At 43.4% G+C, this 144179-nt stretch overlaps 8 protein-coding genes and 3 long non-coding RNA genes across 13 annotated transcripts; 6 read left to right on the forward strand and 5 right to left on the reverse strand.

The window, feature by feature from the left end:
• Window positions 1-21083: 21083 nt before the first annotated feature.
• Window positions 21084-23468, reverse strand: LOC129599601 (uncharacterized). Its single transcript, XM_055497886.1, has 3 exons — window positions 22739-23468; window positions 21718-22529; window positions 21084-21582 (listed from the first exon to the last, which is right to left on the reverse strand). The coding sequence occupies exons 1-2, from the start codon at window positions 23435-23437 to the stop codon at window positions 21972-21974; spliced, it is 1257 nt and encodes a 418-aa protein (XP_055353861.1). The 5' UTR covers window positions 23438-23468; the 3' UTR covers window positions 21084-21582; window positions 21718-21971.
• A 13109-nt stretch (window positions 23469-36577) lies between these two features.
• Window positions 36578-37990, forward strand: LOC129599611 (5-hydroxytryptamine receptor 1B-like). The gene is made up of 2 exons (XM_055497893.1): window positions 36578-36970; window positions 37385-37990. Exons 1-2 carry the CDS (start codon window positions 36578-36580, stop codon window positions 37988-37990), a joined length of 999 nt encoding a protein of 332 aa, XP_055353868.1.
• A 28540-nt stretch (window positions 37991-66530) lies between these two features.
• Window positions 66531-67532, reverse strand: LOC129599612 (uncharacterized). Its single transcript, XM_055497894.1, has one exon. The coding sequence runs from the start codon at window positions 67530-67532 to the stop codon at window positions 66531-66533; it is 1002 nt and encodes a 333-aa protein (XP_055353869.1).
• Window positions 67533-78875: 11343 nt separating this feature from the next.
• LOC129599594 (uncharacterized) lies at window positions 78876-86753 on the reverse strand. Its single transcript, XM_055497877.1, has 10 exons — window positions 86503-86753; window positions 84762-85159; window positions 83765-84072; window positions 81809-82394; window positions 80730-81497; window positions 80593-80663; window positions 80123-80208; window positions 79847-80056; window positions 79649-79767; window positions 78876-79579 (listed from the first exon to the last, which is right to left on the reverse strand). The coding sequence occupies exons 2-10, from the start codon at window positions 84949-84951 to the stop codon at window positions 79053-79055; spliced, it is 2865 nt and encodes a 954-aa protein (XP_055353852.1). The 5' UTR covers window positions 84952-85159; window positions 86503-86753; the 3' UTR covers window positions 78876-79052.
• Window positions 86754-91312: 4559 nt separating this feature from the next.
• LOC129599595 (dual specificity testis-specific protein kinase 1-like) lies at window positions 91313-94219 on the reverse strand. Its single transcript, XM_055497878.1, has 2 exons — window positions 93750-94219; window positions 91313-93694 (listed from the first exon to the last, which is right to left on the reverse strand). Exons 1-2 carry the CDS (start codon window positions 94084-94086, stop codon window positions 92358-92360), a joined length of 1674 nt encoding a protein of 557 aa, XP_055353853.1. The 5' UTR covers window positions 94087-94219; the 3' UTR covers window positions 91313-92357.
• A 238-nt stretch (window positions 94220-94457) lies between these two features.
• Window positions 94458-97232, forward strand: LOC129599602 (uncharacterized). The gene is made up of 3 exons (XR_008691935.1): window positions 94458-94931; window positions 95298-96299; window positions 96400-97232. It is a non-coding gene; the product is annotated as an uncharacterized LOC129599602 (long non-coding RNA).
• Window positions 97233-97725: 493 nt separating this feature from the next.
• Window positions 97726-98674, forward strand: LOC129599605 (uncharacterized). The gene is made up of 2 exons (XR_008691937.1): window positions 97726-98089; window positions 98166-98674. It is a non-coding gene; the product is annotated as an uncharacterized LOC129599605 (long non-coding RNA).
• Window positions 98675-101744: 3070 nt separating this feature from the next.
• Window positions 101745-104069, forward strand: LOC129599596 (mitogen-activated protein kinase kinase kinase 19-like). Of its 3 annotated transcripts, none has more exons than XM_055497879.1 (3): window positions 101745-101909; window positions 101969-102379; window positions 103106-104069. In XM_055497879.1, exons 2-3 carry the CDS (start codon window positions 102028-102030, stop codon window positions 103939-103941), a joined length of 1188 nt encoding a protein of 395 aa, XP_055353854.1. In that variant the 5' UTR covers window positions 101745-101909; window positions 101969-102027; the 3' UTR covers window positions 103942-104069. The 3 variants fall into 3 exon arrangements, with proteins under 3 accessions (XP_055353854.1, XP_055353856.1, XP_055353855.1); XM_055497881.1 differs by having other exon boundaries at window positions 102026-102379; XM_055497880.1 differs by having other exon boundaries at window positions 101745-102379.
• Window positions 103941-104985, forward strand: LOC129599613 (uncharacterized). The gene has a single exon (XM_055497895.1). It carries the CDS (start codon window positions 103941-103943, stop codon window positions 104970-104972), a length of 1032 nt encoding a protein of 343 aa, XP_055353870.1. The 3' UTR covers window positions 104973-104985.
• Window positions 104986-127365: 22380 nt separating this feature from the next.
• On the forward strand, window positions 127366-128220 carry LOC129599604 (uncharacterized). The gene is made up of 2 exons (XR_008691936.1): window positions 127366-127587; window positions 127649-128220. It is a non-coding gene; the product is annotated as an uncharacterized LOC129599604 (long non-coding RNA).
• A 1311-nt stretch (window positions 128221-129531) lies between these two features.
• On the reverse strand, window positions 129532-132378 carry LOC129599614 (uncharacterized). The gene is made up of 3 exons (XM_055497896.1): window positions 131764-132378; window positions 130018-130839; window positions 129532-129771 (listed from the first exon to the last, which is right to left on the reverse strand). The coding sequence occupies exons 1-3, from the start codon at window positions 132376-132378 to the stop codon at window positions 129532-129534; spliced, it is 1677 nt and encodes a 558-aa protein (XP_055353871.1).
• Between the last annotated feature and the right edge of the window lie 11801 nt (window positions 132379-144179).

Below are 144179 nucleotides of genomic sequence, written 5' to 3' on the forward strand. Positions count from 1 at the left end.
TGTTTGCCGCGACGCCGCGATGGCCGCGACGCCTGTATAAAGCCGCGATGCACCGCGACACTGCGTATACCGCAGGCTGGCATGCCTGCTGCGACGCCGCGATGGCCGCGACGCCTGTATAAAGCCGCGATGCACCGCGACACTGCGGATGCCGCAAGTAGGCCTGCCTGCCGCGACGCCGCGATGGCCGCGACGCCTGTATAAAGCCGCGATGCACCGCGACAGTGTTACATATACTGCATTTAGGCATGCATGAAGCGATGCCTGTGTACAACCGCAGCGCATCGCGACCCTTCCAGTATGACAGTTTACCATGCCTGCCTGCTTCATTTTCCGCAGTGCGTAAATGATGGGGTCTGCAATAAACTGGTTAATGGGCTGGTGATTCATTTGGCTTGAAATTGGATTGACTTCGAAGTGCATTTAATGTTGATCTGATGAAGGACAACTTCAAAGTTTCGCGTGTTTTGATGACAATGCTGATCTATTATTTAACTTTTGCTAAGAGGAAAGTAAAAAACATTTATTAGCAGTTTCAGACTACTTGACTGAACAATATTCTGTAATCGCTGTTACAAAAAGTATAAGGAATTATCATGAAAATTCCAAAGAGCTTAAATGTTAAAGAATATTCATCATTCGCTGCATATTATATAGCTTTTCGAATAACGTAGCAAAAATTTAGCGTAAAGACTTAATAAGAAATCGCTGTGATGCCGTATTCGGATTCGTTTCGATCAGGCTGTGATGGCAAAAAGATCTGCCATTATCGTTAAGCTCGACAACATTCACTGTAAACGTTGTACGGAAAAAGAAAAATTTCAATTTGCCGGTTCCCGACGTCTCCAAAATCTCAGGTGTCTCCCTTGCAAGCAGAACACTTGTAAGAGTTTTCCGCTTTTTTCGACAATTGGCGTTTTATTCCTTGGCACTTCAGATGATACCAAAGCTTGCAATCCGTGCACCCCACTCCTGGATCGTCCAAATCAATATCACACGCGCACACGGAGCACTAAATAAAACAACTGTTTTATGGCCTTTCAGATGCAAATTGCTTCCTCGTGAGTCCGACAAATTTCATGCTCTTGATGAATGCTGTTTGCAGCATCCTGCTGCGATTCAAATAAACTAATGTTTTCGAACTGCGATTAAAATTCCTCTAACACATCATTGTTATACGGTGTGCGCATTTCTCAGCAAGCAATATCTACGTGCTAATAGGGTTGCACTGTTAATAGGTGGCAGAACGTGAAGTCATCAACCATATCTGCGAGAGATGCAGAATGGCGGAAAGACTATGATCCGATACTTACGATTATTTAATAACTGTTAATACTCAACACAGTTGTTATGCAGTCTCGAGAGAAGCATGACAAGAATGTTTATTGCGTAAAGAACGCACCGCATTTGATAGAAAATAGCGGAAGAATGCAGCTGAAAACCGTCCAATGGTTTCGAAAATTTTCCGTGCGATTATGATTCTTGTCACATGAGTTTATGAAAGTCTACTAAATAAAAAACCTTCAGCAAAGACTGTACCGAGTCATTAACCGTTAAGATACAACTATAAATAAATGTGTGTTAACCTAAACGGAGTGCGAACTTAAAGTCCGAGTCCCAGATCTGCACCAGTGACTAAACGAGACCGCCAACGACCTCGGGACTTTTTTTTAGAGCAAATCTGACCTCGGGATAACTCAGCGCATTTTTCTGATATAGAAACCATTTTTCAAAATTTTTCGAAAGAAAAATTTTCTCTGACTGCCGGGCATACAGCCGTTACCTTAATAGCAATGGCGCCTTAACAAAAAAACTTTAACTTTGCCTTTAAAACACTTTTTCTAGGTAAATCGATATCGCTGATTATGAATATGTTGTTAGAAACCTTGTATTAGTTATCTTAAGGAAGAATCTTACGTTTAAAATTTTTCGACAAAACTTTTCAAAATTTTTATTTTCTTCAAAAAACTTGTTTGACTCAAACAATTTTTAATCACATTCGAACAGCGATATCATTTGAAAACGTGCTAAAGCAAAATAAAGCTTTGTTAGTAGAAAATACTGCAAGGCCTAACGGCAATCCGGATCAGAATCTTTCTTCAAAAAAGTTTTGAAAACTACCAGAAAACCGCTGAAAATCATCCGAGTCAACCGTTCAAAAAAAATCCCGATAACGTTGGGGTCGAATCCCAGGTCTGCACACCTCTTCCCTACCGGCGCTTTGCAATAGCCCAATCGCGATGAGTTGAATTAACACATCCAGTGGTCTACGGTTATCCTTACAAAAACTTTGCGGCGCAATACAAATTCAAGGGGGCAAGAAAATTTTGCTCTAATGCTCTAATCATAATGCGCGCCACTTTCACGAGCAGCATTCACAAAATTCTTCAATTTTTCACATATTCACTTGTACCTTGGTCGCAGAGATGATTACTAGTCATAATAAAAACTTTCCTAGTTGCAACGCAAAAACATCACCAATGTTCTTGCGTTACAACTTGCCTAAACAAACAAAAAAAAACAACAGGAACAGTTCGGTAAGCGGAAGTAAAAAAACTTTTTCTCCTCCGTTAAACAAAACGCTAAATGGCGCAAACTTCCATGAATGATCTTTAGTGTATATGTTTGAAATAGGCACTGAATCGCTCGTAAGTAGTACTTCAGTATCACTTCAGTTTCTACACTTCTGAACTGAAAGCTTTAAGCACACGTCTTTAGACACAAATATCTTCGTGAAGATAAGTCACTACTTGAAAGACGACCTGTTTTTCGGTGAGTTTTACTGTACATATACGTGATTCATGCAGCGTGCTGGTAGTACCGGGCCTACCGGCAACCACTATCAACTGGCGAGCAAAATATTAACAAATAAATACGTTAGATCAGCACAACATAACTCAAATCGTAGTATGTATTACGACGGTGATATTGAAATCGCTTGCTTGTTTCAAATATTTGGTTAGAAAGAATTCTGGCTTTCGTCTACTTTCGAATTCTGGCTTTCGCCCTAGATATACGTTTTTAAATATAGGGAAGACGTACCGAAATTTCATGTCCCGTTGATGTAATTTCGATTTTTGGCTTCTTCCCTCGCGTTAAAGCTAGCACACCTAACAAATTGTAAATTTAGAAAAACACGTCATATAAAAAGAGAACATGTTCGTCATGCATTTCCAATTTTTGCATAACGCCTTGAAGAGCAATGAGACCTTTGAAAGCACCGGTTGGTAACTATTACGAAAATAAAATTTACTAAATAGCGTAAAAAGGTCACCTTTTGATCCTTCCGTCCGCTTTCGCTTCGCCCGTTTTTTGGTAGTAGCGTTTAGCCCACCAGCATCCACCAGTCCTAACAAGTAACCGTAAGAAAGGTCACAAGAGTAAAGTGCTGTAAGTTCTGTAGCCGTATTAAAAATACGGAAATACATTAGCGGATGATCCAATATCAAGAGAGAACAAATTTTCACTACTTGCCTCGAGAAGCCGTAGTGCGTGGCGGCGACGGCAGCTGGTCTGTTATTGCAACCGGATAGGAAACGTGAGAAACTGGCGAGTGCACACTGCTGCTTGCTGTATTCACTGTATCTTTTTCTGCCGCGCTGCTATCGCGTTCTACAAAAATGGTTCTTCGGTCATAATCGATGGATGTCGAATATACTGTAAACACCACTACACCAGCAACGTAAAAAAGAACTTGCCGTCGTCAACCCGGAACGTCGTACAACCAGAATTTCCTGCTGCCGTATCATCAGGACGGTCTGCCGGTGTAACTTTCAATGGCGTCTGAGTGGTAGTTTGTGGGCTTTCAGAAGTCATTTTGTTGATTTCATCCACTGTGACGGACAACTGGAGTTCGGAGTTGGATGCCAGCGTTTTCTTTGCTTCTTCTGGCACAGACGAAGTGCTTCCTTCTGTAATTCCTGCACGACCGAAAACCATGTGCTTTAGGCAGTTTAGTGCAAAGCATTACTGCAGAGCTTTTAAACTGGAGCCCAGCACAGACAGAATAATTTTCGCACAGCAGATTATATTTACGCTGCACATGATAGTTAGCCAAAATGGAATGGTCATTTGTAACGGTTACCGATTTTTCTCAGCATTGATTTGACATTTTCGGAAATAATCTCCACAGGAACCGCGGATGCCTTAAGTGAACGTCCGCCAAGCCTTACGTCTCGCGAAGTGTCAGCGTGTCGAACCAGGCGTAATGTCCGTACGTATGGTTGTAAAAAGGCTACATCTTTGCCTTGGGCCTTCAGATAACTTTCAATCCCATCTTGTTTAAATGCCAAAGAAAGTCCACCGCTTGATCTCCCTGGGATAAACTTAACATTGTTCCGCACCTAAACAAGAGATATTTCCTTAATTTTGGTTCATGGTTTGATTTGACTTTCCTTAAGCGAAGGTTCAAGTTTGTTTCCTTAAACAACATGACAGATGAAAAAAAATGACAATGGCTTACTAGACGTTTCACTTTGCACAATCTATTTGCAAACCAACAGTAAGCTAAGTATTTTACGTGTAACCGAGCACGACGTGGAGCAAACGTTTAGCTAAGCCGTCTTACCAGGTCCGGTCACCGCCTTCACCCCTCAGAAAAATTTCATAGTTTGCTTGAAGTCAGAGTAGGTATTGGGAATATTTAAAAAATTATTTTCATCAATGGTCCAGTGGGCCTGGCCAAAAATAAATTTAACTGCCGTGTGTATTGTTAATGCACTGGCAATATACACGGCTTTTTTATATGGCCAATGTACGTACATACGTATTCTCAAAAAGCGTGTTCGTCGTACTGTTGAAACTTCTCTTTTGACTTTTTCTTCGGTAAATTTTACTTTTTACTGACTGGCGGGACAATGTAAAAGTCTCGTAAATTCCTTTTATTTGCCACCATTGCGCGCGTGGTACAGCACAGAGAAGAATTTAGAGGTATGCAGTGCAGTCGCATCAAATCGAATACCGGTCAGATTTTTAAAAACTGAATGTTATAAAAACCAAAATTAAAAATTAGTAGTCAAAAAGGAAAACTGCAAATGCAGTGATAACGTGTAACACTGATCGGGTCCGATTGTATTGCCAATAATGTACATTGACAATACGTACGGCGCATAAATTTGTTTTTCGCCGCGCCCACTAGACCGTTGCCGACAAAAGTATTTTTAGGTTAGTTAGTTAGTTTTACTAGTTAGTTTTAGTAGGTTTAGTTAGTTTTATTAAGTTAGTTTTTAGTAGGTTTCTTCTGTTTTCGTACATTTTGTGTTATGTTTTACTACTCGTCGTCCTCGTGTGGGTCGACATTGTTTCCTTCGACAAAGTGTAAGTCGGGGATCCTCTGACAACGTTAAGCATTTACATTATTAATAAATGCATTTTTTAGAGCCCTGAATGTGAACAATCATTTACACTTAAGTACTGGCATGCTACATCGCTGGCTTGACTGAAATTAGTCACAAGTTCCGCGTGGGATGTCTGCTAATCCCTGTCAGCAGATTCGGACTGAACGCATCAGTAAATGCCTTACTTTCATGTTCGAATAAATTATAGGAGATTAAATTTTGCGATACGCAGGACATTTATTAAACGCACCGTTTCTTCGTCACAGGCTTTGAGAGCTTCTTCAATAACTTCGTTTATGGTAGCTGGTGCAGAAGAAACATGTTGCTGTTTAGTATCCGGCGAAAGGGGAGTTCGAGGTTGTACATGCTTGGCTTTGGTCTCCGGCTTTGACTGCCATTTAGCAGCTTCCTTACAGGCGATACGTAGGTGAAAAGCCCGGAACTCTGCCAAATCAACACAGCCAGTGGGGTCCACCACTTCCAAAACCTAAACAGTGTTCTAACAATACATTGCTATAGTAGTCATGTGAATTACCTACCGGCAGTTGCGTAACCTTTTACCATAACAAAGCAAAATATACTACGGGTTCAGAAGTGTACAAAAAACCGAGCCTAAATGCTTTGTGCATGCACGAAGCCAAAGCCCGACCCTGATAGCATTTATTTGCCTATGGCACCTGAATGCCTACGGCATCGCCATGCGCGACCATACGCTTAATCTCCCTTGTCTTTTAATCACCACTTTGTGTATATTCCCAATCTCGGGCAATTTCGGGCATGAATTTTCGATCTACAAATTAATTAGGTAGTGAGTTATTTTAGTTCATCTATCGTGCTTTATTACAACCGTAACTGGCTTTTAATTAAATTTATTAGTTTTTAAACTTAACAGGTGCTTAAGTCTAAACGCGTTTGTTGCGCTTATGAAATTGCTAAAGATTTGCGGGAGGTGGTGGCCCAAAACTACCCGTTCATTCTAAAAATCGGGAAGAAAATCGGTGGCTTACTGTAAGCTCGCCGGATAAAAAAAACAATGGCAGCTGACTATCTGTGCAGAATTCGCAAAAACCAATAAACGCCCTGCCTGCGATCAGACAGTCAAAGCTGTTGCTGTTGCTGGTTGACTATATCACAAGCATTCGTGTCAAACCAGAGGTAACCGACCGGGGTTGCAGAACAGCAGTACGAGTGCTGGACTCAACAAACTACGCGTAAATATCCAAACGTTCTCATTGATACTATGATCTTGCCTACAGGAAAGGTCATAAACAGCAGAAGTTTATGATTTTCGCTGTCATCGGTGAGATATTACGTATATTTATGTAAATCACAAGGTTCCTAAAAATGGCCAATGTCTGTACAGAAATAACCCGCACTCCTTTAACTGAGTGTGGGTGCCTGAGATTAACGGTGAAACTTAAGGTTTCCAAATAATTATTGCAGACGACTGAACGTGCGCATATCTACCACAGATACCCCTGATGGGGAGCTTATTTAATGAGCGCCCCCCTAAGAATTCCGTAATGGTTGCAGACCTTCAATGTAGGACTAAATGGTCGCATAGCCCCATACCCAGCATTCTGTACGCAAGCGGTGCAGTGCACTTCTACGAAACGGATGTTTTGAACTCAGTCGTACAGCGCAGTGCGCTGCATGCGTACTGAATGTGGAGATGTTTGGTACGCGACCGTTTCGTCCTTAGCTGTATTTGCTTGACCACGGTGTGTTACCACTGAAAATTTTCGTGTTCGGTCTCTTTCTGAATGTTTAGCCACCATCACTCGCAGTACTACAAACCCCACGTTAATTGTTTGTGCTCTATTTGGTTTCAGAAGCCACAGCTTGCGCTCTCGCTGAACTGAAAACTGGATTATTTCGGTTTTAAAAATTGCAAAATTTATGGTCTTACTTTACATCCATAGGCATAAATGAGTGCAATGTTGAACGCAATTCGCTGCCTCGACTGTTCCAGGCCATAATCCTTCAGCTTTTCTGTCACCTCACTATAGATCGACTTGTGATGCTGAGCGACGGCAGCAATCTCGGCTTTACCACACTGGAACAATTTGACTGCATGTTGAGAAACGAAATTGAAAAGCCCTTTATCACGAACACGGGAACCGGCATCTCGTTCGGGGATTTCGTCAGTGAACGGGATCACCACACAGCGAGACATTCCCCTTATGCTATAAGATACAGTTCAGTTTGACGGAAGTTTGAATTGTAAATTATTATTGTCCCATACTTACTTATCAAAATTACGAAAGTCACTGAGCGCATCAGCATTTAGAGTTACTATGGCTGATGTCCGTGGAAACCGTCGTTCTTTGTAGTTCGCTAAAGCTTTCTTCTCGTACGTATCTTCCACGGCCATTTTCACAATTTCTGGGCTGGCAGGGTCATGGATAACTACGGGAAAAGCCTGGCTGGTGATCGATTCTCTCAGTCCCGCCAGCGTTGTCGTCTTCAAATCGTAAAGTTTTGAAGCTCCCGTTCCAAACATTTCTAAAACTGTGCTGCCGGTGAAAGATTTCCCACAGTTGGTTTCCCCATACAAAAGTGGTGTCGGCATTCTCAGGAAGTTTTCAACAGTTGTATCGTAATGGAACCCGGCGTAGGCAGCCCCTAAAGCAGCCAAAAAAAAATAAAATTATTTTTCAAACTTCATAACCAAAGTTAATAGGTTACCAGGTGCACAATACTTGTGTTAGATGTATATATAACTATGCAAAGATCACCGCGGAGGACAGTTCATGAAAAGAGACGTGCGAACCGTCCCACGTCCAACATTCTCGGTCATGTATGTCCAGTTGTTTTATTCAAGTACTAACTTTTGATGAGCAAAAAAGTCTTAAAAAAGTACATGAAACTGCGCTGACTGTGCTTGCGTGAAGAATGTACAATCTAATGCATTTATCCTACCTAAAGCAAGGCTGAATCCAAAGAGCGCATTCTTCGGCAAAAAGGACGCGATGAACCTGAAGGCGTCAAACTCCGCCGGAAGCGAATCCGGAATCGACAAATCGGGGATAGCGCCGGGAATCCAAATATATTCAGTTTCAGAAAGCCTTACTCGGTTCCAAGAGCCGTCCGGAAGCAAGCGGAATGCAGTGTCTCCACCAAGTACGACAATATCTTGATCAAGCTGACGACCGTGACGAACGACCCTTTTTCGGTACACAGGTTCGCCATTTTCTTTAGCCTTCCTGAAACACATGATCTTTATCAGTGTACGAGTACATCCTCACAGAAGTCGATTTATCTTTTGGCCGGTAGCGATTTTGGTTGGAAACGTTTTCACCAATACAGCTGGGTGTATTGAGCAGTGAAGAAACTTCTTGCTTTTAATTCGTATTTCTGTTGAATGTTCCTCTCATAGAATCACGCTAAAACTTTTATGCCATTTCGAGCATAAAGGTTTTGGTTGTAGGATTTGTATGCAAGCATTTGAAGTTTCGGCTGATTTATGACGTTGTACGAGTAATACGATTGTTGTTTGCGTTCTCAGTAGCAGAAGTTTTTCATCAAACCTTAAATATTGCTTTACACCGATATTTACTAATAAGCTGAAGGCTGGCAAAAATTTACCAGAAATACGTTTATGGCACTTTACGAAAATAGCTCATGTACATTACTGCCGTATAACTTCGCTAAGATTGCGTAATGTACAAGTACGAGGCCGCTTATCTCACCTGACAAAGTCTAAGGTCAGGGATTCTCCATAGTCCTGCAAGTCGGCCTGGCTGAGTTTGCAAAAGATAGCGGGCAAACCTTTGCAGCTTTTCTTTAGGGCATTGCGAAAGTTTTCAGCTGAGTGCCACGCCGTGCTCGGTAAGAAGCCATCGCTAAAACAACCGCAGAATAGTCGGAGCCCTCAAAAATTTCAGTCACGTAACACCCTCAGTAAAAATGTTAAAATTCAGTTGCCTAAAATATGACAAGCATACAACTTACAATTTTCCAAAATCTTCGCAATCGACTTCGATAACGTAACCGCCGTCAGCATCGGAGTCATCTCCAAGGACTATTGCCTTAATAGCGACAGCACAGCTTAAAACCTTTCGCTTGCCCGGGTCACCAGTTCGAGGAACAGCGACCTTAAACGTTTTTCCGTTTTCCACATTAAAGGAATAGTCGCAGTTCTTCTAGAGTAAAGATGCCAGAGCAACCATCAACAATCAATCAAATAACAAATAAACAATTAGCATGCGAACAAAGAATCAGTAATTACCGAAGAATCCATTTCAGATTATGCTCAAAGCCTGCTAACAGCTTTAGACAAGAAAACTTTTAAGGACTGCGCATATTTTTTCATCAATCCATATGTACTCCATACTAAGAATTTGTAACTGTTTGGAAACACGTTTCAAGTTATGCACAAACTCATTTTTTTCAAAGCAGAACCCAAAAGCGCACGTGAGAAAATTAGGTCAGCCTTCTTGTTTACGCCCGAGTAAGCTGAGCCATTGGTTGGCATGGGTGCAACCCTTTTCCCTGCAGGGCACTGCACAGACCGCATTGGATATTCGGCAAAGTGGGTGGATTTTGCCGTATATTCGATTCAGTGCCGCAAATTGTGCGATTGAGTATGAGAGTTTAATCGGAATTTGTTCAAACTTTTAAAAAAGTCCACCTTCGGTGACCGGTGTTATGCTCGCCAACAGCTTCTAACTGTTGAGATTAAAAACAGACTGCAAGCGAATATTCTCCAGAACTTTCAATACAGTTCCCTACTTAATCGAAATTTCTCCATTTTTTGTTTTGATAACTCGCATTCGATGCACTGAAGGTTACTTTTATATGCATATTATTATGGAAATATCCGTGTGAATGTGTACGCTTTTCTGGCAGAAATAACAATTTCGAAGTTTTGTTTAGCGACTTTAAAATTAATTTCCTTGACATTATGTCCTCCACGCCCGAATTCGATGCTGATTCTCGCGAGGCGTGTGGGTACTTGGCTACCAAGTACGGATTCCGAAATCTGGAACAGCTTAAAGTGTGCTGTGCTTTTGTGCCAAAGACAATGCCGTTTGCGCGTCGGATGCAGGTATTCATGACTAATTTCTTCTTTTTTTAAAAATTATGCGTATTACCGCTATACGAATTTCGACGTAATACCACTATTCAAATATTTGAAAAAATCAGATTTTTAACCTTACGTTCCTTTTTGATTTATGACACAGACAATTGCCGAAATGATGGGCCTCTCGATTTCTCAAACCCAAAGCTTCGCATGTGAATACCGGCGATTTGCGCCGTCATTCTTTGAAGACCCACCGTATACATCATCAGTGGAAGTGCTCTGTCCTCCTGTTTTACACTGCCAAAACAAATGCTTGTGGAAAATTGGCCAACACAAAGGAATGTTACGAGTTCTGTCCTGGCATCGTAAACCGACTGAGGTATTATATAGACTGGTGCCCGAAGCATATGTGCAGATATAATATATTGCTTTATTATCTTGGCTTCCAGGCTACCATTTTTTGCGGAGCTGGAAAAACGCAGCCGGCATTAGTGGTTACTTTGCGGTGCAGAGGATGCAAGTCTCGCTATTCTTATAGCAGCTGGACAAACCATCGAACATCAAAGTACTACTTTTACACTACGGAACAGCCTTATCTGGATGTTTCGCAAAAGGTTTTCGTTTGTCGGAAATTCGCTTTTGAAATCGTTAACCACATGTAAGTTTACTTTATTATTGTATGTATTATTACTGTATTATTTTCTTACTGCATTAGTGAATTATCACTGTATAAATGTATTACTGTATTATTTTCTTAAACTACTTTGGTTCCTGCGGTTTCAACGGCCGAGTGATCTTAAAACCGCTTACTCGTTGCGGAGAATTCTTGTTTTTTGCAATATTAGCAAGATTCATCACTATACAACAGATAAACGGAATCTATCGTAGTTGCTTTAAATAATCTTGGGGTAGTATCAACTAGTTAAGTGACAACTAAGCGCTGTACAGCCTCACATATTCTTGCAGCCTTTTTAATCATGCTACGTACGATGGAATCGCGGAAACTATGCGGCAGACCTATAAATGGGATTCGTGTAAGTTACTGCGAAGAATAACAACGTCTCCATGTTTTGTAGCTTATGGCTGCACTCGCATAAGCCGTATTCCTAAAACAGCGAAATTAATTACGATCATTCACGCATTTGACTTACCGCCGATTTGTCATCTCTCCTGAGAATTGTACTGTATGAAATACAAAACAATAACATCGAGCATTGCTCGATCACCGGTCGATCGATATGATATCGAGAAGCAGTAAAGTCGCCTATAACAAGGCCGACCGGACGATGTCGATCGTCATGAGACGACGGTTGAAAAAGCCAGGGAACCTAGGAAAACTAACAAACTGAAGAGATGCCGGTCGAGGGGTTTTCGTCAACGAAATTGCGGGTCACCGTTTAGGTTCACCGACATAATTCCGTATGCACCTCTTTGTATGTGGCTTTGTGCAGCGGGTACGCGCAGGCGTAGCATATGTCTGCCGCTTAGATGTTTTAGGTAAAGGGAAGTTGCCCGGCACATGGTACCAAATTCGTTTTCATGTACGGAAAATTTCACTTCCGCGCACTCTCAAACACATTTTTGATTTGGCTTCTTAGATTCTGTAGCCGGAAGATTTATATTAACTGCCGTGGAAACCGTTTGTGCACTCAACATCGGAAAGTTATGGATGGATGAAAATTCCAAAGAGTTTAAATTTATTCGGATGTACTAAAAGTCTGATTATGAGCTGATCACCTTCAAATTTGCCCATAAATGCACATCGCCATGAAGATCGGTTTTACACCGATCCAGAATTCCATAATGTTTATCAAATTTTAAAATCAAATTTAAAATTTTTTTTTAATTTGAAAAATATGTTAGAACAACGGGTCGGTGTAAAAACGTTCTTCGTGGTTATGTGCATTTACGTGCAAAATCTAAAATAAATCGGTCCATAATCAGACCTTTGGTACACCTAAGTGCACTTGAACTTTTTGGAATTCCGAACCCCCAAACCGGATGTTGGGCGCACAAAAGGCTTTCAAGCCAGTGTACAGAAATCATTTTTCTACAGAATGTCATAAAACAAGAGAAAAAAGTGTCTGAGAGTGCGCGAAAGTAAAAATTCTCGTACATGTAAGCGAATTTGGTGCCATGTACCAGGCCATTTACCTTAAGAAAAACCAATCAGTTGGCCTCAGTGTCTGCTTACTAAACTGTGATAGCTTTTCTTCAGCGAGCTAGCCTGCATTGTGCATACCGCACCGTTTGTAAGTTGAAAATGACCTAGTAGTCCCCCGGTGTACGATTACACAGCTAAAGATTTGTTTATCTTAGATCATTTTATTTTGTGGCATTTATTCCAGCTTTGCTGTAAAAGGTTGCCAAGCAGAGATAAACGCGGATATTTTAATCATTTTAGTATTCTCCCGGAAAACAGTGGCAGCCACTTTCATGCGGCACGAAATCGAGTGTGACATTCGGGAACAGGATACTGAGCCATTCATGTTCGATGAGAATAAGAGTATTCTGCAATATTTGGATAAGAGAATGGACGCCATATTTTCCACCGTGTTCCGACATGATTGCACCCCTGCATGTATTGCTCAGCAGTGTGGGAGGGTAATTATCATGGACGGAATTTGGAAAGCGGGTTTCAGACACTGCATCGCCGAAGTGCAGGTTAGTATGCAGAGGGAGCAAAAAGATGCGGTGCCAAATGTTTACTGTAATTTTTAAAATTTACTAATTGGGCTTACCGACTTTTTTTCATCTGACACTTTATCGACCGACGCATCGCCGACCACACAGCGTCCACCATCACGCAGACGGCGACTAAGTAATGTAAAAAGACGTAAGAAGACTAAAAAATCAAGAGCCTAATGGACGTAACAAAAATGAGAAGATAAGGAACCCAAGAAAACTTAGAAATCCCAAGACTTTGAGACGCGTTAGAAAAACGGCATCTCGACTTCGTGGCGGGTCGACATCATGCCTGTTTGACGAAAGGACGGTCGACAAATTGGAGGGCGCCGGCTAACAACCCCATTTACGCAAATAATTTGTTTATAGTAAGGTGCAAACAGACCTTCTTTGAACCCGTTTTAGAACATTGTGGAAAGCATTCCATTGCTGAACTTTCCGAACGTATGTACAAACGGACCAGATGGCCGTTGTCTACACTGCAAAACACATAAGCACCTGGAAGCCGCCATTAGAGGGCCACGCGAACATATGACTATTCATATGGCAGGTAAGTTTTAGTACAGTATCCAATTTCGTGTTTCGTGATCAGTCGACGAATGTGTTTCAGGGCTTTCGGACATGCTCAGTTCTAAAGCAGTGTCCGACATTAATGCGCTGCTAAGCGGGGAGATGAACAGCGCCACCCAGGAGACTTCTTGCCGAAAATTTGATCCACAAGCCAGCTGCAAAAAGAACAAGGGTGAAAATCAGCGGGGACACCTATACAGCCGTGGCTACTTATTTCTAGTTGGACCAACTGGACACGTCTTCAGCTTTGCTCCAATTTACAGGTAGCAAATACAAAGACCTGATAAACCAATAATTCATATGGATAACGAGGCATGGTAGACATCAAATCGCTATAAAAGTGGCCCAGAAAATCACATATGTGATTCTGCGGTGAGTGCTACTACCAGCAGTATTATCGGCTGCCTATAATAATTCAGCAATCTGAGAAAACACTGCAGATACCCAAATATGTCAGCCATATCGCGCAATCGTTGTACCTTTCTTCAGTGTAGCAAGACTGCAAGAGTACTGAGGCCAAGTGCCAATCATTTCAAGGCGGCATAAGTAGTGTAACATGGCGGAGCCGAAACAAAGTTGTCGTAAAGCTACGTAAATTACATTATTTGTTGTTTTCTTGGACCGGTAAGATTTTTCCAATTCAGTAAAAGAAATTGGATCAGTTGCATGACACCGCGAGCACCCGGAATCCCACTTGTTTCCAATGGACCTTTCTAAAAATAGTTATTGCCATTATCAAAAAGGACGCAAGAGGTGCGTTAGAATTTGCAGGCTGTTATACGTGACAGCATTACGTTTACCGTCTACCATAACGTCCTACCTGCCATGGCAGCCACCGTATCCCGGTTGTAGATGGTAAATGACAAAAATCTCAATAAAAATTTCCGCACAAAAATGGCATGAGCGCAGCGTAAAAATGTAGCCGATTCTGCTGCACCTGAGAGTGATGATTCTTGTGTCTGAAGAAAAGATAGGTTTGTGTGATCTTAATCATCTAGAGCAGTTATTTCCAGCACGAAGGTGCTTGAAGGAGAGAGCATGCGATTACCGCATAGGTGTACATAACCATGGCGGTACTAAAGAGAAGGCGTTACGCTCGCCGTTGGCGACGTCACAGTAAGGGAAGCAGCCCGCTAGCGCAGCGCTTTAAGGCCCGTAGGACATAAGACTGTTATGGTGAACGCATTTCACTTTCCATGCTGTGGAATCACCGAGTTTTAGCTCAAAAGAAAGAGAAACAAAATTTCAAGTTTTGTTATGCAAACGTCTTTATTAATAAAAGATAAGTGAGATTTTTTAGAACATCTCGAAAGTAAGCCGAGTTACCGTTCAAAGTCGATGCAACGGTCGGTCCAGACCGCGCGAACGTTATGTGCTAATTGCACACAATTTGAAACTTTTTTACAACATGTAATCGACTTGAATTGCACACAAATTATACATGGAAATTTTTAAAAATTTTTTCTCTTTCTTTTAAGCTATAGCCTTCTCATTCTAAATTTTTAAATTTTAAAATCGCTTAACATGGCAACCAATGGAGCCTTCGAGCCATAAAGCATTGTGCAGATGGCTGGCTTGCCTTCTCATGACCTAGCACCGGAAGTAGCCGTGTTGCGCTAATGCCTTTTATTTAGTACTGGCATGACATAACACAGCTTTGTTCCATGCAAATGTACAGTAATGATTAAGTAACTGCTACCCCGCTAAATAAACAAAACACCATTTCGCGAGGGGAGCTTTTTTAAATAAGGGTTAATGTGATTTATCTAAGTTCGAATAAACTCCCTTTCAGCCTATATATATTTTCAAGTTTTCACTATGGTAGCATGGAATCATGCAGAAATATCTACAGTACAACCTCTCGTTACATATACTTTTTTATTAAATACACTTCTCTATAACATTCAACCTGTAAGGAATCGAATTGGCTCGCAAGTTATACTTAGGGGAGATTCTTTTTATAACATTCACCTCTTTATAAGTCTTACCTACACTTGCCGCGGAACCGAATGTGGGTTAACCAGTGTAGAGAACCTTTGAACAACATTCAGCTCCGGTTAAATACAGTTGCACAGAAGTAGTCAGATGCAATCTGATGTTATCCTAACATCCTGACTTAATATGGAGCAACCAACATTAACTTTGTTTGTGTAAATGGTAATTACTATATCCAGAAGTATATCTCTAACAGAATATCCTTACTTTACCAGTCTTCAGGCACTAATCATGCGTACTAAGTCATAATGATGAACTCCAAACGAAATTTATATTTTTTAATGAACATTTATGTAATTCAAATCTGTAATGTACTTCAGATTCTAGCTACTGCCTTAATGCTACATTTTCAAAATACATGTACTGCGATGCCCCCCTACCCCAAATTATAGCAGCGCCCCTTGGGGGCGTTTCCCTTTATGAAATACACCCCGGTATAACATACGAAAGGATGGAACCGTGCCTGTATTTTATAAAGAGATTTTACTGTAAACAGATAATTTCTGATTGGAAGCTTGTGTTTCGGAGGGACGTACGTCCGTTTTTCATTATTTTGATAATTTGTTCCATTAGGGCAGAAAGCCTTGGACAAGTCTTCCTGTTTTTGATCAGTGGATTATATCAGTTACTGCAAGATGTGCCACCTGACGACTGGGAGAATATACGAGGGTTACTCGGAAAGTAATGATAACTATCGCACGATTTTTTATTGCATCAGCGCTTTCCTCGTATTTTCTCAAAACAATGTCCCTTAATCTCTATACAACGCAAACAGCTAAACAGCCACTCATCAAACGTTTTCGAAAAGAAATTAGGCGGTATCTTAGAGATCGGTGTACTGATATTTTCTTCCAGTTATTCATAATTTCAAACTTTTGCCCCGCAACAATTTTTTTCAAGCCAGGAAATATTTGGAACAGATAAAGGACTAAGGTAAACTAAGAAAAATAATGGAACGATAATTTTACTCCAGGCCGAGAAAAAAATAAATCAGGGACGGGGTGCTTATCTGTGGATTTTCGCGATATTGCACCACACGGATGATACCGTGCCAGAAACCATTTTCTTCTGCGTTATCAGTAAGCAGCTGCAGCACACTCGACACCTTTCCTTCCATAATGATTAGACCTCTGCTATTGCTTCGGGGTCGGAAAAGGATCCTTCTCGATCAGGGTTTTGACTATGATTACTTTTCGAAAGTGGAAACTCAAAAAAATATTCCAAAATTTGAGCACCGTTGTCAAAACGGAGTGCTCGGTGGGAGTTCGCTGGAACCAACTGGCAACATCAGCAAAGAATGGTCCTTATTAAGGCGACAGAACAGGCAATACAGCATGAAAAATTCTACACTTCTCTCTGCAAATCAATTTTTCAAAATAATATCATGAAAACTGGCCAGTAATTAAGGCAACGCTTTCAGTGATCAGTGAAAAATCAGCGCTACCCAGCCATGTTCAGAGCCTTGCTAGCCGCCAACCTTAGGCGGTATGGCCACGGCCATTGCCCTATGATCTAGTTATGAATGCTACAGTTTTTAAAAAATCAGTGCATAATTTTATGATTATTAACTGATACTGATTATCATTACTTTCCGAGTAACCCTCGTATTTGTTTGTTACGACAATATCTGCCAGCTAAACCGGCTGAAGGCGGCTTGTGAACGACTGCCGTTGCCGAAACCATTTGATGAGATGTGGTTGCGGGTCAGCAAAATTATCGACGGATTGCACATACAAAACCACAAAGATCCAAAATGCAGTAAGGATTACCACCCAGATAAATACTACTCAACCTATCCAGAGGCGGAAAAGCGGAACACGATGGCAGCTGAACAAACGTTTGCATGGCTGGCGAAATTCCGAAAACAGCTGAACGCCATGAACAAGGCAAGACAAATCTTTTTTCTATATCGAATGATATTGCGGCGCAATGCCTACCTGGCAGAATGTGTAGAAGAGGAAAAGCAGCCGGTCGGGGGTACAATGCGCACGTTCACCGATAAATGAAGCAATAACATATCGTTTTTAAGCGCAGGTGTTGAGCCTTCTTTATTAGCGCATGGCGATTCCGTTTCGTATTATGTTGCCTAAGTTGTTTGCCTCCAGTAATTCGTTTTTTTCTTACTGTGTAAGGATGGAACGTGTCTACGTTATTAGTTTCGTCGGTTTGTACATAAAATCTTCTGGAACTAAAACCGTAAGAATAATTGATCGGCGTGCCGTACGAAAACGTTTGTAAGTCCTTCGGTGCTCGGAGCGCAACCATTTTCCAAAATGTAGATCTCCACTGTCCACAAGGTGTCTTAAAGGCTCACCGCAAACAACCAGCCGTGGATAGTTGCGTAACCAGCAGTTGCGTAGCAGTCAACTTGAATATCTGCAGTGTGCTATCCAACGTTTGCAACGCTTTACTACAGAAGATCTGCACAAGTTCACGGTTGATGCCTAAGGAAAGGTTGATGGTTATTTATTCAGAAACTTGAAGTTCAGTTCTATTCCGAGCGCTCAGTGCCAGTGATCCGGCGTGCATCATTCGCGAAACACTGACGGTTAACAAACAGGGGCATGCGATTTTCTAAAGGACAGCATAAAGCAGATTGTCTTAGCCCTGCTAAAAACGTAATGCACTATGAACCCAGGCTTCAAAATTTTTATTAGCAGTACGACATTTCGTTTAGGTAAATCGCTAGATTGCACAGAGCATTCAAGGTGTCGAGGTATCCCGTGTACACATATACTTTACGTTTTGTAAGTGCGGCAGAAATGCATACCGCTCCTAAGTTAGTTTTATGTTTTTCATTTTCAAGGCTGCTAGTTTCAATCCAATTTGATTAATGATGAGGTAAAATTGCTAATTGTTTTATCTTCATGTATATTTCGAATTCACTAATACGTTCTTAAATTATTGCGAAGGGCAGTAATTGTATCAATAGAAGACTTTTGTATTGTAATTGTATTTTAATTGTTTTACAGCAGTTTTGGCAGTAGTTATATCCAGTACGTGCGCTAATGTCACAGAATTATAATTATGAGTGTCTAAACTACTGTTCCAGTATTCGCACCGCATGAATCGCACGTATTCGCCAGATTTGCCAAGTTCAGATTAAGGCTACACTGTGTCCAAGAAAAGACATTCTCGTACATCACTACAGTTTTGGTACGTAAACACATACGTCAAACTAATAAATTACAAAGTTGAGTTGGCAGTCATTAGTCAAGTTAGGAGCGCTGTAAGACGCTGTAATTTTATTTTATTTTCCATATTATAATGCAGCACTACATACCGTTACATACAAAAACTTAACCCTTGACATACAGATTAGCTCTCAAGAAATGCACTGCACCTGATACACTTGACCTTTCACAGTGCGTACTACGAAAATAAAATGCATACGCTACATATATGGGGTTACTGTTCTCAATCTTCCAAAAATTGTTTTGCATAGCTGATGAAAATTTTGTAGGGTTATATAATAAATTTGGCGAGTCGAAAAGAGTAGCAATGGAGACATTATCATCAGAAAGCCAATCACAACTCAATCGCGTTACTGTGGATCCCGTAGCGCACCCCCGTGTTGTCTTACTGATGTACGAGTGCTGTATTTACTGAAACATTTTCGGAATTGTTTACAATTTTACTGCATCATTCATAGCTGGTTCGAAGAAGAACAAATACGTCGTCCCAGTAATGGTCAGACCCTTGCCGCCCAACGAAATGGACATAAGAAGAATCTTGATTCGCCCATTTCGCAAATCCTCTAAAGCAACGGGAAGGCCTTTTTAGTCCTTGACATACAGAACCGTGTCCTCGTTGCGAATCACGATCGTCGTGTAATCATCCAGGCTTTCCGTTAATCAGAATAACCGAATAACCGAGAATTTTTCCGTAGATCAACACTGTTTAGGCTGAAAATCTTGTGCACCACTGCTTCCATTTTCTGTGGAGCACTTTTCAAACTCAACGTATCTAAATGCAATTTTTCTGGCAAAGGTTTGCGGTGCACGCCGTCGGCCTTTACAACTTCGTGTTTTGTGTGGCGACTTTCCGAAACTGCGTTTGCTGCCTATGATAGCTCGAAGCTTCCTTTTCTATCATTTTGTGACAAGTTCGGCAGATAACGTGAGTGCAGATACAAGGCCAATCTTTTCCCATCGCTGCACACCGCATCATTACAGACACAGCATTCGTGCTGCTGTTCCTGGCTCTCGTTGAACATAGCCATCCTGCATATTTTGAATGTAATTGAATCGGGAGGTATCACCAGTCACCACCGTGACGCCGGGAGTATGCTTTGGGCATCCTTTGGAATGAGCCCGTATTGCGCTGCAGATTTTTATCGGACAGAAGTAGCATAAAACGATATTTTATGAATTTGACGCAGTTTATCACAGGAGCTAATTTAGGTTCGTAACATTTGGTACAGACTTGAGAAGCAAATCGGCTTCTCTTTCAGCAGATCCAAAACCAGCTGAAAATGCTTCCATTCCACTTTCCATTCAAAATAATCTTTATATATTTCTTTTTCTTATGGCCATTCGAAAGCTCTTCCAAAGCAGATGCTTGGAGGTCGTTTTGCAAATTTCCTTTAAACCACTGTCCGCTTAGTCCGATTCACGCCCATCGCAATCCAGACTCTTGCTGCATATCTTTTGTTTGCGTTGTCGGCCGGTCAACTCGGCACCATCGTCATCGTCGGTTAATTCCATTACAGTTCGGAAAATGAGATCTTCGTAACCGGAAAAGGCTTTTTCCAGCACACCCAGACGTTATCGTGTTTTAATCGGTAACAGCGATAACTGTATCTTCACGGTTACGATATTCGTTGCAGTGTTTAGGTTATGGTAATTTTTTTTAAAACAATAGCTGAAAGAAAACTAAAAAATAAAAGTCGTTCCGTTCTATTTGCTGCTTTGCTCGCTTCGCTGCGCTTACTCTCGCCGCAGCTCGAGTCGCTTCTGGCTCCGCTTTGATTTTCTTAGAAACAGTTACTCGCTAATGTACAGTATCATCATTAAAGTAAACGTTTAAATTGAACCGTAAACAAAACCATTTCCGAAGAAAAGATATAATAATCCTTTGAGTTTTACTTTGTTGCTCCGCTCGCTGCGCTGCGCTTGCTCACGCCGCAGCTCGGCGTCGCCTTCGGCTCCGCCTTCGATTTCCGTAGAAACGGTTATTCGCTTCTGTATCATCGCGATAATGGAACGTCTGAACTACACCGTAAAAAATCTTTTGGAAGAATGAAAAATCGAACCCTTTGAATTTACTTGCTGCTCCGCTCGCTACTCTGCGCTGGCTTGGTCCGCAGTTCGGCGTTGCCTTTGGCTACGCTTTCAGTTTCAACAGCAAGGGTGACGGCAATCCGTTAACAATAGTTACGGTAGCCCTTACCGTGACCGAAACTAAGACGGTTACGGTAACATGTTATAGTTATGGTAGCGTAACATTTAGTTATGGTAGCGTCGTAGCGCCTTGACCATCACATATCAAGCGTTCACATTTGTCATTCTTCATAATTTCTAGCTTCTAGCAAACATTAAATGTTATGTTATAAAACAAACCGGTCATTGTGCACGGTTTACGCTCCTGATTCAGCAGAATTCTATGAAGTATCTAACTTACTCCCAATTTACGCACTAGTCGTCAGAGCAGCAGAGTAACAAACCAGCAAAAGGATGCGGTTAATTCTAGCTGGCCTTTCCGCTTAATGTTCAGTTTTCAGTGCCTCAGCTAGAAAGATAAATGGCTTCCTAAATCAGTGTCTTGTGGAGTTTCATCTTGCATTTCTTCGGCGCGGTGACTGGTTACAGAAAATAAATCGCGGTAACTCTTTACTCGATTACAGAGTACAAACTGGCAGATTTTACTGAACTTTCGCACATCCAAATCGCCCAGTTCGCCCACGTTCCATTCGCGGTCTGAATACTGCGCGGATGAGCGCGGATCTTCCTTCTGGAATATTTCTAGAATCTACAAGAAACTCAAAAATTTTACCAGTTTGTAACAGAATAAATTTTGCAATAATAATCGGTGTGCAAAATTAATACTGCAAAAGACTTCTGACTGCCAGTCAGCACAATACAGAGGGAATTGTTTAGTACTTACGTCAGATACTTCCAAGTAGAAATCCTCGCGTTTATCTTCAGTCAGGTCTGCCGACAACTGCGCCAGCGTATCCACATTAGCCGGTATTTCCCATTGCAAATGTTTCTCGAAGATATCAGGAATGTTCACCGCATCAAAACTTTCAAGTTGAAAAACCGCCAATGGAATGCGAAACTTCATTTCAGGAACATCATCTACCGAGGTGGAATAAGTCAGCGAGAAATCATTCCAAATTAGCCGGTCACAGCAGGACATTAGTCTGGAATACACTTTGTGGTTGCTGGGAAGTAATCCCACACCGAATAATTGTGCTGCGAAATGGAGATGGATCGCGTGTGCATTACCAACCGGTCAATGCGGATGTTGGAGGCATTCGAAACCTTCTTAGTATACTTGATTAATTCGCCCGTGACCGTGGTGTTTTCATGCTCGAATCCGCATTCGCAGTTGTCATCCGCGTCCCGAATGCAGATGGTTCGCATGGCTGGTGTGACGTATTTAAAGACACAAGCGAAAGTAGCGTAGTCGCATGGCAACTTTCCGTACCGTCCGTCCTTCATTGACAGGAAAACTTCTTTGCACAGTTCGTCCGAAGTCAGAATCTCATTCCACAAATGACTGACACGTCGACATCGCTGCCGCTCGACGGTGTCCAGTGTTTTGGAAACCTCCGCTAGAAGCACCGGCGGCAACGCTAATGTACTCAGTTCAATGGTGCAGAGAGGCTTTTTTCGTTTGGCCTCTTCCTCAACTTCTACAGTTTTTGGTTTTTGGAAGCCAGCAAATCGTTCAGCTTCCTTCAACAAACTGACCTACGCGATCGGAAACATCAGTGTATGCCGGGTATTTCAGCAAGAATCTGACAACTAATAACGAAATTACCGGTATTTACGATTTGTACATTTTATTTACGCATTTCTTGTTTTAGAATTCAGCGTCTCGCAGATAGCTTGTGCCATAAACCTGCATCGAAGTTATTGACGCTTTGGGAAAAAGTGTCTTTGCAGAGGCACCAACTTACAGCGTCTACATCTGACACCGGGGATTCACCACCGCGTTGCAGGTAAGTGATCGTTTGACTGAGAACAGACAAGATGCGCAAACCTTCTCCTCCATGTGCTCTCTTTCGGCGCCACTCTTCGAGTTTCTCACGGAACAAATCTCGAACCAGCTCAGTGGTCGTCCAGTATCCTTGAGGCACATTGCACGACCGGATGACAAAATCAATCGGTCGAACCATCCGTCGCTGGAGATCTTCTCTCGAAGAAGGCGCGCGTATCTGTTGTACTGGGATCAGCTCGCGCACGCGCTGTCCCTCTAACAGGACCTCAACCAGAGCGTATTCTTGCAAATACTCGAATTCCAATACCAGGAGCTTCGCGGGATACCATTTCCAAGGATGATCCGGTTGATGGCGCAGCAGCACTTGCACATCCTCATATTCGTCTCCCGCCGGAACGCAGCAGAACTCCCTTTTCCTGGTTTTGATCACTGGTGACGAGTCCGAGAAGTCGAACACTTTTCCGTATTCCACTAGCACAGAGTGCTGCGTCGTGCATCCGAAATCAATTGTAAGGCGTGGTAGATTTCCTGTCGTATCCAGACCGACAACGTGGCCCAGTTGCAGCAATCCGTCCACTTCCACGTTCACGGCGTTCCAGATGTCTAGCGATCGTTTGGACGGTTTCCACCACAGTGACCATACTTCGTAAAAGTGCATTCTAGCTATGTTAGCGGTATAAATTGTAATGCGGTGCCGAAAATACCAGATATTGCCTTTACTCGTGTCAGTAGTGTGCCTAATGCTGTAAGCTTATCGAGCGCCACCGGTTATCCGCAAACGTGTTTTATCTCTTCGTTCTAAAGTTCATGCTATTGTTCTCTTTAAATTAGCAAGTTGTTTACACGACTGGTCTCGTTCCGTTGTTTCGTAATGCTAATCGCAATTCTGCAGTCCACTCTTGGTTACTCAGCAGATTAGAAGACAAAGAAAGGTTCGGAAATACGTATATTTAAGCCAAGAAGTCAAAGAAATCTAATTTAAGAAATATAGATTTAGCAAAATTTTACCTGGCGGCTCATGGAATGGATAGCTATGTGAAGTATAAATATTCGTATACTCCGGATGCGCTGATTTTTCGCTGTTTAGGATCTAAGTGGTTGTGGTAATAAGGCAAGAAATTTATTATCAACATTAAAAACTGACTCTCAGATATTGCAGACTTGCAGTTATTATTAATTATTCACAGAACTGAGAACGCCTACTTAACGCAATATTGGCCGGTACGATTGAAAATTTGCGCGGCAGAAAGAGCCATTTCTAGAGCCCGTGGCAATTTTTTTGACAGTTACGTATATTTTTCGCTGGCATCTCTTATTATCAGATGGAAGAGTTAGAAAAAATTCATGTTCGGTTCTGGTGCTTGTTCGTTCCAGTCCTAGCGTACTTCTGACGATTCTTTTGGGTTGGTAAATGGTCAAGAAAACTAAATTGCCGCAGAAATGTTTTATTGTTCCTTTTGTGGTCTGTACAAGACTTTCAGGAAAGCAGTACGTTTATTAAGTTGTTACCATAAGAGCCCAGAATCATTGGTACTGATATCATATCGCAATATTGCGGATATCAGCACAGTTAAATAAAAATTAATTAAAAATTAAAATAAGAATAACCAAAATGAATAAATAATTTTATTGAAAAAATGGAACAAAAAAGCCGTATATTACATATGAATATAGACTGTACAAAATAAAAATGTATACAAAAATTGACTAACCATGCGCCTTTTTTCGTGCAGTAATGCCGGCTATATTTGTTCATCCGAATTTTTCCCGGTTGTTTACCACCAGCCTGCTTAATAACAAAGCAAAGCGAGTTTCTTTAGCTGCGCGACATGTCGTCGCGGGCCATTTGGTTCTACGAACATTTCGTCTCTAAGGACAACTTGTTTGTGGCTGATCGTTGTCGTAAACCAGGCGATAATTGTTCGACTCCCGAAAGTCGTGCGTCCAAATGCCAAACAACGAAACAGCTGCGAAACGAGTTGTCCAAAACAAATTAACCGGTGCGACGAGAAACTTGTGGCGAAATCCCCCACGCGACGAAATGTCCCGTGACCACTTGGGCTGTCACGGTTTCGGTTTTGTGCCGCGCTTGGCAACTTAAGGCAAGTCCTCTAAATTTTCGCAATAAAATCTCGGACCGCGCTAACGATTTTGGTGTTTTTGAACGATTGAATTTGAAATATTTTAAGTAGCGGATAAGATTGGAAATGGCATAGCAACTGCCACAGCCCAAAAACGGGCGAAAGAGTTTTTTAGGCAGCGGCTATCCATTCGAATACAGAGAGGAAACGCGATATGTGTGATGTGTGATGGGTGCAATAACTGACCAGGACAGCATTGAGGGAGTATTATTTCTTTGGGTTATTCACATTAACATAGGTTAAAAGCAAAAATACGCAGTTCATCATTTCATCACATAATACACTTCGTCCACTCTCTTACCAATACAAAACGTTTCCTGAACACAAGCAGCGTTACCTCGCATTAAAGCAACACTGATTCTCTGCTTCAGAAACTGAGTGGACCGTTCGTAAAATGTGCATCAGTTTAGGGACAGACAGGCAGTTCTTCAGGAGAAAGAGTGCCTGATGGGATGGCAAAAGTGGCAAACAAGGAAGTGTTTTTATTATAAACTTTCTTATTGTCTTAGTACTAAGTGCGTGCTTGTATTTGATACTTATTAAAGGTTAAAACCCCTTTGTTAGTAGCATTACGCGGTTGCGCCCTTTTTCTATATGTACTGACAGCATTTACCCAATAAATTATAATTGTCGCTACATAGATTCGCTGCCCTGGTGTACAGTATGCCATAAGCAGCACTGGACATGTAACAACATGACACGTGTAGTAGTTGTCTTTTCTGTAGTCTACGGCACAGCTGTCAACATTTTGCCGATTTTGTAAGTTTGCGTTTCCGATTTTCTTGCTGTTAGTTCCATTTTTGATTTTCGTTTACTAGATGGAATTCGCTGCTGCTACCAATTACGATTACTTCCTGGTAAGTTTTTTTCAAATTTCTCTGGCCGCCTATGTTCTTCCTGAATCTTGATGTCATCATTGTTATAGCGCTTCGGTACCGTTTTTATCTGCCACTCGACAAACGCAAAATTAATAATTCGCGAACTCTCGTCAAACAGATCAGCTATTTTCAAGTTTTTGCTATTAGAAGTATATCATGGACGGAACAGACCTTTACTATCGCCAGTTATTCTATGGATCGCGCGAACTGAACTACGGGAACACGGTACTAGTGCAGCGGGACAACGGCCAATGGTGGCTGGGATATGTTCAGGATATTGACGGCGACATGTTCTTCATCGACTTTGATGCCAGCATGATTAGCGCCCAATGGATCCACTCACGCCATCTCTGGCCGCATCATGTCGCATCACCGCCTATACCGGTGGACTCGTTGGTGGCACTACGCCGCACCGTTGGCGAGCCGATGGTTATTCGGCCCGGCAAGCTTCTCCGTGATGAGATTTCCCTGTTCTACATCGTCCGTCTGACTGATGACAATCCTGCTTCGCCAGCCGGCCAACACATTGTTCACCGGCATCAGTTCGTCCAGGAGCTGCCGGCTCTTGGCGATTGTGAAAGCTTTTTCCGACGGTCCAGCGGGTTCTTGTACAAAAAATCCGTTATCGGCTTCCCCGAAGCTCGTTTGTTGTCAGTCCTGGCTTTTCTACCGCGGTTTTTGGCCTGTGAATGCTTTTTACATTCACAACGGGATCATAGCGTGGTGAACGCTGCACATTGTCCATTCCGTAGACCCGCTGTGGCTGATGAGATGGGGGTCGCCTGTACCAAGATCCACGGGCGCTCGGCACGCAGCGCTCGTTCTGAAGACGTGGGTTGTCGAATATTTATACGAGTGGGACTGGTTACGGCCACGATTGTTTACGGGGAAATACAGGGGGATGCAAGCGGACTAAGCAGGCGATGGTCCCACGCTCTTTTTAATGAAGCCTTGAGAAATTATCTCCAAGAAACCTTGGCGCAGGGGACGATAGGGATCACGGCAACGCTAAATGATGCGCTAGTTGACGGTTGGTGTAATAGAAACGTAAAGGCTTATTTTTGAGAAATATATTGTGAATTCTGCTCATGTCACAAATCACCATCATACGTAGATTTCTTCGGCACAAGCCACAAATTAACAAAAAGTTGCAGACGCGGGCACACTACTTCACAGTTTAAATTTAAACTTTAGAAAATTAACAAAATCTCTGCCTTACCGTGGGGTTAAAAGGAACGAGTAATGTATTTGAAAAAGCCGTAGCGTTTCTCCTAAACATAATATTCGTACTTATCATCGCTAAATCTCCGCACTTTTTGAATAAACGCAGGGTGTTTTTGGCCAGACTTTTTGGATTGGTACCGAAAATCAGGATTTAATTGGGAAAGGCGCATGCCGCCACGGCCTCTCTCAAGCACTGTCATACTCTGCTTAGCGATTATTAAAGGAAACTCTGCGGTTGCTTTGAATTATGCATTTTGTCATTTAATCCGAGAGAAGACAATGCATGCTTAGATTTCAGTATCTATTACTAATAGATAATAGACTATTGGCGTCCAAAGGCGTGCAACTGTTGTTACATGGCTATTGTCAATACACGACGCTCATTGTTGCTGCAGCAAATGCGGAAATGTCCATCAGAGAAATTGCGCATCCGATCATAATCAGTATATTGCGCTGTATGGATGTGGACAGCCAGTTTCAAGCGAGCCGATAAGACATTAAGTCATAGGCTTTGTATGATTAGATAATCAAGTTTCTAAGCGAGAATATGAGCAGAAGAAAAATAAGACTCAAAAGTTTACGATTTTACGGTGTATTATAACCGATAATATTATTAATTAGGAAACTGCGCGCATTGGTGCATATTTGATAGAGCCGCCTTCAGCACTTTAAATTTGGTCACTGACTTGCGTGCTTGTGTTTACAAGAGTGTGCGTCGTCTGGAGACAAATCATGCAAAAATACGTTGCCTATCGGCTCATCCTGTTCGATTTCTGCACATGGTGCACCCGACGACCGAATGCGCCGCGGTTCCCCGCTGAAGACACAGCTTTTCTCGCGGGCCGACTGGTGACCATGCTGGATGGCCGGGTTTCGCGGAATACGCGGTCGCTGGCGCTAACCGAGAGCGGTCAACATGATCATCCCGCGCTCGATCTGGACACAAGACTGTGCGTCGTCGTAACCATCCTGCAGACCAAGGGCATCCGCCTGCCACTGATCGTGGTGACGAACGGACGGGACATCATCGAGCGATCGCAGACGGCGTTGCTGGCAATCGGCAGCCGTAGCTTCAACGGCGAATTCCAGTGCGGCTTGATCTCACAGTTCCTGACCGTCTGTGAGCAGTTGGTAGTAATCAACTACGCCGCATCGGAGGCCATCACCCGAACGTGTGGTCATATCCTACGTCATGTGTTCATACCCCATAGCGTCAGATCGGATCCGTCGATAATGGCGCCGAGTGCTCCCCGAATTATTATTCCCTTCCTGCGCTTTCGCTCCTCGGACACCGATGCCGAAAAGTGTCAACGCTTCTTGGCGGCATCCAATGACAACTGTCCAGAAATTGGTCAACCTCTCTACGAGAAGTTTGCAGTTGTGTATGACTGCCTGCTACAGCAGTTGGATTATTATCTGGGCATTCGCATTCGCCAGTTTCTGCGAATGTGAGTGCGAATGTACATAATACTAAGGAAATGCATTGATTTGTTCTTGCGCAGGTTCAACACTCTTCGCCCTGATGACGATCCGCAGCAATGGGACACGATAGATCTTCGCCAGCTGAACATTCGCACGTTGAGTAAGGTGACCTTTGCAGCCGTAGACGGATGCTTTCCCAACTGGTAGCAGGAAAATACGTGGGCGTATTCGTGTGGATCTTGGTGCTATTTCTTGTGCAGTTGCGCTTAATAATTTTCCACTAACTCAGTCTAAGTGGTGACGAGTTTGCTAAAATTTCCGGACTTTTTTCGTCAAACTTATTATAAACTTTCCGTGGTTGTATTATATGGCTGAGTGATGCTGCTGCCGTATTCAGCGTTGCTTCTTTGACTACGCTCAACTTTTAAAACTACCCTGGCAAGGGTCAATTTTAAATGCGACGTATAACTTCGATTTGGATATAGCTGCTTCTCAAAGCGACGGGAAAAGATTTAGTTTACGCTCTCCGATTTCACCATCAGCTTATGAGAAAACATAAAGAAACATTAAAAAGTAAAAGAAAACATAAGACAACAACGAATATAAGAGACCCCGAGAGAAAATAAAAAGATCAGAACCTAAGGAAAGCTAAGAAACAATGAGACACGAAACTCAAGAAAAGACACCCAAAAACCAACCACAGTGAATATTCTTTGTAAAAGTGCATTTTGGCTGTGCAAGCGCTATAAATTGTGAGAACGTTGCCGCAAAATAATAATGTGTTCACCAGTGTGCTTAATTTAATGATGGCTGCTTATCGTGCGCCAGTTCCATAGTTCCTGGTATTCTTCTCTTAACTAGTTGTTTAATCCCTGTTTGGCTCCCCTGTTTCGTAAGAGTCGTCTGAACGATGACCGGCCATTTCGTCGACGAAAATTTATCGATAGCCATTCGTCGAACAGACGCAACGCCGACCCGTCACGATATCGAGCTCACGTCTAGCTAAACCGTCCTAGTTTTCTTATGCTGCTCATGCTTTTTATGTATTCTGATTTTTTCCGATTCATTCTTTTGTTTTTTTTAGGATTTCGTATGTTATCTCATGTTTAGTAGTCGTCCTTAGTAGTAGTTTTTTGAAGTTTCCTTTAGTAGTCGCCTTCATGACGGTCGACGTGGCGTGGTCGACATAGTGTCGTTCAGCGAAGAGTTAGTCGACGAAATCGCACCAGGACAATTGGGAGTGCGACATTCCGCCGCACTCAAACTCGACGCGCGACTTTTCGACGCCGGACACTCAGACGTTAGGACACTTCGGTTTGGGACATCATGCTTTGAGACGTTTTACCTTTGCGACATTTCGCAAGACGTCTGGTCGCGGACAATTTGTCTTGGGACTTTTCGAACGAGGCGATTAATCGCCGCAAAATAATTCACCGCGTTTAATTCTCAATAGCTTTTCAGGTTTTTCAAGGCTTGTTCGAAATGTCGCAAAGTTAAAATGTCTCAAAACATAAAGTCCCAAACCGAAGTGTCCAGCGTCCGAGTGTCCGGCGACGAAATGTCTTCCCGGCGAAAAGTCGCGCGTCGAGTTTGAGTGCGGCCAAATGTCACACTCTCAATTGTCCGGGTGCGAGTGTCATAACCTCCACTGAAAATCTGCGTGAATGAACTACCGTACTTTGCATAGAATGTCCTGTCTGTCACCGATTAATGCATTGCTGAGTAGGTAAACCGAACCGTTTTCGAAGCACCTAGACGAACAAAGCAACTGCAGAATACGGCCGCGTTTTTGTGTTTTTTGTTCAGATCATTTGGCTGAAAAGCCCATAAAGCCATGCAAAAAAAGCGGTCTGGAGTGCGCGAAAGCGAAAGTTTTAGCACACGGCATATGCCCCAGTTTGGTACAATATACCTGCACGCTTCCCTTAAAGCAGTGCCAGCCTGCAGGTGTATCGGCGGGCAAGGATGGCGTTATGTGACGGTAGCGTATTGAGTGGCTTTGGTGACGGGAGCATACACCGGAAACTGTCTTGGTGGAAGATGCAGCAATCAAACAGCATGGCCAAATAATTCTGCGGAGCGACGGGCGCCTGCCATAATTAGCCTTGAAAATTTACCGTGGCGCCCAAAGAATCCTTTGAAGTCATGGGAAACGAACATTCCAGGCCCCGTTCGTTCAGCGCGTTAATTCTTGTCCGTACTCTGGATCCTTGTTGCTACGGTTTTGTGAAACCAGCAAGTATTTAGTATTTACATTAAAATTTGGTAGATCTGCATGCACAAAACAGTACCGGAAGAATGCATCAGCGATTCTTTGGGTAACCCATTTCGCATGCTGCTGCGGAAACCTGTTACAAACTTTGATAGTGCTATCGCGCTAAGATTTGCCTGGTCAATATGTGTAACCGTCCAAAACGACCGGTCGTCAGAGACGACCGCCGGTCGTGTCAGCCTCTAAACCGTCCGAAACGACCGGGGGCCGCCAAAACGACCGCCGTAAATTTTGCCCTACCAGTTTTTTACGCTCTTTCAGTCGCAAACAAAACGAATGAATGTAAATTCGTATCCAGTCGTTTCTGCCGGAGTGTAAGGTTGTATCTGCCAGAGTAAAATTTCGTGTCCGGTCGTTTCTGCCGGCGTGTAATTTCGCATGCGGTCGTTTCTGCTGGAGTATAAATTCGGCAGAAACGACCGGATACTAAATTACACTCCGGCAGAAGCGAAATTACTCTCCGGCAGAAACGACCGGACACGAAATTACACTCCGGCAGAAACGACCGGACACGAAATTACTCCCCGGCAGAAGCGACCGGATACGAAATTACGCGCCGGCAGAAACGACCGGACACGAAACTTCACTCCGGCAGAATCGTCCTTACACTCCGGCAGAAACGACCGGACACGAAATTTCACTCTGGCAGAATCGTCCTTACACTCCGGCAGAAACGACCGGACACGAAATTTCACTCTGGCAGAATCGTCCTTACACTCCGGCAGAAACGACCGGACACGAAATTACACTCCGGCAGAAACGACCTGACACGAAATTACTCTCCGGCAGAAGCGACCGGATACGAAATTACGCGCCGGCAGAAACGACCGGACACGAAATTTCACTCTGGCAGAATCGTCCTTACACTCAGGCAAAAACGACCGGACACGAAATTACTCTCCGGCAGAAGCGACCGGATACGAAACTACGCGCCGGCAGAAACGACCGGACACGAAATTTCACTCTGGCAGAATCGTCCTTACACTCACGCAGAAACGACCGGACACGAAATTACACTGCGGCAGAAGCGACCGGATACGAATTTACGCGCCGGTAGAAACGACTGGACACGAAATTTCACTCTGGCAGAATCGTCCTTACACTCCGGCAGAAACGACCGGACACGAAATTACACTCCGGCAGAAACGACCGGACACGAAATTACGCTCCGGCAGAAGCGACCGGATACGAAATTACGCGCCGGCAGAAACGACCGGACACGAAATTTCACTCTGGCAGAATCGTCCTTACACTCCGGCAGAAACGACCGGACACGAAATTTCGCTCTGGCAGAATCGTCCTTACACTCCGGCAGAAACGACCGGACACGAAATTACACTCCGGCAGAAACGACCGGACACGAAATTACTCTCCGGCAGAAGCGACCGGATACGAAATTACGCGCCGGCAGAAGCGACCGGACACGAAATTTCACTCTGGCAGAATCGTCCTTACACTCAGGCAAAAACGACCGGACACGAAATTACTCTCCGGCAGAAGCGACCGGATACGAAATTACGCGCCGGCAGAAACGACCGGACACGAAATTTCACTCTGGCAGAATCGTCCTTACACTCCGGCAGAAACGACCGGACACGAAATTACACTGCGGCAGAAACGACCAGACACGAAATTACTCTCCGGCAGAAGCGACCGGATACGAAATTACGCGCCGGCAGAAACGACCGGACACGAAATTTCACTCTGGCAGAATCGTCCTTACACTCAGGCAAAAACGACCGGACACGAAATTACTCTCCGGCAGAAGCGACCGGATACGAAATTACGCGCCGGCACAAACGACCGGACACGAAATTTCGCTCTGGCAGAATCGTCCTTACACTCCGGCAGAAACGACCGGACACGAAATTACACACCGGCAGAAACGACCGGACACGAAATTACTCTCCGGCAGAAGCGACCGGATACGAAATTACGCGCCGGCAGAAACGACCGGACACGAAATTTCACTCTGGCAGAATCGTCTTTACACTAAGGCAAAACGACCGGACACGAAATTACTCTCCTGCAGAAGCGACCGGATACGAAATTACGCGCCGGCGGAAACGACCGGACACGAAATTTCACTCTGGCATAATCGTCCTTACACTCCGGCAGAAACGACCGGACACGAAATTACACTCCTGCAGAAACGACCGGACACGAAATTACTCTCCGGCAGAAGCGACCGGATACGAAATTACGCGCCGGCAAAAACGACCGGACACGAAATTACTCTCCGGCAGAAGCGACCGGATACGAAATTACGCGCCGGCAGAAACGACCGGACACGAAATTTCACTCTGGCAGAATCGTCCTTACACTCCGGCAGAAACGACCGGACACGAAATTACACTCCGGCAGAAACGACCGGACACGAAATTACTCTCCGGCAGAAGCGACCGGATACGAAATTACGCGCCGGCAGAAACGACCGGACACGAAATTTCACTCTGGCAGAATCGTCCTTACACTCCGGCAGAAACGACCGGACACGAAATTACACTGCGGCAGAAACGACCGGACACGAAATTACTCTCCGGCAGAAGCGACCGGATACGAAATTACGCGCCGGCAGAAACGACCGGACACGAAATTTCACTCTGGCAGAATCGTCCTTACTCAGGCAAAAAACGACCGGACACGAAATTACACTCCGGCAGAAACGACCGGACACGAAATTACTCTCCGGCAGAAGCGACGGATACGAAATTACGCGCCGGCAGAAACGACCGGACACGAAATTTCACTCTGGCAGAATCGTCCTTACACTCCGGCAGAAACGACCGGACACGAAATTTCGCTCTGGCAGAATCGTCCTTACACTCCGGCAGAAACGACCGGACACGAAATTACACTGCGGCAGAAACGACCGGACACGAAATTACTCTCCGGCAGAAGCGACCGGATACGAAATTACGCGCCGGCAGAAACGACCGGACACGAAATTTCACTCTGGCAGAATCGTCCTTACTCCGGCAGAAACGACCGGACACGAAATTACACTGCGGCAGAAACGACCGGACACGAAATTACTCTCCGGCAGAAGCGACCGGATACGAAATTACGCGCCGGCAGAAACGACCGGACACGAAATTTCACTCTGGCAGAATCGTCCTTACACTCAGGTAAAACGACCGGACACGAAATTACACTCCGGCAGAAACGACCGGACACGAAATTACTCTCCGGCAGAAGCGATTGGATACGAAATTACGCGCCGGCAGAAACGACCGGACACGAAATTTCACTCTGGCAGAATCGTCCTTACACTCCGGCAGAAACGACCGGACACGAAATTACACTCCGGCAGAAACGACCGGACACGAAATTACTCTCCGGCAGAAGCGACGGATATACGAAATTACGCCGGCAGAAACGACCGGACACGAAATTTCACTCTGGCAGAATCGTCCTTACACCTGGCAGAAACGACCGGACACGAAATTACACTCCGGCAGAAACGACCGGACACGAAATTACTCTCCGGCAGAAGCGACCGGATACGAAATTACGCGCCGGCAGAAACGACCGGACACGAAATTTCACTCTGGCAGAATAGTCCTTACACTCAGGCAGAAACGACCGGATACGAATTTACATTCGTTCGTTTTGTTTGCGACTGCAAGAGCAAAAAAAACTTGTAGGGCAAAATTTACGGCGGTCGTTTTGGACGGTTTAGAGGCTGAAACGACCGGTCGTTTTGGACTGTTACAAATGTGTTCTGCGCCGATGAAAGCTTTTATACGTGGCAGGAATCATTGCAAGTACTCTTAGAAGATCAGTTATTATAATAGCTTATAGCCTTGTAAGGTACGGAAAATGGCATCAGGGTTATCGGGCTGGCTGCGGGTGATGGCAAGCTTTCAAGTTTTTTTAAGGCTGCCACGCGCATATAATTTCCAGGCAAACGCGTTGCCCCAGTGGGAAGAAGCGGTCCTGAGAACTGCCCTTTACTATCTTGTGCAAACTAAACTTGGTAATCGCCGTCATGTTGGCACTACCGCTTAGAACTATGATGTTTGTAAAAGCGGTGTCGTATCCCAGCTTCCGTGTGAGATCACCTAAAGAAGGGCTTTTTTCAGCTCTTGCAGGGATCGCGCAAACTTAACATGAAGCCGTCTTCGGTGGCTGGTGTATTCTCCGAAATGTTTTCGCCGAAGCACCGTTTCAAAAGCAACTGCCACCCATCGTCCCTGGTGTTAATCTGTTACGTCTCGTAGCGATGGCAGCACCAACCTGTTTTGGCGAAAAAATTACGAAATGTTCGTGCACGGACAAAAGGCAATGGCATTCCACGTTTTATTTGATGCAACTGCACCAGCCAAACACAAAATTGAGATTTAGAAACATTATCATTTAATTGCTCGAATGCTACGTATATAACTGTAGATTAAAATACGTACGTGCATCAATGGGTTTGATTATTTCCTGCTCACTTTATATGCTTTGCTAATATTTCAGATATGACTTATGTGTGCCTTGAAGCGGTATGCGCATATTTAATTTGCTAATTGCTGTGCGCCCCGTTCTTACTGCTACCCATACGAATACGTAAACAGTGACTTACGGTAACAACTTTTTATCAACCACAGTAGAGTAGTGTCCGTACCGAACCTTCGCATACGGTATCCTTTCCCGTAAAAGTCGCATTTTCAGAAAGAGAAAGGAAAGATATTGTTTCCGCGAAGGCTTAAGAAAAAACTGGAGGTTCGAGACATTACGGTGAGGTGAGGATCCACGTAGCGCAGCGAATGTCACCCACAAGAGAACTTGTGGTCCATCATAACAGCATTAAGAGCTTGCACTTCACATTGGTTCTTGTTTTGCATTACCTCAATTTACCTGCAGATGCATTGCATTATTTCGTTGTATCATATATGTCTTTTCGTATTTGGAGAAGTCTTTTGCGCTGATTTGTCAGATATTAGTGAAGAAAAAACACTTGCAAATGCTCAGATAAGCAACCTTGGAAACTTTTTACAACTATGTAATAAAAGGCAAAAAACATTAGCAAAATATATTATGAAAATATAAAATCCTGCAGCGAGCCTGTATGATAAAAAGAAGAATAAAGGCAGCCACTAGCAAAATCGTTAAACAGCCCGTAATATGTTTGGTTGTTGCAGTCAATTTCATGGCGCGTGTTGAAAATTGCCAGGTCTAAAGTAATGCTAATGCATTGTACATATTACACATCAGCTGTGCGTTTTTACGGAAACCGTATCCCTTGATTTGTGCATTTCTGTTCAGAGTGCATATCATATGCCACCGGAAGTCCTTTCCGAGGCACTACATTCTCCGGATATCCGCTCGCAAATTACGGTCAAAAGATGAGTTATTCTCGCAGAGACAGATGGTATAAGAGTACTGCTTGACAATTTATTTTATGCGATTTATACAAATCCAGTACTCATTAAGAATTATTAAAAAACTGCTTCCAGTTAATAGTTGCCTGTGAATGCAAAGTGCGCTCGCTGCTGTCTTGCTGGGCGTCTCGCTGTGACGCCTTCGTAACAATATATCTAATCAGATTACTAAATGAAAGATGCAATATGAGCTGTCCTCATTTCAGTGAGAAAAATAACTGGACGTTCATAACATGAAACCAAACGGAAATAGGCTCCTTTAATAGCTCCATCTTTATGAAACCAATTTCGCTGAAAATTATTCAAAACACCATATTGCGTTCTAAGCATGTCAGCGGTTTCCTATCGACCGTGAATTTTTCCATTCAAGCAGTCCAAATTCCCGATCCATGTTATCTGAGTGTAGATTCCCGCTGTTCGAACAGTAGAATCCTCTACTCCACAGGTTCACCAAAAATTTAATTTTTATACGATGTATTAACCTTATTAACAATGTATTATTCCAACGTCACAGTGCTCTTGAACACCACAGGCAACCACTCCATCTCCGATTCGTCCTTCGGTACGCTGCGTCGTGCCGCCACGGGATGGACACCGCTGCTTATAGTGAAACTGATTATATCCATCTTGTCGCTGTTTTTTAACACCGCCGTCCTTCTCGTCCACTGCTTCATCCCGGCGTACATCGACCCCTTCAGCGTGTACCTGCTGGCGCTGTTCCTTTCCAACCTCTTCTACATTCTCCTTTCGCGCCCCATCGCAGTCCTGGACGAACTGTACGGAATTTACCCGGCGGCCGGTTATCCCGTCTGCTTTCTGTTCATGTACAACAAAGTCAGCAGCGTCATTCCGGTCTTGCTGCACGTCCTTATCTCCCTCAACCGGGTGTGTAACGACTACAAGTGATTTTGTCTAACTGCTCGCAACAATACCGACTGATGGAGAATGACCTTGATCGACTAAAAACTCAAATTAATGAGAAGATCGCGGTTTTTTAATCGCTGTTTTAAAACTTCATGCTTTAATTAACATTAGGCGACGCCAGGGAGCATCAGCGTAATAATAAGCGCAGAAAAATATGATATAAGCAATTAGAGCGGTATTAAAAAATGGGGTATGTGACCGTATGTCAGTAGAAAATAAGCATACAAAGATGAATCATACGCAACTAGCGCTAAGGACGTTATTGCATTGCCTGATGTTACTAATTTACTAGCTAATGCGCTGCCATTAAGAACTTAGCTACTCTAATTATCTAATAAAAGCACTGCGTGGGCCATATAATTTTACCGTTAACAGGTATGGGCCGTGACCTTTCCCATCTCCTACCGCGAGCGCCACACTAAACGCCTGGCCGTGTTCATCTGTATTGGCGTCGTTGTCTACGTCCATCTGTTAAATTTGCCGCCATTTTTGGTCGATCAGCTGCTGCATTATCCGGCCATCTACGCCAAGTACCAGGATTGCGGGCATATTTCTCCCAACTTCCTGGATTTTAATAAAGCCGATGACATTATCAATCGTCTGCTCCCGATGCTGATTGTCATGGTAGCGTATGCGTTCATTATTGTTAAACTGTGGCTAAAGAGACATTCACGTCGCCGCAGCATACCGATTAGCTTAAAGAAGTTGCCGGCTAGGAAGAAAAGTTCCAAGCAGAATCCACAACCCACCGCTGCACAGCCGTCGCCCCCGAAGAAAACCGTTAAACCCTTCGTCGTCTTAACGCTGACGACGATCAGTGTGGTGGTCTGCTGGGCGCCGATACAGGTGTTCTTCTTCATGGGTTTGTTCCTCCACATTGGTTTGCCCACCATCGTCTTAACCATCGTGACCACGCTGTATTCGCTGCAGATGATCTTTGATCCACTGGTGTGGATCGGCAGCTTGCGCAGCGACAATTAGGATACTATCCGAAACTTCACAAAATGAGTTATCTCGTGAATCAATTTTAAAACAGCGGTTGGCTCGTCACTAACTTCGCGGATAACGAAAACGCAGTTATTAGCTTGCTTGAAATATTTTGCGAGTTATTGCTTGCTTTACCATTCCAGACTAAAGGTCTCTCACTTTTGTGCTCGATTACGAATTTGCGATATTTTTTGGGCAAATAATCTGTGAGTACAACGCTTGTACACGCTTGTACACGAAACATTCGGTTGAGGAGTTATTGATGGAATAAAACTGCAAACTTTCAAACGCACAGGCGTACACCAAAAGCCTCATATGCATCAGTCCTCTTCAAAATTTGCCTGAAAATGCTGATAGCCTTGAACATCGCTTCCACTGGCCAACTATGTTCGGCCTTTTTGGAAGCGTTTGCCAGATTAAATATAAAAACGGTTTTATGACCAATGACTACCTTGCCGGACACGGAAATATAGCAGAAGTGCTTTTTTTATAAATGTAACCATTGCTTGCCGTAACTGTAGTAATGTACTCGCATGTTGGCAATTAGTTTACTAATTCTGTCGCTTTCCTTTTTGAAAAATGCATTTACAGGAAAACTAACTGAACTTTTACGGTCGAATTAAAATATGTGCCAGATACGATGCGCTGGAATTTTCAGGGCTGTCTTACTGCCGACTACAAGTTTTGGTGAAGCTTTGAATGTAAACCCGGCTGAAATTGTCTTCAACTCTGCAGATTACTTACTCCATATTAAAAAAATACTGTATCGGAATAACATCCCTTGGAAATGGTCTTATGTCACGCCACACTCACAATGATGCACGATGTCCTTGACATCATCGGCGGCATTAAATTTCAATCGTAAATTCAAAAATCATGTCAGTTTTTAGCAAGAAACAAGAACAGCACATTATTTTGATATTAATCCGGAAGAGAAATTTGCGATCATTAGTTAGTAAAGTTCGTTGTCTTTAAATGTTGTGAGCTACGAAAAGGAATCCTTCCGACAACATCCTGCGAAGGTTCGCAAGATTCAACACCTTCGGTTAGCAAAATTAATGTTAAATCGCTACAGTGCAATAAATTAAATGTATGTAATTTATTGCAGTGGTCTAAGCGAATTTTTCGATGACTCCTTCATCTGCGAGAATTGACGTGCTCTGTTTCCGGTAGTCCTTTGACAAGTGGTTTTACAGAGAGAATTGCAACGTATGTTTACATTAGATTTGACATTGTATCTGTCCGGAAGCAAGGACTGACGTGTACAACATTCTGACAACGGGAACAGCATTCTGTCAGAATGTTGTACCCGTCGATGCCTGCTTCCGGATTACTGTCAGAATGAATCTGACAGGGATTACTGTTTTATCGATCGTGTTCGTTGCGACAGTTACCCGTACAACGGCATTATTACACTTCCAAGTCCAATTTTTCCAATGGATTTCCGGCGACAAATTGTCGCCAGAATTGAATTCGGAAAACTGGATTTGTAAGTCTGGAATTATGTGATGTGGGGCTATATCTGCGACCCAAAACCTGCAGCGCACCGATGCGGCGCGGGAACCGAATCGACAATATCATATTTTCCAGTAGTAGAATCGTAACGAGGTAAATGTAATACTGCTCCAAACGATCCTCCGGCCAAGCATCCATAGTATATCAGGATGACTACAAAATGATGACGGCTACAAAATTGGAAATAAACTCCAATAATATACTTTATCTGGCGGAGCTTTATATGAAACGCTCTAGTACTGCTGGAAGACACCCGCGTCATGGCGGCCTGAACAGTATCGCCTGTAGAGCTTTGGTGTCAGCCGGCATACCTGCTAAACTGGAGCCGCGGGGAACATCCCACACGTCGGATCGTCGTCCAGATGGGTGCACATCCTGGTCGGTTGGAAACGCGGTATGTGCGTGGCGTGGGACGTCACCCGCGTCGATACCGTCGCCGCGTCCCACTTGAAAACCACGTCAGCTGTAGCTGACGTGGATTTCAGCTGACGGCACCATTTTATCATCGGCCTGCGCTGGATCCGCCGCAGCGCAGGCCGATGATGAAATGGTGCGACTGTATTTGTATCTGGTTGGAAGATAAATCTTCGCACCATTAGCCTTCGAAACTCTCGGACCGTAGGGAAAGTCGGCCAACGCTTTAGTAAAAGAAATCGGCAAGCGACTCCAGCTGCAGACAGGTGAACCTCGTTCCCATGAGTTCTTTGGCCAGCGATTATCGCTCGAAATTCAACGCGGCAACGCCGCTTGTGTACTCGGAACAATGGAAGGTTCGGCAGCATTAAACGAGATTTTGTTGCTTTGAATTGTGATGAACTATTTTTGATCTGTTTTATACTGGAATTTTATGAAATAAAAAATACCACTGCAGATCAAGTCGAGGCAGGGCAGCTTGTCAAAGCCGGCAAAGTACCAGCGATTAAAGGTAAGAATCTGGAAAATTTAACAGCGAGACATGGAAGATTATCTCGTTGGCCAAATTTTGATTCATAAACTGTATGAATCAAGATTTGGCCAATGGAGGGCCCTTCCGCCGTTCGGTCCAGCGAATCATTTAAACATTATCATTTGCCAAAGCTGCCCAAAACGGCAAAGATTGCATGTTACATTGAAATATGTACTTTGCAGTAATTAAACCGCCGTCGTCCTCTGGCAGTAGGACAGCTGAGATATCGCCGCAATGCGGGGTGCAAGGTCAACCGGAAATATTTCTGGTAGAGTTATACTATTTTTAAAACATCTGGTTCTGATCAATAACGTTGCCTTTAATGTCGTGCTAAGTGACCTTCATACTTGGGGGCAAAGTAAAGAAAGAAACATGACCTTCGTATTTGTTTGTCGTACTTCGGCTGTAGCAACATGGATTTGTGATATTTGTATTATCTTTCTGTTTTTATGTCATTCCACATCCGGGTTTGTTATTGTTCATGTCTTGAAGTACTTGAAGTACTTGAAGACGAGACATTGCTGTTAATGTTTATGTGTTGATTCGTGTTTCCTGCCCATACTCCATGTTAAATGCTTCGTTTCTTGAGTTTCTAAAATCCGCGTAGCTGTCCCTTTCATTTTTTTTGCGGTTAAATAAAAAATCGTAGTCCCAACTGGCATAATTATTCTTTGGCAAATGGTAGTACTCGTACTATGTAGTAGCCAAGTTGTCTGTCAACCAGATAAGCTAATAGTCGGTGTGCCCGCGATGAATGCCGGATCACAAAAGCTTCCCGATTCCATCTCCCAGAGTAAGAGTAAACAGGTTACAACACCGTTTATCTCGATGTACTTAACACCGATGGCTTGTGCGTGTACCACAGACGCGGACTCGCATCAGGCTTTATACGATGCTTTTGGATGTCCGTTTGCAGACTGTATAGTGCACAAGTTGTTAAGCAAATGACAGTGCTCTTGTATTGGCTGTTAATTTGTTCCCTGCTTATGTACACATCGTTTATCGACGGAGGATATGCTAGCCAACGCAGATTTTTGCCCGATAGCCTTATCAAGGTTTTAATTTGCAATCGGTTTGCCGCAGGAGCATACGAACTACTCTGTATGCGGTGTTTTTAAGCGGCGGGAAGCGCCGAAAAATTACCGACCCCAGACGTTACCAAACTATAAAGAATAAGTCGTACCACTCACTGTGTTGCATTGTTTTGCACTATTCGAGAAAGCGTCATAATAATAGCAACGTCTAACGAAGCAAGCAGTAAAAAACGCGATCCACATGTCTTTATTAAGTACCTTCGTCCTGATCGGTGGCAGCTAGCTGTCAGTTTTAACGGAAACCTGCGACGAGCTAATGAGGCGATGTAATTTTCTGTGGTTGGAATGACATTACTGGCGCTGGGGAGCGAAGCAAAGAGGTTGGCCCGTACCGGAGAGCCGGATTAACCAAGCAATCGCCGAAAAGAAATGTCGGTACAGTTTTGTGCATGTAAATAAGTTTTAATAGTTAACTTATTTACATGTTGGTTACATAGTACCGCTGCAGGACGGATGAAGAGTATGGACATTGGCACACGAAGCTGAACGAACGTTGACCGTTTCCCAGGACTCACGACGGTTTCTTTATGGCGGCATGGAGCACTTTCCAAGGCAAATTATGCCAGTCGCTCGTCGTTCCACAGCGTCACTCTGCTACATCCACCACCGAGGTAATCTCCCTTCATTGCAACCGTTACCAGATTCGCCCAATGCGATAAAATAACGCGATGCCAGCTTTCCTGGCGATAGGTCTGCAGATGGGCATTGTCTCAAATGCAGCATCTAATTTTCTTCTGTCAGAATTAGTTACCGCTTTCGATCTGCAATGCGCTGGTGGCTTTTGTGGAGCATTTCAACGGTAGCGCGCTAGCAGGTGGTTACAGAACTGTGTAGAAGAAGCACTGCGTGTTTTGCTGGATGGAACTGAATTCTTGCGTAAAAGTGACTGCCACGAATTCGGCGCTGTTTGATACGGTTTGCTACAATTAATTACTTTGATCTGAACGGTGCAGTGCTCAGAGTTGTGCAGTGCTCAGAGTGGTGCAGTGCTTGGTTTTCTGTTGCCTGTTGATCAGGGGCATTTTTTAAGAAACGCCGTTTTTATCATATCCATGTGCGGGATAAATTTGGAAGCCGTCACTATAATTTTATGACAGTTAATATTTAATTGGTTTTGCGTGGATTTGGCAGAACGAAAACATTGAAAGGTCACGTCACCTCCGAGGCCGGTCGGTCCAGCATGCTAATGTGTAGGCAGTTTGCAAGATGATTAGTGATTACATTGGCGGCTTCGAGCGGAACAGTGAAGTGAGGCAGGGTATTGCTATTTGGAAAACGATCAGAGAGAGCAATCGAATGAGTGCCATAAAGTCAAAAAGTAGCGGTATAATTAGGAAGGTAGTAAAATAATGTATAATATGAAAGCAAGTAAAATAATCAGATAACGTACGCAAGGATGTCGACCTTATGAATCAGTACAGATGCAATATCATAGAAAAATCTATATGACATAAAATCTATATGTGACACTAGAGAGCTGTGAAAAAAATAGCGCAAATGAGTAAATAACGCATTTGTTGCCGTCTTATTTTAATACAATGAACGGTACGGGTTGCTGTTTACGGCGAGAATCCGCAACTGCAGTGTTACAGTGCATTTGCAGCTGTATCGTGCCATTACCCATCCAAATCCAGTTTAGAATGTGAATTCTGGCGAATAATGCTAAGTCGTCTGTGTTCCCAGCGGCAGCTTAATGTACTTACAGCAGCGCTTTGGATGCCGAATTTTTGCCCTAGAAACAGGAAAACGCTTTCACGTTGCGCAGACGTTTGTTGACCAATACGCGAAATGCAGAGGAGACTACCAACGCAGCTGGCATCCGTTGTCGCAGAAAACCAAACCCAGAACATTATGCTGTATACAGCTGCCTTCTGAAACACATCAAACCGACAACAGTGGAATCTTCTACTTTGAACACCTCCGAACGCTGAACAACTCTGAATTTTGCAAAACTTTTTTCGTACGGCGCTTCTCGTAATGTATAGCATTGGGGGGGACCTCTAAACCCGGAAAGCCACTGAACTCTGAACCGTGAACAGGCTGCTATGTACCGCAGTATGCGATGTGAATGAACCGTGAACAGGCTGCTATGTACCGCAGTATGCGATGTGAATGAACCGTAAACAGGCTGCTATGTACCGCAGTATTAGCCGTATACAAAGGGCCAATTTTTTCTTGAAATATTATTATTAATTAGGTGGAATTGGACGGTGCCCTGAAACAAAAATTTGAATTTCATCAATACCAAATTAAAAATTGCTGTTATTCAGCTAAGTAAATTATAATCTGTCGCTTCGGTATTTCAGGTGGAATTGCTTTTTTTTACGGTAAAGATATAGGATATTCTGATCACCGCGTTCGGTGCAGACAACGGAGCGCCGAAACGCCGCACATTTGTTTTTCGGGAAATCCGTCAGCAGCTTCTTCGTAAATGAGGCGCCATTGCAGATTTAGGTTGATTTAAAGGACAGCAAGCTGGCAGCAGAACATTAAACGTTACACTTAATTCAATGCTGTATCTAAGGATTAGTTAGCCAGCTTATTGACTTTTTACTTATTTGAGCGATTGCTTAGCGGTCGTTCAAAGTGGAATGTTTTAATATTGAGAATTTTTTCGAAACTTGAAATAATTTCGTTAATTTGACATAGAAAGTGGAGACGAAGCCGAAGCCGAGTTGCGGCGCGAGCGAAGCTCGCTGAGCAGCAATACTGCAATTGACGTCTGCGTAACCATTTCCGGATTTCCGCTTTTAAAAAAATTTCGAACATTTTAATTAGTATACATCAGCGCATATACTGGAACGTACATGTGTTGGCTCTTGCTGAATTAAGTTGCATTTTAGAAAAAAGACGAACAATGAGAAGGAAAAGCACTCTACAGAATGTTGCTGTCCTTTTTCATTTAAAGTGTTTAATACTTTAACAGTTCTCTGTGGCAAAAGAATGTAAAAAGCTTGACTGTTCCTTTATTGATTTGCATGCCGATTGTTGAAAACTGGGGTATAGCGTGCGGCAATGGTGCCAGTGTCCAAACGGAGTTTTCAAGTTATCTATGACAAATGTCTGTTTGTTCATAGAAGTCTGTTGACCAGGAGCATGCGCTTGAGAAAGTAAAAACCCGTCGGTTGAAAAAATGTAATATCTGTAGGTGTTCTGGTGATCGTGGCGCTATCGTGTAGCGTTAGCGTTTGTCGAACAGTGCTGGGTATAAGACAACAGCTGGTTATATGTCTGGCCATGTTTCGGTGTATGATGTACAACTACAGGTGCGACAAGGATTACTTGTCGCACCTGTAGTTGATTCGCATTGCCCACTCCCAATACCGGGCTGGAGCGCTTGGCGCGAGAGCTTGCGCACCACCTTCCAAGACGCTAAAGACGGGCCTGGGCCCAAATTACCAAGCGGCTGTCGCGTTAATCAAAAAATTCTCCGGCCGGCCGCAGTATTGCAGTAGCCCGTCAAATGCTCTACGCCGATAATAATTCTATCCTTCGATATTCCACCCAGCAAAGGTCATATGAACGCTCATATGGATTATATCCCGTTCTTCAGTCGCTGATCTGTCTCTGCGGCTAGGAATAATTATAATAATATTGCAACACTGTATGTTTTCTGTTTCGCTATTTCGCCGTTTGAACCGGAATGGAAGCTGGAGCGCTTCATGGAGCTGAGCTCCATCCTTCCAGCTCAAATGTCTGGATCTGCAAAATTGGATAACCGAAAATAACGACAAAAACACCAAAGACACCGGACTATGGAATCGTTAGGAGAGAAAGCCGTTTTTTTTACCGTCGCTTCTTTCTGACGATTCCGTTGTTTGGTTTCAAGGAGTCTTTTGATGACCTTCAAGCGGCGGCGGCGGCGGTGGTGGTGGTGGTGGGGAACGACATACCCATATGAAGGCAAGTACCAGGAGTAATGTAATGATTGATTAATCATTACGTTACTCCTCGTTATTGCATTCATATGGCAGGTTCGAACCTGGAAAAGCGCCCCATGTGAAACAAATCAGGCTGTCCTAATAAGCCATTACGAGTGTGATGACTGCGTAACAATTATACGATCGAAGTCTAGCTGACCCCGCGCAAATTTACGGAATAAAAAATGCGTTATAAACAACGTCCAAAGTTGTCAACGATATTTACTGGACAATTTGCCTATCCCTTTGACTGCAGCGATGACCTCGAACGTAAAATGCGAATTTTTTCCCAAAAGCGGAAAGCTTCTTTTCCATTTCGATCTGCATCTTTGTTTCCACATCTGTCACCAACCAGTTCCATTTCGTGCAGTTGGTGAACAGGGACTCTGTAATTGATACTTATCAGAACTTGTTCTCTGTTTTTAATTTAATTTTATTTATTATTTAATTAATTAAATTTTGCCATTGTGCGGGTTTTTAATGCTGCGAAGTGACTGCGAAGTGCGAACTATCCGATGCCACTCTACAACTGTGTGTTGTTGGAGGTTTAATGGTTGCACAAGCCAGTGCGTTTGCTTGCAGCCTCGTAATGAAGTTCGAGTGGAACAATTAACGCGGAGATTTGTTGCAGACGAAGCAAAAAACGCGCGGAGGACCGCAGGCAACCAATAGCATCTAGTCGAACACGTGTATTACGCAGTGCAAGTTTCCGACTGTCGGTAGTGACTGGCACGGGTGTTGAACGGCACAGACCTACTCGTAAAGCAGAATGTTTATTTTAAAAGTCGTTTTTCAATATTTATGTACCGGTACAATAATTTTATCTAGGAAATTCCAAATAAAATTTCAATAATTAATTTTTGAATAAATCGAAAATAAATTTTTAGTAATTCGTTTTTAGTATAGTGACGGTTGTACGTTCGGATGTACTCTGTTGTACATTTTTCTTACAAGTTGAAAAGGAAACAGCACTAACTTATAAAACGCAATAAAAGCTTGCGGAAAACCGAAAACCTGCTAATAAATGGTCCAAGTACTTAGACGTAGACAATTACAGTAGGTCTGCTACTTGATAAATAAGCAGCTAGTTTAGATTTAGCAGACTTAATTTTAGCTTGCCATTTCAAAAGACTACTCGGGAGTAGTTTCTTCGTTTTGCTTATTCTGGGCGGGATATGCCCAGTTCTGAATATCTCCGCAATGCCTTGTAAGTCAATTACAGTTAAAGGGATGGTAACTGTGACGTGACAAAAGTGCTTCTCTCGGTTTGCACTTTGTATACTTATAGTCCAATAAAGGGTTTTAAACCAAAATAAAGTACGTATTTTAGCTACATTTTCAACGTTTTTAAACAGTAAACTACGCCTCTAAATGAATAATTTTATTTAAATTGTAATTTTAAGTAAACTTCCCACAAAACTTAAAAATATATAACCTTATAATTATATCAGTTATTAAATCAATTTATCACCTAAAAGGAAAGATCAAACAAATTGAAAAGTAATTTAAAAATTGGCGCTAAAATGCTACAATAATGTGCTCAGATATGGAAGATGGTGCACTACCCGTATGGTCGTTTAAGTGAAACACTATGATGGGTGAATGGGCGATGGTCGTTTAAATGAAATGTGGGCGACCTGCCTCATGATATACGCTATACAGATATACACTTTGTTGGTCATTCTCCGTTTGATTTACACTTGAGAGATATTCAATCACGTTGTCGATGTATTTTTCGGGTGATAAGGATTTAGGACTCATGCTGTGCTGCGAAAAGTTCGTAATGGAAACGACGTGATTCCAGTCATCGTGGTGATATATGGTCGGTCAGTGATGATGTTCCAGCGTTATGTTGTCTTGCGCTGGGGAGGATTCTGGTTGGTGATGGTGAAGGCTGATTTCTGGGCTCAATGAAATCAGATAAGCGAAATAGCGATGATGGCTGTTCCATGCGCACTGGGATAAAAAGCGTGTATATAATGAGGCAGATCTCCACAATAAAAAATTATTTTGATGAAAGGTCCTAAAAAACTTTAAAAATTCAGAGGAATTATATAAAGGTCAGCGTGGTTCGAAACCGATCTGCTACCAAATGTGGGCGACCTGCCTCATGATATACGCTATACAGATATACAGTACATGCCGACCGAACTGCGCGCTAAACCTTTATGCCAGATCTCTTTCTTTACACATAGCGCCTACCGCGCATTTTATACTTCACAGACAACAGCATGACAACAGCATAGCATCTAGAACAATCTAGAAGACTCTACACGATGCCGGCGGCTACTTCACTACTTGCTGGCAAAGCATGACCATTCACGGTCTTACATAAGCATGACCACGCATGGTCTTACATAACCACATTGTGTGTAGATATAGGGAGAAAAATGTGCCTAGCCGAACCAATCCCTTGTACTTCTGATGTAAGCCAGCTGGTGGTTTACGTTGTGGCTTGACAGTGTTTTATGTAAAGCGCTGCTCTTAAGATTGGAGGTACTGATAACAGGTAAGCAGCACTCGTACAACTGCAGGTAAACAGGCTAAAACTGTATGAACGTTATGCGACAGGGCAGCCGCGTACGGACGGCAGTTCGTGAAAACCTACGAGTTTCCGGAAGTCGCTGTTTCTGTCGCTAAGCACATGTTCGAAACAGCGACTTTAAATACTGCTCATGCAGCTAATGATCTGTTAGCAAAACCAAGACCATAACCAAAATGTACAGAAAAATGTGCTCTACAAGGAAATTTTAGCTGTCACGTGGAAACCTGTTACTGCAGTGACTTACTGCCGCCAGCGCTTTGCACCATGAAATTCGGTACTACAGGTTCTGTTATAACTGCGCACCTGTAGTTTGCCCTGTTAGCGCTATGCTTAATTCTCTGTTGTTTGGCCACTCACATAGCCAATGAGCGTGTTTGCACCGGCACCGCCCCTCTACCGCATACCAGCAATTATAGCCCGGACCTGCCTGGTGCAGTTAATACCACATGTACCGTCAATGCCGCACAGCCTTAATAGCAGCGCTTTACATAAAACGCTGTGCAGCCACAACGTAAACCACCAGCTGGCTTACATCAGAAGTACAAGGGATTGGTTCGGCTAGACACATTTTCCCCCCTATACAGCGTACACTGTATCTACCACAGAAACACCCGAAATAACATTTTCCACAAACCGACTTTCGTTTGGATTTTTTTCTCATACGATTAAACAGAACGTACCCTTTACAGAGTACTTGAAATTTTTGAACTCTTGCAATGTCTCGTAAAGAAATCAGTGACGAAAGCGTTTTAGCAACGCCACGACTGCCACTGCACTACGCTCAAATATTTGCAATCACCGCCATACAAGGGTGGCTGTACCATCACCGTGTAAGAAGTTTATTTAAACCAAAATTAATTTAGTTTGAAGACACCAGCTTCAAAGAACGAAAAAAAATTCCGTTTAACATAAATTTTCCTGAATTGAATTAACAGCCGCAAATGCGGTGATGGTACAGCCACCCTTGTATGGCGGTGATTGCAAATATTTGAGCGTAGTGCAGTGGCAGTCGTGGCGTTGCTAAACGCTTTCGTCACTGATTTCTTTACGGTTCAAGCTTAAAAATTTCAAGTACTCTGTAAAGGGTACGTTCTGTTTAATCGTATGAGAAAAATCCAAACGAAAATCGTTTTTAAAAAAATGTCGATTGCAATTTACTTATCATAGTGTTTCACTTCAGCGACCATAAGGGTAGTGATCCCGGGGATACTAGTAACGAGCCGGCCGGTACCGGGCGACAATCCATTCGCTATCAGTTGACCTCAGTGAAGGCATGGAATCATCCCTTCTTCTGGTCGTTGTATGCTTGGACCGAGCTGTTTGCCCACGCCGGACAGCGTCTTGGATATGCAGCTGCTGCAGTCACAGTCAACGCTGCTGGAAAAATTGGCTTTGCGGCACACACAACTTTGCTTCAGATTTCAGATAGAAACGCCAATAAAGTTCAAAATGACCGAGACAATTTTTATGCAATTTATTTAGAAACTGGTTACAGATCTCTTAATGAAACTTTCCAATAAGTTTGTTAAAAATAATAACAGAACAATTAATAGTGATAAATTGTAAAAAATTCGTGTGATGATGGCAGGCATTATTTTTAAGTGGGCGGAGTCGGTGTTCTTCTACGCACAAATGTCAGCAGTCTCAGCCTCAGCAATGAGCAGGACGCGACTATGAGGGAGTTTATAGCGGTTGCTACAACTTTGTGGCAATGATAGCAAGAAAGTAGCCAGTTCACAGCGGCTTGCTAAAGGACTAGACGGCACCCGCCCGGTGTGACCGTAGAAGGCAACCGCCCACAGTAACGGCAGGTAGAAACAGCAGCGCCCGCCCACCGCTACGGCAGCGGACAACCTCTTATGGTGGCGGGTTACTTGACTATGGCAAGCCGATATTAGGCTTATGGCAAGCCGACATTAGGTATATGGCAAGCCGAGCTAAATACATTCTGGCAAGCCGATATTAGGCGTACTCGTAATATTGCTATTTTCTGGAAATTATTTTAATCCGCTTTAAACTTTTTAATTTATTGTACATGTGAAACATTTTTTTATTTATTTGATTTTTTTCAAGATTTCATTTTCAAAATCTAAATTGAAATAGGCAATTTGAAAATTTTAATTTTGAAATTTCAAGTTTAGTTGTAAGTTGAAATTTTAAAAAAATTTGAACTTGAATTTTAAAAAAAATACAGTTCAACTTTCAAATTTATTTTAAAAGTTAAAAAAATTGAATTTTAAATTTAAAAAGTTTCATTACGTGATCGTGTTTGTTAATTCGAACTTGGTTTCAAACCTTTTAATGGTTATTGTGTACTGTATCGAATTTTTCCGCATTATCTGCGAAGTTGGTATATGGATTAGCAATCTCAGGAGGTTACTACATGGCTTAACCATTGTCCTTACGAGCTAGCAATCTAGTCACGACTACCAATAGCATCGTCTGTTTATGCAGACATTTGCGCTACGTAGTCGGTGCTACATAGCCAGCTATGTAGCAGTAGTCAGCCAGCATAAACTCATTTTGTGGAACTACTTGCTACCAAAACGGCTACGGGAGACCACGCCCGCAAAAATGGTAGCAAGTAGCAAGTAGTCAGGTCCGATAAACTGCCTCTATAATTAACATGTGTCTGTGCGTTATGTAGTACGCGTACGTTCTAAACCGATAATTATGTCATTACCGAAAATTAATTATGCATTAGTATTTGCATGAGAAGCATTAGCATTATGCAAGCTTATGAAGTCCATTTTAATTTTCATCAGCAAATTGTTTATGGTGTTTTTGGAGTTTACCGTAATTATCGAATTATAAGCTCCCCGCGAAATAGAAGCTCCCCCGTAATTAGAGCCCACCCTTAAGGTCATTTGAAAGTTATAAGCTCCCCCCAAAATATAAGCCCATGGGGTTAATTAAATGCTATACAGCCCATATTAGCCAATGCCAAAAACTTAGTTTGAAAAATTGAAGCCCCCTCCGAAACACAAGCCCATGCCCGTAATTGGAGCCCACCGCATGAGGCGTTTGAAATATTTGTAACCCTGGGGCTCTAATTCGGTGGCGAATATTTGTGGTTGTCGGGAATCGTCGCAAAATAAATTTAAAAAATATTTTTTGGCATGGGCCACCAAATCACCGTGTGTTGCCATCACAAAAACCAGCATTTCCATTCTTTACCTAATCACGTACGTTAGCTAGTTTGCTGTAAGTACTTTGTAGTTGCTTTTGATTCAGCAGTTATAAAGCCGGTCCCCATTCAAACTGTATGCAACAAAAATAATTTCTGCCATTTTAATTTGTGCCTACCAGAGAAAGAGATTACAAATAGAACATATGTACTAGCTACTGCCGAGCAAAAACTTCATTCCTGTTGTATTCTAGAAAAAGAAAATTCGTATTATATTCTAGACGGCGTAAAAGTGTTTATTATTAAGGATGAAGCGCTATAAGCTTGCTCTTATGGGACTTATTCGAACCTTAACGGCTTAGTCAGACTAAATAGCAAAAACGCACGTTTGTCATACTAAAGTAAATGCCGTTATCCAGATCAATATGTTATAAACAATATTGCACTTATTTTTGCGCAGCAAAAAACGAACCGTTTTAACACAGATACTATTTTGCAAAAAATGCGCGAGTTCCATTAACTGTTGTCAAACAGCTCCGCACGAAAAGCTGCAATTTGTGTCAGCTCGTCCGGTGTAAAGCGCACGGACTCGTCTAGCTGCTTTGCAAAATCCAGTGAAAACTTTGGATGCCGTTTTTGAACGCACGCAACTTTAAGGCAGTACTTCCGAACTTTAGGCTGCTCGATGGTGACCTTACTGCCACTTCCACGGACGTAATCAAATTCTTTTCGTTGTACTATCAAGTTGTTTTTTGCTGGATTGTCAACAAACTTTCGCCGGCAGCCTGGACAAACCGTATTCTCGTGAATGGCACGGTCCCTTGTGACGATGAAAGGATCGTTTCCTTTTTGCCACGGTTTCAGCTTATTGCCCTTAATTAAGGAGGACAAATCCACGGGCGCGAGCCCGTGGAAAGGATTTGGAAAGGAAATTGCCATGGAATTCCATGGAATCCGTGGATTTCCGGAAATCCAAATGGATTTCCGTAAATCCAAGGATTTCGTTTTTTTCGTTGGAATACCATTAATTAGCCATCTATTTACATAAGTTTCAACAAAACACCATTCCAGATATCGCCCGCTGCTTAATTACCGCGCATTCATCACTTGTAAATGCATTCAGAGCTCTAAACAGACTAAAGGTACACAGAACTATCTGCTTTTCATAAACAGAGGCATTTATAGTATTATCTATTACGTATTAGAGCATAGCTAGTACAGATTAACGTAACGTAACTCTGAAGCGTAACTCGTCTTCCCGAAAACTTAACTCTAGCGTAACTCGCTCAAAAATTGTATGTGTTGTGACTGTTGTCTATGGTAGCGTAACTCGCTGAATAACTCGAAACTCGGTTTACTTGCATTAATAGCGTAACTCGTCGCATAACTCGAAAGCTCCTTATAACTCCTAACTCTAGGTCAGTTTTCCATAACTGCTCAGGTCTGGTACAGATGCCGCCGGTCTACAGTATATAATACAGATATGAGATACAGTATAGTGCAGATTCGGCAACTGCAGATAGTTAGCTACTGAACGCGGTCACTGGATACTTTCCCAGTACGCATTATCTTGTTCAGGGACTATGAAAAGAAATAATATTTTTTGAAAAGTACGTACATGTATTGTCGTCTGTCACATAGATCAAGACGACTTCTTGAGTCCTTGACTTATTCCACAAAAAAAAAATAAATGAAAAGGGTAGTTTTGGCTGCTACGCTAAAACCACGTATGAAGTTATTAAATTTCGGTATGCAGGTTTGTTTTCTCCTTAGTTTTAAAATAGCAAAACAATACCATATTACATTATTGTATTGCTGTTAAACGGACACCGGTAACTTGTCTCTGATACTGTACGAGTCATGCAGGCGTACTCGTGTTGCAATCTGACGTTTTTCGATGTCCCTGGCGCGTTTTTTCTTTACCGGGCAGTGTCCAAATAGAGACGGCTATCGTTCAAATATTAAATTTGTAGCTACTTGTTGAAAAATGTTCAGTTTTTAATTTTTTGTTCGACATTTCTGTGCGTTTGGAATTCCAAATACAGGGAATCTGGAATTCCAAGCAAAAATTGGAATTCCACGGATTTCCTATTTTCCATTTTCCAAATCCGAGCCGCTCGCATGGAGCGCGGATTTGGAAATTGGATTCCATCCGTGGAATTCCATTTTCCGTGGACGGTCGTTCCTTACCCTTAATGGAAGCACAGCATGGACAAGGGCCTGAAAATTGCATACCTTATCGTTTTAGCACCAACAATTTTGAATAAAACGAAAAATTCTAAAAATTTGGTAACAAGTGACTGCGTACCAACTATCATTTACGCCGAGCGAACTACAATAACTAACTAGCAAATTGCGCGGGATCTTACAAATTTTAAGTCTCAATAAAGACTTAGGGCTAGTATCTCGCGGCGATCGATGTAAACTACTGCTTTGAAATTCGCACCAACAGTTAAAGAAGTGTACCGCACGAGTCGGCACGACGTATTACAGTACAAATCTATAAGCCGCTCACCAAGTGACCTTGCTCTTTTCATTTTCATCTCGATGGTTTTCAGTTCTTGCAACTGAGGATGCTGAAAGATAAAGTACAGTCAACGAAACTGCGCCAGTTCAAATTCTGAAATTGTCAGCTTTTCTACAAATTTAAATTAAATTCAAGTTCTGTAATCTGTTAATTATATCAGTTTTACACACATTTTTTTCGCACCATGTACGTTACAAACACCATTTTTTAATTTGAGATTAAAGCAGAACCGCTTAACGTATCCCATTGTCTCAGTTACTTGTATACGAAATACCCAAGTATCCCAACCAATACGAAAAATCAGACATCTTTCTCTGTGGGCTGGTATACGGCCAGTGCAGCGCATTATGGTGCATAAGTTATGATTCATAGAGATAAGAACGGGTACGTTGAAAAACGGAGCTGTGCAGCGCGGTATCTCGAATACGTGCGGTATGGTTGTTTTGACCATTCGGAGCGTAGATAAGCTCCGGATCGTGATGACACACGTTACCAGTCGTATCTACTGCGCATAATGCACAAAAAACCTACATAGGCGTTGGAAGATACCCGAATGTCTGAATCTGCGTAATAGTTTGATGCTATTTCGACTTTCTGCGCGCAGGAATTACGTATGAAAACGTAGCCAGGATTCGTTACACTGATCCGCATTTGTGGGCGTACCATTAGTAACTTCTCAAGCACGCTGTTACGCTTTAAGGGAATTGCCCCGGTACATACAAAATTCAAATTTTTCCAAATTTTAGATTAATTTTTAAAATTTTTGAATTTCATTTTAAAATTTGAAAGAAACGGTAGAATGCTGGTTCGGTGCCGGCTCGGCTCAACTGTTCGGTATGCGTACAAGTAAACTTCGATGTCATTTAAAAAAATACGGCGCCATGTATGCGCGCCCCTTTTACATCGACAGGGTGGCTCCAAAAGTAGCTAGCCTTGTCTATCTGTTTTGCTGACTGAATATTTTGCCCGTTGTACTTGTGCATAACGGCGAAAGCAAAAAAAGGTGTTTTGCCGTGACACATGTAAAAACCTGCACATGCAGGTAAAAAGCATGTCGTACCGTATAGTTAGGATTGAACGGTGTCTTTTTGGCTTTTTTCGCCACGGCGCCAGCAGGCACTGAAGAGACTCGCTGAAAGTATTTTGCACATAGATATGGGTAAACCGTCAAGGTCATTCGTTCTTAAGTACCTTAGACGGGGCGGCGGGTGCGGGGGCCTCCTGGTGTTGCCCAGACCCGGAGGGTTTCTGCATGAAGCAAATAATGCAGGAAGAGAACAGAAATCCGTTTTCGTGTGCAGGCTCACCTTATCATCGTCGTCATCGGCTTCATCGTCTTCATCGTCGTCATCGTCTTCATCGTCTTCATTGTCGTCATCGTCTTCATCGACGTTATCGTCGTCATCACCGACATCGTTACTATCCTGCAGAACAAAACACTTGTGTATGACAAATAGTTTAAATCCCTACAGGACAAAACTATATCAATAACCCGTCTGATAAACATCAGACCTGCACATGCAGGTTTAGTGCCACATTTATAAACCTGCAAATGCAGGTTTAGTGACACATTTATAAACCTGTAAAAACCGGACACACAGGTAAAAAGCATGTCGTACCGTATAGTTCGGATTGAACGGTGCCTTTTTGGCTTTTTTCGCAACGGCACCAGCAGCCACTGAAGAGACTCGCTAAAAATATTTTGAGCATATGTATGAAGGTGAGCATATGTATAAAGGTGACCCTTTATATGTATAAAGGTGAGCATACATATAAATACATATAAATACACATACATAAAGATATTTTAAACATACATATACACCATAAAGGTCATTCGTTCTTCTTCTTAAGTACCTTAGACGGTGCGGGGTGTCCAGACCCGGAGGGTTGCTGCAAGATGCAAATAATGCAGGAACAGAACACAAATCCGTTGTCGTGTGCAAGCTCACCATATCAACGTCTTCATCTTCGTCATCGCCCTGTTCCTCACTGTCCTCATCATCATCCTGCAGAACAAAAATACTCAAATCCAGAAATGAAAGAAACTTGACAAGAACCTGCACATGCAGGTTTAGCAACAAACCTCGTCGCCCTCAGCGTCATGTTCCTCATCGTCGTCAGCATCGACGCCGCCACCGTTGAAATCCTGCAGAACAAAAACATGGAATTCCCGAGACGACAAAATAATTACAAGAACATGCACATGCAGGTTTGGCAACAAACCTCGTCATTCTCATCGTCGTCAGCATCGACGCCGCCACCGCTGGGATCCTGCAGAACAAAAACATGGAATTCCCGAGACGACAAAATAATTACAAGAACATGCACATGCAGGTTTGGCAACAAACCTCGTCATTCTCATCGTCGTCAGCATCGACGCCGCCACCGCTGGGATCCTGCAGAACAAAAACATGGAATTCCCGAGACGACAAAATAATTACAAGAACATGCACATGCAGGTTTGGCAACAAACCTCGTCATTCTCATCGTCGTCAGCATCGACGCCGCCACCGCTGGGATCCTGCAGAACAAAAACATGGAATTCCCGAGACGACAAAATAATTACAAGAACATGCACATGCAGGTTTGGCAACAAACCTCGTCATTCTCATCGTCGTCAGCATCGACGCCGCCACCGCTGGGATCCTGCAGAACAAAAAAACATGGAATTCCCGAGACGACAAAATAATTACAAGAACATGCACATGCAGGTTTGGCAACAAACCTCGTCATTCTCATCGTCGTCAGCATCGACGCCGCCACCGCTGGGATCCTGCAGAACAAAAGCATGCAATTCCCGAGACGAAAAAAGTATTACAAGAACCTGCACATGCAGGTTTACCAACATACCTCGTAATCCTCATCGTCATCATCGCCTTTTTCAGCACCTGCCCAAGCTGGGGGACGCTCAACGATCTTAAGATCCTGCAAAGAGATAGAAGAATGTTGATTCTAATAATGATATGGTAGCATGTTGGATATACTTACTTTCCATTTGGAGATCTTTGCGTATTGAACAGCGTTGTTTCGTCCTTTAGCCTCCAACAACAAATCTGCACTAATCTGTCCAGGGAAATGGGCATAAACTGGTCTGTCCTGGGCAGCCAACAGTCGTACGAGCAACTGAGTGTTTTTCAAGTAGGCATAACGCAAGTAATTCGAATCCTTGGAAGCCACATAGTGGTCAACGCTTTTGTAAACAAACAGATTAACGGGTTTGGGTTGCGCTGCTTCATCAGCTTTTGGTTCCGCTGCTTCATCAGCTTTCTGTTGCGCTGCCTGACCCTTCGAAGATTTCCTGGGCTTCGCCCGTCCGTCCTTAAAAAAAACGCATGTAGAAAAGGCTGCACATGCAGGTTTCGAATGAGGTTAATTCATGTAGAAAAACCTGCACATGCAGGTTTCGAATCAGGTTAATTCATAAAGTAAAAACCTGCACATGCAGGTTTCGAATCAGGTTAATTCATAAAGTAAAAACCTGCACATGCTGGTTTCGAATCAGGTTAATTCATAAAGTAAAAACCTGCACATGCTGGTTTCGAATCAGGTTAATTCAAAAAGTAAAAACCTGCACATGCTGGTTTCGAATCAGGTTAATTCATAAAGTAAAAATCTGCACATGCAGGTTTCGAATCAGGTTAATTCATGTAGAAAAACCTGCACATGCAGGTTGTGATGTTTTAAAAAAACCACTACCTTTGGTTTCGCAGACTTAGGCTTAGCTTTTTCCCATCGCCTAAAGTCAGCGGCGGTCATCGGATTTGGCAACTCATCGCTGTCTTGATGTGCCTTTTCTACCTTCTTTCGGTACTGGATGATGTTCAATTCCACATCGTGGGCTTGGGGATTTTGGACGATTGATTTGGCCATGCTTTCAATCAATTCATCCCCGTTCTGTATGTCCCTTGGGAATTCTTTAACGAGAGCGGTGACGCATTTGGCTCGGGCTTTAGGATCCGCAGGCTTTTTATCTAACCTAAATAGAAAATAGGCAAAGCTAAAATACAAGTCAATTTTAATCAATGGTGACCCGTACATCAGTTGGCCTCTGTGCCACATTTCCAAGTATGGCTGAAAAACCTCGGTCCACGAAGCATTGCTTGGTCGGAGGATCGCGAACAAAGCTTGATCAAATTTGGCGTCCATTGCACCTGTTGAATCGTTTTTCAAATGCGGAAAGAGCAGCAACATTCTTTTCCGCATCTCAGCACATCTATCTTGCGGAAAATGATGCTCCCCGGCGTGCTTATGTGTCCACTGATAAACACTGTTAAAGTCGATTCCCATTTCCACAGCCAGTTTCGTTCGCGCCGTAAGTAGCATCAATGCCCAAGTGCTCTTAACACGTTTCTCTGCAACCACGTTATGTTCCACGGCGACAGCCTTGGACTCTAGATCTGATAGGTTCAAGTAGAACTGGACCTGCAATGAAACAATAATTATCATTGCATTGACTCTATCCATGCCAAAACCTGCACATGCAAGTTACAAGACCAGCACATGCTGGTTACAAAGCTGCACATGCAGGTTACAAGACCTGCAAAACTCAAAAGAAATGTAACAGGCGCTTACCGCAGGAAATACGACTTTTGTATAACGGCGTTTGAATTCTTCATCCAAGCTCATTAACGTTACACGATGGGAGCCGTCAACAACGGGAAACTTCATATCCTTTGGAAGAGTCTTTCTCGGATTCTTCTGAAGAGCGAAGAGCGCATTGATCATATCATTCCGCGAATATTTAGAACCTTCAGTGGGACAGATACTGACTGCAATCGGAACGGTGGTGGCGTATTCTTCTGACGGGGGATTATCTCTGAAGGACTGGCGGAAGTACTTCATCGTGGTTAAGTCGGTGTATCTGTAATTCCCGGAAGCATCGAGGTTCTGAATTGGTATCTCAACGCCCCGAAAGTACACTTCCTTCTCCCCGGCGCGCAGAAGTGCTAGTGCGCGTTTGTGCTCCTCTGGGTCGTTCTTTGCCTTCGCCACCCGTTCTTTCAAGGACTTGTGCGTAGCCCCCTTAAGAGCCAGAACGTATGTCAGATTGCCATAACGTACAGGATTTCCAGCCCGATCTAGACTAGCTTCGTAATCGTGAGCCGCCATAACACAGACAGTTTTCCAAAAGGTAGAAAAAGGGAGTTCTGAAAGTAGACAAACAAAGTAGAAATACTACAAATGCTAATCAGCTGAAAAATTCGCGAACCTGAAATCAGCAGACTAAATTGCTAATAAGGAAATTGCCGTTGAGTAGCAACAGTTCGTGAAGCCAAACTTGAAAGAACGCGAATGTGACGAATGAGCGCGAATGAACGCGCGAACGGGCGGAGTTCCAGCGTGCACCCGTGCAAAAGGCACTTGTGCACAGGTGCATGTGCATAGGCACGTATGCAAGGGCGCATATGCAATGGTCACATGTGCAAGGGGCATTTGTGCCCCTTGCACATCGATATTGGGCTAGGTCAATTGCTCTGTGTGAGTCTTACGCGACGCGCAAGCCTGGGCGCGTAAGCAGGTAAACGATTTGATTGGTAAACCAGAATTCTGGGGCGGGTTTTCGGCTTACCCGTGCGTGTAACCGTTGCGCTTCGAAATCGAAGCGCAACCGTTACCCAAACTACGAGTAACTCGTACTCTCTTGCACAGATGTACAAAATTTTGTTTGTTTGAACCAAGAAGTGCATCCAGCGACCCAGATTTACACTCGTAAACTCAGACTTAACTTTTTTGACGTATTACGTCCATTAAATTAAGATGATATCGTAATTTGGCGGGCGCGCGAAGCGCGCCCGCCAATTTACGATATCACCCGCGGGACCTTTATTTGTACATAAAAAATATTTCCGAGTGAGGAAAACACAAAAAAACAACAAAAAAAAATTTTGTTAGAAAATTAATTTTCATGTGTCATGCATAGCCTCATCATAGCTTTTACGCATTTGCAGTGCCAGTTTGTGGTGGAACCACGTAACTTTCGTTCGGAGGGTAATGCTTACGTCAAGTGGGCGTGGGCTATGTACGCATTAGCGGCTACTTTTAAAGATGCCCGCCATGTTTGACCTTATTATCATCGTACTGATTCTTTGTTTTTTCTACTTAATCGCAGTTCGCGTTTGTATTCAGTTAAAAAGGGTATTGTTAAGAGTTTTAAAAATGTCGTTCATTTTGGACTTCGCTTACTCAGTATCCCCCCAGCCTCGCTCGTGGATGACATTATCCACCAGTTTACCACTGAAAGGTCCCTTGGTGCTAGGTCCCTGAAAGGTTAGGTTTCTTAGGTTTCTTAGGTTTCTTAGGTTTCTTAGGTTTCTTAGGTTTCTTAGGTTCCTTAGGTTTCTTAGGTTTCTTAGGTTTCTTAGGTTTCTTAGTTTTCTTAGGTTTCTTAGGTTTCTTAGGTTCTATTAAATTTTTTAGGCTTTTGTTGGTCGTAAGAGGAAGTACGCACGCGGAAATCCGACGCTAGGGATGAAGCTTCCTAATCGGGATGGTGGGAAGTCGAATAAGAAGGTTCAACTTCTGGTTTTCTGCGAAGAAGGATCAAACAGAGTTGTTATTTATCACATCATTCACGCGAATGCGGATACCATCCGGCCCATTTTTCAGCGTCATATGGCTGAAGGAAGTATTGCCCATACTGACAGTGCGGCGGTTTATGGACTGATTCCGAAGTGGGGAAATTATCGCCATTTATGCGTAAATCACTCCATCGGGGAGTTCGGCCGCGTCGATCCAGATGGGACTGTGGTTTCTTCAAACCGTGTCGAAGGCGTTATATCCCAACTGCGACGGCAGGTGCGCAAGCACAACGGGTTTACGTACAATCGGTTTTGGTTATGCCTCGAGGAGTTTATTTACCACAGAAATAACTCCGGCTCCGCTCCCCAGTGTCATCTGCCGACTATGATGTCTCATATCGGGCAGTACGGTATACGGGACATAGAAGAACAACCCCATCATAGTGTGTACTATGACTATCTGTGTGAATGGATGAAGTATTGCAGTAATCCCGCCCATGAAACTGAGGAACAGTGCGACTGCGAGTTAGATGAAGAAGGCAACGAAGTGCAAGACGAAGACTCTGACGCCAGCGAAGAAATGTGAAATCATATGGTGAAAAACTGCTACTATATGATGACAAATTGTTGTTACGCCATTTTACGTCGCCGAATGCTAGTTTTGAATCCTGTTTTGTTATAGTTTTACTCTTTTACTGTTTAGCCTATGTTATAACACAGTAAGTACGTAGTATTGGTGAGTTGCGCCATATTTTCTGTTTTCGTCTGTAACTCTGGAAGTTTTGAGTTTCCTCAGTCGGGACCAACATTTTTAGATTCAGGAAGAAAAGTTACATATAAAACACATAAAAGTAGGTCAGTAGGTCGCGCCCGGTATAATAATAGTAGGTCCACATTAAAGCATCAAAAATAAAATTTTGGGTTCCACTTCAATTTTTCAGATGTTCAGTTTCTTTCTTGCCACGGAAGCGTACTCGACTTACGATTGGACGATAAATTTTCGCTGAGTCATGGACAGATTTTTACGCGTTTCTCCGTTACCCGACGCGCAATGGTTACCCAGATGCAATTGACCTGGCCCATTGAACATCTGCATACGGTAAGCACATACGGAATGACAAAAAACCTGCACCTGCAGGTTGTTGAGAGGAATGATTTTTATTTAACACCTGCACGTGCAGGTTTTGTGGAAACGGTAACTAAATTGCATGCATTTGGAAGTTGTTCAGTTCATTTATTACAGTGCCAAGTGGTTCGTAGTCCGTGCAAAGCGAAGCAATACCATGTGACCAAGTCATATTAATTTTATTCGAAAAGCAGTCTCGAGAAAAGGAATAGTTGTCCGTTAACAAAATACATTTGGTCCTTCACGATGACGTTATTCGAAGTAACAATTAATGAGCCTGTCCATTAACAAATTTTGGTCCATCACAAACGACGACTGAGAATCATCAATAATACAATAAGAACGAAAACAAACATTAACACCGCTCGTACTGTTCCAGCAATGACTTCAAACTGCCGACCCAATATTAACTTTCAGTAGTACGGCAACTTTTGTGGAAACGGTCCAGATTATTCTGTAGAAGCAATGTAAAACTGTCTGGAATCCAGTTATTTAATCTGGCTTAAACTATTATTTTAAAAGTTCTGTAAGTCTGAACGCAGTTGATAGTCAGACTTAGTCAGTAGAGAAGTCTAAGTTAGGATCCGCAGTATCCGGTTATCACTCATACGCTCAGTCTCAGAACCATGCATAAGTTAAACCGTAGTCAAGCTGAACAGACAGAGCGATAGAGTACAGAGAGAGTTATCAAGGTCCGGCCGCACTATGATCTGCCTATGCTCAAGCATTCGCCGATGCGATGACTGTGCAAACAAACCATTCTATTGTCTTCGGGACCCGGTGGCCATAAAATACCGGGTCCGGTGAAATAGGCAATTCACATTGGTCTTCGCTTGGCCAATAGCTGTCATAAAAACGAGCATGTCTGACCAATGGCTATCGTGAATACCGGTATCACACTGGAAATGCCAGTGCCGACACAAGTCAATGGTTATGGAACTATTTTTCTGCTAAACTACCAGGGCATGATGGGCATCCATTCCCGATATTATTATTTTTATTTTGTGATTACGGATGTAATTGTGATTTCTCGCTTTATGATTATGATTGTAAATAAAGCCCTTATTATAATGGTGGTGTTTATTACAGAATTATGGCTTAGTAAACGGCCGCCATAGAATCTGCTATCTGATATTAATTTAAGCAATAGCCACCAAAATAACAATGATGGCAAGCGCTGGCAGTTGATAGTTAAATTTCAAACATTAACATATTTGTATTATATTTGTTGATTTGTGGTTGATTATTACCATGAACAGGGATGTCTTCAATTCACGAGCGCTGTGTGTAGCTGCAGTCTAGTTGTAAATGGAATGAGTAAGCTGGAATACGTGGCATTTGGAAGGCTAGAAGCCCTCCCTCTGCCTGGTTCTGAGGTGGGGCTTGTGCTCTTACATCGCATCGGCGAAAAGTTTCTACGCTCTGTCCGGACCTCTTATAAAAGTAGCTCTGTCTGTTCAGCTTGACTACGGTTAAACCGTAGTCAAGCTGAACAGACAGAGCGATAGAGCACAGAGAGAGAGAGAGACACAGCTCTGTCTGTTCGGCTTGACTACGGTTAAACATAATGACGACAGGGCTGTGAAATTGGGCCATCACCCAGATGTGTTCCATATTGAAAAAGTTTCTTTTTTTGTCATTAATATTTTTTACAAAGCAAGCTAGCACTCCGTTGGCGTTTAGTTCCTTACATTTTTGACAGCCCTGTGCTGCTATAAAAGTATTTAAGTTCATAGTTCTGTTGTTCTAAGATCGAAGACGCTCCTGTTATGATCGCATCTGATAAGTGATAAGTACTTGGAAAATAAGATGTTATTTTGGTATGAACTATGAAGAGGCTAAAGTATCGCTAAAAGCATCGCCGTTTCCAACAATTTCATCTTAATCAACCGGACAGTACTGTATTTTCACAAGTTTAAGGGACACGAAAATGCCCTAGGTCTGCTTGCAAGCACCCGGGGCCTGTAGCTACGTTCAAGGCTGCTCACTGAACCCTAAAGTCTGAAATTACTTAAATCTTTGAATTTACTGTTGCTCATTACGGTCACCATTTCATAATTTACAATTTGACATTTCTATTATTTTCTGGATATCCATTTTCTGGACCTGGGGCATTTTCGTGTCCCTTAAACTTGTGAAAATACAGTATGAGAATGGGGCAAGTGTAACTTGCTGTAAGATGTGTGGATGTGTGTTAGCAAGAAATAATATTTGTTATACAGTCAATGACTGTTTAAACCTTCGAACAGAATAAACCAGAAAATAAAACAACCTTTCAACGCCACCGTATTGAGCAAGTCAGGAATCTGTGCGGCATGGTTTGGAAGATACTTTTCAAAGCCGTTTCGGGGTACCGCGGATACCGTTACAACTGGAAATCTCAAGGTGATCTTATAATCAAAACCTACCACGAACAGGCAGTTTTTTCGGAAAGCCACCACTTAGGTATTTGAATAATATAATATAGTATGTACGGTAATGTACCTAACACCTAATACCAGCCAGTGTGGAGGCTGTGGTTTGCAAATGAATACTTAGCCGTGTGCGCATGTCCGATGAGAAATCACTCGCAACTTCGTGCCGGCAAATTTATTAACAGCTACAGTAAGCGTTTATTATGCACTTGCGGTAGATAAAATATATAAGGACTTTATTTCCAGATCTGGATTCATTTACCGGTGTTCTGATGTTTGGCCGGAGATATCGTGCATAGAAGCATTACATGCGCCGCGTTAAAATTCTACTATTGGTCAGTATTCCGTTTGTGCGCCGTATCGGTGCGCTGCAGATTTTAGGGTCGCAGATGGCGCCAGGCACCGCATCACACAATTCCAGAATTCCAAATTCAGTTTTCGAATTGTATCCTGGCGATAGTTTATCACCAGAAATCACATTCAAAAATGGGAACGGGATATGTAATTGTCGTTTTGGGGGTAATTGTGGCAACGAAAACGATCGGTAAAACAATTAGCCCTGTCAGAATGATTCTGACCGGAATCCGCAAGCAGCCGTCAACGCGAATAACATTCTGACAGAATGTTGTACCCATCGATGTCTGCTCCCGGATAGATACAAATGGCAGATCCACTGTATTCGAAGCAGTTGCGGTTCTCTCAGCAAACCGTGAATCGTTCCGTTCATTGCATTAAAATTAAGTGGAGAGCAAGTCAAATTCAAACGGTAGTAGCGCGAATAAAAATAATGACGAGCTTGATCAAGACAGCTACTACGTACATATGCATAATAAATCCGTTTGCAAACGATTAAGGGATTTTCGGTCTTGAAAATCGTGCTACAGTGGACTTCATAAAATTTAATGTGGTTACGCATAGCCACCCGTACTTCTATGCATAGCGCTAGCGGCTTTAAGTGTAACCACATTTATGAAGTCCATTGTATCTGAAATATAATTATGCATTGTAAACAGAAGACAATCGTATCAGTTGCAGGGACTCAAAGCAGTACCAGTAATACTAAAATGTCTAAGTATGAATGCGATTTGTATATATCAAAGCGAACCTTTTTACGTAAAAAGGTTCACTTTGATAACAGCAACAAATCACATACCTACATTATGTATGTATGTATGTGTACGCACTTCAGTCTGCAGCAATGTGGCATTTGTTAGATGTAGATGCCGATTCTTTGTGACCATTTGCAGCATGTTGTCAAATAAAGCACACTAAACGTACAGAGCAAACTTTGCTATTAATTTTAATAACCGGCATTTTCACTTCACGGTTACTATGAAATAATTTGCTTTTTTACTGAAAACTAACGTGATTATTGAGCTGGTGATTGAAATTTAATGCCCACCAAAGACGCCAAGAAGCAAGGATAACCTGCATTATTGCGAGCGCGGTTTGACATAGGATCATTCCCACGGTGTGTTTTTCCAGTACAATAATTACTTAAAATCCAGAATACTAATTGTTTCGTATTTCCAATATACATAAGTCTCACTCATTCTAACTCCCTGCACGGGCTGGCAACCCCGTGGAGAGGGGGAGCGTTTAAAGCAGCGAATAAGAAAACGTCTCCCAGATCAAGTTAAAAACGAAGATTGAGAGTGATTTCCAGAGTTTTGCGCGTCCGGAGTTGTTCTTTTACGGAATAAGATACGCAAAATTTTAAGTTATTCTGAGAAAATTTCATTTCATACATTTTAAAACTGTTTTCTTATGACAACGTACAAATATCCGCGATAGGATGAAAGAAGCAAAAAATTTACTTTTGAAAAGTTTTACTTTTTTTGAATAGCTATAATGAACTTCGTTTTATGGAAATGCACAAAATAAATTTGTGCCTGTCTATGGCATCAAAAGTTGAAATTCAAGTTAGTTTGGTCGGGGTGTGTCCACGGTGAAGCTACACCAGCTATTTAGCTGGTCTACGCCGTAGACCGTAGTTGCAACTCTGATGAGTACAGCGACCAATCAAGCCGAAAGGCGGGGCCAATTAGCTCCACGGAGTTGCAACTCCCTGCGGGGAGTTGAAGATTGAGTGTTACTAATAAGGCAGGCTTAGGCAGCCCTGAGTTTCCCGATGCTTTCTATGCAGCACGATCTTTGAACTGACTGTAAAAGTCCATTAAGTTCTTTAATAAAAGCGTTTTTCGAAAACGGACGCGACAGAAATGGCAAAAAAATTGTCAGAATACGAACACATTACAGTATCAGCAGGCTATGTACAGCAAAAGCACTTTCATTACAGTTGCGGCGCTCACAAGTTATACCACACAGTTTGTGCACAAAGAAACAGCACATGCGCAGCGTGTGCGCGCCAAAGCGTTTGCATGAAGCAATGCACACGCTGCCAGGGTGCTGTATTACCGTACTAACTTGTGAACGCCGCTGCAGTATCTTTTCGTGTCCGGCAAACGCTCTAACTTAGAGCGAGAGCAGCTGGAAAATACTGAGAGCATCTAACAGAACAAAAACAGATCTCCGGTTCTCCAAAGGGATAAACTGCACGACTGGCTTCCCCTTAAGACGCCCTTGAAAGATCCGCATGAGCTGGTAGCATAAATATCAAAAGCTTGATCTCTCAAACACCTTACCGTATTCCTTGCTAACAATACATTCCACATAAAATACAAAAAAATCCTAATAATTCATTGTCAAATAACCAGATATCTGCTTGCCCACTCTGTAAGCGTGGATCCGATTAGCGTTTACATTTGACTTACGAAGTAGTCCGTTCTGTAAAACATCCTATTTGTCGCTGCGCAAACTCCCGACCCACATCAGCGGATCGAAGATCATTTGCAGTGAATACAGCGTGGACACCGCGGTGAAGACGGTGCCCGGTAGGCCGATGTGGAGGAACAATCCCATGAAGAAGAACGTCTGTATCGGTGCCCAGCACACCACCACACTGATAAACGTCAGCGTTAACACGACAAACGGCTTAACGGTTTTCCTTGGTGGCGATGGCTGCGTAGCGGTGGATTGGGGATTCTGCGTGGAAGTTTCTCTCCTAGCCGGTGTTGATTTTCTGGTGTTTACGGAAACACTGCGGCGACGTGAACTTCTCTTTTTCCACAGTTTAACAATAATGAACACATACGCTACCATTATAATGAGCATCGGGAGGAGACCATTCACAATGTCATCCATTTTGTTAAAATCCAGGAAACTGGGAGAAATTTGTCCGCAATCTTGGTACTGCGCGTAGGAAGCCGGATGATACTTCAGTGAATCGATCAAAAATAGCGGAAGATTAACAAGATGGACGTAGATAACAGCGCCCAGACAGATGCACACAGCCAAGCGTTTAGTGTGGCGCTCGCGGTAGGAGATGGGAAAGGCTACGGCCCACACCCGGTTGAGGGAAATGAGGACGTGGAAGATGACTGGCATGACACTCGATACTTTGTTGTATATGTACAGCACGCACACAGAATAACCGGTTGCCTGGTAGATGAAATATAGTTCGTCAAGGATTGCCATGGGACGCGATACGAGGTTGGAGAGGAACAATGCCAACAGGTACACACTGAAAGGGTCGATGTACGCCGGGATGAAGCAGTGGACGAGGAGGACGGCGGCATTCAGAAGGAGGGAAAAGACGGAGATGAGCAGCTTCACGATAAGAAGCGGTGTCCATCCCGTGGCGGACCGACGTAGCGTTCCGTAGGTCGAGTTGGAGATTAACCCGTTTAAGAAATGGTTGCCCGTCGTGTTGAGGTACGTTGTATTGATGGAATTAAGCATGATCAATAAAATTATCGGTGAATATAAGCAGTGCGGAAGGGGATTACTGTGTTGAACAGGAGGATTTTGGTGACCGTCATATAATGTGGAACGTGAGTTCCGACTGCTTGGAAGAACAATTTCGCGGTCGATAGGAACATGCTGTCATGCTGAGAATGCAATCTTGAGGGTGTGCATCATTTTCCGGGAACGTGTTCCATGAAAACTGGAACTGCCAATTTCCGTTTGATCTCGTGTTATGGAAGTCCATTTATTTCCCTAATTTGAGATGATTCTTATGACAATACCGTATCATTCAAGCGACAAACCATATTGTTCCAGAGGCGCCACACTGAGATGGCTGCGAGTGTAATTAGTGTTGACAGGAGAATGTGATTCTTTAATTTTGGCTTCCTTACTTAGTATCCCATTTGCAGAATCCGCGTGGATCGAATTTTCGTGCATTTCTCATATATCATAATTAGATATGAAACTGTTCTGTGTTGATAATTCACCTGTAACCGGCAAGCAGATATCCGGAGATGTAGCGCCTCGGGAAACAACTTTCTGTGGCGTGTGATCTAACGCCTGTTTGAGCAGTGCGAGCAAAATTGCACGTATCAGGGGGTACATTTTGCGTAAATGCGCACTGCAGCTGATATGAAATAATTTGGCTCCGTTCCGAATGGCAGTTCTTAACGCGGATCATGGTTATGGTTTTATTAACCACACATGATCCACGCTATTCGAGCTTTTCTAGTGACTGCGATTACCTTATTCTAGAGACTGGCTTTACTAGTTTTTAAATAATACTAGCGGTGATTGTCGACCACATCACTGCACCGAACGCGAGCGATAACCCACTGGCAACTCTTACGCATTTCCAGCGCCAGTTCAGCACTACTAGTAAGTGTAAGTTTGTACAACAGCCCTTGCGCAGATATGCTGTGTCTGTACATAACACTGAAGAACGGATCGATGTGTTGAATTACAGCATTTTATTAGCAAGTTTAAAAAGGTCACGGATTAATGTGATAAATTATGGTAGTTTTACCAACCACATCAAAAATTCTTGTCGTATTAACACATTTCCTTCAATGTCGAAGAAGATATTGATCGAATTCATTTAGTATATTATTATTCCAAACACATTTTGATATGAGGGTAGAAATGGACAAAACGACGCAGTAAAGGAACAGTAACACAAACCGGCTCAAAACCAAACACTAGGAAACTAGCAGATCAAAAACAAACCATCGAGCTGATGCTGCTTCTCGACCGTTCCTAGTACACAAGCAGCATTACCACGCTGAATTTCAATGCTCAACCGTTGCAACAGAAAATGCTTAGCACGCGTTTCTCCAGTCTGCTCCCTTATGCGTCTGGCCAGATCGTTAATAAAATCCATGGTGAGGGGTCCGCAGCTGCCCATTGTTTCTAACGCGACCGGCTGGAAATTGTACTGATCAAGAAAGTCAGCATACTTGCCGCATTTCCGGTGTTCGGCCGCTTCTGCTGCAGCACCAGCATGATCGGATGTCTGACCAATATAAGTCATTGCAAACGTGTCGGCCACAGTAACGTCCCACACCAACGCTTTGCCGTTTTTCCAGGGATAGTGTGTTAATCCATCCGGACGCTTGCCATTTCTTTCCAACCCTGAAGGTTCACGAATGGAAGTTATCTTCGCTGATCCGAGAGCTCTCTGAACGACATCATTCAAATGCTCATGCCGCGGAATTCTTCCCTTACTTCTCTTACACGACAGACCGTGGCGGCCAAATTGATCAACCATATTTCCACAAATACATCTGTGCTCACTGCAGATAATGGCACCCAAGCGTAACGCCACTGCGATTCTCACTGCCGCATCATCCAACAAGTTTCCTAGGCTGGCTACAGGCAAAGCTGACAACCAAGCAGCTGACTCTTTCATGGAGATTGCCAACAAGCGTGCTTTATCGATAACGTCGGCACTCTCCAATAAAGACCGATGCTCCTTGGCGTACACAATTGCCGTCCACGCAGACTGATAGCGACGCTGTTGTTCGGGTGGGGGCGTTTCAGCATATTTCTCACAGAACTTGTCCAGGCACAGTTCAATATCACCTTCAGCATCTCCAGGCACGATAGCGGTTACAAGTGCTTTTGTGGCATAACGCGACGATAAGTAGGCAGGCATGGAGATTTCCTCTGCTCGTGGGAGTCCTAGTCCGCCCAACCGGTCAGGCAGTGAGGCTTGCTTCCAGGTAATTTCCAACATTTGGACGTTAGTAACCTCCTCCGCTTTTTTCTTTATGGCGTTGTCGAATTCATGAAGCTTTTCCGGGCATTTCCAACACGGCGAACACCTAAGTGTGAACAACAACCTGGGCAGCGACAGACTATTCTTAAGTAAGTACAAAGACTGATGAGCTGGTAACACACCAAGAAGATCGGTCAGTCGTTGGATCTGACCGATCTTGCCATCCAGCACTCGCCCAATTGCCCAGTCAGTCAGCGGGGCGCCCAATAGTTCCAGCTTGTCTTCCGTCACCCACTGGATTCCGGGCGCTACCTCGCTGAACATCTGAAAAATTTCCTCCTGTTCTGCCAGCGTTCCACCGGTCATGAACAATTCGCACTTGTTCGGGTTGATTTGCAGTCCAATTTCCAACGCGCAGTTAACTACGGTCCTAAAGTCTGATAACACACAGATCGCAGATCCTCCCATCGTTGCATCGTCCAAATACCAAACGTTAAATGGGGACCGCATTCCTTTTGAAAGCTCATCTGTACACAGGCAAAACAATAACGGTCCCAACGGATCTCCTTGCTGGATACCGTTGGCTGATAAAATAATATTTTCACCACAAAACAAAAAAGATGAGCCACCGTATGCTGCATGCAAAAAGGCGTAATACTGGGGGATCACTTCAGCCGTTTTCTTCAACATGACATCTCTTCGCACGGTGTTGAATGCGTTGGCGAAATCTATCTTTTGAAGCACTTGAACACCGTCGGCTTCTTTTTCCAGGAATTTTCGTGCAGAATGCACTGCTACTTCAGCACCACCACGCGTTCCGTAGCCAAGCTGAACAGGACGGAACAGCTCACCCATCTGGTCCTGGACACGTTGTCCGATCAGCTTACTGAACAAGCGTCTTAAGGTACATCCACATGCGATTGGGCGAATTCCACCGGATTTTTTCTTAAGGGGGGTTAATATTGCTCCAAAAAATACCTTTCTGGTAGCTGCTGGCATTTTTCCCGCAAGAACCACTTTAGCCAGTTTTGCCAACGCGGATGAGAGGTGCGAACTTGTTTCCCCTGGCACACTCAACATGTCTTTGATATGCTGCGGCCGTAGACCGTCAGGGCCAGCTGAAGAGCCTGCAGGGAAAGACTTAACAGCACACAGAATGTCGTCAACAGAAACATCGTGTGTTACGTGGGGAACATCACAGACCGTTGTATCCAGATCCGCTGGTGGATCTGGATGTTTTTCCTTAAGCGCCCTTATAACTTCCTCCGAAAGATCAGCAATGGTGTCTTCGGAGGTGAGTATCTTGACGGCTCCACTAATGTCTCCATCCTGAAGCTTCGTGTCAACGGCTTTTCGGAGAGCTTCGTCGGATGATCGTTTTTTTCGTGACTTACGAGCAGCTTTCTGTGCATCCAGTGGTTTGCCAGCCAAATTGGCTTTGACAGCGCTTGCCAGGGACGGGCCTCTGCCAGATTTCCCAGGAGGAGCGTGGAGATTGTCAAAAGCAAACAAAAGCAACTTCGACCAGGAGTCTTCATCGTTCCGTGCGCATACATCTTCCACAATCTTCGTGTACGCTTCAGCGCATGCCCGTCTGGCTCCTACTGGGATACGTCGAAGAATGGCATGCTGCCTCCGTCCCGCGAAAATTCGCTCCTCAAGGGTTTGTGTGGGAACTGCAGCAGTAGACGCACCTGCTGGCACTGGCGCCTGTAGAGTTTTCGCCCTAGCAGTTCGACAGACTCCAGAATCCCTGTGTGACTTCAAGCCATGGTTTGTCACAAGAGATTTCCCACACAGATCACAAATAAAAACCATGTTGATAGAATATCATCATCATATCTCTCATTTCCCTTTGTTAAGCTAATTAAGCCACAGGGTCCGCTGGTGGCAGGTTCGGAATAATGGAAGGGAATAATGGGATATTTGAATTGGCTACCAACATCACTAATAACACAGGCTCCGCTAGTGGAAGGCTCGGAATAATGGAAGGGGATAATGGGATATTTGAATTGGCTACCAACATCACCAGTAACACAGACTCCGCTGGTGGAAGGCTCGGAATAAATTCAGGGAATAATGGGATATTTGAATTGGCCACCAACATCAGCAACAGGTAAGCAGTAATCATTATTGCACTTGAAATCGAGGGTGATCATTATTACAGCATTATACGGGCATCTCGTAGGAAAGGGCAGTGCATTTCGCGGTTTTGTGGTTCTGGCTCTGCTGTGGGTTGTGTATACTCTGCTATGGAGCGCGTGCTCTTGGCGATCGGTGCAAATTTTATATTTCGATAATACTCATTAAATACCAACTACTACCCAAAGAATCATGGGGTCTGGAACCCGTGTCATGAGATCTAAAAGTGCCTATTTACTTTGCCGGTCAACGCGCCGGAAATTTGGCTCTACATATCGGCAACAGCTTCAGCAGACATAACCGTACGTGCGGTTCATGATTCTTACAGTTCAGTTAGTGACGATGCCGGTACAACGCTTCCATGGATTTGTAGGAAATGCTGCGCTCGCAAATGACGGTTTTTGATACTAAGACTGAAACGAAAAGATCACTCGACAATCTGAACGTTGGTATTAAAACACTGTAACTCCGCAGCTCAACACTTTCTCATCAGCACGAGGGCGTTTGCCGCTCATTAAGTGGTAGACCAGCTTATTTTATTGTACAGTTATTGGACCGCGGACCAACTAGCCTATTTCAAAATAACCATATAAATTTCATTTTAATATCATATTATTATAAAAACATTTCATTTACTCACAGGAAGTGGCCTTTTACAGATTTATGGGAAGATTTACTGGATACGTTAAACTGTCTAAAATTCCCGCCGGGTTCCTCCGCTCGGAAACCTTCAGAACCGGAATCCCTATCACTGTCCAGCAGCGCCATCCAGCCATCCAGTTTTTTCAACAGTTACCTGCATATGCAGGTAACTCTGATACTTACTGCATATGCATGTTTTTGGCTGTTTTCTTTATTGGCTGTTTTGGTTTTAAGACGGTAACGTTAACGTTACGTGCTGACTGTTGTTAGTAACGTATCTTCGATTTCAGTTCGATGCGTTGAAGAAAAACGTTCAAGAACGTTCCAAGCTCGTTCAAGAACAAGTGAGGAATAACTTCAAAAACGCGATGGCTGACGTGAACGCGTTGAAGGCGACTAAAGCTGAACAGGACAAAACGATCCGAAAGCTGGAGACGCAAGTCCGCGAACAAGAGAAACGAACTGCCGAACATGAGAAAAAAATTGGAAAGCTCGAAAAGTAGATCAGCGAACTGAAGAATCAAGTTGCCGTACTACTGAAAGTTAATATTGGGTCGGCAGTTTGAAGTCATTGCTGGAACAGTACGAGCGGTGTTAATGTTTGTTTTCGTTCTTATTGTATTATTGATGATTCTCAGTCGTCGTTTGTGATGGACCAAAATTTGTTAATGGACAGGCTCATTAATTGTTACTTCGAATAACGTCATCGTGAAGGACCAAATGTATTTTGTTAACGGACAACTATTCCTTTTCTCGAGACTGCTTTTTCGAATAAAATTAATATGACTTGGTCACATGGTATTGCTTCGCTTTGCACGGACTACGAACCACTTGGCACTGTAATAAATGAACTGAACAACTTCCAAATGCATGCAATTTAGTTACCGTTTCCACAAAACCTGCACGTGCAGGTGTTAAATAAAAATCATTCCTCTCAACAACCTGCAGGTGCAGGTTTTTTGTCATTCCGTATGTGCTTACCGTATGCAGATGTTCAATGGGCCAGGTCAATTGCATCTGGGTAACCATTGCGCGTCGGGTAACGGAGAAACGCGTAAAAATCTGTCCATGACTCAGCGAAAAATTTATCGTCCAATCGTAAGTCGAGTACGCTTCCGTGGCAAGAAAGAAACTGAACATCTGAAAAATTGAAGTGGAACCCAAAATTTTATTTTTGATGCTTTAATGTGGACCTACTATTATTATACCGGGCGCGACCTACTGACCTACTTTTATGTGTTTTATATGTAACTTTTCTTCCTGAATCTAAAAATGTTGGTCCCGACTGAGGAAACTCAAAACTTCCAGAGTTACAGACGAAAACAGAAAATATGGCGCAACTCACCAATACTACGTACTTACTGTGTTATAACATAGGCTAAACAGTAAAAGAGTAAAACTATAACAAAACAGGATTCAAAACTAGCATTCGGCGACGTAAAATGGCGTAACAACAATTTGTCATCATATAGTAGCAGTTTTTCACCATATGATTTCACATTTCTTCGCTGGCGTCAGAGTCTTCGTCTTGCACTTCGTTGCCTTCTTCATCTAACTCGCAGTCGCACTGTTCCTCAGTTTCATGGGCGGGATTACTGCAATACTTCATCCATTCACACAGATAGTCATAGTACACACTATGATGGGGTTGTTCTTCTATGTCCCGTATACCGTACTGCCCGATATGAGACATCATAGTCGGCAGATGACACTGGGGAGCGGAGCCGGAGTTATTTCTGTGGTAAATAAACTCCTCGAGGCATAACCAAAACCGATTGTACGTAAACCCGTTGTGCTTGCGCACCTGCCGTCGCAGTTGGGATATAACGCCTTCGACACGGTTTGAAGAAACCACAGTCCCATCTGGATCGACGCGGCCGAACTCCCCGATGGAGTGATTTACGCATAAATGGCGATAATTTCCCACTTCGGAATCAGTCCATAAACCGCCGCACTGTCAGTATGGGCAATACTTCCTTCAGCCATATGACGCTGAAAAATGGGCCGGATGGTATCCGCATTCGCGTGAATGATGTGATAAATAACAACTCTGTTTGATCCTTCTTCGCAGAAAACCAGAAGTTGAACCTTCTTATTCGACTTCCCACCATCCCGATTAGGAAGCTTCATCCCTAGCGTCGGATTTCCGCGTGCGTACTTCCTCTTACGACCAACAAAAGCCTAAAAAATTTAATAGAACCTAAGAAACCTAAGAAACCTAAGAAAACTAAGAAACCTAAGAAACCTAAGAAACCTAAGAAACCTAAGGAACCTAAGAAACCTAAGAAACCTAAGAAACCTAAGAAACCTAAGAAACCTAAGAAACCTAAGAAACCTAAGAAACCTAAGAAACCTAACCTTTCAGGGACCTAGCACCAAGGGACCTTTCAGTGGTAAACTGGTGGATAATGTCATCCACGAGCGAGGCTGGGGGGATACTGAGTAAGCGAAGTCCAAAATGAACGACATTTTTAAAACTCTTAACAATACCCTTTTTAACTGAATACAAACGCGAACTGCGATTAAGTAGAAAAACAAAGAATCAGTACGATGATAATAAGGTCAAACATGGCGGGCATCTTTAAAAGTAGCCGCTAATGCGTACATAGCCCACGCCCACTTGACGTAAGCATTACCCTCCGAACGAAAGTTACGTGGTTCCACCACAAACTGGCACTGCAAATGCGTAAAAGCTATGATGAGGCTATGCATGACACATGAAAATTAATTTTCTAACAAAATTTTTTTTTGTTGTTTTTTTGTGTTTTCCTCACTCGGAAATATTTTTTATGTACAAATAAAGGTCCCGCGGGTGATATCGTAAATTGGCGGGCGCGCTTCGCGCGCCCGCCAAATTACGATATCATCCGAGTTTTGCCGCGGGAGCATTTTTCCCGAGAGAACCTCAAGGAAAGTAGACCACTGAATATTCATGTCGCTCTACGCAATACGGAAACAGGACCGTATATTTTCCGTCCGGCCAGACTGGTGCAGAACTGCAGCCAGGTAAACATGTATCTCACGTGTGTCGCTGTTGATTCTGACGAGGCGGAGACCTTCCACGTTGTCCACCACTGGCAAGTGGTTCAATATCTCGGACACCGTCACGAAAGAAATATTCTGGATTATATCAAGAAAATCGTTGTACCGGTGGAATCTGTGCGGTACGCCGTGATCGACGAGTACCGGATTAATCACATGCTGGACATGATGTTTCGCGGTGGAGTACGATTGGATTCGTGGCGTTGGCCTGACTCGCTGTTTGTGGGCATTGAAGCGGATGCCATTCGGTTCATCATCTGGAATATTCACTGCCTCCATCCTGGATCATATGAGCCTTGCAACGATGACTTTTGTTGGGTGAAAAATACGCAGAAGAAAATTACTATCGGCATCGAGAAGTACCTGCTGGCTTACTGCGGCCGGCCGGAGAATGTTTTGACATCCGCGACAACCGGTAAGTGGCGCATCGTCACTGAATTCCTGCACGAAAGCTAGGGCTTCTCATTGCTTTGAATCTGCAGTTCTTTATTCGTACTGCTGCTCGTACGAATACTGTAATTATCGAATTACAAGCCCTGGGTCCTGTTTACGGGCCTGGGCTTGTACTACGAGCGATGCTTCTGTTTTTCGAACTGACTTTTCTGTCATTGGCTAATAAATTTCAAATAGGCGAATGTCGTAGCTGAGCACTTTAACCGGCAAAATTTCTTGAGAAACAGGAACTGTACAGATGTCACGGTTGTTACAGAATTTTTTGCGAGTTTTGTACATCCGTTCAGGCATCTGAATTTAAAGTAAGCTTTTTGCGGCAATATTCCCGTAGGCCCGAGCATAGGCATTTGAATTTTATTGTTGCCGTGCTTTGAATTGGAGTCCATGGGCGTCAGTTACGAGAGAGGTTGTATTTCGATAACTACGGTAGAATCACGAATCAGAAATGAGCGACGCAGCGCAATGATTAGCACAGCTGTCATGCAGCTTGTGGTTCATAAGCATGGTTGCGGTATGCACGAAGGTACGTATGCCATGAAGGCTGCTTCGCATCCGTACTTTGCATTTAAAGAAAGTGCGCCGGCATATTGTACCCAGCAGGTGCACATGCGCGGAAACTGTTTTTCCTAACGCATAAACACTTTTTTCTATATATTGTTACATTTCCGAGCCGCTAGGTGTGTTAATGCTAACGTGAAAGGGTTTGTGCGCGCAACATCCGGTTGAAACAAATTCCAGTTTTTTTTTTGCTTACAGTGCTAGACCGAGTGTTCAGTCAAATGGCACCAGAAGTCCTTTCCGAGGCGCTACATTCGCTGGATATCCATTCGCAAGTTACTGCCAAAAGGTGAGCTCACCATGCAGAGACAGTACTAAGTACTAACATCGTGAAAACTTATATTATGTGGTTTACACGAATGCGGTAAGGTATGAAATTATGATACACTCGTACGATCATTTTTCATTGGTTATTAACAATATTTCCCAGTACCCAGTTATATTTTTATCGGCAATTGCAGAGTGTGTGCACTGTGGAATCGGCTACTGCCGGATCCATCCACCGCCAAGTGCGTTATCATCGACTACGCGAATCTCACCGCTGAATGGACATGTCGCAACGAAACGGAAGGATACCGCGTCGGACGACTACTGCACCGATCCGTGCATAAAAGCACGTACGCGTTGGTTCTATGCAATGTTTACCACCGATGTGCGGATTTCCGACTACTTTCCACGGGGATGTTGGTTAAAAACCTCCTCAGCCTTAAGGGGATAATACTGCCTGTCATGGTCCTGAAGAATACACGCGAGCCCGCTGCTCGCTTCTATCCTGGGGACGACTACAATCCCGACGATCGCAACCTGAGCTGCATGATATTCAACGCACTGGATTTTATCGACGTATGCCAGCGACTGGTCTTTCGCAACTATAGTATCGATTTTGCGCAGTATACCGGTCCGCCTTTCTGGGATCCGATGCCCGGATTTCGGCCGGCATCAGCCGCCTTTAACTTTATGGTCACCATTCCCTCTGTGACCTTTACGAATGTCCATGGTAAACCGGAGAAACTGCGGTGTCTGCAAGAGCTAAAGCGGGCGTTAGAAGCCAGCTGTCCGCTGGTGGATCCGGCCGTTAAAATCTGGTGGCGGGCCATCCACGCCGAATGGGTGCGCACGGTGGGGTATCCAGGATCACGGTGGACTGTATTGCGCCAGCTGCTGAATTTGTAAGTTTTTGTCGCAACTAGACTTCAAAGTTCAACTCCAATAACGTTTGTCCTAGCTCCAGAGTATCTGCACTTGTACAGTTGTACTCGATGCTTCAAAATCGTTTACGCAAAAAGTATTATCGAATGATTCTTAAGACAACCTTAAAGTTTAACAGTGGCCAGTGGAAAATAGAAATGCTGTTGCTGTCTATTGCTGGTTATACTTAAATATCTGAAATAACATTTGGTTAAACATTAACGTTAGCTGAACATTAGGTACTGGTTACACTTATAAGCCCAAAAAACTTGAACAATTTCATTAATTAATATTCAGTTTTTTTTCATTATTTAATATTCAGTCATCGTTTTTACTGAAAATCTGGGCAGGCGTTAGGTTAGGTATTCGTACTGCCTGATGCCAGATGAAAATGAATGGCTCATTAACAGACAGAATACCGGGTGCATGAGCGCGTGATCATATCGTCGTAAACTGAAACTACAGATTTTGTAGTTAGCGATTTGTTGCAGTTACGGACCAATTATTGATTCGCATCTGTCGGCGGATTGGGACATTCGGGAATTGGACGACGATAGCCTGGGCAATTTGCAGTTGACCATGCTGGCCCTCCATTATTCTTTTGAACCAACCCCATCTCTTGTTGCAACGAGCCTTCCGTCTCTCGGCCAGAGCGCAACTGGACGCTGAGACCGTTAGGACATGTCATTGCCGAAGTCCGAAAATCAAGGACCATATGGCGCGCACACTATAATTTGCTGTATTATTAATTTCACTCGACTTTGGCAGCTTGTTTTCCGCGCCTTAAAGGGACCATATGGTTATGGACACATTTGCAATCGTTTTGCGCAAAACCTTTAGTGGAGATCCAAGTTGATTGAGGTTTCAGTTTTTGGTACGATTTTTGGTTCTATTAAGAATTTTCGGTAGGTTTCTAGAATTTGGCGGTTTATTTAATGGATGATAAACGATTTTGCCCGTCGCAAGGTTTCTCCAATTTCGAAAATGTGGTGATGTGCCAAAGCAACGCCTTAATGACGAGCCGCAGCAGCGTGATAAGCTGCCAGTATGCTTACTGTACGAGAGCTAGAGAATAAAGGTATTTTTTATGATTACGTGGCAGTAAACTTAAACAGATGATTGTTATCGAATTGTGTTCAAGAACGTTCAACAGCTCTGCGGAGAATTTAAGGAAGACACTGTACATCAGCCATGAAACGAGTATGCCAGTATAAAACGGAATCCAGCCGAAACAGCACGCACATCACATTACAGGAAGCACACGCCAAGCATCACTGAACAAACGTCCGAATATCAAACAAACTAGGCGACTTAGTCCGGCCTATCCCGCCGGCCACGCCCACCCCCGCCCCAAGTCCTCGCCTCTCCGGTGGCTCTCCCGGGACATCATCCGTGCTCTCGGCCAACCGACTAAGATGCCACTCACTCCATCTCGATTTCATATGCATGGAAAGATGCGGTTGGGCGGCGTAGTCGACAGGGGGCGGGGCCTCGACAGGAGTGGTCTTCTTCCGCCGGCTGGGCACGTACATCTGGGTGGGATAGCTGGGGAGTAGGGAGAAACGTCGCTCGTCTTCTTTACGGTGAACGAGGCCGAGTTTCTCGGCGAGACGCTTTACGGAGGAACTGGTGGTCATGTCGCGCGGACTGCTTTGGACCGGTTGACGCGGGGAACCGATGGTCGGCTGGATGACGCTGCTGGACAGCGATAGGGATGCCGGTTCTGAAGGTTTCCGGGTGGCGGAAGCCGGCGGGAATTTCAGGCAGTTTAGCGTGTCCAGTAAATCTTCCCATAAATCTGTAGAAGCCATTTCTCTCAATAATAAATAAACAAATATTAATTACAAATTTTGAAGCAGACGCTGACCTTTGGTTATGGAAGATGCCAAGAAGACAAAGCCATCCATAGCGTAATACGCGCGTAATTGTGCGCAGATGTCCGTCTGCTCGATGCGCCATCTTAACCAGTCTTTCAGTTCGCCCAGTCTGGAATGGGAAAAATGCCGATAAAAATAATTCAAGCAAAATGGCGAGAGAAATCTTGAATGTGTAAAAGAATGCGTACCGTAGTAGTTCCGTAACGAAGAGCGCAAAGCACTGCTGATCATTTTGGAACAGCGGGGAGCCCTCGATCGCTTTCACAAGTTCTTTAACGCGCACCGCCATCGAGGCGCCAGTTTTATGGGAATTCCGGCGTTTCTTGCCGGTGGATGATGAGCCGGTAACGAGCACCGACCAGACACTGTATCCTCGATGGATGCCGTCTTCCAGCAACCTAACGCGATTTATCTTATAAAGCGTTTATTGAGTCGTTAATTATATCTGTAGTAAGACCACGTACCGTTGCAGCGCCATAATGAACTGATGCAGGATCATCCGGGATAAGTTCTCCGCCTGCTGGTGTTTGCCGGCTTCCGGAGTCTTATCCTGAAAATGGTCACCCTTATACACTGTATGCGCTGCATGCAACAATAACTATTATTTAATTCTTTCTTTTTTTATTACTGTACGACACCCTGCACTTGGAGAAATTTTGTACAGTATGAGCAGCACGGTACTGTAGACAGGTGGATTTAAATCCGAGTGCGTTCAGCCAATAGCCAGCAAGTTGCAAGCCGTGTATGTGAGCAGTGAACTCAGTCGTACAACGTACGCGTGGCTGCACAGCTGAAACTTTCTCCGAGTGCAGGTGTCAGTACAGTAATTTTTTTACTTTCTAAAAATAATTGTCCTTTTAAATTTTTCATTTATTAATTAGTACTTATCAACTGCTACTCCTTGCTTGCTGCAAAGATCACCATATTTACGCACTTTTTGCATGCCGCGGAACCCGGCCAATCCGATCAGTCCAACAGCAGCCGCTTTCACCGCGGTCACGAGTTCTATGGAAAATAAAATAATTATTAAACTAAATTTGTCGATAAAGTTTACGAATAATTTTTCTGTACCTTGTTTATGCTTGAGATTGACAACAATCTGCGTGGGCGCCGTGTTTCGCGTATCCTTCTGCGAGAACTCCATAAGATCATCAAAAAGGGACATCCGTGCTGATTGCCCAGGTCCCACCATCTCCGCCGACTTGGACGACGAACTAGACGTCGGCGACGCCGGGAACACCGGGGAGCAGTCACACACCGACTGTGTCATCCCGCCGGTCTCCACCATCTTGAAACACGTCGGACACACCTCCTCCGAGTCCCGTCTCCGCAGGCGCTCCTCATCGGAATGCACGCCCCACGGGACGCTAGGTAGACGCTGCACTGCAGCTTCCGGCGCCCGGAAGAAGCGCTGGAACGGCGTCGGAAGCAGCACCCGCAGGGACTCCCAGTCGTCGACGGTGTTGACGCGAAGCGGGGCCCCGGCGTCACCGCCACCCGGGAGGAAGCGCTCCGGGCAAGAGAAGGGCCGCGGCATCTTGGTGGGCGGGGTCGGGGGTTGGGTGGCGGACCGGGTAGACGCCGGAGCGGCGGAGAGGAACGGGAGGTTGGGGGCCGAGTGTTTCGAACGGTTGTCGGTGGGGGTGGGAGTTGGGGAGGCGTCGGGATGGAGAGCGTTTGCGCTGGCAGTGTGGCGGTATTTTTGGGAGAACTCATAGTTGCGTTGGAGAGTCTCGGCGGTGCTGCAGCCGGTGCCCACGTTGAGGGGCAGGGATGGGCTTTGACGGATGCCCTGGGCGGGGGAGGGAAAGCCCGACTGCTGGCTGAATGCTTGTCGACCTACATTAAAATGCTCTTATAAACATTATCAGTCAAAATACTAAACTAACATTAATAAAGATAAATAAAATCAATAAATGAAAAACAAATAAACAAAATAAACAAATTAAACCAACTGAATCAAAATAAATAAAAAACAAATAAATAATGGTAATAAATAGAAACAAATAAATAAAAACAGATAAATATATTCAAATAAATTGAATTAAAAAATAAAAAATATGTGAAAGTACATATTAAATTAAAAACAAATAACATAACAAAAAACAAAAAAGAAAATAACAAAATAAATTAAATTATATTACCGGTACCTGGTGTGTTGGCGTTTTGCAACGAGCGCGACGAAGAATACCCCGAGGTGGCGCTGACATCACTGGCAGATGTCTCCTGACACTCGGGACTCCCGGAATGCGCCATCTTGGCCGTTGTCGCCCGCTTTCTAACTTCATTCAACGGCGCAATCACCGACTCGGCGGTGCGGCCGATCACCGACGCGCTCACCGGCGTTTCCATATACGACTCGGCCACGTCTGTCCAGCACCGCAGCTTCCCACCGGGGTCCGGGGCCTCCTCGGGGCACACCGTCCCGCTGTCCAACAGCGACGCATCTGGCTGGATATGCGACACCGCGCCGCTGTGCTGCAGATCATTGAACGCCAGGAAATAATTGAATTTACTGGACATGCTCGGGCGGCCGCTTTCCCCACTCTCCAGGGGCGACGTACTGGACGTCTGGAAGAGGTTGGAGGCGGAAGTCAACGGGGAAAAACGTAGGCTCCCACTGAGGTCCAATTCCAGGGATTCCGATTGACTGGGGGCGGAGCGATCGACCGGAAGTGAATGCCCGACAAATGCCGATTGATATAGTAAGCGTTTGGAATCTCCGGAATCCGTGACCTTTAGAAGGAGAATTAATATAATCAAAACGGAAATCGGTTAAAAAAAGAAAGATTTATGAAAGAGGCACACGTTCGGATAAAAGCTACTGGAGTTGCTTGCTTAGAATGACAGCATCACAAGACTGACGAAGAATGAAGGAATTGCTTTTCTCTCTACTTGCTTTCGCGTTGCTCGCTCGACTGACATATACAGCTGGGATATCGCAGCCGGCACCGCTGCAGCCGGGGCTAAAAATAATCATCCCGGCTGCGGGCGACAGAATGCGGGCTGACTCATAGAAATGCGCCGTTTCTCTCTAACTTTCCCCGTTCCAGCCTGATTGATGTGCGCAGCGAAATTAGCCATGCGGATCATGTTGCCGCAGCGTTAATGCTGTTGTTTATGTTGCGACGGTGCTGGATATGCAGTGCGGCGGGTCAGATTCTAATTAAGCCGAACCCGGCATCTGTTCTAGCGGGAATTTGCCTTGCTGCTCTGGTTGTACTGTATATTTTACCGGCATGCATCGACCGCTTATCGATCGATGCGCACACTGTTTGGAATTTATCCGGTTTATCTCCAATAACCATAATAAAGCACAGACAATAGTAATTTGATCGCTTCCTTATAATTATCGCTGATCTATGATAGTATTATTAACGGTGAAATTCAAACAGTTCTGGGCCGGTTTTCAGTCAGCCGAAATAATGCTGATTCAAAATCAAATAAAAAGTTTAACTGAACGACAAATTTTTAAAATGATTTGCTAATTATATTTTCTTCAATAAATAAATAAATTCAATGAAATATTTTTAGCTGCTGATATATCGTTATTTTCAGCAGCTTCTATATTGTATTTAGCTACGTCGGCATTTAATTTGATAAATTTCCCCGCCTTAAATTAATTTTTAAAATATTAATTTCCAAGATTGTTTTAAAATATAAATGTAATTGAAAAGAGAGAAAATCAAAACAATTTTTAGAAATCACTTGTCAACAGATTACGAAAGCTCAGCTATTATTCACGATTAATAAAACCAATATCAGAAAATTGTCCATTGGAGTGTACATTTCAATAAGTAATGAAAAAAACGCTACCCACGCGAACAATCATTGTAACAGATTGTAGCGGACGCTGTCGTGCTGCTTACAAGTTACAAGAAACGTATAATGCAGCTAATAACATTAACGATTAAGTAAGCAGCTCCCTGCATACGCAGCAGGTCAACGAAACGAACAGGAAAACACAGCCCGCGTAACGCACCTAATCAAGCTTACTTATCCTGACCGCCGGCACTCCAGCAGCTGGTGCGTGTACATTCAATAAGAGGATTGTTAGGAGGAAATCTCATCCGGAAACAGAAACACCGCGATCAATACCGACTCACCTGCGCGGCGAATTGCGGCGGCGGCATGGAAGCGGACATCTGCCGGGGTGGACGGTCCGGCGCGGCCGGATGCAGGGAGTCCGCCAGACCGGGGTGGTGGTAGTGCAGCCCGAGGGCGGCCGACGGCGAGGTGTAGTCATCATCGCTGTACTGCCAGCGCGAATCGCCCGAACATCCGGAGCAGAAACACGGTGCGGCGGAACTGAGGAGACTGGTGGAGGCCATGGCCTCCCCGGGAGTCCGGGAGGACCAGGCTGAGGGGGGCTGGCTGCCGGCCGACATGGAGAAGGAGGTGTTCGTTCCGCTGTCTACATAATAAAATTAATAACGCGGCCGCTTTTATTATAACTAATCTATACCGGAATAAACAACATCAATTAATAAGCGTACGTCCTAATTTTATATGTAACTAAAGGTCATCGAGGGTTGCTGGTCTCTTTCAAATTAATTTCTGAATAGCCAAATTAAAATAAACAAATAATGTGCGTCGCAATTTCAGTGTAAATGGCGCGTTAAAGGTACGTAAAGGCCATCAAATAGGGCAGCTTTTATTAAAGTTAGTTTTAAATAAATCAATGGAATTACTTAAGATAAATACGGCTCAGTTTCACATGTAAAGGCGTGCTACATAACTGAACGCCCTGGCTTGCCGCTGCTTCTTTTAGAACTAAATTATATAATTGATTCAATGAAATTATTTAACGAATGTATGTCGTTTTAAATAAATAGCGTGCTGATGTTAATAAATGTCAATGCACACGGCTGATTTCATTAAAATTAATTTATTATTAACCAGAAAATTATTTAAGGTTATTATAAACGCCTGTTTAGATAAATTTAAAACGCATTTCATGATTAAAGGTCAGTGGTTGAATCAACCATTACAGAATTAATTTCAATTAAAAATGCGTATATCTATTTTATTTGAGTTAAAATTCTAGAATATTTCATTTTGGTTAGGTTAATAGACCGAAGGTCACAGGGCGTGGCCACCGACCTTGATGGCGCTGGTGCGGCATCCGCTGCAGCGGCGCCTCGTGGCCCTGCAGTCCCAGGCACAACTGCAGATCGGACACGGAGACGGAGCAGTGCTCGGTGAGGTGCGACTGCGTCATGGCCTCATTATCGCCGGCGACCGGGACGGCGGCGCGCTCCTTCTCGCCGGCATCCATCAGCAGTGTCAACATTGTACGCGTACCCCTCTTCACCGCGCGATCCAACAATGTGGGCTGCTTTTTTCGGCGATCGACGGAACTTGGCGGCCTTATCGCGTTGTTGACACAAGACAGTAGCACACTCAGTCGTTTACATAGACGTGACTGTTAGCGGTAGTGCAATGTGCCGTGAAGTTGCAGGGAAAGAGGAAGGCAATTCAAGCGGAATGGCAATGGAATGCTGTAAAGGAACGCGGGCAATTAGGACTGCTATGCCGGTTGCCGTGTCTTAGCCTCATTTCTCACGTTTTTAACGTTGTTAAATAAACAGCGGAATTTTTTTTAAACCACCTAATTAAACCTATTTATTTTTTTTAAACCACCTAATTAAACCTATTTAAAAGCACATAGACCTAAAAATTATTTCTCTAACGGCTCTTAATCATAACCCCTAACGCACACCAGTGATCTCGCGATTTCCATGAGAGTAACCTGAATTCTTGAGGAAAATCAAGACATCACTTTCCTGTCCAACATAATTTTTGTTTCTCCAAAATCTCTAAGCTGGCAGTTTGAACTTTAAAGTGGAGAAAATTCACTGACTTGCGGCGCCTGACGCAGTTGCAACCGCTCGGTGTAGCAGCGCGACGCCAATTTTATCTTAACAGTTTTCGAAAATTCCCTTTCTTTTCCTTTTTATTTTCGGCACAAAAATAACTTTCTCTATATTACCTGCATTCAAAAAATCAGAATAAATTACAAGAACTATTCCCGATTCCAAATACGTCGTTCGAAAGCAGACTGATGTAATTTGGAAAACCACCGCATAGAAAAATACACGTATTCAAAACTGACGCGAAAAATATTTAGTGCCAGTGAGAAGCTCGTAAATCTAAATAACACATCCGGCGCTAAAAGTTTAAGGCGTTGGGTAAATTGGCTATTTTTCTCAAGCTGTCTCCATGCTGGTTTTAATTCCTCCCAAGATGTGGCTAAACACGCTACAGTGTCTAAAGGATTGAATAGGGATATTATTGACCAGAGGCGTCGTTGAAGAGTGCCGGCGGTTGACCTAATTGAAGCCTATCAAACTAACTCTCTGTCCTGGAATTGTACTTGTTATTGCTGTTGATCCAGTGCAGACATTGTCCACTGCTAACGGCATATATACGCTGATATTAGCCTCAACGAGGAAGGAAATGCCCTGTCGATACTATCGCTATCGATCCGATCCGGCTCGCCATCACGCGCTTCTTCACTGCGCGTCAACAGTTTAACCCAAAATCTGAGCGCAGAAACTTAAAGTTTTTGAAAGTGTTTTTAATGGAGCCCGCTAATTGTCCCAACGACGGACACAGCGGAGAGCGACGCAGCGGATATGATGACAGCTGTCGTCTGCCGGGCTGTCGGCGCTGATATGACAGCGCAATTAGTTCCACCAGTCAAATGTTAGAACAACACGGCATTACACGTTCTCGTTAATTTCCAGCAACAATTTATGTTCAACGAACTGCTTTCTATATATGACTCGAGTTAGCCTATAATAATGATTCACATAAATGACGAAATTCTAACACATCTTACCAGTGTATGTGGAAAAGGGCGGTTAAAGGAAATAAATACAATTATATCCAAAAAATGCCACACAGTCCAATGGGAATTTAATGGATGAAAACGTTTCGGATCGGAAGACGTGCACTAATGTAAGGAATCCTTATGACAGAGTGTTGAGGATAGAATGTCGTGATATTTAGTCAGCGCGCAGTGTATGCCGAAAAACCGAGATTGAACGCGGAGCAACGGCATTCTTGGATGCGTCAGACGTCAGCCGCAGCAGGAGGATAGTTGCGCTGTTTACTCAGAATGAGAGCCGAGGAAATGTGATGTTTCTTCATTTCTCTGCACAACTGCAGTTGATCGATCCGTGCACGATCGATATCACATCACGAAGCTATGCAGTACTTGGACCTTTCTCACCAACCGATCACCTGCGGTATATATTTTGAGAAATTAATCACCCCATACGCATAAATTGCGTACATATATGATATATGTACATATGTGTACGGAACTGTATACACACTAAATATAGATGTAAACATGAGATTATGCGCATAATTATATCAACACATGAATATACACCCAATACTTCTATAGATGTATATACTGTGCATACATACATACACGCATATGAACAGTATAGGTATGACAACAATAGGTATACGCAAACATATACTTCAGTATTTAAGAATATGAATATGATAAATATAATTTTTGTATATGATTATGTGTCTGATATATGATACAAAAAGACATACTACCAGAGCATGTTAGCAGAGCTAGAATAATTTGCATAAATACATTAAAAATAAGAATAAACACGTACATGTGTACGTTCCCAATGTAGATCGTCTATGTATGTATATAGTAAATATGCTTACAAATATGTTGTCCATAAAAAGTATTTATACGTATATGTCTGTGTACATACATGCTTCTGTACATGCATATTCAATATACAGACGAAACTGGAATACGTGGGTGATCAGTTGTTCAGAATGTACAGCGCAAGTGATCGGTTATCGAGAAAAGTCAGAATACAGCACCTTATCAAGAACAACCGGCATTTTCTACAGCTGCCCCTGTCTTGCGCCGCGCACTGGAAAGAATGTTTATACGAGAAAGTTTTGTGTATTGCCCGTTAGTTAGCGTTAGCAGCCGGTTGTAGCCGACTTCCGGCCAACCCAACTGTATCCGCCCTGTTGCCTTCAAACTGGCCCGCAATGAAAACGAATGCTTTATTCACAATGCGATGCACTTTTTGCCGGCACGTTCGCTGTTTGACAGTGTCTGTTAAAAACTGCATCTGACATTGGAATAAATGTTGACAATACAGCGTCGCTAATGAAGCCGCGATCAATGTCAGGCTAACTCCATCCGACAGCGCCGGGTTTTAGGCTTTTACATTAATGTCGGTGTTATACAACAGTAGCATCGTTAACGCCGGAGGATGGAGCGGAGGGTTGTCGGCGCGGAGGGTTGATGGGGGCGGCGGAGCGTGGCGAGGGGCTCCAGGGGGAATAACTGTCGGCTGACGGAGTGTCGTACGCTCGACCCGCTCTCTAACAGACGGTGATACACGCCACTGAACAGGGAGACGGCGCCCAAGCGGAATTCACGGCTCAACGCCAACAGGAAGACCTAATCCAAAATCACCAAGAATTCAGCATACTGTACTGTATTTCTCCTTTAAAACAAATAGCTGCCAATACGCTGCACTTCGAAAATGCGTTTAATTAAATCGATCTTAAGGAAAATAAAATTGTAATTGTAAGCGTAGTACTGTAATATAATTTTGTAAAAAAAAGACAATGCTGAGAATAAAGCCAAAGGACTAAAACGAAATTAATAAATAATGTTCGAATTAATCAACACAAAATCAAAAAAATGTCTGATGTTTGAAAGATTCACTGAGTTTATTGGCTTATCAGATAATTTTCGTTTTCCGAAGCGCGTACACCAGTGAACATCCGTAAAAGTTAAACTAAATTCAGCGACGAACATACTGAAACCAAAAAAACTGAAATGAAAAATGTTATGGAATTCAAATCAAAATTAGTATTAAAATAACAAGGCCGAATTAAAAATCCTTGGATTTTAATAGGGTGTATTCCTGAGTCCGGACACATTAAATTCCGATAGAAAAACCAATTCAAAAAACTGCAAAGATTAAAACTAACATTTCTAAATTCAGAAATGAATTGAACTGAAATTTAAAATGAACATTTATAAATTCCTATGGAATTTAAAATTAAAATGAAAAATTTCAAGGGTAGATTAAAAAGATTTTTTTAAAAAACAGGAGGAAATTTTTACCGGGCTTCCGGTGTATCCCAACGTCATGATAACCCGCGGCAGCAGCGTCCGCACGACACTCCCGAACCCACGCTGCGCCAGCATCACCGCCAAACTCGGCGCCGGGACAAAACACAACATATACCACACATACGCCAACAACAAGCACCGGAACAGCGTCGTCCGCTGCCGCAGCCGGGTCACCGTCGCCACTTCAGGTTGCACGCGCTTTCCCTTCCGGACCACCACCAACCACCCGCAGATGGCCAGGTGCACCGCGCCCTGCAACGCCAACGGCAAGTATCCTCCAAAGGCCGTAAACACCGTTAATAACCGCAGATCGGTGATTTTCAGGTAACTGCAGACCTTGGCGAAGGTCCGTCCGTACACCGCGCCCACCCCGACGTACACCGGGAGCCGGCACGCCACCCCGATGATCCAGGCGACGCCGGAAGTCATCCAGAAGACAGCGGGCGTGGAGAGGCGAGCGTAACGGTGGGGAAAGGTCATGGCGATGAAGCGGTGCAGCGCCAGGAGAAAGACACCCAGGATTCGATGTAGACGACGGCGACGGCAAAGAAGTTGGCTTCCGAACATGGGAAGGCCTCCGAGGGATAGATCGCCAGAAAGTCGAAGACCGGAACCATTCCCGACAGAATTATATGTAAAATCTGATGATGAATGATTGTGTAACCGGAGATCGTCCGTAACGCCGGGCGCTGGACGATGGCGAAGATCACGATAACGGACAGAAAGCAGTTAACATAGCATAACGCGCCGTACGTGATTTCTAAGGCGAGAACCGACTGTACAACTGGAAAAGAAATATTAGCGGAAATATTCGTGGAGTTCATCGTTATGAAATTTCAAAACTATATCGCAGGAATTTTCTGGATGATGGTGCCGATCCCATAGTTAACAGGAAGACGCAGTTCCCACGGGAATTGTTAATATTGAGCTAAAGAAAGCCGGTTGAATGGAACAGCGCGCCACGGGAATTTGGCGGCACGTCAGCGCTAATTGCCGGTAAAATCCGGGTGCTCAGGAGGGATCTGTAATCGTCCATAATTATGCCTGACATCCGGCAAGCGCCAATGTCCTGGCGGGAGACGCAATTAAAGGTCAACCTTAAAGTCGGCTGTCTTCCGTTTAATGTTTCCTGGTAATTCTGGAGCAATGCTGCTTGTTGATTGTTCGGTTTTCGACACGCGCACTGTACGCTAAAACCTGAAACCAGCTGATTTGGTAAGCTCTAACTGCACGCTTTATTACTGTAATCCGAAATCCTGAGAAAACAAAAAACCAGGATCGCGCAGTTGGGCGGGATGTACGTAAACAAAACGATTAGGAAGTTTTGCTGCGTCATTATTCCCGCGGCGCATAATGGTTACGTTTTCGTATTTAAGGCATCTCGTTAATTTATAGCGGGCACAGCTTGACATAAGAATAGCGAGGCGGAGATTTATGGATGATTTGTTGGAAGAAATGCCCACAGGAAAGGGTGCAGACAAGAAGAATGACGTCGGTTAAATATTAAACACCTTTTTTCAAGCAAGACAGGAAGTACATCTATAGTCATACCAACAAGAAAACGACGTGACAAGTAACTGCTTGTGTTACAATAATAATTATAATAATTGTTATACGTATTGCAGTCTATATTAGACCACATAAATTATGAATTAATCATTGCAATTTCCCCATGATTTTTTTGCTTGAAAAGTTGTGAATTCCAATTAAATACAGACTATTCAACATACTTCAATTTTCGCATACTAACTAGGTCACTTTAACTTTAATTATACGTTTCCATATATTAATCTTCACCTCCACTTGGCGTGCTGCATGAATAACCGCGGACAACACAACTTATTGCTTGACTTGCTTTATTCTCTGTACATGTATATCAATTTACATGCAAAATTTGAAAGAGGTTGGTTCATAATGAGACTTCTGGTACAGCGCGACACTTTTAAACTTTTTGGATTTTGTCGCCCTCATAACTCCGAAAACAGGTTTTGCGGGGGAAAACGTGTTTGACGCCTATGTATGTATAACAAACCAATTGGCCACACAAAGTCTAAAAGCAATCTAAAAAAGTAAAAATATTAGAAAACAGTCACATACAGCAGCTTACAGCGGCGAACATTGATTAATTATGGCGAACAGTAAGAAACAGTAGAGAACAGTGGCTAAAAGTAGCAAACAGTAACAAAAAGCGGTGAACAGTTACTACATACAGCAACAAACAGTGACCAGCAATTTTGAACCTTGCAAACAGCACCAGCAACCTCGTTGTTTTGCATTTCTGTCACTAATGTCCCGAAGTGTGCCTACCCTCAGTGCGCGAAAGCGAAAGTTCCCCTTAAATGTACACTAATTTAGTGCAATGTACCGGGTGACTTTCCTTAACACGCGGACCGCATACCGTCGAGTATATTGTGTGGTGAGGAGTGTGGAGAACATTAGGAATGGAGCTGGTCATTACGAGAATTAAGAAATGACCTGGTAGGCTTTATTATTATTGGTACTGTTACATGCGCGGTATTAAACTAACAATGCTTGCAATATCCGAGACCATCTGCTATAATCTTGAACAGAATGCAGCGAGTCTTTTGTACTATGATACCACAAAGTTATAGCTTTCACTCGAGCGCCTCGTCTGTCATCATCATAGGAAACACACTGCTGGGCCTTGAGAAGTGTTTCTTCCAGTGCTTCTCTAGCGTCCTGCGCCTTCCTCTCGTTGAGAATCTCCCAGGGCCAATCCGAAATGTCTGGATTGTCGCATCTGAATATCTGCAGTTCCTTCACGCCATGGACTGCGGTGATGGTCAGCACCTTGTCGTGATCAATGATAAACTTTATAATAAGAGAGCTGCCCTTCGGGGCTGGTATTATACCGGAAATCCTGTACATACTTATGAATTCCTTGACAGTGTCTGTTTCCTCATAGACATACATGTAGATAACACGCTGATTGTCGGCAGACGTAGTGAACACCAAATCTTTTTCGGTCGGCAAAAAACTCCATCTAGGTATGACTGTAATCTTTCGTTGGCCTCGAACTTGCACTATAAGGGCATACGGGACCTGCTGCTCTATTTCGATGCCTTGGTCCAGTCCATCCAGTACATTCAGAGCAGAGTTTGCTGCCCGAGCAGCCCCTTCAGGAATGGCGATCCGAGGGTCAACGGTCACGTGTACCCGCATGACAGGCAAAAGGTCCAATAAAACATCGGAGATTTGTGGGACGAACCGGCCACATCCCACTATGATAGCATCAGTAACGTCGGTCGCTGTTAAACTGGCACATTCTAGTGCTTTTTTCACTGGGTCGATAATTTTATGGAATAAATCGACACAGAGACTTTCCACCATCAACGGCGTTACGCTCATTGAAAAGTTTCTACCATGCAACCAAGGAATTTCAATGGTCTGACGATCACATCCATCAATTTGCTTACATGCGTTCAAAATTCGGTCATTCTGACCTGATTCAACGCTGTAAATGTTCTCGATTACTCCTGCTAAATGCTCCGCAATCCGCTCATCAAAATCTTTTTCCCCCAAGGAAACATCTCCTATCGATGAATGTAATGAAACCTTGCAAGATCAGCGTTATTGTTACTCAGTTTTACGATGGATACAATCAGCTGCTGGCGCTCCAACAACTCTAACACCAAAATATATCGTTTTCCTGGACCAAAATTCCTTATGCAGGGTATAACGGCAGCTAGTGCATCGTCAATTAACCGTACCCTTTCGATCCCCGCCATGGCCGCAGCTAGTTTTATGGCCCGACGTTCAGCTACCGTGAAATACGTTGGGACAGTTATAACAACTTTTTTGGTTTGACAAGCGCTTATCGCGCTTATCGACTCGGCCAGACGCATAAGGTTGTTAAATAACAGTGACGTTATTTCTTCTGCCGAGTAAGTTGTAGCCCCTCCACGTTCTATAATCTGGATTCGTGGAATTCCGTCTTCATTAACAATGTTATAAGTCGCAACATTTTTCTGCGCGGTAACGCGCTTGTGTTTGAATCTCAGTCCAATTATGCGCTGCAAATTGTAGACGCACTGCTTTGGATCGACTTCTTGATGATCCATCGCTTCTTGACCGCACAGTATTTTTGTTCCCGATTCACTGGTCTGATCGAACGCAATAAAGCTCGGAATTTGTGGCTCGTGCTGATGTGGCTCCGTAACAACCTCCAATCGACCATTGCGACAAACAACCACACTGCTATGGGACAAGCCGAGATGAATCCCAACAGCGACAGCACTGAGCGGTTGGTTTTGCTGTTCAATCAGCCTGCGGAGGCTTAACAATTTGTCCAATAGCGACGAGGATTGAATTCGTAGGGAAGTTGACGCAGTTAAGCATGACGAGATGCATTCAGCCAGTTGTATTGGAATGGAAAGAGCAATTAAAGGTGCATAGCCGTCCATAATTAATGCAGCATAGCGGCTATCAGGAATTTTGTCAGCATCAAAACCAATGTCTGGAGCTCGGTACAATTTGCGTTTTGTAATGCCTACAGCATTATTTATCATTTCCAATATGACACATCCCAAACTCCAAATATCGCTCTTCCGTCCCACTTTGTCCACGGAAAGATTTAGATACATCTTCAGCATTTCTGGCGACATATAGCGAAGGGTTCCGCGGATGTTGCAAATATCACCGGAACAGGTGGCGCTTTGTTGCATCTGCACCAAGTCATCTAAATCTCCAATTAACAGTCTGTTGTGATTATCCTGCCTGTGTACCAGCACGTTTCCAGGTTTGATATCACCGTGTATGATGTTGTTCACATGTAGATAATTTATTCCATCCGCTAATTCAGTAGCGTAACGAATGGCGGTTGGGACATCGAGAACGCTTGCATTTGTCAGTAAATTTGTCAGATCCCCACCTAAAACCAATAAGCGTTAACTACAACTCGGTGATTAAGAAACGGCTGGACATACCAGCGTAATAGTCCATCATAAGTTTGACCGATACCCCGCCGAACGCTGATGATCTTGCAACACTGACTTGATGGTAACTTGCGAGGTGATCGTGCTGAAACGTCAAAAGAAACTCCATTCGTCTGCGCCATTTATTCCAGTTTTCTGTGGTTGCCAGAACTGCTGACTCTTTGTGTAGGTGGATGATTTTGACAGCGATGTCTTGATCACCGATAAAGTCACCGGGTTCTGTTATGTTCGCTCTGTAAACAATGCCAAAAGTGCCCCGACCGATATAATCCTCCTCCTGAAAAGTATATCGACAACGTTTACCCAAGACTTCTGATTGGATATCCATCGAATATCACAGCAGATATTTTCGTAAAGTATTACGGTCCACACCGAAATCTTCATGTGCAAGTTATTTTGCAAGATAAAGACCGCGACTGTGTACTCAGTGTAGTCAGGCACTCAGGCAGATAGAACCAGGACATTTTTATTTCTCTCGTTTGCGAACGTGTGCACATAATGCTGATTGCTGAATACATATTCAACACAAAATATCATACTGTAAGATAAGATTATAAATGTAGTTAATAACGCTGTTGTCTGGTCACATGGAAAAGTTTAAGATAACATTATGCCGATAATCGTGAGTTTTGCAATAACCTTCAGTGTCATGATATTTACCGCCATCTTTGTAAGTGCCTTTTGAGAGCACTAATAGGAGAGAACTCGGGGATTAGAAAATGTTTAAATGCAGTAAATGGATTACCATAAATTTTGCAAGGGTTAAGTTTTGCAAGACTTTGCACTAATCTAACGTCGCTGCCTATCAGCAGAGGGTGAACTGGCCTTCGCCGAACGGAGGAATTATCTCTTCCAGCCTTTCTGGCTTCGATTCACTCCGTTACCGACTTGGTGTCGACCCTTCTTTCTGTTCATGGCGCAGTTGACGGCACAGTCGCTCAAGAGCTGTGGAAAGGAAACTCCCGCCAACCGGAAGTACCTAAAATTCCCTTCTGGAAATCTTGCTATCTCGATCGGAAAGCGTGGGATCTGCCTCTTTGCAACATCTCAGTGGCCACTTTACTGAAGTCTGAACGTTTTCCCGAATGATGAAGTTAAAAAGGCCCGCCCTCTCGCTCAGTCGGAACCATAAGCCGACATCTGGTTGAATGCGCTGCTTTCAGCCCATCTCGGGTATGTGACCGATTATGACGGTGCTAGGCTGCTAGCTAAACTTACCAGTAGCACTTAGGTACAATACAGAACGAAATGGTCGCATGGCCGCATATCTACATTCAGTACGTGCTTCACGTTTCATGTTTCGCGTTTTATGGGCTTCGCCTTCATCAGGCTTCATGCATATGCGTTTTCCTGTGTTTCGTGCGTTTCCTTTGTTTCATGGATTTCTTGCGTTTCGCGTGTTTCACTCCTCAGAATGTTTTATGAAGCTCTGACGCTCTTTACGTTTTCGGAGGTTTATGGTTTCAAATTTGTCGTCAATATGTCAAGTTGAGTCACCTTTTAATCATTGTCCAAACTCACACATTCTCTCGCTGGCAGTGTATCCCAACGTGAAAACGACCCGCGGCAGTAACGTCCGCACGACACTCCCGAACTCGCATTGCCTCGCATTACCGCGAGACTCGGCGCCGGGACAAACCGCCACAAAGACGACACATACGCCAACAGAAGAGAGCGGAACGTCGTCCGCTGCCGCAGCCGGGCTACCGCCGCCACTTCTGGTTGCACAGGTTTCCCCCTCCGCACCACCACCAACCAACCACAAATCGCCTGGTGCACCGCGCCCTGCAACGCCAGCGGCAAATATCCATCCAAAAATAATGTTTAAGAGCAGATGGTGGATAATGGTATAACCGGAGATAGTCCGTAACGCCGGGCGCTAACGGACAAAAAACTGTTAACGTAGCATGACGATAACGGACCTAAAACAGTTAGCGTATCATAATGCGCCGCACGTGATTTCCAAGGCGAGAACCGACTGGACAACTGGAAATGAAGTACACATGTATTTGCGGAAATATTCGTGGCGTTCATGGCGAATCTCAAGGAAAACTGTATCGGCAAAATTTTCTGAATGATGTTGCCGATCCCGTTGTTAACAGGAAAGCATGATTCCCACGGGAGTTGTTAATGTTGAGACGTTAAAGAAAGCCGGCGCAGCGGGATTACAAATCGACGTCAGCCCTAATTGCTGGTAAAACTCCGGCTTCTCTGCTTTTCGGTTACCTTCCTGCGGATGTCGCGGTTGCCTTACCGGCCTAATTACGACCAACAGGATCTGTCAACGTCCCTAATTATGCTCGACATTCGGCGCGCGCAGATGTCCTGGCGGCATACGGAATTAAAGGTCAACATCAAAGTAGCCAGTGTGTGTTCAGCGTTTCCGCTTAATTCTAATACATTGCAGTGTGTTTTACACGCGCACTGCGTGGAACTTCCAAACTAGCTGGTTTGGCATGCTTAACACAGTACGCTTAATGACTGCTATAATCCGAAATCCTGACAAAAACATGAAACCAGGATAGCGCGGTTAGACAGAATGTAAGTAAACAAAGCGATTATAGGGAGTTGTGCTGCGCCATTATCACCACGGCGCATAATTGTTACGGTTTCGTATTTGACATCGACGTTGATTTATAAGGGACACAGCTTGACATGAGCATAGCGAGGCGGAAATGCATGGATGATTCGTTGGAGGAAATGTCAACAGGAAAAGGTGCAGACAGGAAGAATTACGTCGCTTGAATTAATATTCAAGACCTTTATACATTCCAATGGGATGATGACGTGACAATTTATTGCTGGTATACATATAAATAATTGTTACACGTGCGTATTGCATAATAATGGTCTGTAATAATTGGATTACTGGAAAATAGTAGTTGTTATAATAATGGACTACAGGATTCATTGGATAGTTCATTGTTTTTGTCCCATGAGTTTTCCGACTAAGTCTAAAAGGTTATGATTTTGTCCTAAATACAGGCTATTCATGATTCTTCGATTTATCGCATATTTTATTCACTTCAGTTCTAAGTGCATGTTTCCATATTTTGGTCACCCTTCCCACGTGGCACGTTGAATAACTACGGGCTACACAACCTGTTCACTGTTGTACTCTCAGTCTGTAGATACCAGAGTATAATAAATCCGAATTGTTGAAATTTGTACGCATGGAAAAAAGTTGCTTTGCATTGCATCGGTCGAGTTTCTGCAAACCGTTTTATTTTTGTACGGTTTCCTTGTGAAATCTGTTGACACTATGTTTGTTGAAATTTTGTTTCTTAGAAAATTTCACCAGGCGCATAAGGCGTGGCTGGCTGGTGTAGCGCTGGGAGGGTGTGGCATCCACGTGGAAATTTTGATTATATTATATTGATGGAAGAATTCGTGCTCATTTCGTACAGAACTCACTGAATTTACAGAATAATCGATGATATATTATAAAGGTCACAAATGTCGGTTTTACTGTGGGCAATCGCGACCTGCTGCAAATTGCGCTTGAATTCGGTAATCGTGTTTTTACGCGCACGATTACACATTCTATTTGCACGGTAACTTTTTAACGCGATTCACCAGCGCAAGCCATATAACGTGTACGCACTGTTAATTTAACTGTACAGTCATCAATAGTGTAATTCTGCAATCTGTCGCAGTTGCGAACGGCGTTTGCTCGCAACCGAAGCTGACCAATCCTGCCAACTCGCCAAATATTCAGAATTAAATCACTTTGACACATCGATGTGACGTTTCCATTTTCAGCAGCTGGCCGGTACCAAAGCACAGCGAACAATATTTCCGTTGCACGATAAAATAATTTAAATTTAAAGTATGCATGAACCGACAAAATAAACTTGGGAAGGAAAAATTAATGTGATCATAGCTGAATAAGCGCACGCTGCCGGCGTGAAAAATAACTGTGCTTCACAGTCCAATATAGGCTGCAAATGTCGTCATCCGCAGAATGTTTATGTCGTTAATCAGGTCATGAAATCTTGTCTTTACCCGCTGGCAAACAACTGCCGCTCCTTGTTTATCAATTTCTACAACGGCAAATGCCATACAATTTGTTGAAAGAAAAGCATTACTCAGAATATGTCATCTACGTGCAAAAATGTTATCTTATGAAATCACTGATTTCAAATTCACCAATCCCTTGTTAATCAGCTAATGAGGTGCAGTTACTTACGTATCTGCTCCTATATAAGCAACCTTCGTATAAACCGTCGAACAACAACATATTTGTGGTTCCGTTCCTCTTTGGAGAAGCTCACACACCGTTCCTCTTGTTGAAAATATCTTTTGTCGTCGCTTACTGCTCACTTTCGAAAGTAAGTGCATTCCTGATATGCGTTTTTTTTTACCACGATAACAACTGCAGCAATCTTCATTTAAATCTATGTTTAGTGTCAAGCGACAGCGATAGCCTGGGCACTATCGATTATGGATCGTCAAGTACTGAGAGCTCATCTACGCGTACTGCACCATCGGACAACAACCCTCCGAGTAGTGCCTCAGTCACGGACAGCAGCAGCTCCACCGTGTTTAACGACAGTTCAAGCAAGAGTAGTGAGTACTACCTCAATCCAATGGCCACCCCCAGCTCGGACAGTAGCAGTTCGTAAAACGATGAGTTTTGGAAAGACTTGACTTTGTGTTCCCCGTGCCGTTGGTAAAAGTCGCTGCAACGTAAAACTCTAGATAAAATCCTGGCTGTTATCGACCATTTATCAGTTTTTGTTCGTCACCTTCGCCTCGTTTTGCTATGATGTTTCAGAGAAAGACAGCTTATTTTATTTCTCGTCGTAATTTTTCCTTGGGTTTAATTCCTTCCCTCCTGATCGCTTCGATTCTAATATGAATTTATCATCTGTATAAGCTGTATAGCTGATTTGCATAAATAAAACGAAGAATGAGCCAAATGTTTTTCGATGATAGTTCAGTGGGTAGTAGTTAGTCGCTACGAAATGACCTTTTAACGTGGTTCAACAAAAAGGTTACCGTTTATTGGAATGTCAGTAGTACGTATTTTAAATTCCAAGAAAGAACAAATCTCTCTTTTTACCGCAAATTGGATTTTGAATGAACGTTGAAAAGGCTATTAGTTGCCTACTCGTAGGGGGTGGTTTTTCGTACACCATTTCCTTATAGGTTTTGCGCATTACTGTCTGTATGCTACCATTATTACTCTGAACGTATTGTTTGTTGGCGATCATACTGGTGAATTTAGTCGCTTTAGTAGAACTAGTCGCTTCGTTTCACAAACTAATAAATTTACCTGCGCCTGAAATGTTTGTCGAAAATAAATAAGCACATTGCAATCACGTGAAGTAATCAAGAGAATGAATATTTCCACGATTAAGGCCACAGCCGATGCCTTTGGCGACCGTTTGAAATTTGAATCGAGTCTACTTTCTTCGTGTACGGATTATTATTGGGATCGCACAGTTTTTTCATTACTTTTATCTCGCATATTTTAGCGACAAGCTGACGACCTTCGCCAAATCGGCGAAGCGGAAGACAACCTTCCTTATTACGTCATCACTTCCTTATCCCGTGATTTTCTTGTCTTGTCAGGACTTCTTTATCCCGTAACTTTTTAATACGCCATGTCGCCATCCCGTGCACGATGCGGGATATAGAGAAGTCACTAACATTGTAAGTTAATTAGCAGACATTTCCGACAACTCCGTAAACGATTAAATTATCGTGCTCGAAGAGCGCAGAGTCGCGCAGGCATTAGTCACACAAACTCCGACGAACACCAAAAGCCGCAAATATTGCTGTATGACAGTGCATCTGCTATGGAACAAGAACAGACGAAACTGGCGAATAGGCGATCTCGAATGTCGATGTGTTTCATGTTGTAACGTTGGCCAGTTTCCCGACGAGATTCGCAGACCCGTTGCGGCCATTCCAGAAAAGCGATCCCACGATACTCCGAAACTGACAGTTTGGATTCTGGTTTCGTATTTGGTCTGTTTGGTTTTTCCATCCTCTTGTTTATTCTCTTGTTATTTGTCTTGCCTGCGCTGTGGCTTCGTTTTTGGGGTCTCCTCGCGGATGGTCATACAAGCGGTAGAGTGATCAAAGCGGTCCTCAGTTACCAAGTTCGGCATCGGTCTGCAATTACTATCTCTGCTAACTAACCCCATTTCCGGCAAACTATTCAGTCCGAAAATACGAACGGAGAGGGCGGAGAGGGCGCTTAATTTTAATTCGGCAAATTAATGTTTCTCTTTTTGTTCGGATGCCTGGAATATAATGTATCTGTACAGAGTATGCACACTTTCTGCATGACTACAAGTCTACAATCACGAGGAAATGCTTAACCTTTAATGCTGGAATGATTTGTTTAAATTAAGAATGATGGGGCGTGTTTAAATTAAATTAAGAATGATCTCCCACCCACAACCTGTTTCAAAAATAAGGGCTGCTTCCGGAATTACTGCCTAATGCCCTTTTTTTTACATTTTTTACATTTTACATTTTTTAAATTACATTTTTTAATGCCCTCCGAGGGCATTAAAAAATGTGGGTCGGCTTACTTTGCCTTTGCCGTTTTAGTTAGCCTTTTTCGACTTTACCTTTATCTTTGCCGCCGTCAAAACCTTTACCGTTTTAGTTTACCGTCAAAATTACCGTTCAGAAAGCCGTTGCCGTTGATTAACCGTTAGCCAATAAATTACCGCTGACACTGTACCGCTTTCCTGGACATTACCTTGTTGCACATTTTAAGTAAGTAAACGAAACGTAACGTACACGTACATCGATAAATGTGGCACATTACCAGTTATTAGTATCAACGTAAATACATTGTGCGGACATATGTAAAGTTTTACGCAGTTTTATTCCTAGCCACACGAAACAAAAATTGCAGAAACCGCAAACATCATAAATTTGTGCAACATTTGCGTAATTGGTCCATTAGTGTTACACCATGCTGCAAAACTTAATACAGAAGTTAAAGAATCATTCTATGGGTACAAAAATTATTCCATTGTAAGTGAGTTAGCCAGAATATGCTTTCATACACACACTTTCCAAGTTACAGAATGATTTTGGCGTAATTACTCGTACAAATTTCGAATAATTACTCGTACATAATTACTCGTACATATTTTGATAACGAAAAATAAATTAACATCCGCGTCGCACTGCTTTGCTACAGTGAACCAGTAAATTTTTGTGATTGCTTATCCTAGAGTTCTTTTTGCATGTATTTATAGTTCATTACATTCATCGATGTGTGTACTTTACGTTTTGTTTACTTAAAACGTATATCAAGTAAATATACAGGGAAGCGGTAAAGTATCAACAGTAATTTATTGTTTAACGGTTAATTAACGGCAAAGGCTTTCTGAACGGTAATTTTTGACGGTAAATTAAAACGATAAAGGTTTTGCCGGCGGCAAAAAAGGCAAAGGTAAAGTTGAAAGGGGCAAACGGAAACGGCAAAGGTAAAGGGGCGGTAAAGGTAAAGTAGGCCGACCCATAAATGTCAAGCGCCACAAAATGCACTGTATACCGCCAAATGATTCCTATTAATTCTGAACTTATGCTTTGTTTTTGAACTTTTCTGAACTACCGCTTTCTGAACTTATTCTTTTACAGTGTTTTTGTACTTCTCCATTTTTCAATCAACCTTACCTGCCCCAGCTTGTGAACAAGTATTTGTTGGGCAATACTCATAACTGGAATGCTGGAAAATCATCATGAACCGAAATTCATCTCCGTTCCAGTTGCTAAAGTGCTTCTAAATGCCCTGAAGGAACTTATCGTTATTCCTAATTTTCAATCAATGACTCAACAGCTTTATGATAAAATCGTAACTATGTACTTTGCTCCAAATATCAACTACATTACTTAGGTCACTGAGTCACTCCAGCTCCACAGCGAGTCGTCTGACGTGACGGCTCGCCGTGCAACAAAATGTGAAATCGTCCACGTTGCACTTACCACTTACCAGTCGGAATAGTGAAACAGTGCAAATTATTTTCAATGCGTGCGTACGATCTACGACTCTACAATCTATAGTAACAACAAACATCATTTCTCTTATATTGAAGGCACCAGTCGAAACCGTGGCAGTCAGCAGAGAAGCTCTTCACTTCTTGCCAAACACCTCTTCCTAAATTACCGTGACTAACTGTAGGTATAAAATAGTTATCGAAGTAAGGAATGCTAAACGAACAATAATGTACTCGTAGTTACACTGCGCAGAAAGGAGGGACAAGCATTTGTATTTCCTTGTCAACTTATCATAGACATGGATAGCAGCCAAGGCACCGCCGGCGGCGAAGAATTCTATGGGATGAGCTATCAGTATTCTTGCAATTTCAAGCACCTTCTCGGGACCGGAGCATTTGGTGCTGTGTATAAAGCACTGATTACGCATCAGGGGGATAACGCCGAAATACAAGGAGATGCTGCCGTTAAACTCAGTCATTTTACGAAAGAGACAGACCCTCTGCGCGATTTGGAAAACTGGGAAAAACGTCGCGCGCGATGGCAGAAACTAGTCAAGCTGCGACATGATCGATTGTTAACGTATCATAAAATCTCTGTGTACCAATCCGCAAGAGGAGCCAGTGTCGAATATCTAATGGATTTCTGCAGTGGTAAGTTGCATCGGAGTGGGCATCGATTGACTTTGGGCTAAAGTGCATTCAAGTGAAAAGTTTTTAATCATATTTTTAGAAGATTCTCGTGTAGAAACAGTTTTTTTTTTGCTGTACGCTGCATCTCAGTAGGCAGACGGCGAGGGTGTTACCGTCCGAATTCCAAAACTTCTGGCGTCCGCCAAAACGTTTACTGTGAATTATAGCAACCAGATTTTGCTAGCCTTATTTTTTGTGTACGAATAAACACAGTTTTCCTGTGTCGAACGATTCTGTCAAATTATAAATTGGTAACCGGTTTGTTACCACAGTGTAAATTCGAAGCCAAACCATTTGTCAGCGCTGTACACTGTGTTGTGTGTACTGACAATTCGTAGCAGGGATTTTGACGAATGTTTTTAACATTACCTTTGCTCACTGCCCGTTTGTGGTGAGGCTTAGTTTCTGCAGTTCGTGTACCAACTCTGCGTCGCTAATCCGTACTTCTTAATTGGCGCTTCGGCTTGAGTGTAAGCCAGTATGTTTGATTTAGAATTTCTCATTCAAGCTGAAGCAAATTTTTTTCAAGTACTCGTAAAACTTCTGTATACAAACTTTTTAGTTAGGCCAAAATGTCCATGCTCAAAGTACACGCATTGATACTGAGATCTGTAATTACTGCTGGAAAACGTTAAACCGGACTGAAGGTAATAACTGCAGCGCATTTCACCACTTACATTCTTGCAGGTGGTGATTTGGCATCACTGTTGGGAAGCTACAGAAGCAAAAAGGGCCATCTCGATCAATTAGAAGCCTTGTGCTATGCTATGCAGATTATTGACGGTGTGGATTATTTGCATGTCGAGAAAATAATCCATGGGGATTTAAAGCCAGGTAACATTCTTGTGAAGCCGAATGAAGACCATCACAAATTGCTGATCGGTGACCTTGACGACCTTATTCCCATGCAGCAGAGTATCAGTAATCCTGGAGATTTTCACAGCGTTCACGGAACTTTTTGTTACACGTCTCCTGAATGCCTCAGAAAACTGGCATCACTAGATTTTGAAAATCTTGGACAAAAATCGGACATCTGGAGCATTGGATGCATTATCCACGATTTAGCCAACTGTTGTCTTGGGATTGAGAACAAAATTTTTGTTAAAGAAGGAAACCCACCCTTATCCTCTGAGCATCTTAATGATCACGCACTGGCAATGAAAATAATTGACGGTTACATCCCATTCATCAATGATAACATTACGACACCCTTTAAAGATATGATCAAGAGTTGCTTGCAAGTGGATAGTAGGGACAGACCCTCTGCGGAAGAGTTGTTGCGCCTATGCTGCAGAAAAATTAACGGCCACGAAGCTACTGTCCGCTGTAGTGTATGCCCAATGTCTTGGACCTCATTTGGCCAAAGTGAACCAGAGTTTGGCATAGCTCTTTTCAGTGGTACGACGTACGAGAAGGTATTTGTGCAGCATCGTCAGAAAAAGAAAGCACTACTGGAAAACAGATGGAACAATCTTTGGCTGTGGAACGTCAAAAAATGCTGGATGACCTTGTTCACTCCCTAATGCTAAAAGAGACAGAAAGCAAATTTGAAATCGGAAAATCACACAGAGAGCAAGAAGAAGGAGAAGAATCGGCTTCTCAAAGACAACTGAACCAAGCTGTGGAAGCCGAGAAGGCGAAACTTCAGGAAGATTTTCGCTTGCGGCAAGAAGCTATGGACGCTAAATGGGCCAGCGAACGAGCACGCTACGAAGAAAGATTAGAAGAAATGCAGTGCATCATGAGCAAGGCGCATGAGCGCGTGAGCAAAATGGTGGAGCATCTACAGAGGCCGATTCACGATCGTGAAACGAAGTTGCAGCTTGTCAACGGTCTCCAGCTAAAAATCCACCAAACCGACCTCATACTTCTTGCTGGGACAAAAGGGATGGGCAAAAGCACCTTTTTGTGGCTACTGGGCAAAGGTGAAAAGCCCAAGCGGTCACTAAGCGATGGGACAGTGGAAATCCGTTATGTGGACAGTTTTATCGATTTTATTGGACTACGCGGATGGACACAAGAAGAACTGCTGAAACTAATGGTGCTGATGATTTACGAAGGTATTCCAGCGGATCTGATTGTATTTGGTAATGACCGCATTGATTTGCCAGCGATTGCTCTGGGTTCGTTGGGGATTAACAATCCAATGATCGTTATCATGTCCAGTCACTTCTGGAAACTTTATGAACCGCCATCAGGAGCTCAGAAAAGAATACACTTGGTAGAAACTCGAGACGGTGTTCGTCTTGTTGAACCGGAAGCGGATTTGGAGTTTATCTACAGTTTACCAGTATACGAGGATATCAAGAAGTTTCATTTGGGAACACCCATTACACATCACGAGAATCTTGAACTGTTGATCCGTAGGCGCAAAAACGTTGGTATCCGGCCGTTTCAGTTTTTGCTGGACAAATTAGGGGATACATTTACAGTGGGCATGGAGAACGACAGTATCATGGAAGCCCTTTTCCGTTTTATCTACATATTTGAGAAGAAATATGGGAAGAACAGGCTCAGTTTTATGAACTACGCTACACTGCAAGATTTTAGTTGACATGTGAGTATCGATAAAACGAACGATCGGTAGGCAGTACGGATCAGTTCGCCCGGATTTTGGCCTATGAATTCGACATGTTCGGCCGACGCACACAGATTTCGTTGACGAATTTTAATCGGCCTCTTAATGCTCCTTGAAGCCTCCTTCCGTTTCCAAAATTCGGAATTCTACTTGAATTCATTTTAAAAATTTTGGCTTCCCCTTGCATTGACTTTTTTTTCGTGTGTGGTTTGTTCAAAAACTTTTTTTGTTTATTCATTTTTTATTTGATTTTATTACCTATACTGTTATACAGTGTACTTACTAAAAAAATGGCTCTCGATGTCAGCGGCATTCACATCGCGATCGGCGAGAGTCGTGAAAGTCTGATTGCCGACTTATTTGAAACTTTCTCTGGTTCACGTAAGAAAGTTTCTGCAAGCTAACAACAGTTTTCCTGCAAACGTTAACATTTAATTTGCTGTAAATACCAGCCTACCGAAATACCCGTGTTCCACCATTGGCCAGGACGCCCATATTCCGCCTTCGGGCAAACTGTCCGACTCCGCTAGAACAAAACACTATTGCATGACTAATGCAGTTGGTCGGCCGAAACACCTTCTGGACCGTTTGACGGTTCTGAGGATAAGGAAAAGACCTCAGTTTTCCAAATTATGACCCGGTCATTACTTTTAGGTATGAGCCAACTGCAGTGCTGGTGCTTAATGTCCTTCGCACTTGTAAAGTAGTTTTCTTCTTAATTTTCATCACTCTTATTTTTCGGAACCGAAAACGCCGTATTAGTACGTAATATAGCGCCTCACCCTAACAATACGCAATAGCTGTAGCAGTTGTGTTTATATGATTTCCGCAGAATGCATCCGTCGCTTGTCGAATGCTTAATTGATAATTCTGAATATTTTTTCTGAATTCGCTGCTGAAGCCTACGAAATGAAACCTATGGCAGCATACGAAATCAGGAAAACAGATTCAACACGGTTGGGCAGACGAAGATAAAAAATGCGATTAAGAAATACTGCCGCGTCATTCTTCCAGCGGCTTATGAAAACTGAAGTGTTTTCTTGGTATTAATTTTAATATCGGCGTTTATGCTGCTATATACGGCACAACAGGGCAGCCTAAAATTCAGATGATCCGATGCGAGTTTCACAGAATAGGGGGCAGACAGGAAGGCCACTGTGCCATTGTGAGCGCTCGTGTAATATACAAGAAAACTTGAAGCGCAGACACACTACTTCACCTTAAAAAAATTTAAAGATTGTTACATAATTTATGGCAGAGCGAAATAAACGGAAAAGGTCACGGCGGTGTAAGACCGGCCGGTTTCGTAGTCTAATATGTGGTGTTTTACGGAAATATGCATAAACGGCAACGAACGAGACGGCAATTGCGAGTCAGGAATTGTTATTGAAGGAAATCGGACTGTAATCCGAGGCAACTGTCGGAAAAGCACAAAAACATCGGTATAAAAGAGCAACAAGTGGAACGGTATATCAGATAACAGCATGTACGGGCATATCGCCCTTAACAATCAGAAAGCGCATTTCATGAGAATCGGCACATACTAAGTGATTCAGGCATTGGGCAAGGGAAAAGTAGCGAGCCGAGCATCAGGACAAAGTACATGTAACACTTCTCTCCATGAAAAAGGACTGTCCGCAGTCCATAACTAATATAAGAAAAGCAGAAAAGCCAGTCAACCAGCAGTACGATAAAGCAGCTGTTTTTGCATTTTAAAATTTTCGAAACACATTCATGAAATAGCAAATAATAATATGCAAGTAATAGTTATACTTTATACGGTTAGAAGAAATACAGGTAATATAGCGGAATAATCTGAATTTTATTTTTGGAACGCTTTTAGGAAAACCGGATTGAACCGAATTTTCATTTTATAAATGTTTTGGATTTTAAATTCTCTGACTCATTTTATAATAAATGCGGTTCAGTCGATGATATCTTTCGGTCGCTCTTGAACTTGAACTTTGATCAGCGGTTAACCGTACACCAAAACCATAACACCACACCGTATTTACGCAAATAAACAGACATTTCATTTCCTGAGGCAAAATCGACACAGTACAATTTATAAATATTAAGTCGCTGGTTTCAAACATTATTCATTCGCTTGTCTAAACACACGCCTCTTTTCCCCTTTTTTTTAATGCAGCTTTAGTGCATTCAGTCTACGATGCTAAACTCGTGTCTCGCTGGTAAAAAATTTTTTTTCGTCTGCTGCAATCGAGTCGCGCGTGTGCGATCTCATACGAAATTTTGTTCTGTTTTTTTTCTCAGCAATTTTCAATGCTGTTGCTGACGGGTTTTGGTCAGAGGCATTACAGCAAAAAATTTTTTTGCTGTTGCGGACAAGTTTTCTGCAGAGATTTCACAGCAGATGGTATTGCTGTTTCAGACAGGTTTTTGTACATCGATTCTAGACTGCGTTAGTTGAGGTAATTTCGAAGCATGTGAGCGATTCTTCATTCGCGTAGACACTGTGCAAACAAACTGCTGCACCAGCTTATCCGTTAACTATATTTTTTAAAATTCCAATATCTAATTTTGCCCCAGAAAATTTCGATCTCAGTCTATTCACACAAACACCATGCGCTACCCATGGTTGTAATGCAGGTCGTTTAATCTGATCACGCACTGTTCGTTGTGAGGCGGTAATGACTGATAAAATCGGCGACCTAAAGCTTCAGGTAGCGAACCGTATATAACTGGGTTCGCTGGAGCGAACCTTAAAATTACTGGGTTCCCGGGGATAGAAACGGGTTTATCTCCAAGAACTTTTTTTTTTGAAATTCAAACGAAAATTTGACAATTCTCGAAGGAAATTTCCTGACCAATATTTTTGATAAATTTTCCACAAAAAATAAAGCGATGCTTTTTACTGAAAAATTTAAGTAAAACCTGACCATGTTAAATTTGACGAAATACAAGCGAGAACCTGACTTGATTTGAATTGTCTTAGCAAAATATAAAAAACAAAAATCGCATAAAATACAATATTTTTGAAATTTTGCAATAGAAATTTTTTAAGAAATTTTAATTAATTTGCTGGCTGACTTTACATGAGCGGGAAAATAAGGCTAATGCTAAGCGGTTATACGCTGCTCACGGTCGGTGGAGTTCCGTACCGAACCGGTGCCAACTTCCGGCGCTGTTCCATCAACGCATTCCCAAAGGTCACCGTCGGTTCCATCCGTGTTCCGACCGTGTGCTCCGGGAGGAGTCCTGGCGCCGATTGTTGATCCATCCGAGTCCTCAGCGGTCGTACGCGCATTGGCGTAGACGGGATCCTGTCGGACGGTGTCCGAAGGACGGTAACGCGGCGTCATGGGAATATCCACCGTCCGTGTGGGTACGTCCCGGGACGGGTTCCGATTGGGGTTTCCGTAGCGGTCGCAGTGACCGCAATCGTTCCCTGCCGTCGAGGCTGAAAATCATACTGCCGGCGCGAACGCGGGCGGCAACAATCTAGAAGACAGCTGAGAACGCGATTACCGTTCGGTAATACCGAACGCAAAATACCACAGCAATGAAAACGGTTATCGAAGTAAGCGAAATATTTAAGAGACTATGCCATGTCATGGACTTCATTGTACTTTGAACATATTTTGGAGTAATTATGGTACTCAAATTTGAAATACCGGTCTCCAACATCAGGCCGGATAACTCGGCTGTTAAGTCAAGAAACCGAAAAGGATCCATTGACAAGGAGTCACCGAGAGTGTCTTCCAAGTTATCCGTCAGGAATTTGGCAGTATAATGCCAATGTGCAAGCGTTTTATGGAACGTAGGGTTTACAGGAGTCCAGGCACCGTCTTGGTAGCGGTAGAGAGTTCCGTGTATAATTACCACGGAGTGCCGATGGAGGCAAACTGAGTGCCTTTTGAGGGTTTCGCCGTCGAGGGCGATCGTGTATCCGCGATCGTCGTTTTCGGCAGCGATGTACGGATCTGGTCCGCATGTAGAGTACTTGACTCCGATGGTAACATTGACTTCCGTGCACTGGTAGATAGTCGCCGAATCTCCAAGAACTACGGCAGCCTGACATTTGGGAAAACCTAGTTTGCCTCCGACGACCACAGGGGAAAACTGGCTAAGTAGAATCAGACTTTCCATTTCCGTTCTGTCGGCCTGGCATTGCAACTTGTGCAGGTGATTGAGGATTTTCATTTCTTGAAACGCGAAGAAATCCTCAATGTACTGAAGGTGGGACGATAGTAAGGTGGTAATTTCTGCCGAAAGATTTGCATTCAACCGACTTTGGATGCCAACAGGGGGACGAGCCGGAGGGCGGATTCTCTCAGTGACGTTAGGACGATACCAAGCGTGGTAAAATTTTATGCGAAGTGTCGGATGGGAGCGGACATAATGAACAGATGCGCCTTCATCGCATGTTCGTTCCATTTTTTCTTCAACCGTAAAGCTGAGTTGATGTAAATGGTCCCGAATGTGGATCTCTCCTGATTTTAATTGGAACAACTGCCCCTCGCTGTCAAGAACCGTGTTAGCACGACACTTCGTATGGTTTTTGTCGGTAATCCACACGTAAGTTACGTGTGGATGGACACTGGACTCGGAGAGAATAGACGAAGAAATTTCGCCAGTGGCGGACAGTACTGGACAGTCGTCACACGTGGTTTCGAGGGTCACGTTCTCTAAGAGACAGGTAATGACGTCGGCCCGGCGGTATTGGTTCCACCGGCGGTCAACCACAGGTATTGCGTCGTATACCCAAGTACGTCCACTTTTGGTCATGGCGTTTCCACTGCATGTCTTTGTTCTGACCATGTCACGGCACTGATCAGCGGTTACCGGGAGTGCGACCTCAAAATTCTGGCTGTTATAGCCGCCGAAGAAAAACCTTCTTGTATCGTGGTTTTCATAACCATCCGACAAGCGGAGCCGGAGAAAACTCGAGTAATGTTCTTATAGTCGAGAAGATAGTACTTCACGTCATGAGTTTCTCTGATGGGGCCGTCTAACTGCTCGCACCGGATTCGCGCAGAAAGGTCAGCGATTCCCACGTATTTACTCCGTGAGCAGTCGCATAGCGTAGTGTTCAGTCCGGAAGTACCCGACAAGGTACAGAGTAAAAGAAGGACGGAAAGTGTCACAAAGCTGGGTAGACCAGCGCGCATGCGTTTTGCAGGAACTGGAGGCGGCGGTGCCTCGTTTTCTGGTCCTGAGTCATCGCTCGTAAGACCTTCCCGATTTCCTGGTTTAGCCGGAGCGTATGCGGGGTTGTGAACCGTAAGTCCCTTTCTCGATGGTTCTTCGTCCAAATTCACAGTTACAGTAGATTCCGCGTCGGAATCAGAATATGCTTCCAGAGGAGGTGGACTGTCAGAGTCCTTCCTCGCAGTAGAAGCGTTTTCCGTCATCGGAAACAAATGTGCGCAATGAGGACATATGTCGCTGACAGCGCATTCTGCGTGATATTTGTGGCCGCGAATACACTCCATCATCGGCGGAGTGCATTCTACCAATACCACTTCCGTACCGCAAACGCACATTCGGTGGCGGTAGACGGCTATGAGACATTGGGTACAAAGGAAGACGGGACGACCTTTCTGGTACAGGACGCGGGCATCTGTTGGTTTATTACACCTTCCGTTATTTTTCCGCGTTTCACAAAGACGAATGTTAAAGACGTCTGTCGTTCTAGATGAAATAACCATTGCGTCTTCTCGATCCCTGTTAAGGAGTACGAAGTCCTGACCGATCGCCCGGAGGGCATTGTTCGTAAAGCATTTGCAGTCAAAACTGATATCCGTATCATGGTACGCGACATGACAGGTGTGCTCCCTGGACGAAGTCGGAAAAATGCCAACATTAGGAGAGCTATGGATTGGTAAAAAACGGCATCAATGCTTTAAAAGCTATTGCCCTGGATTCATCATTGTGGGGGATCAATGTTAGAAACTGATATATCAGCGGATGGTAGTGAAAATTTCGGCGATAGGTTTCGTAAGTGTCGGCAACTTCACCAAGGTTTTGCCGTAAAAGCCATGCCCAGAGCCTTTTTGTCAGTGGCGCAGAATCAGAATGCGTTGTTTTGGCATAGCGGAGTACTACACAGACCTGATCAGTTGGGTCTGCGTAAGAATTTTCCTCAACGATAAAAAACGAATGCGCAAAATCGTGAGCTATTCTGTTATTGAAATCCCGTTGCGCGTGCTCATAAGAGATTTGACCGGGAGGATACCCAAGATGTCGATGGTAAATTCTGGTCGTACTACAATGATCACAATGGTTGGGTTCTCGTGTACGGTGCCCTGCCTGACAAGTTTTAACGGTCAAATCGTTAGGATGCTGAAAGTAGCCGTCGGTAAACAACTCGTGGTTGGTGGCTTTATAAAAGCATTCCAGACAGAAGAAGTCTGGAACAAGCTTATTATATAAATAAAGACCGTAACGTTGAGCCCGATTGCTACACCTCACGATCGGTGCATTGAGCTCGGAGTAATTAATGGTCTGGGCATCGCACCGGCCCGGGTCAGTGTTACACTGAAAGGTCAACGAAGGCGTCGTCATATCAAGTTGTGTCGTTGCGCATCTGCATGCGAAAGGTGCAGGAAAACCGCGTGTTAATCCGTAATTTCCTACGGCTAGCTTAGCCAAGTACAGCGAGGAAAGAACGGCTTGAGCGGTATATCTGTATCAATTTTGGAAAGGGCACTTATGCAACTTGTAAATTCCGCAAGACGAAGATCGTCAAGAAAAGTATTGTTTACGGTTGTTATACGCTCGATTTCATTGGAATCCAGAAATGGTTCAAGATAACGTTTTAACACCTCCAATCGGGCGAACGAAACCGCGCGTGCACTGGGTACTTCCGAAATTACAGTTGTCAAAACTGTTTGACGATTGGCAAGAGGGTGAAGCTCATTAGCAACACTCACGTGACAGAAATGGTCAAGTACGTACCGGTTGCCCAAAGTCGATGGGTTCAGACCGGTGTACCTGTAAACTGGTGCCTGACGGCCGTTGGGATCAACGCCCTACAACAAAAGAGAGAGAAAGAATTAATTTTAGATAAATTAAAATACCAAAGCTGTCATATGAAAATAAACTACTTGTTTCTTTTTATTTTTTAAATTTTATTATCTTTTTATTTAATTTTAACCGATGATACATGAAAGAATAAAATATGAATGCTTATTTTTCTCTCTTTTGTTTTAGGCGGTCCGAACGTCGAACCGTCTCCGTTCCGTTAGTTCCGGTTATCGGAACGTCAGGTGGGGTTGTGGACACTGGATCGTTTGTTTCTCGACCCTGTTCGAGATCCACGTTATCCAAGTCTCTTTTCCCCTTTTTAAGTGGTTCGGCCAGAACCGACTCAACGTACGGTGTGTCCAAGCGCTCGCTATAGTGGCGCAAACGCTGTACATGGACAACCTGAGTCTTCGGCCGACCACGAAGAGATTCAATTTCGTAATTAACTTCGGACACTTGAGAGACGATCCTCCAAGGCCCGTGCCAACGAATTAGAAATTTTGGAGATAGGTTATTTTCAGGAGAAACAATTTCTTTTGGCGGTCCTTTTAAAAGGACCAGATCGCCAGGTGCAAAGGCGTGTTCACGACGGGTAACATTAAAGCGCGGAGCCGTCTTATCTTGCGCGTGATTCGCCATGAGGCCGGCAACCTCGCGTAAGCTACTTAGGTACGTCTGAATTTGATTTGGAAGCGTTTCATCAGGCTCTTCGAAACCAAGGTTTTCGCCAGGATTGATAATATTATCGATTGGATGAGTCGGGTTATACCCGTGCAACAATTCAAATGGAGAGACCTTAACCGTGTCGTTCACCATTGTATTCAAGGCAAAAGTTATCGGTATCACAAGGTCATCCCAGTTTCTATGTGTCGGAGACACGTAGTGCGCAATCGCTTTAACGAGAACACCATTTATCCTTTCGGTAAGGCCATCGGCCTTAGGGTTGTATGCCGTAGTCGTACGATGAGTAATGCGAGCTAGGCGCAATGAATGTTGCAAGAGACTTCCGGTGAAATGAGTCCCGAGATCCGTAAGGATCGACCTAGGGCACCCATGTCTGGAAATAACTTGCTCGTACAGAAATGTGCCGCGTTGGCGGCAGTTGCAGCTTTCACGGGTCGCGCTTCGATCCACTTTGTCAAGTGATCGACAGCAACAATTATGTACCGGTTCCTTTACTGCTCGGTGGGAATGGACCAACGTAGTCCATACCCACACATTCGAAAGGTTGACCGATTTTGATACGTTGCAGAAAACCATATGGTGGTTTTAGCGGTGGTTTCAGCACCTGACAGGAATGGCACGAAGAAATGTATTCCGCAACATCGTGGGCCATGTTCGGCCAGTAATATTTGAGATACAGAGCTTCGAAGCACCGGGTGATCCCAGGATGACCAAGATCATCGTGATACGCCCTTAAGAGAGTGACCTTTAGTGAACTAGGCACCACAATGAGATATACCGGATCGTTGCCGCGAAATACGATTTTATACAAAATTTTCTCCTTTACGACGTAGTGCTGAATTCGCGTTCGAAATTTCGCGGTGTCGGTGGCACCGTTCAGGATTCCCAAAATCTTTTTTACAGAATTCGTCAGTTCCCTGTAGAGCAGGTAAGTCGACCGTTGAATCTGGTACGACTAGGGCGCAAATCTGCGGTAACGGTGGTGGTAAAGGTGATCGTGAGAGAAAGTCGGCTACGTTATTGGCACTTCCTTTTCGGTACTGGATCCTTATGTTGTATGGGCGCAAAGCCAGGATCCAACGAGCGAGACGACCACTCGGGGTCGGCGTTTTAAACAAAGGAATTAAGGAGTTATGGTCCGTCACTACGGTGAACGGTTTCGGACCTCCGAGGTAAAAAATGGAATTTGTCAGTAACCGACCAGAAAATAGCGAGGAGCTCCTGCTCGGACGTATGATAGTTCTTCTCTGCATCGGTTAACGAACGACTTGCGTAGGCAACAACTTTGAAACCATCAGCTTCGCGCTGTGTCAGAACGGCGCCCAGTCCATCGAGACTGGCATCCGTTTCCAGGACGTGCTCCTTTTCATTGTCAAAGTGGGTGAGGATTGGTTTTGTAATTAATGAGTTTTTTATATCGTCAAAAGCGAGCTGCGACGCAGCAGACCAATGAAACGTTGTGTTTTTTCTTGTTAACTCGAGAAGCGGGGCGGCAATGCGCGAAAAATTTTTGATGAATCGCCGATAATGGCTGGCAGCGCCCAAGAATCCCTTAACGTCCCGGATACATGCAGGTACCGGACGAGCTAGGATAGCCTGAACGTTTTCCGGATCTGGGGCAATGCCCTGGGAATTTACCATATGACCTAAGAACTTTAGTTCCTTCTTCCCAAAGAAGCATTTGCCTGGTTTGATTTTCAGTCCGGCTTCTCGAAGCCGTTGCAAAACGATTTGAAGGTTTACTAAAAGATTTTGCCACGAGTCCGCATAAATTTCAACATCATCAAGATACAGTATTAAAATCTTTCCTTTGAGATCGCCCAGGACGCGATCCATCATGCGACTGAAAGTCGCAGGAGCCGTACGCAATCCAAAGGGCATTACTTCAATTGGAAAACGCCGTCCGGCGTTCGGAAACAAGTAAGACTCTTGGATGAGTCATCCATCCTGATTTGCCAGTAGCCACTAGCCAAATCAAGGCTAGTAAAGTAACACGAATTTTTAAGACTGTCCAAACAGTCGTCGATTCTGGGTAATGGGTAGGGATCAAAAATAGTGTCCTCATTCAAAAGCTTGTATGAAACACAAAATCTTAAAGACTCATCTCTTTTTCGTGCCAGTACCACATTGGCACATCGTTCTGAAATTTCGCATGGGCTGATCACGCCCTTTCGCAACATATCTTGGATCTGTCGAGTGATCTCGACTTTTTTGCCATTCCGCGAAACGCCGAAGCGGTTCCACGACTGGATTCGCTTCCGGTTTCAGAAAAATTCTGTGTGTCAACACGTTACAGGTACCGAGGCCCTGATCGTCGGTCGGAAAGACCTCAGTAAAATCCATGAGCAAACGTACTAGTTCGTTCCGTTGTTCGACCGAAAGGTCACCATAATTTAATTTTTGAAAATTAATGTCTGAAACTTTTGCCGCAATTGTGGTAGGACCAAAAAAGGTCATCAATGTCATCTGTGATTTCCGAATTATTCTTCATAAAACGCTTGAGGTTTTCCGGCAGTAACTCTTCCAACGCGACTGCACTATTCTGAATCTCTTGGTCCGGAACCTCGAGGGTTCGCGTTTCTGTAACAGCTCTATTGGCATCCCTGATCCCGAAATTCTCTGTAACGGGTTCCTGATGCTTAGGGATTGTTTTCTCTTCGACCTCAAGGTTAATTAGTTCCTGATTCCCTGCTACCTCAGTGGCAGGTTCCTGGGTCTCCGGACTCGAAACCTCCGGGACCTCTAACTTGAATTCTTTCTGAATGCCAGTGACCTCGGTGACCGGTTCTTGGGTCTCCGGGATCGAAATCCCCGGGACCTCAACCTGACCTTTCAAACTTCTTTTGTTCTCGTTGCGCTTCAGCAACCCAAAATTGAAAAACTTTTCACGATCGGCTAATGCCCTTATCATACTATCTTGTCTCCTTTCCTTCCCATCTTGGGAGGAACCTGCGTCCAACAACTGTAACCCCTCGGGGCCTGCGGGTTCTGTACCATCAAGTGTCCTCGCCGTTTCCGGAAACTGTTCCGCCAGCAGAACAGCTTGGGAAACTAAGTTCGTAGATGCGGCCAAACCTGGGCTCGCCTTCTTTCTGAGCTCGCCCGGAAATACGGGTTTCTCAGACGGATTCTCCGTTAGTATTTCTACGGCAACTCGTTTGCCTGTCTTCGGACCATCTCGTGGGTCGGATGGACCGTGTAGAAGGTAAATGGGATTATTAAAAACCGGCTTCCCATTCCCTTCATCCTGACCATTATCCGGGTTTGCAAGGCCCGGAAAACAGTAATAAAGCAAGGGCAAGACTACAGAATCATTACGCAGTGTTTTAGAATGAAAATCAATTTGAATCCGTGTTTGATTAAGGTAATCAATTCCGATTAATACCTCAAAGGGTGCTTGGGTTATAACAAATAATTCACATGGTTGTACTTGGCCCAAAACTTCAAGATAGACATCAATCTTTTATTTAATTTACGTTGTGATGTTATTGTGGAGACGTATGGGCCATCAGTATCAATTATTTCCAAACCATTAAGTTTCGCAAAACCTTCCGTAATTAATGAAATCCCTGAGCCGGTATCGAGTATCGCCCGGCATGATATATTATTCACACGAGCCCGACAGATAATTGGACCTACTTCACTATTTTTATGGGTTTATGATGAAATGGTCTGTGCGTGCGTCGGTACCACGCACAGACCCATTCAGTTTAAAGAAGCAGGGTCGTCCATCGGGAGCTGTTCCCATGGATCCGCCTGAAGGTTACTGTGATAGAAAACTCGTGTCGGATTTGCAGCTGTACCGGCTGCCGGAAAAACTGGCGGGAGCTGTGGTCGAGCGGGTTGCTGACCACCTGTAATCATAGGGACAGGTTGGGCTGGACCCACAGCGGGATAAGCATTAGACGGGGGTGGCGGTCCGTAAGAACCGCGAGCTACTGCGTTGGCGTAGGTGCCTCGACCTCGACCACGACCGGTCGATCCACGGTAATTCCGACTTTGTGGGTTTTGCCAGCAGACGCCTTTGAGATGGCCTGCCTTCCCACAGTAATGACATTTACGAGATTCGCGCTGCCGGGTGTCGCGGCGTTGACCACCGGCTTCCAACTGGCTAAGCCTAGCGCGAATAGCTTCCATCTCAGCTGGATCAGGCACCGCAACATCGACTCGTACGGCTTTTGCCTGCGTATCGGTTGGGGGCGGAAAGTTTCCGTAGGACTGTGTCGTCCGTTTAACCGTTTCGGTTTCAACCCGAGGCGGTCGGCGTGAAGGTCCCGCACCAGCTTCAGGAAAGGCTAAACGTTGCCTATATTTATAGGCGCGCGATATATTCTTCAGTCGCTCGAGAAAATCTGTGGTATCCTCGATCTCGTCATAAACGGAAACGATTTCTGCTTTTAAGCCATCAGGCAAACCTTGGAAAAGGTGTAATATCAAATCATCAGGGGAAGCGTTAGGATTACGCGTCGTCACAATACGCGTAATTCGCGTGACATACGCGAGAGGGTCATCAGTTGAAAGCATTTTCAAACTGGTGCCTTCGAGGTCAAAGTCGATGGGATTTTTCCCAAAGGTCTCTTTAAGAGCCTTCTTCAAATCATCCCAGCTATTGTCATCGGGACGATTGACAAACCAATGGAGGGCGTCGCCCCTGAGACAAGCTCGAAGACAGCTAAGTAACTGTCCTGACTTCCACCCGTAAAGGGTTCCCTGTGACTCATATTCAAGAATAAAATTATCGACATCCTCAAGAAAAGTCCCCGTGAATTTCGGCAGGTCCCGAATATTAGGGGCCCGAAGCTGAAAACCTTTTTCTGCTGGCTGATTATCGTCATCAGCGTCGCCTGGCGCCATGGCCTTTGCTGACTTTTTATTTGCTCTACGAGGTTTCCGGTTTTGTTTACGTAGTATCGAAAGGCGACCTTTCAGTTCGGTCCAGCTTAAATTTTGATTCACAGCGGACCGGAGAAGGTACCCTGTGGGCGAAGGCGATAGGGATTCAATTCTCGGGTCAAAAGGTATTGCCGAATGAACACTCAGATCAGGTGATTCATAGAAAGCTGTGTTGTGTAGATCTGCTTGATCAACCGTGTGGGGGTCGGAGTCCGAAGACGACTCTACGACGTTCCCAGGAAGGGTTGGCTCTGGCTTCTTGTTTCGATGCTTGAGCCAAAATTTATCAACCGTGGAATGGGAGCTATACTCCGAATCCAGGTTAAATCAATCTTATTAACACACAATTTCAAACGACGGGTAGGGCCATGACACAAAAAGTAGTAGAAAACAGGAAATGGGTTTGGTACCACGATTGTTCAAGAAGAAATTATCGGACCGATCGCTGAATACAGAATTGGTAAAAACAGGCGCAGCTGACTTATCAGTTTTTGTCATCCGGCTGCGCACAACAACAGCCAACAATCTTGGTAAGAATCTTTACCAGAAAAACATAACGGGATGATTCATCCCGAGGTAACGATTCTCTTATTTTAATATAGAACGGGTCACGTTTTGGAAAAATAAAGTTCATCTGATAACATACATGTTGAATGCTATGTGCAGCATAATATTTATGCTGTTTAAATGGATACGTACAAAAATAAAACGTAGCTCTATAGAGCATAACCGGAAAATATGAATATTATTTGCAAGAAGAAGACAAAAATAATAAAATGAAATCCAGAAAACTGTAAATAAATTTCGAATGATGAAACCACATCAAAAGAAAAGAGAATCTTACAATCGATGCGGATTTTGTCGATGCGCATTAACCAACAACGTGTTACAGCAGGGACACACGGTTTCTGTTATATACTGGAAAACATAAAGGTCACTCAGGTTTTGTCGAGGCGCAACTAAATGTGCTCTCCTGGACTCAAGGACAATACAATGGACAAACAAAACTTTTGCATCATTGCTGAAAATGGTAGTACAAAAATCTGCGAATTCATCAACATCATCACTTTCTTTTGTCTGCCAAACGCTGTGAATTATTCGGCCCGTATGATCACGTGAAACAGTTTTATATGTGAATTGCATTTCACAACAGATTATTGAAAAGAAAGAGATAGAGGAATATGTCGATTTATTCCAATGCAACAATGAAATTCATACATAAGAATGTTTACAACAAGGGCACGTTGCCTCAGCAATATATTTTTGTATATACGGATCCGTACTTTTCTCACGTACATTAATACCGCTTCCGATGGGGTTGAATGTCACGTAATCAATTAATAATGCCTCAGGATTATTTTCAAAAAAGGTATCACAAAAGGAATCGAAAGCTTCTTCGTCAGCGTGATTTGCATTCCGAAAAAAACGCCAGTAGATTACGCCATCAGATGTACGGCGACAAAGAACTTTATAGTCGAATAACATTTCTTAAAATGTCTGAAAGAAAGTAAAGAAATGCCCGACAATGATTTTCATGAAAAGAGAATGTACGCAATAAAGACGATTAGAAAATGCAAATATTGAAATATTAAAATACGGAGATTAGTGATTTATTCTATTCAGGAATTTGCAGCACATTGCGCATACCACCAAGCGATACCAAACGATCAACAATATCCTGAACAAGAGAATCCGTAATAGGCATTTTAAATAAAATCCCTGTATCTTCAGTATCCAGGTTTTTCCACTCGACATACAATACAGTCGAATTTTGAATAAACAGATTATTGCAAAATGCCGCTAGTTCATTATTATTTTGGAACGAATAAGTCTGCGACAATTGATGTATATACACCTGATTATTAATTCGCTGCACAAGAGATAATTCATATACCATATTTAAATTTTATCACGAACGATGCATAATTAATAAGCGGGATAAATTATAACAAACATTCCGACAATAGTCAAAAGTACACAACAGTATTACAGCATATACATTACGGCAGAATATCTGACATCACTTGATGCATTGACTCTAACGTTCCAATCGGAACGTATAAGAGTATGGTATATTCAAATATACCACTGGCAAATTAGCGTTGGTGAAAAATTAATTTATTTTAAAAATTAATAACTGGTGCAACTTACAATACGGTGTTGCGCTTGATCCATCGTAGAACTGTGAACGCGGGAAAACGGCTTCCGTAGACGAAACGTAAGGCGGCCGGGTGGTCAGTTAACGGAATAACGATGCCGTAAATACCGATCGCACGCGACTGTAGTAACCGACAGGTGGCTTCTCAGTCGTCGGACCAATTTGTTACATAATTTATGGCAGAGCGAAATAAACGGAAAAGGTCACGGCGGTGTAAGACCGGCCGGTTTCGTAGTCTAATATGTGGTGTTTTACGGAAATATGCATAAACGGCAACGAACGAGACGGCAATTGCGAGTCAGGAATTGTTATTGAAGGAAATCGGACTGTAATCCGAGGCAACTGTCGGAAAAGCACAAAAACATCGGTATAAAAGAGCAACAAGTGGAACGGTATATCAGATAACAGCATGTACGGGCATATCGCCCTTAACAATCAGAAAGCGCATTTCATGAGAATCGGCACATACTAAGTGATTCAGGCATTGGGCAAGGGAAAAGTAGCGAGCCGAGCATCAGGACAAAGTACATGTAACAAGATGAAAAACCCGCCAGATTGCACCCTTTTCACAGCCTGCGAACGTGCGTTTTATACTTTCCAGAAAGGCAGTGCTGTTTTAAGAATGAGATCGCTTAATTCACGTGCGGATAGGTATGGTTTTAACCAGAGCCTAAAAGAGTGGAGTTTTAAAACTACACACTGCCACCGGCGCCCCCGGGGGGCTTGGGCAGGGGCACAGATATGTTTAACTGAATTGCTTTGTGTGTTAATAAATCATTGACTACTGATGGTTAAGAAACAATTTTGGGAAGAGCGCGAAGCTGACGAGACATTTTGTTACGAAACAGCTAGGCAATTCATTTTGCAAGGTTACGTTTTTTGCTTTCACAGTTTTAATGTAAAAAAATCAATACCAAAGTATGGATAACTACTCCAAACTACTCACAGTTACCCTAAATTTAAGTTTTAGGATCGCCAGCCCTCTATTTTGAACTGAGGAAGTCAGTTCTTGACGTCCTTAACGTGCGATGACCTCGAAATTGAACTTTTAGATGGATATTATATCCTTTTCGCGCGAAGCGCGAAGCAGACGAACGATTTTCTCTTAAAAGGTCAAAATTTCCATTAAAAATACAATATATAGTTTAAATTTTTGTCTGTCAAGACCCCTCTAAACTTTTCTCGTTGGATTCCAAATTTTTTAATCTTGCACATTCAGAAAGCTAAAAATGCACAAAGCACATTTAAAACTACACAAACTGTGCAATAATACACACTATTTTAGGCTATGGTTGTAACACGTTATAGATTGCGAATGTAAACCTTAAGCACTTCATAACACAGAATGATACGAACCTTCCGGACAACTTTGCAGATTAGCAAAACCTCTTAGTACCGAATCGTCATTTACGATAACTGGCAATTAAGTACTACTGTATATCATATACAGTAGTACTTAACTGCCAGTAACCGTAAATGGCGATAAACAGTCACCTGTCAGCTTATGACCCTCAAGCCCTGCTTAACGCACGCTGCCCGGAGTTCCGCTGAAAAGTAGAAATGCAGCGTGCAACAGATCGCATGTTAACCTACCAACGCCGGGTACTAGAAGGGGTAGGAATACCGATTTGAAAACTGGTATTCCTCGGCAAAAAAATTCAACTAAGAAAAATAATTTTTTGTGGAATTTTCTTGACCATAGGTCAAGCAGGACGTCACGATGCCAAAATTACGCATGGAAACTGAGCCAATTGGCATTGTACAGTTTTGCTCAAATAACAATTCACAAAGAATTCGTATAAGGACTTAGTTTAGTTTAAGCAAAAGGTCTTGACGGGCGCTATTTGGTTCAATAATTCAAATTGTCAGCAAGATGACCGGTGGTCAGCAGAAATGAAAATGCATAAATCTATCTATCAGAGCTGGAACGCCGCAAACATGATATAATGTGCTTAGCGTATTGCAAAAAACTGAAAGAAATCAATCAAGGACAAATCATTTAAGACTGTGCAAGCCAAAAATGCTGTTCCTAAGGGAACAAGCGAAGTAAGAAACAGCATTCTGCTTTGGCCAGCTTAATTGATGCGGAAATGCGCAACAGTAATTTTAGTGTGCTGTTGGATTGTGGCTGCCATTGTGTCCTTGTAACAGCACTTGTGTCCAGTCCAGATGCCGACGCCAGACGCTGAACAGTAGTCTAAAGGACGAACTGTACCATTTCCGTATACAACTTAGAGACTGGATTTACGATAATATGCAAATGGTTTTATTTTGAGGATAATGTCAGGCCTATTGTTATTGATTGCTGCTTTTCACATTACTAAAACGCAACATCAACCGGCAGACCTGTCTACCCTAACCTAGAAAGCAGATTAGTCCGACCGGAAGTGTACTGACCCTTTAGCATATGCAGTAATAAATGCTTATGCATTAATTCAGAGATAGTACATTATCGACCGGAGCGCAGCGAAGGTCCTCTAATTCAGACAAACTTAAAAAGTGTCTGTCTGTCTGTCTGTCTGTCCGTTACGGAAGCAATGAATGACGTCATACAAGGAAGTAAATGTCGTCATATAAGGAAGTAAAAACGGCGTCGTACAATGAAGTGAAAAAGGTACTTCGTACTCCATACACTCTCGTTTAATGTGAGAACCCTTTTTAGCCCTGTATTTTATAGACACCATCTTCTAACAGACTGTTACTAGACACCTTTCAATAAACGGAAACATTCTGTTACTGTATTTCATAGGCATCCTTTTTAATTGTTTCAGTAACACATTTCTGATACAGAATCCAATAATTTTTGTGTTGTGCATCCGTATAAAAACAGTACGCTCGCATACACACACCATTCGAACATCGAACGGTGAGGCTGCTCTGCTAACTTATTGTTAGGTCCAATGAGCATGACATCGTAGGCGGTAATTTGGCTGTTTCATTTCGCAATCGTAATTTTGTTGCCGGTTTTCTGTCGGTTCTTTTCGGACACCGGGTGAACTCTTCTTTGTCCGGTACACGATACGCACAAAAATAAAAAAAACTACAAAATTAATGTGTGTTCGCGTTTTCCAGTACAGGGGGTGACATCGATTACATTCCTTTCCGCTTTCGGAATAAAGTACCATTCTAAATACTGTTATCGTTTTCAGAATAGTAGGTAAGAAGTTGCCCTGCTTACCATACTTTAGCGATTATAGCTACCGTATCTAAGTTCTGGTAATAATAATTAATGCTAAAGCTCCAAAAGGGTACCTATAATAAACAAGGTGTACAAGCCGGTCCGGATGATTAGCACGATAGAGAAAATCGAAAAATGTAAATTCTTGGGTTGCGCCAAACAACGTACTAAGCCTTTTCACACTGTTTAAACACGCAATATGCGTTAGGCTGGCTGGTGGCTTGGTGCTCGCCATATATTTTAATGAGTATAATCGTAGCTGCCTGGCGGAACCCGGCTAGAAAACGGTAGGTGTAGTAACGGAAAATCTACGTGCGCATTAACGCATTAAATTGTGGTTACAATGTGGTAAACGAAGTGCACAGTAGTAGCCATCGCGCTAAGCGCAAACATCGCGCTCGTTATGCATTAGCTGTACCTTTAGTGCTCATCCCGGAGCGGTTTGTACGTGACAAATCACTTAATAAGATAAGGTTGCCTTTAATTGACAAGGTGCGGAAAAGAAGTGCCCATAGGAAACGGGGTTTTCAGGGTGCCTGTTGCTGTTGTCATCCTATGTATCTTGTGCGTACCTTATTCTCGATCGATCTATCGAGCACAACGAAAACTGCAATCATCGAGGAAGAACTGCCCAGACAAAAATTTCTTTAACAAGTGCTGGTCCACCAGCCTAAGCACTGTCTTTCTGAAAAAATCAAAATATGTTTTATTGCCGCCTCCCGCCTTTTCAACGCTTTCATTACTGCTTTATTACCACTACTCGCCTTTTCAACGATATTTCCAGAAGTTTTAAGGGCAAGATCTAGAGCTGCGCTCCGGTCTGCCAATGAACCAATCGGTGCATTTTAACCTAGTTTTAAAGTGTATACTTGTAAAGTGGATTTAAATTCAAAGTACTGAAATGACACTCCATTATTCAAAACATTAAATAAGTGTAGAAACACCGGGGGCCCGGGGCTAGAAGGCGCAGGCGGTTGTAAGCCTGGCTGTTACGCTCCGGTCATGCACCGAGCGACATCCACAACGACACTCAATCTGCGAGCCTTTTTGTTTTTTGTGTTGCATATTTTTCCTTAAGACTAGGTACACACCACAGTACAAGTAGTGTTTATGGAATGCCGAAAACAATGTTTAGTGTGAAATGTCTGTGCCTAGTTTTTTTAATTTTTGCACTATTGTCCAATAAGTGATTTTTTGCGATTTTTTAGACCTTGAGTGACCACTGGTCACTTCGATGGCCACTGAATCACGATCAGTGAAAAGGGTTAATTTAGTGGGATTTTTTTATTGTACGTGCAGTTTTTTATCTTAATTCAGCATTTTTATATAGAATTTCGTACTTTTGACAAAGAATAGCACAAAACCCATGCGTGTCAAAACTGGCGCAGATTTTTAGAATGGCCGTAGGCGGACGGTGTCCACCTGTATATGTACAACCTGATCATTTTCGAATGAAGTTCTATGGATACTAAAAGTGTGATTTTTTGGGTATATATTGGATGCGGGAGTTTTTGGGCAGGTGACCGAGACCTCCGCGAACCTAGTTTGGTCATTTTTGTCCACCTTTGGTCATTACCAGAGCTCTGTGGTAATGCTGGACTGTGGAATATTACGTTTTTAACTATACTTTCATTCTTCTCCTTTGAAATAAAACCAGCAAACACACTGTACGAGCGTTAGAACTAGTTACAAAAGTTCGGTCCTTCACCGTGCCAATTGGCATGCATGGTGTCGACCGGGTTAAACGATGCATTCCCAGTTTCCGATGTCCAGCATCCCGATCACATTACCATCCCAAGTCAACCAACAACAAAAAAACTGATGAGGAATTCCGAGACAGATACCTCGCATTCCTCTCATGCTGGTAAACAATGTACTCGTAACTTGTAATCAGCATAAGCTTAAAGCAGGTAGCCAATTGAATGATCTGGCTTTAACATCAAAACAACTCCGCTGGTTTCCAACGTTATAGCATGGTTTTGGCGTTGAAATAGAGAGATTACAGAGAATGCGGCTGATCAGAACTGAAGGGATGTTCAACGGTATGGTTCGCATCACTAAATCGTGAAAACGAAGCAGGCGGCAAATTAATTGGTATTAAATGAGTAAGTGCTGATATGTAACTAGTGAGATAAAAATTGCTCTATGGCGGACGGAGTGTGTAAAATGTACTACTACTGTAGTTAATTGCTGAAGGCGAGTGGTTTTACGGGTCGGCCAGCGAACCCGTTATGGTTTAGGATCACGCAATATTACCATCTCAATTGTATAATTACCACATAAAGGAAGGTTTATCGTTCTTGATATGTTTTTGTCTCCAAAGTTACAACTTACGCGCGAATTGGAATGTCAGGGGTAGTGGGCGTTGTTTGCGAAGGTTGTTTAGGTTAAGAGGACTGGATTCGCGCGAAGTTGACGATGACGTTTTGCCTTGAAAATACAGGAGATTCAAAAATATATAGTCAACTATTCAGGCCCTGTAAATACGCGGCTTGTAAGGTCTTGCTGACTCACCACAGAGAATAGGTAACGTACAGACTGTACGATAGGTACTTTTGTAGCAGTTCCAGCTATCCCCACACACTACATGTGAAATACGAAACAGTTGTCGCTGCAACAGGTTGCGCAACAAACATTTGGTCCCTTTGAAGCCAGCGCTGACCACTTTCGCACACCAACAAAAAATATAGAGCAGCACCAGCTCGTCGGCAATGAAACGCCGCAGTATGCGCGCGTTAACGCAGTCAACGGTCAATCCGCTTAGTTTGTTCCATTCACCGGACCATGAAAATGGTCAATTATTCATCTATGAACAGCTTTAATGGATGCCTCTTTGCTGCGGGACACTGTAAATGCAAATTAGTTTCTGAGCGCTTTTAGGTGTTAACGGTTCTCGAAAGCTGATTTATACGTCGAACGGCCATCATGCCGCGTTTCAATTCTTGCGTATTATGGTTTTCCTTTGCACATGCAAGATTTTCCAAAAGTAAGGAGTAACCCCTAAAATTTGTTAGTCTGATCAAATAGTTTCGGACCATCCGTAAACACCCTGTTAACATTATTACCAGGTTGAAACGTTGAAACAAAAATAACGCCGTCTCTTAAAGCCCGCAAAACGGGCTTGTCGGGCACGTAATCGTTCGCTCTGAACGTCATTTCCGACAAGTGCTTAGTTCCTGTTGCATGAAGCAGCAGGGTGTAATATCTTGGGACGGCGAGCCAAGATGATAGAATCAGCTTCCGTGCAAATATTAAACATAGTCTTATTTATCTTTACTTTGCATACTGCTAAAGCTAACCATTAATGTAAAAGAAAGCTTATCTGCGAATGTTCTGCATCGTATTATGAAATTTTAAGTATCATATGCGAACACGAATAGATTCGAAAGAAAATGACCTCGCTGCTTCGCTTTTGATAAATTATTGTGCACACAAAAAAATAGAACGCTCTAACTAGTTTAGGTGACTCAGAATGAGCACAACAAACACACGCTGCCGATATGAAAAGCCGTGTTTCGTGCTGAAAGCCTAGATTAACCCGTTTAGGGTAAGAAGGCGGTTCCTCTAGAGTTCCAATGATTCCACAAGTTCCGCTGGTTCCACAATCTACATCGGTTCCATACGTTCCACTGGTTCCACCAGTTCCATCCAGCCCAACTACTAGTAAATACCTACGCTAGTATCCGATGAAACCGCAACAGAAGTTCATGTTACGTCTCCTTATGATACCAATGGAACGTATGGAACTCTATTGGAACCCATTGGAACTGTCGGAATTACTGTCATTTCTCATTGCGCTCTTTACGTGATATCCATGGAACCTATGGAACTCTATTGGAACCCATTGGAATGTATTAACAATGTTTCCTTTGGTTCCAATGAGTTCCAGTGGAGTTCCATAAGTTCCACTGGAATCAAATAAAGGCGCAATGAGACGATTTACAGCAGTTCCAACAGTTCCAAAGGAGTTCCATAGGTTCTATTGGTATCATATATCTGTAACAGCGCAAAGAGACGATGTACAGATGACGACGACGACGAGATGATGTCCCAACGGTTCCAGTGGGTTACAGTAGAGTTCCATAGGTTCCACTGGTACCACACAAAGGCGTAATAAGACATGCACAGATAGTAGTTCCAACAGTTCCAACGGGTTCCAGTAGAGTTCCATTGGTGTCTCTTGAGGGCGCAACGACTTTTTGTGTTTCGACTATAACGGCCGGTACAGGGAAACTATGTCTTAGTTACCCTAAACGGGTTAAACTCTCGAAAGTTAGGCTGCGATTCTACTATACCGGCAGTTATCCGCAGCATATTAAATTTTGTGGCAGTCAATCTGGTCTGGTTATCTGACTCTCGGTTATCTTCTTCTGTTTATCCAACGCGTCGGCACTGCGCCTTATTTACCCAATATCCGGCGGTAAATCCCATAGGGCCCATACACCTTCACTGCGCGTTCGCTTTATCTGCCGTTTTACGTAAAAGGCAGATAAAACACAATGTCATGTACTGTGCAGTGTATGGGATCTGCCGCTGCATAATTTGCAAAGGTAAAAAGGCCATTTTCGCATTCATCAACACTTTTCTGTACTTTTCCTTTAAGCACTGGATCTATTCAGTCTGTTTTTCCGGAACCACATCGCGCTTCTTTTACCAACTTACCTGAACTCCGCCAGCTACTCTAAAAAGTAAGTTCATACAGCCATGTACTTCTTCTATCAAAACAATTTTTCTTTTTTCGACATCTAGTGTCCAGTGACGACGATAGCTTTGGCACTATCGATTATGGATCGTCCAGTAGTGATGAGTCCTCTTCCACGAGTACTGAACCATCGGACAACAATCCTCCAAGCAGTGGCTCAACCTCGGATAGCGGCAGAATGGTCAAGCGCCACCGCGTCCAGCGACAGCGACAGTTCAATAAAGAGTAGCGATGACTGATCAGTATTTACCCTCTGGATACATATCTGTACAGTTCGCAAAGCAGCAGCTCGAACAGGGATGGCTTATGAAAGGAATGCATGTTTTGTCGTCCATGCCTGTGAAAAAGTCGCCGTGACTGTTCTTCTTAATCCTAGTACAGATAGTTTTCATACCATTTACTATTTTCTGGTCGCCTCGCTGTGTTGTGCCGTTTGCATTCGAATACCGCTTCTTATCTCTCATCGAATTTTTCTTTTAAAGTTTTTCATTCCTAATCGCTTCAATTTTGTTCCTGTTAATTTACCAGATATTGTATAATCTTTGGTTTGATGCGAACAAGCTTTGTGGCTGCAAGTATTTATTCGTGCAAACCAAATTAATAATGCCAGGTGTTGTTGCAGTGATTGTTTACGACAGATAGCAAAGAACGCAGTTACAGCGGAATTACTTACTCTTTTAGAGCATTTTACCAAAACGTTATTGTTTACTGTCATGTTGGTACTTCATATTAAATATGATTTTCAATTTCAATGAAAGTAATCTTCCTTTTCACTGGAAACTTGATGTTGACGGAACCTGTTGCGTATATCGTAGCTAAGAGTAAGAATTGTCTAGTACATCGTTTTTATTATTTCCTTCCCTGATTTACGCACCATTTTAAATATAACAATACGTATCATAAAATGAGGCCGCACTTGTACGCTAAGCGACTATACTCACTACAGTAGCACTAGCCGCTTCGTCTGGAAAAAATAGTTGTGTATGATTGAATTTCTACGAGTAGTTAATGTTTAGACAAAACAAATTGCAGTCCTCACTGACAGTTAATCAGGATGAACATTTCCACGATTCAGAACAACACCACAGTGGTACAATTGGCTCACGCCAACACCGACGCCCACCGGAAGGAGGCACGGCGCCCCCGATGATCCAGATGGCCCCAGAGGTCATACAGAAGACGCCGGGCTAAGTTTTCCAGCGCAGCAGTGGCGCCAAGACGAAGTGCAGCCAAGATTCGATGTTAAAGGTTATAAAAAGTTTCACGGCAAATAAAAAATTTAAGTTTGGATCACGGTTTCAAAGCTCGTAAAAGTCGAAAACAAACCGGGCCTTGAGCAATATAGAACGGTGGAAGCGAAAAACCAATTTTTTAAGCGGTTATTATGTTGAAAAATTAATTTGCAAAATTGATCAAATTATATAATTAATTACCGAATCAATTCAGTGCCCACAATGAAAGACGGTTGAAAAACGCAATATCAGTAACTACCCACTCTTTCATTTCATTTCAGGCACGCCCGGCAAAATGCTGAACGGAAGTGAGATGACAGTTACGCAGACTACCAACGTTGGGATGAGACGATACATCCCTATGTGATTTATACGAACGGCAATACCCAACATGGCCAGATTATTATACGATTAATAAGTAGCAAGAAGCGCGGGGCAAGAAGGGCAGTTAGCGCATAAACAAGACAAACTAGCTGCTGGAAAAAAAATCAAAGTCGAGAGCATCTAAGACAATGAGAGAGCGAGTCGAGAGCAAATAAGAAGACAACGCGATTGTGATTCACACTGAACTCACATGATAGATGTTACCTGTACAATTTTGCGTGCTATGTTACGCGATACGTAACATACAGAATCCTAGGTTAGAAAAAAAAGTATAAAACGTTTGGCAATCCATCCAACTTATTTCAACAGTTTTTTTAATCCTGGCCGTCTTCGGACTCCGAGTTGCTGGATTCGCTACTGGAACTGCTGGGTTCCCTGCGGAAACTGAATTGCATGGCTTGCCCGTTGTTCTCCTGTGCGCATTTCGCTAAGGCATGCAGGCAGAACCGGTTCAACTTGCTCACGTCCACGTCGGCCACATTGTGCAGCGTCCACTTGTTTCCACGATAATGCAACGAGGAGCGCGGATCGGTAGTTTGGTACTTGCGCAGAATCTATTAAAGCAATCAGCACCTTACAAACAAGTAACTGTCGTCACAAACCTCATCTAAACCAACCGAAATATTTTCTTAAGATTTTAAACGGCTTTCAAATGTCGAATTGAACTGCTAACAATTCTTGAAAATTTTTTGATATAAAAACTCCCTTGAAGTTTTTAAAATTCTGATGTTTCTTTAAGTAGTTCGTTACGCTTTCGAGGCAGGTTGTTTCTAAGAAGGAAGCCAAATCTTCCCTATTACCTTGGCTTTCTCTTCGCTGTCGATCCCACTGGCCATGTAGTCGGCAATGCGCTGCACATCCAACGGCGGTCCCTTGCAGCACAAATGCTTCTCCAACAGGTCCAAAATGGGCACCGCACCAGCCTGTCCCGGCTGGAAGACCGCAATGGGGATGCGGGACACCATTACCGGCAAGCCTTTCTTGTCTAGCAGAGTAAGTGCGTAATCTTTCAAAATCAAACGATCACTGCATGAACCCAAGCGACTCTGAAGCCCTTCAATCTCGGCGGTCAATAGGCCCAGTTTCCACTGATTAAACGCGGAATAGTCGATGTTTATCGACCGTCGATCCAGGACGAAGCAGTCGATGCGGCGGCCGGCATCTTCCAAGACCTTGCTAATCATCTCCACCGCTTCATCGGCATCATTGGGTCGGTTCCAGTTGCGGAAGTAAAACGGTTCGGTATCGCGAATGCAGATGACGCGGGTGGCGGGTGTGATGTGCTTCAGGATGCAGGCGTACATGGCATAATTATAAGTCCACAGCATTGGCTCACAAGCGCTGGAAGAGTGAAACCGCTGCCGCGCTAAACGGAGATCTCTGCCAACCTCCGCCGACGTGAGAAAAGTTTCCCACAATTGACAAGTGCGGCGACAGCGCAGCCGGTCGACGGTGTCCAGTGACAGGAAGATCTCTTTCAGCACTTCGAAAGGTAATGCCATGCCGTGCCTGCTGACAGTCAGCTGTTTTTTTCGTTTGAGATCAACGTTGGACTCGCCGTTTTCCGCGGGTAATGCATGGCAAAGTTCATGCTTCGTTTTTGCTCTTTCGAACACAGTTTCCTATAGCGAAAACAAGCAAGTACTGTAGCCGCTAGATGAAGTGAGACCACTGTTACGTAGATCCGGGCGCTGCCTTCCACTCGTCAGGCACTGAGCACAATCCTTCCTCACGCCGGGTGGCGCACACTTTGCATTGCATATTTACATTTAGTTTTGTGCTGCCCCTGCCAGGGGCACCCCAGAAACCACAACAATTCAGATTTATAAATAGAAAACTATCAGAGCTGTGTCATTGTGCTCTTAAAACAAATAACTATCGTTGCAAAGAATAAAAAAATAGCAAAGAACAGTAAAACATGTCAGATGTTGAAAGCAGCAGAGCCTGCAGAGGGAAATGAAAAACATTTTTGCATGGAGCAAAGTACATATATTGGGCTTGATACAAATGTCGAATTCAAATGGGTAAAAAATTTTAGACATTGTCGTGCACCAAAACTAAAGGCCAGGTCATTATCGGATATTTCTAGAACCCGATTAAGGGATTTGGCCCGGTACATAGCACCAAATTTGTACACATCCACGGCAACTTTCGCTATGCGCGCACTCTCAATTCTCAAACACGTATTCGCATTGTTTATGATATTTTGTAGCCAAAGGATTCGTACACCTAGGCGAAAAAACCGTTTGTGCGCGCAACATCCGCTTCCGGAGTTTTTAGTGAAATAAAATTTCGCGGAGTGTACCAAAAGTCTCATTATGAACCGATGCTCTTCGAATTTTGCACGAAAACGCACATTACTATGTAGATCGTTTTGGTACCGAACCAGCTTTCCACCATTTTTTTAATTATAAATTAATTTTTAAAATTTTTGAATTTCATTTCAAGACTTGCGAAAAGGTGTCAGCCCCGGTGCCCCCCACCCACTCCTCTTTACGGTGGGATTGGATTAAACGACAATGGCGTCGCAACGTCGATTAACTTACTAGATGTTCATCCTCCAGAATTTTATGGCTGAATCGCAGAACTAGCATTTTCTGGCTGAGCACCTTGAAGCAGCGTACCCCTAGCTCCTGCTCAACCTGCCGGAGCAAAAACGCCGATAGCGATGGCGGCAGAGCCCAGTATCCGTTAGGCACTTTGCAGGTCTGCATGACGAAATGGTCCGCGGGAAGGCGGCCCGGCTTGACTGCTTCTCCTGGTGTTTGGCGAATTTGTCGCTGGGGAACCAGCTCCCGAAAACACTTCCCATCCATCAGCACCTCCACCCACGCCACATGCTGCAGCTGCTTGAAGGATGAAATGAGCAATTTCCCGGGGTACCATTTCCAGGGGCGCTGCGGGCCCTCGTGCAGCAGGACTTCCACAGCGCCTCCCATGCGCGGACAGTTGAATACATGTCGGAAGCAGTCCCAGGTTTTCTCGTAGGGAACCAGCACCGCCTGCTGTGACGGACACCCGAAATCGATGTACAGACGCGGGGGTGCCCCATGGTCTTCTTCCAGGCCGACAACATAGCCGTGCTGCAGCTGCCCGTCAATCTCCACATCTGTAGAGTTCCATGCTAACACCGATCGTGCAGTATTCTCATAAAAGTGCATTCCTCTGAGCAACAGAGACTCGCAACAGAGTGGTTTCTATGTATTCGCAACGGCAGATTATTTCCTAAACAAAATGTCCACCATTGTGAAAGGAAAAGTACTCAACTTGCACTGAGCCCAGAGAGTAAAACTTAACACAGACCCTGAGACCATGAATACCGTAGTTACACTAATAGCACTGCCTATGACACTGTGAGGGGAGAAGCGGCTCACGTAAAGCGACAAAATCTTTCAAAGGATTTCAACGTATTGCTCCGTGGTGCAGTAGTACTGCCTACGCGGATCTAACGACGTAGCCGGGGTTCGATTTCCCCATCAGCGCCTTTTTCAGCCGTTTCTCGGTTTCCCTCGGATTGCGCCCTGCTGAGAACACAAACTACATGCCATTTTTGAGAATTATTGCAGCTGAATTGAGTAAATTCACAGTACTTGCACACTATTGGATAGCTAACTTACAGAAACCCTGGGTGCTTGTCGGTTTTGCGGACAAGGCAGCGTGGAGCGTGCCACCACGTAATGCATTTATTACTTACTCGAAAACTAATTTCATAGTTGCACAGTGCACTTAACTCTTCGGATTCACCACGGATCTTGCAGGTACGATAAAGTGCAAATGCGAAAAGCAATTGTATTTCTTCTTGACCTTCGGCATGGTCGGGACTCAAGGTATGCACAATGCTACAGATACCTAGATATGTACAGTACGAGTACCATCGCATTATTGAACTACGAAATCGACTGTTGTGCAGGCTTTCGGCAAATTTTTTTTTAATTTTGTGCTGCTGAGATACTAAGTACGTCTCAGAAGATTTACTCGCACATATTGTACATATTTTCCTTCTCCATTCTTTATTTCTTTGCAAGCGAATTTTATTGCACGATTCAACTGCTTTCGGCGTTTCCCAGTTGGTGCTTCCCATTCCGGCTAATCAAATTTCACCGGTGTGCACTGGTGGGAGCTTATAAGAACGTTTTCGTTGCTGTTCATTATACCACGCCGTCCATCCAAATTTGTGTCATGCTGCTCATGCACACAATAAACAAGAATAATTCGTGGTAGCAGCCGTTGATTTGTGGATTCGAATGCAGTTTGTAAGGAACGTGCAGTTCAGGTTAAATGTCAGAGGTCATTCAGTGCACCTAATACACCAGCCGCATTTCCTCGAACATAAACCAGACTCGAACGTTTCTTAAGGAAACCTGGAGCGAAAGTCCTAGTCACATTGCAACGTTTCTTTCCGACGAAGTGTATTATCTCCGCCTAGGCATAAATTCTATTTTATGCCAGGCAAGATTTTCTACTAACCGAGAAGACAGATTGAAAAAAATTCTATAATGTTCAATATGCAGCTATACGGCAGGTATTTGAGACAGCAAGGTAGCAATTGCTCAGTAATCAGCCAGATAATTAGCAATATAGCACTAATAACATCCACGATGACAAGGTTGGCTTCGACGCTCAGGCTTTAGTGTGCCCAACAGGGAAGAGTGGGTTGATGCTATAGATCGTCATACGGCTGAGTGTGGATAAATCCAGCTGGCGCAAGTGCAGATTGTCGCACATGTACAGATTTCCCTAGCTTAAAATTTGCCGCCGAAGGATCTGTGTATGTGGGACGAATGTATCGCTAAAGCCGCTAAACCTGCCATGCAAATTTTCCAAGTCTGATTTCCGGTGCCAGCCATGGTTAACTTTCCGGTGTATTGGATACTCATAGTGCGATGTAGCTGGAAATAGAATCCCACTCCTCGGGATACTTTAGAGTGCACACCCGAAGAGTGGGAATCCATTCGCAACTCCATCATTCTTTAGATTGCACACATAGCGCGTGTGCAGCGTCGTGACTTTGCCAGCATCTTTTGCGTGACCGGCGCGAAGTCGACATTCAAGGCGTGCATGGAAGGCACGGATACGCGCGCCCGAATTTACGGAAAACAAACAGCTATAGTAGAATTAATGGCATATCGAGACGATTGCGGAAATACTGCCGAATAGAGTTAAGTGTGAGCCAAGTCAGTCTATTAGGTTCGTCTATCACTAATCAAGTGATTCACCATCAGACATGTGAAAGCGAAACTAATACCCTGAAAGTGCCTGTTCTGTTTATATAGTCCAGGAAAACGGGCTACAACCTTAGTAGATGTCTGTATAATTCAGTGTCATCCTTAGTCCGCTTCTGTGAATGCAGAATTATGGAGAATACTGGTACTTGTAAGCGGTCTGAATAACGGCGCCAAGTATTCTCCGAAAGTCGTACAGATAAGCCTCTTCTAATATTTAACGATCGTTGCATCCCATTTCAACAATATAATCTGCATTGTTATTGCCAAAATGATTAACAAAAGTCGCTCCCACTTAACAGCTGGACAGCTTGTCCAGCTGGTCTCTTGTCTCTCTCTCTCTCTCATGTAGGTATGTGGCAGACATACATGTATACGAGACAAAGCCTGGACAAGGGCTTTCCCGATTGTCCATAAATCTTATTCAATGTAGGCACATTACGATTTCAGATTGGACATTGCATTCAGTAAGACCACAGAAAATTAGTGATAATAAAACTCTTAATTTTGCTGGGAATTAAACATTATGATTAATTCAATTAAAATTACGGCAATTTTAATTATGCTTAGCATAATCAAAATTGTGCATTTTTAATTAAGCTTGAGCATAATTAAAATTGGTCAATTTTAATTATACTTAAGCTTAATTATGAGTCAAATTATGAATAAGATATATAGCTTGATCAAACGAAAACTGAATTTTAATTATGATAAGCAAAATTAAAATTGGACAATTTTAATTATGCTCCAGTTTAATTTAAATTGTTGAATTTTGATTATGCTGATCATAATTAAAATTGATCAATTTTCAATTATGATAAACTTAATCAAAATTATAAGCAAAATAATTATGATGAGTTTAATATTCACTACAGAAAATAACCCAAACATGCAAATGGTATCTGGAACCGTGCGAGCAATTAGGCTTTTATGCATGCCACCGTAACGAAGCCCGCGCTTGCGACGCGCTTATACTGTTGAGTGTTAACCACTGTCCAACGGGAGACAACGTACGGGTAGTACTACTCCATGCTCATGAGATTGCTCACTGAGCATGAGCACGTGCGCATGGGCATGCTCACTGATCGTGACCAAATGACCATGAGCATGCGTAGTGACCCTGAGCATGCACAATGGACGTTAAATAGTGAGCATGGACATTCAAATAATGAGCATGGACATTAATTAGTAATTAAGCGCGAAAATTACCTTTCAAGATCCGGTATGACAGAAGTAATCATTATTACTGCGAAGACCCTCAAAAATCTCGGGTGCCAAACAGATTATGTTTGCCTTATTGAATATCAATTTTTTTTAAAATGGCGATCAATTTGTCGGATTATTTGATTATGCCGATAATTGATGCCGATGACCTTAATAAGTTGGAAAATAATGGTTCAGTCGTCGAAATAATTGAAATGGCATCTCTTGACTTCCATGCTGCCGAAAACTTATCTTTCAGTCATGAATCCACGAGAACGCACAACGGCGAAGATTTGGACAAAACTGTCGAAAACCTGGAGGAGATTACCATTTTGTCGGAGACGTAACTGTAATTACTAATAATAGGATCTGCTAGTACGATGAACGTTGATTTTATAGCAGCGAGCCCGTAGCCTTGCTGACGACCGATCATTGAAACACATGTCCAGGATCAACAGCCGCTGTTGAAGATAGCCTGTCGAACGCCACCGACGTCAACCTGGAAGACAGGTAAATTTTAAGAATATCATCGGCAGATTCTGGAGGGGCGTGGAGGGGCTCATCTTTTATTGTGTTATTTAGTAAAGTAACGATGCAGTCCGAAGATGAGTCAGAAAACAGCAGTGATACATTGGTCAACGGTTATTCATCATTCCTTCTGGGCAGATCCTCTGGATTCACATCTGCGGAAGCGGCACATCACATTTTTAAAGCAAGTCTGGATCTACAGAATCAGCTGATTGATGAAGTCCCGCAAAGTGTACAGCGCAACGCAGCATTTCTAATTAAGATTGACTTGTCAGCAATTTTAAAAGACTTGCGAAACGACAGCTTAGGCGTTGGGGAGCAACTGGGTGGGCCGCGGACATACCGCTACCGCTGTAACGACCAGTTTGACAGCGTAGACCAAATGGTAATTTCTTCTTTTACTAACGATTGCTGACGTCTTGTGTCACCGCTTATTAAGCTTGTTCGTATTGTTACTACCAGTTAAAAAAATTATTTTATGGTTCTTTCAGGGAAAGCACGATGGGATTGAAGAATTTTCAGCATTCGAAAGAAGGCTTTACAAATCCAATTCCGCGGGAAACTTTAGGAAGCTTCTGGTGACTTCAGATGATCACAAGATAGCTTTGCTACTGTACTACTATACCAACGTTATCGAACAGCCGTTTCCGGTGCTACCCCATAAAAACAGCAAAAAGATTTCTCCATTTGTTCGCTTTAATGAGTCGGCACGGGAAAAAATGAAAGAGAAAGCGGGCACGTAATTTAAAAATATTAGTCGAGGTGCGTGCCAATTTCAATTTTATGGTTTACAGGTACCTCGAAGCCACGTGACATCCGGATCAAGATGTTAGCAAGCGAAGGTGGGCTTAATGCGTTGCGATCGGAATCCCAAATCCCATCTCCGAAAGCGATTTATAATCATAACCAGTCGAAAAAGCCTAAAAGAGCGGAAGAATTTGCGGATCTTGTTGTCCGTTGTGCCGAAGAACAAGGAAGCGCACGGTTCGTCCGCATAGTTGTCAACGCTCCTGATTTGTTTATTATGGTGGCAAATTACCGGCAGCTTAACGACTTAGTAAGGTTTTCGATTGTACGAGGAGGCGGATTGTTATCAATTGATACCACGTATAACATCGGAAACTACCTAGTAACCCCACTTGTTGTACGCCATATGCTCCTGGAAAACGAGAGTGGAGTTCATCCGATTGTTTTGGGTCCGGCATTCATTCATCGCAAAAAAGATGAAAGCACCTACCGACGCATGGCAATGGAGTTGTATTTAGCCTGCCCGGACATGAGAAACGTTCAAGTTATTGGAAGCGACAGCGACAAGGTGATTTAGCAGTCTTATACTTCCAAAACAGTGGTGGACTTCAAGGAGGGGCTTGGAGGGGCTCACAATTTGTTAGTCAGCCAATCAAGATGGTTGAAAGTTCAGCACTGTAAAAAAGGGGCAAGTATAGGATATAATATTAAATTTGCCGCTTTTTAGGCTCTTTATGCGCCGTTTTTAGAGATTTTTCTCGGGTCATCGCATCTGCTGTGCACAGTTCATCTGTGTGACAACATCAATAGAAAACTCCGGGAATTTAAGCTTCAGGACCGCCAAAAAGAAGTTTTCGACCTAATTCTGGGAGCAAAACACGGCGACGGTAGGCACGAAGGCTACGTTGATTGCACTTCCGACGAACAGTACAACGAAAAAGAAAAAGAACTTTCTGAAATCTTCTCATCGTATGAGCCAAAAGGAGCGGCATTCGCGAAATATTCCATTGAAGAGGAAGGACCGGAAATAAGATTTATTGGTACTTTGGGCAGTTAGTATAACTCGGAGAAGAGATAGTGTGGGCAGAGTGGCCAAAGAAACCGCGTTGCAAGATACTAAAAAGTAGTACCATTACCATTACCATTATAGATAGATATGTCGCAAGATACTAAAAACTGTAAAAAGTAGTACCATTTCGGTATATTTTTACAGATACACATGTCCAATGAATCTGCAGTGACGGGTGCTCGTACACAGTACCAGCACTCCGGCCGAGTAGCGGTAAAAGCACTCAGTTAATTATTACCAGGCCGAAATGAAAAAAATTCTAATAACAGAAACATTTGATGAAATTCCGCCAGTATGGTCTGGGTTTCCATTTCGATTCCACGAAGGTCACGGATCAGTGGACCCAAAGAGGCCGGATGCCCACCGCTCTCTCAGTAGAACGACGCTGCCGTCCCCCTGGGAGACCGGGGGCATCGAAAAGGGATGGAGATCCCGTCGAAATGGTGAGGCTGCTAGGTCTACATAACACGTTTTACACTGCCGAAGAAAAGATTTCTTATCCACAGTTAGCTTACTTTCGCAATGGGCTATTGCCAGGAAACGGATTTCTTATATTTTAATTCCCTTTTCGCACTCTGTTAATTACAGGCACCCTTTTTTACAAGGAGTAATATATATAAGAACACCCTGTCTCTGTTTATTACAGACACCCATTCGCTGCCCATTTTCAGGAATCTGAAGATTATATAATTTTTATATTTTACTGATGCGAGCAAACTTCATAAACTTCTGTTGTTTATTTTTTTTCTAGCCATCAAAATGACAATATCAGCTGCAACATTTGGATCCTTCACATTGACATAAATTTGAAATTTCGTTGAGGGCTGTACGTGGGCCACCATTTGTACCGTTTCAACCGTTCCCTCTATCATATGTTACAACTGGAATACTAAATCAGAGCACCATACAATACAATCAGAATAACACATCTAATGCACTCAGAATACAACCATGTTATAAGGGTGCAATCATCTGTATACAAGTAATCCTGGAGTAATCCTTCGCGGAGATTCTCGTTCGAGTCTGGGTGGAGAAATCCGTGCGTGCGGGATACGTGCTCTTCTTTTGTAAAAGAGACGAAAAACTGTGCTCACCAACATATTTTATCATGTCTACACAATCACGTAGCGTAAAATAGGGTCGGGAAAATAAATTCACGCTATAGTAGGACTGAGCTCGCCGTATCAAAAGATCATCCACTAATGCTGGAATCGTTGGACAACAGAAACGAAAAAATGTTTCAATGTTTCAGATCAACATCACTGGCTCTTCAGTAATCATGTTCAACAGCTTAAACTTCTGTCATGCTGCTGTTATTTGGGATTGTGCAGTTACAGTCACCAGCAGCTTGCCGCAAACTAATGGGATCCCAAATTTCCATTTCGAAAATGAAGCTCACTGTCAAACCTCGAAGGTTTCACTTTGCGCAGGGAGTGATATACACTAAACATTTACTACCCTGCTTGATTTGTCTCCTTCTCATTTGTGAAATGGCTTCCTTTTGGAAAGACTCCTTATGACGAACACTAGAAGAAGGCAAATAACCTTTAATAAGTATAATGGTACGAGTACAAACTATGCACCACAACAAAACGGCGTTTACAAAAGAAACACTTCCTCTATGCTATCCTGATCGGGGATCGTATCAATTACACAAATCGCGTTTCCCCGTTGGATTTGCATAGATATTCGCTGTTTAAAAAACTCTTTCGCCCGCTTTTGGCCGGTTGAAGTCGCTATACCATTTCCAACCGTTTCTACTAGCATTTTAGTACCATCTCCAAAAGGTCCGTAAATTTCGAAGGCTGCAGCAACGAAATCGGATCTTGTTTGCATCCAAGCGTGTTTCGCTAGTTTCTTCCTTTCAGCGAGTTCGGCTGCTGCGCTGGCGTTCACGGAAGTGCGGTCGATGTACGAGGCCGCCAGCATGTCCACGCAGGTCACATCCACTGCAAGCGGTTTTCCGCGCTTCCGCGGAATGAGGGTGATCACATCCGGCCTCTTCTTATCTTTCAGGGATATACCTTTTGGTTTCATTCTCGAAGGAAAGCCAGCTGATTTCAGGCCACGAGTGAAGAAGGATGTTGTGCGAGAGATAAGTGTGAGGCAAGTTAGAATGTACCCTAGCCGTGGTACATATATGGGCCTGTGGCTATCCCATCGAGCGGCCACCGATACTAACCATCTTAATAAAAATATGCGCCGCATTATAACAAGGCTTTAGATCGAGCAACAAAAAATCGCGCGCACCCCGACGTACACCCAGCCTAGCTAAAAATTACATAGCGTAGATATTTCTGTATGATGAAGCCGATCCCGTTTGTAATAGGAAGACATTAAGCAGGTTGCGGTATCAACGAAGGGGTACGATTGACGATAGAATTAACGACGGAGTACAATTAACGAACCTTTAAACGGCAGTACCCGTCGTTATTAACGAAACGAAGGGGGTATCGTTTCGTTAATAACGACGTTGAAATTTAGTAATGAACGACTGGGCCCATATAGACCATTGAGCACGAAGACTGCGCAGGCGAGACAGTGTACCCAGTGAATTTCTGCCTGGGCATTCAATCCTGAGTTGCCCACTCGACTCGAATTTTTCGAAAATCACAACAGTACTGCTCGAATGTTAGTGCTGCCAATGGTCTCTTTAAACTTTTCACTTATATGGCTTACTTTTTACTTTAACTTTCACAACTGTAAAAATTATTCCATATAATAAATACAGTAATTCGAGTAGTTTACTATTGGAGTAGCAGTGTACGGAGACTGTACTGAGGCCTCTAAGAAACGAAGTCCTGCATTCAAGAATGGAATAAGTGGATAACACTGCTTTAGATTAGTGTTTGCGTGAAAACGTTCATACACGTGTTAACCTTATGTTTTTCTACCACAAAAAATCTTTATTCTGTTACTTTCACGGTGCAACATGAAATCGTTTCGGTATCGATACAAAAAATTGAAAAATGACTGTCAAAACACAACAGTTCGCCACGCTAATATCTATCGCTGTTAATTGTTTAGTGCATAACGCAACCTCTTATGCGAATCACCGGAGCCTTAAATTAACAACGCCAAAACTGTCGTTAATTTTGCCGTTAATCGTCCGGCCGTGCAAAACGCAACCTACTTATTATTCCCAGCGAACGTTTTAATTTTGATGCGTTAAAGAAAACTGGAGCAGCGGGATTGCAAATCGACGTCAGCGTTAATTGCCGGTAAAATTCGGGTGTTCAGCTTTCCGGTTATTTTGCGGGGAATATCGCGGTCGACTTGTCGGTATATGTAGTTACGACCCATAGGATCTGTCAACTTCCCTAATTATGTTTGACACATGGCACGCGAAGATATCCTGTTGGTATTATAACTGAATCAAGTGTCTGAAACAACATCGTTTGTTTCTTTTCAATGCTTCCGGTTGTTTCTGTTCAATGCTTTCGGTTAATTCTGGCACACTGCAGCGTGTTTGACAACCGCACTGCGTTAAGGGAAGTGGGCCGGTACATGGTACCAATTGGTACCATGTACCGGCCCACTTCCCACGAATTTGCAAATTCGTGTTCATGCACGAAAACTTCAACTTCGCGCACTTCGAAATACATTTTTGTTGCGGTTAATGACATTCTGTAGCCAGACGATTTGTATACACTGGCGCGAAAACCGTTTGTGCGCGCAACATCCGGTTAGAGAATTATGGCTGTTAGAAAATTCCAAAAAGTTTAAGTGCATTCAGGGGTACCAACAGCCATAGCTCCCGAACCGGATGTTGCGATCGCAAACGGTTTCCACGCCTGTGTATACAAATTTTTTGGCTACAGAGTTTCACAAACTGAAACAAAAATGTGTTTGGGAGTGCGCGAAAGTGAAAGTTTACGTGCATGTACACGAATTTGATACCATGTACCGGGCCACTTCCCTTAAACGGCAAACCCAGCCGCTTTGCCATGCTTTAACGGCACGCATTGTTATTGCAGTAATTTTAAATCCGCAAAAACAAGAAAATCAGGGCGAAGCGGCGGCAAGGAATTTAGGATAAACAAAACGATTAAGAGTACTGTTGTGTCAGTAATCACTAATCAGTATTCCCGCGCAGCGCAAAATAATGGAGGTGTTTCAATGGTATTAGTTTTCATATCGTCATTTACGTTGCTACAGCTATATATGGTTTGAGCAGAAAGCAAACTTTCGGTCAGCAACATGTCGGTCAGCGAGCTGTGTAAGTCAACAGCATGTCGGTCAGCAACTTGTCGGGCAGCAAGTTGGAGGTCGGCGAATTGACGTGCTACCAGAATATCCAGCCAAAAATTAACACGATCCGCTCCAACAGCCGGAATCCACGGGAGAGGTGCAGACAATAAAAAAGGCACTATTACGATTGCGGACCGTTCGTGACGTCGTAATGCATATCCGAAAGTAAGTCAGTTTATGCATACATTTTTTGTCGATATACGAGTAATAAGAGTACCCGCTAATTTCCGTATTCCGCTAATTTACAGTAGCTGGGTAGTTACTAGTTTGAGTAGTACAATTGTATATAGTAACTCACCCGTCCAAGTGGGTTAAAGGCGCTTATACGATCTGTTGGCTTTACTAAACATTAACCAGAAAACGCGCTTTCCATGTTCAAAGAACATTCAAAAATATTATCCGCTGGTAAGGGCGGCTCCATGGTAATATCCAAATTCAGATCTATATTGCCACGACTGGGATACACCAGAGCCGGCAAACCAGAAAAAAACTGACCAAAACCAATATTATATTCTGAAAGCCCGTAGTCGAAAACCCGGCCAGATAGTATTCATTTCTTTCAAAACCTCTTCCGCTTCGAACGCCAAAGCGGAAGAGTTTTGACTACCTTCACCAAATGCAAATAAATTATTATTATAATATTTATCATCGTGGTATCTTCAGCCAGGCAAAATGTTGCCACGTAAACCAACGAAAATATACAATAGTTAAAAAGTGAGTCTTTTCTACTATGTAATTAAATTATCAGAATGAATTTAATTATAGGGTGGTAGGTGAGCGGTTGACCGAGCTGTCATTAATGTCTGGTGCACAGCGCCCGTTAGGTGAACGAGTGACCAAGTTCCCCTACTGTCCAGTGTACAAAGCCCATAAAGGAACGAGTGACCGAGCTACCACTACTGACCGGTGCAAAGAGCCCGGTAGGCGAGGCTGAGGTAAGCGGGTGACCGAGCTGTCACCACTGTCCCGTAATACTCTCCAGTCCTGTCCTGTCCAGTGCACTCGCACTGCTTCAAATTTAAGGGATTTTGACAGGTACATACCACATATCGAAAGCACCAAATTCGGGTAAATCCACGGGAAATTTCACTGCTGCGCAATCTTAAACACTTTTTTTGCGTTGCTTTATGACATTTTGTAGCCGAAGGATTTGTATATACGTAGGCGTGAAATCCGTTTGCGTTCAAAAAATCATTTTAAGATTTTAAAAAAATGGCGCAACTGTGGTTGGGTGCAAAAACGATTTTAATGTACATGTGCGTTTAAATGCAAAATTCGAAGAAGATCGGTTTATAATGAGACTTTTGGTACACTTGAATGCATTCGGATTTTGATTCACCCATAATTTTCCAACCGGATGTTGCGCGCGCAAAACGGATTCCACGCCTACGTATACGAATCATTTGCCTACAAATATCACAAAGCAACGCAAAAAAGTCTTTGGGAGCGCGCGATATCGAACGTTCTCGTGGATGTACACGAATTTGGTGCTATGCACCGGGTCAAATCCCTGAAGTGTTTAAAATCTTTGCAATGTAAGAGAGTGAGGGAAATTTATAAAGTTCCTGTGTACATAATTGCATAAATTTGGTTCCATGGTTCCATTGCATAAATTGCACAAACTGGCCCTTTACCGGTGGTCTTTCCACCTTCACAGCAGACGCTGCCGGGTTAATGCAACGGGGCTCACGGCGAAACTATAATGCAAGTTGCTGCATGTAAAGAAACTTAATAAAGTGCAGACTGAAATCTTTATATTCTCGAGCTAGTTGTGCCACTTTCAAGGAAAATGCTTGCGGGGCGCTCTCACCAACAATCGCTTAATAATAGGAAACAGGTTAGCGTTTGTTGAATACTCACGCCATTTGGGCCACCAGACACCTGGGCCACCTAAGAAAACTAAGAAGCTGAAAAAAACATAAGAAGCCTACAAACTAAAAAA

Source organism: Paramacrobiotus metropolitanus, unplaced genomic scaffold (assembly GCF_019649055.1).
Source record: "Paramacrobiotus metropolitanus isolate TYO unplaced genomic scaffold, Prichtersi_v1.0 Parri_scaffold0000150, whole genome shotgun sequence".
Lineage (NCBI taxonomy): Eukaryota > Metazoa > Tardigrada > Eutardigrada > Parachela > Macrobiotidae > Paramacrobiotus > Paramacrobiotus metropolitanus.

Coding starts and splice junctions, on each gene's coding strand:
- LOC129599595 (XM_055497878.1), bottom strand. CDS start 94,086: ATGGATATCCAATCAGAAGTCTTGGGTAAACGTTGTCGATATACTTTT. Junction 93,695..93,749: donor TATGATGGACTATTACGCTG/GTATGTCCAGCC, acceptor TATTGGTTTTAG/GTGGGGATCTGACAAATTTA.
- LOC129599612 (XM_055497894.1), bottom strand. CDS start 67,532: ATGCTTAATTCCATCAATACAACGTACCTCAACACGACGGGCAACCAT.
- LOC129599601 (XM_055497886.1), bottom strand. CDS start 23,437: ATGCACTTTTACGAAGTATGGTCACTGTGGTGGAAACCGTCCAAACGA. Junction 22,530..22,738: donor CGGTGTCAGATGTAGACGCT/GTAAGTTGGTGC, acceptor CCGATCGCGTAG/GTCAGTTTGTTGAAGGAAGC.
- LOC129599594 (XM_055497877.1), bottom strand. CDS start 84,951: ATGTTGACACTGCTGATGGATGCCGGCGAGAAGGAGCGCGCCGCCGTC. Junction 84,073..84,761: donor GCCGCACCAGCGCCATCAAG/GTCGGTGGCCAC, acceptor TTTATTATGTAG/ACAGCGGAACGAACACCTCC. Junction 80,664..80,729: donor CAATCTCAAGCATAAACAAG/GTACAGAAAAAT, acceptor TATTTTCCATAG/AACTCGTGACCGCGGTGAAA.
- LOC129599611 (XM_055497893.1), top strand. CDS start 36,578: ATGTATTATTCCAACGTCACAGTGCTCTTGAACACCACAGGCAACCAC. Junction 36,971..37,384: donor TCCTTATCTCCCTCAACCGG/GTGTGTAACGAC, acceptor TACCGTTAACAG/GTATGGGCCGTGACCTTTCC.
- LOC129599596 (XM_055497880.1), top strand. CDS start 102,028: ATGGATAGCAGCCAAGGCACCGCCGGCGGCGAAGAATTCTATGGGATG. Junction 102,380..103,105: donor TCTAATGGATTTCTGCAGTG/GTAAGTTGCATC, acceptor ACATTCTTGCAG/GTGGTGATTTGGCATCACTG.
- LOC129599614 (XM_055497896.1), bottom strand. CDS start 132,378: ATGCACTTTTATGAGAATACTGCACGATCGGTGTTAGCATGGAACTCT. Junction 130,840..131,763: donor TTCTGGAGGATGAACATCTA/GTAAGTTAATCG, acceptor TTTTCGCTATAG/GAAACTGTGTTCGAAAGAGC. Junction 129,772..130,017: donor ACAGCGAAGAGAAAGCCAAG/GTAATAGGGAAG, acceptor TTGCTTTAATAG/ATTCTGCGCAAGTACCAAAC.
- LOC129599613 (XM_055497895.1), top strand. CDS start 103,941: ATGCTAAAAGAGACAGAAAGCAAATTTGAAATCGGAAAATCACACAGA.